We start from the raw sequence: 117,083 nt of genomic DNA, 5'->3' as shown, positions 1-117,083 counted from the left end.
AGAAGTGGTTTCCATTTCTAGTCGAGGGGAGTTAATTAAAATTCCCTCATATTTTAGCAGTCGACTATCTGTAAGCCACTTATCAGCCCGTTGTTGCAATACTCCTCGAATGTTATGGGGGGTGTATACTTTTAGTTCACCTCCCAAGGTGACTTTTCCAACTTCTTCCACTACTAATGCAGTGGCCACTATTGCTTGCAAGCAGGTGGGCCACCCGCGGCTTACAGGATCCAGTATTTTAGAATAATATCCTACAGGCTTTCTCTGCCCTGCCCATCCTTGGGTCAGAACCCCATAAGCTGTCCCGTTATCTACATTGATAAAGAGTTGAAAGGGTTTACGGATATCGGGTAAACTGAGGACAGGTGCTTCTACCAGATCTCTTTTTATATTTTCCCAACGATTCTCATCTTCAGGGGACCATTTTACCAACCCGTTTTTAGTTAATTTTTCGTACAAGAATTTTACTTTACTGCTGTAATTTTCTATCCACTGTCGACAATACCCTAATAATCCCAATAACTGTCTTATCTGTCTTTTATTAGTGGGAGCTGTTAGAGACAAAATTCCTCTTACTCTTTCGGGATCTAATTTCTTGTGTCCCTTTATGAGCCAATGCCCCAAATATTTTACCTCTTCTTCAGTAAACTGTAATTTGGATTTAGAGACCTTTAATCCCTTGAGGCCTAAAAAGTTCAATAATTTGATGCTCTCATTTCTGACTTCTTCTTGAGTTCTTCCAGCGATCAATAAATCATCCACGTATTGTATTAGAATTAGTCCCTGACTTAATTCATAAGATTCCAGTAACTGTTCCAGAGCTTGTCCAAACAAGTTCGGAGACTCTGTAAATCCCTGGGGCAAAACGGTCCACCGTAATTGTTGTCTTCTATGGGTCTTGGGGTTCTCCCACTCGAAAGCAAAATAGTCCCTACATTTTCCTTCTAAGGGACAAGCCCAAAAAGCATCTTTTAAATCTATAACACTATACCATTTATAATCTGGACTTAACTGATTAAGTATAGTGTGCGGGTTAGCCACCACAGGGAACCGGGTAATGGTTCGTTCATTTACGGCTCTCAGATCTTGTACTAAACGATAGGACCCATCCGGCTTCTTTACGGGCAATATGGGAGTATTGTGGGGAGACATACAGGGTTCCAAAAGCCCTTGGGCCAAAAGTCTCTCAATTACTGGCTGCAACCCTTCTCTCCCCTCTCTAGAGATGGGATACTGTTTTATCCTAATTGGCTGGTCTGGTCTTTTATGGAGACCATGATCGGTTTGATATTTAATTTTCCCACCGACCCTGGGCTATACCAAGTTTCTGGATTAATCTTGGCTTCATCTTCTGCAGTTAATAAGCATAATCTTACTTTTAATTTCTCTTGCTCTACTTCCAAATTGATTCCTAATTCCACCATCAGGTCTCGTCCCAAGAGGTTATATTCAGCTTCTGGGACCAATAAAAATGTTCCCACCCCATATTTATTTGGGGCTTCTATTGTTACATTCCTTATCAGGGGCACCTTAAAGGGTTCCCCCTTTGCACCAATTACTTGGAGTTTATCCTTTGATTCAACACATCCAGATGGTAACTTTTGGACTGTTGATCTTTCGGCACCCGAGTCCACAAGGAACTCGAACACTTCGTGCTGAGGACCCAATTTCAATTTTATCAAGGGCTCGGTAACCTTAGGGGTCCCCAGCAAATAGAGCCCCTGACCCCCCTAATCTTCCTTAAAAATCTCCTCATCCTGCCTTCTTTTCCGACAATTTCTCTGTAGATGTCCCTTCTTGCGACAATAAAAACATTCTATGTCCTGCGAACTAAATCTTCTTCTTCTCGGTTCTACTGGGCCCTTCTGGGGACTTTCTCCTCTCCTGTCCTGATTTTGTCCTTCCCTTACAGCTGCCATCAGGATTCTGGCTTGTTTCTTCTGATTTTCTTCCTCCCTTCTCACATACACCTTCTGAGCTTCTCTTAATAATTCATCTAACCCCCTTCCCTGCCAGTCTTCTACTTTCTCTAACTTTCTCCTTATATCTGTCCAAGATTTAGCTACAAATTGAGTTTTCAGCAGGGCTTGACCCACTTGGCTATCGGGGTCTAACCCGGAATATAGCTGAAAACTTTTTCTCAATCTTTCCAGCCATTCAGTGGGGGTTTCATCTTTCTTTTGTTGTTCATTAAAGGCCTTATTAATATTTTGCCCTCTGGGTACAGAATCTCTAATCCCCTGAATTATTATATCCCGGAGATCAATCATGTTATTTCTATGTGCGGGGTCTTGATTGTCCCAATTGGGCCGCTGTAAGGGCCATTTTACATCTCCGGCGGGACCATGCTGATGCCTCTGATCCCAATGCCTCATGCCTGCCGTTCTGATCATTCCTCGTTCTTCATTTGTGAACAAGATCTTTAAAATAGATTCCATCTCGTCCCAAGTATAAGTGTTAGGCCCGAGGAATTGATCAAAACGTTCTGCTACCCCTAATGGGTCCTCTAACAAGTGTCCCATTTCTTTCTTAAACTCCCTCACATCCCCGGAGCTGAGGGGTACAGATACAAATCCAACTCCGGGTTGTGGTCCCCCCATAGCAGTCTCCCTTAAGGGATACAACAAGTTTTCCTCCCTCCTTTCTCTAGTTTGACTTCTAGTTATTCTTCGATTAGAAGGAGGAGCCTCTTCCCCAGGTTCTGTGGGGGCTGTTGGAGGGAGATCTTGCTCAGGACCTTGCGGAGGGGGGACATAGGGTGGGGGAGACGCTGGAGGTTCGTCTACATCCCACCTTTTCTTTTTATCATTTTTCTTTTCTTTTAATGGAAACAAATTAGCGGCCTGAGCTGTGCCCAGGATCCATAAAAAGGCGTATTCACTCTCCTCCTTATTAAATGGTCGTTTGTTGTTAACATATATGTTTAATTGTTGGCATATCCAATCCTCTAAGGATCCATGAATTGGCCAATATAAATCTTTTCTTATCTGTTTTCTTCCCCATACCTCCATACAATAATAGACCAATTTCTCCTTGGATTTCCCTTTTCGAGAAGGGGAACTATCCCAATATCTAATCATTAGGCCTAACGGGCTATCTTGGGGTATATCGGGGAGCCCACCCCCACCCCGTATCTCCTGCATGGAACCAGAAGTCCTACTTTTCTTCTGTCCCATCTTCCGAAAGTGCCTTCTTTCACTCAAAATTCACTCACTTCCCTCCGTTCGTGGCCCACGCCCTCGCGGACAATGGGAACCGCACTATTAGGAGGTCCACACTCACTTCGTCCGGTGGGCTACTAAGCCCAGTGGACGTCTCAGTCACTCGCACCCGGGTACCCAATCCCCGACCGAACGGAACCGCAATATACTTACTCACTCCCGAGTCTTCGTCCGGCTCTTCGTGCACAAAAATTACGGGGAACTGCAGTATCTCCTTTCTCTTTTTCTTTTTGCTTTCCTATCTCAGTTCGGAAAATCCAGGTGAGCTAAGTCAGAATCTCCTCTGGGACCATCCAAAGATGGGGCGCCCTCCCAGAGTTGAATTCCGAGTCGGCTGTCTGGATCCGAGTCACGGCACCAAATTTGTTATAGTTGAATTTAAAATAAATCAAGTCCGAAATAGATTCAATAAATATTTATTGAGGTAGGAAGGCAAAAACAGCGCTGGGCGGCCGGGGAGTCGCAGCTCCACCAAAGGCTCGCAAATTCAAGCAAGCTGAGCAGCTCTTTTTATCCTCACGGAGGTCGGGTTTCGTCATCTTCGGTACGCCCCTCCGTAGCTTCTTGCTTGAGGTAGTTTAGATAAAATGTTGGTCACAGAATCAGCTCAAAACAATACATTCTGATAACATTGTGGTTAAGCTTTTTGTCAAACAAGAGTTCCCATGTTGGTGTAGCAAGATAATATTGTGGACATGTCTCTTCTGGTAAAACAGGGAGTTCTCAAGACTGCCACAATGGGTTCGTTCCTCTTGCTTAACAGGTTCGATCAGCAAATCACCTTTAGTTACTTATTACATAAGTAATGTGTTAAAATTACATTCCTTATTTTCAAAACGTCTTGAAGAATTTAACATACACTGCAACGTTGTTAAATCACCCTATGAAACATTAGTGTTCTGATTGAGCTCTGCAAGAGCTGAGGAGACACCCAGCTTTTACCAGGACCGTTCCTGGAGTATTTAAGCAATTGGCTCACAGTTGTACACAGCTTTGGGACTGTGTGTGTATAGTCACAGGCCGTCGGGCTGAGAAGTGAATAGAATCACATACGCAGGGAAAATCTGAAGCACTGAAAGCTCCTTGTATTTTTAGGCTAGGGGTTCAGTAGAATAAAGCTAAATACAGCTGCAGCTGCAGGATGAGAGTGGGAGTTGACAAAGCCAAGAGGATAATGGCCATCTCTGAAATCTGATTAAAGAGGTCGCCTCCGCCATGGAGAGTTCAGGCTGCCGGTGCTTATGGATTGAGGGAGTCTCAAGTACCAGTCCCCCGCTAAAAACAATACAGGGTTCTCAGCTTCCATTCACCTGCCACCGACAAGCATTTTTACTTCCTTTGGGAGGGAAGGGGAAGAAGAAGATCACCGAATTTCAATGGGGATACAGACAGAGAAGTAAAAGCTTCTACAAAACATATGCAGAAGAACCACTCCCACATCCCAATTAATATTTGAAGCACTCTGAATACCATTAACGCCCTGGCTTTCTGCTAAAAGGCCCGTCTCATCTGCACTTTCACAGGAGTGCCTGCTTTGAGGATTACACCGGACTGCCTGCGAAGCAGCATGAAAATTCAGGTGGTCTTGGGTAAGGCAAACACTGTAAGCATCTCTAAAGGACTCACAGGGTAGATGAAGTGCTACTTGAAGTCTGAAGAACAGCTGACATTAAAATACAAAGTGCAAGATCTTTGTAAGGGTTTAATCCCTTCTTAAATACTTCCACTGTAATTTCCTGTGCAACATACAAATATTTAGAGGAGATTCCACAACATTAGATTACTGCTTCTATTACTAGTACAACTCAAGCAGTAGATTTTGAGATTCGAGTTTGGGAAAGCTGTAGCTTGAGAATGCACTTGTGACAAAAGTTGTCGCTACATGCAGTAGCTATGTATCCGAATCCTTCATAACACAAATCAGCAGAATTTACAAGATGTTCTTTCCTTTCCTTTCTTACTGCTGTCTCTGTAAGTAGTTTAACAGATGGAACTGCCGTAGACCATACTAACAGAAACAATGCTGCTTCATTAGAGATGAACAGAGTAAGATGCAATATCCTACGTGGTTTTTAATCACAGCTTTGTATTAAAAAAACATATGAAAAGTATAATACACGCATCAAACCAATCCACATTTATTTTATCAGTCACAAGTGCAAATATAGCAACAAGTCAGTTCAGCAAATTACAACACACAGAGAAGAATGTAATGTAAATGCTAAGTACACTGACAGAAAAACTTCAAGAGAGCAGCAAAAACCAGTTTCTTCCAACAAAAACTTCTATTCTTTTTGCCTGTAATCTAAAATAACATAATAAATCTAGATCAGGAATGTCTCTGCTAACTCATGTTTTAGCCAGATATTCTGTTATTAACAGTTCTCATTATCCAGTGTGCAAACAGCCTGTCCAAGCTTCTTACTAACAGATGTTTTGGTTTTAAGCAACTTTGACCCAATATTTAAATAATACAGTGCTGATACCAGTTAATATGTTCTGCTATTTGATATTACAAATTTAAGAATATATATTTAAAAAAACTAAGTCCAATTTCATATATAATTCTACCTGGATCCAAAAGTGGGCAACATTAAAGATAAAATCGAAATATTTTTTTTTTTCCAAAAAAAAAATGGATAGACGCAAGTCATCTCAGGTTTTTTTGCATCATCTTTAAATCTGTAGTTAAAATATATGCAGTACTTACGTATAAAATAGAAAGCATTCCCATTAGGAAGATACTGCAGTGTAATTAGCTGGTTTTCCCTACCACTTAGTAGCCAAGGAACAAGATTTATGCTTAACATCCGATCACTATTTTGCTTTACAGAAAAGCAAAAGTTGACTACCAGTATTAGCATTAGAATTTTTACGCTGGAAATTCAGTCAGCCTTCTTCTTTGTTATGAGTTGTTGCTTCTTCTCTTTTTCTTTATAGGCAATGAACTGCGAGTCTGTACCAAAGATTCTGTCCCACCACGTGAAGGTTGAAGCGTAATTGCCGATAAAGTTCATGTGATGGAAATCATGAAAACGGGCCCCAGCATAGAAAGGCACCAAGTGAAGAGGGTTCAGCGGAACATCATAGCCACTACAGTGGAGGGCAAAAAAAGAAAAGCAATTATAGTAAGGATTTTTCTCAGATATAAGCCACTATATAGACACTTACTTGTTGTCTTTATAAAATAAAAATATTTTTTTGGTATTATAAGGCCCTGAGGTAACCACTGTAACATTGCCTTAACAGGAAAACAAGATCCCTCCTATCCTAGACAAATGCTTCTGTGAACTATCCCACAATGGCTTTGGCACTTGCTGACCTTTTCAGCGCAGTGTATTAGGTGACAAAAAAAATTGAAGCAAGTGCCCTAAAAAAAAAAAAATCACAGCTGGCTTCACAGCTTTAACTGACTCAAGAGTGACATTAGGAAGGAGGAACAAGAAATAACACCATCTTTTAGTGACAAGCGATGAACATCAGCTTAGCTGCTTACCAAACAGCATCTCAAATCAACTACAATTGTAGTGTTTCTACTCTTACATTCAGCTTACTGCAAGTTCTTCAAATGTTTAAAATGCAAAATATACAATTAAAGTAGCGTTAAAACCAGGACAGTTTGCTTTAGAGGGATTTCAACTCTTTTGCTTAGTAGTACTGGAAGGCATCTTACACCACCTAGTGGGGAGACTGCAAGGTAATTTGTTATAAACACCTCACGTGGACAACAAACTAAAGTGATAATTATCAAGGGAGATTCATATTTTGCATCAATTACTTTATGATATGTCACAACATACACTTCTCAGTCTACAACCAATATATAACTAAACCATCAGTGATGGGTGGTTTAGCCTAAAGTTTCTCTTGTCCAGGAAAACTGGCTGACAAAGTATTAAATGGAAAGAACTCTTTGCTAGAATATTGTACTTCTAAATTGATTTTTGGTGTTCTATTACGCAAAAGGTCACTTTTACACCAAATATCAAAAGCTAGACATCCTAACGAGGCACCTAGCTTCTGAAACCCTCAAGATGGTCTAGCTGACAGTCTACACTCTTCTAATCGGCAAGATTTGCTATTAACACTACCTCAAAACAGAAAATCGTGTTAACTGTTCAGGTTGTGTCCTTCTTTGTAAGACGCAGTAAAGCATTTCAGTGCAAAATAAACACTAAAGCTCAGTGAAAGAAATGGGTAAGTTTAAGACAGGTTTAAGGAGAAGAAGAAAAGCAATTACTAAAAAGCAATGAGGATTTCACCTGTGTACGTCAATGGTTTCCATCAAGCGACATATTACCCATGCCCACAGAAGAATCACATGGTTACAGAAAACAACAATTCCAATGAAAAAGCCAGTTCCAAGGATAAGTGTTTCCAGAGGATGTGCATATTCTGCTTGCATTCCAAATGGAGACTAGAAAGAGATAACAGGCAGAAAAACAGTCAACATTTCCAATTCTATATACCCCCAAATCAGAATCACCATTTTGTGGTACTCTCCCCTTCCCATTACCCCACAAGACTACAACAGGACAAAGGGAATGATGTTGTGGGTAAAGGAAATGGTCTGACTGAGCAAGGGCCTCAACACAGGTGTTCAGCTCCTCGCTGGGAAAACAGAAAACACTATTCCAAGGTCCTAAGGATTATGACTGCATTAGCGATTCCATACACTTCACTACTTGCTGAAAAGTTGGAAATTTTTATTTAGGCTTACCATTACCCAAGGCCAAAGCATTATTTCAGGAATATTATAAGTGTTTGGGAAGCTCCTATCAGCTTTGCTATACATCCCGTCTTGGAAGCAGAAGAAAGAAGGAAGCCAAAATATTTTGAGAGTCAAGATTCACTTAGAAATTTATTTTAAAAATAACTTAAAAGCACCCCTCATCTTTGACAATTTTTTTAAGATAAATTCTTACTATTCAAATATTACTGTTGATATTGAAATAAAACCTTTTCTTTATATAGATAATTTTTTAAAATATACATATGTACACATACACGCAACCTCGAGTCACACCTACATTTAGTTTACAAAAAAAGAAATTCTACAGAGAGTTTTCAAAAGTAGACCACCGTAGAAAGATAATAATTAAAAAAAAAAATTAACCTAATGCTCAAGGTTATAAGTTTGATTATAAGAAAACCAGCAAGTTCACTTCGGCTTAAGGGCAATTTTAAAATTATCACCTTTTACTATCAGGGAAAGTTTTTACCGAAATAGCCATTAGCCTACAGATCACTTCTGTGTGAACTGCTAACCACTCAAGAATAATGGCCAGAAGCTGCTCCTTGCTAGAGACCTGAGGGGCTGCCCAGAGCAAGAAGGAAACAGCGGCTGCTGCTGCAGATGTACATACATTTGCATGCATCAATCAGTTCTCTATTATCACAGCCCGTATAAACCACCCCAGACACAGTCGCTTGCAGCTTACCTTAGGCACAGTGTGGGTTATACACTGAAACACAGCGGTACACAAACAGAGCAGCACTGACTTCTGTGATCCAGAGACAGTTGCCTTACACCAACTATAAGGTATAAGCACTGCCGGACCCCTGCCTGGCTCAGAACAGTGCCACCTCCCGTCAAGCATGGCTCATTACCTCCTGTTCAATGTCAGCTTCAACACCGCTAATTGCGGAACCATCCAAAATATCTCTGTACTGCACTGTGGTATCAATGCAGTATAACACAACTGGCTATACTGCTTCCAGAGGCCCATACCCAAAGCTATAATCCTTCCCTGACTCGTATATGTTGCACATACGATGCACACACCCAGGCCATGTAGGAGCCACCTGTCTGGATCCTGTTCTGGGTATTAGTATGTTCTGGGTAACACCCTAGGTGGTGGTGGTGAACTGATGAACGATCAAACCCAGAAATCGACCATTTCCCCCCTCCCCTCACAATCAAGCACGCTTTTAAAAGCTTGCTTTCACCTAGCTCAACAGATATGATTAAACTTCAAAAGAGCTGACTGGGTGCGACCTTTCATTCCCATTAAATGAAATACAGGAGGTGTTTTCAGAAACAAAATGGATGACTCTTCTTGACAAAGAGCTCAAGAAAAGACATCTATTCCACTGTCAGAGGGATGCAAAATTCTTAAGTCTTTCAAGTAAGACCTTTAAATAAGTTGTATGAAACCGCACATACTAAAAACTATTAAAAAATAATCGAGGAATACATACAACAAATTCATGGTGAACCTTATGGATATACTTGTATATTCTCTTGTGATGCAGCAATCTATGCAGGAAATAGTGCCAGGCATCTTCAATCACTGCACATCCAAAACACTGGGCAACCAGAACATACCTTTAAAAAGCAGAAGAGCTATTAGTTATAGAACATACTAGGAGACAATCCTAAAAGATAAAATAGTTTGTGTACTAGTAAGGTTGGGAAATGTTTATTTATATTATTCATTGAATAACAGTGCATTGACACTACCTTTTTAAAATACTGAAAATATTAATTGCTGAGCACATTAGTCCCTGTACCTATCAGCTCATCTGTTGATAAGCTGAATGAATCAGCACGCAGCATAATAAACTGTCATTTCAATATTACAAACTATAAAGAACATCTATAGACTGCGTAAGATGTAGAGATAAAAACAGAGTTGCATCAGCTATCCAGATGATAGAAATTTCCAAGAAACATGAGCTTCTGTTGTAAAGAACAGCTATTGAAAAAAAAAAAAAAAAGAGGCATTTATAACTCAGTTTTGTTTAAAAGTCTATCAGTTTAGTGCAAAAAAGGAGAATGGGAAGCAAGTGGTACATTCTCTCCCTTGAGGAACACACTGCTGCTATTATATAAAACAAGGTGGAGAGAAGAAACTCTTAGGAAGAATCAAAAAAATGGGAAAACCCAGAAAGTCCACTATTTAACCCATGCCATCAAGAAACTTGCTTTGCTCCCGTAAGCTCCCTCCTAATGCCCCTTCTTCTGAGTATCAGAACAATTTGGGGCCATTTAAAAAAAGATTTAGGAAAATTGTCCTGGTTTGAGGTAAAACAGAACCAACTTTCTTCATAGGCCAATCTGGCCCAAACCATGAAAAAACTCTAGCTTTTACAGCAGTTAAGGATCATCAGAAGCACAATTAACAAACGCAGTTTACATCACCAAAAAATTACCGTACATTAAGAGTTGACGACACCATTTATTAAATATTCTGCCTCCAACTGTATGTAACTCAGCATCAACATACGAGAAAAATTTACCTACCATCTAGGCATCTCTTCCCACTCATACGGAATGTTAAAATACTCTGTGAAGTAATAGGTGCCACAAATCAGAGGAAGCTGAATGAAAAAGTGATTGAAGAGGAGCGTTTTGAAACACTTCCACTGTTTTTCCCATGTTTCTGGTTTATCCTAAGAAGAAGCAAAAGTAGTCAGTTGCGTTACGTACGTTTATTGCGCGTAAGTGAAGTGCTGCAAAAAGTACTTTGGAGGCAGTTTGATTTCCCTGTGGAAGACAGATAGCAGGTCCTCCAGTAACACAAATTAACTCAGGCAATACAGATTACATGGGATTGGATTCAGTTTCATCAAAACCTCCTGTTTTTCTAAGCTAGCTTTTTGTAAAATTTAAAGTAAGCCTCTCTTAACAGAAGTTGTCTTTGCCAGTCGCCCAAGGCTATTCTTGTTATTTCAGTGTTTGCAATTAGCAGAAACATGTCATATTCAACAGTTTAACACAAATCTAAGTTTGCTTTTCTTCTTCACACCACAGAATGTATTTCCATAGCTAAAATAATACAAAGAGAAGACAAGCTTGTGAAGAAATAAGTTGTCTTGAAACATCCAGTTTTTGCAGAGAAACATTTTACCATTTCAGGAGCTGGTATTATTAATTTCCAACTCATATTACAAGGAACTGGATGAAAACAATCATCTTTAGAAACTGGATGTGCCTTTGCTACCAATTAGGAGTGTGCAGTCCATCCTAGGTTATCTCCATTGTTAAAATACTTCAAAATCCTCTCAAGAGGGTGTGCATGGAAATACTTAGAAAGAGACACCTGCTATTACATAAACATACCATGTAATTCCTTCATAATACCAAGATACACCTCTACCACCAGATGCTGTGATTCTACTATACCTTCCCCTGCTGATATATAAACTTACATGAAGAAAATTCAACTTTGCTAACACAGAGACTGACATACCCTTTTCATACCACCATGGTGGAAAGGATACTCTCCCTTGGAAGTAACTCCTTTCCTTCCCCAAAATCTACTTCTCTTCCACTCCTCACACATTGTAATTTTGCTCTGTCACTTCCAGAGTATCCACAATGATAGAGGAAAAGGGGTCATAGAAATTGGAAAGTAGGAAACTGCAGTTATATGCTCTACTTCACGTATTCAAAGACAAATCGGGAAGCACGTAGTTCACAACTTTGTCTTACCTGCTGAATTTTATACTTCTGCATGTATGGTATAAACTGAAAGACAAATCCAGGTACACACAGCAAGAAGTATGAAACTTCATGGACTATAAGTGACCCCCAAGTTGCAATCTGGAACTTTGTGTAGTTATCCAGCATGTAATTCCAGGCATTTTTAAATGGTTGCTGCAAGGGATTGTCAGGCAAGAAAGAGTCTATATATTCCACCGCCAAATAAGCAGAGTTCAAGATATTAACGCTGTCGTTCATTGCCATTGTTCAAACATAAAGCATCACAATTACAGTTCTTCTGCAGTTGTCTATAAGTAACCTGCAAATTTTGAGAAAAAAAAATGAATAAACAGCAGTTAATCTTCAGGGGAAAAAAAATCACCTATCTTCCTTGTTACCTAGTTTTAAAGTAAAACAAGGAAGGGAAGAGAAGCAAGAGACAGATACTTTTTATATAGAATAGTGTAAAAGTGCAAAGGTTAAGACCAGTTTGAGAGGTAAACCAATTTGAGAGACAATCAGCTTCTCAAGTTTTCAGATTAGCTCAAGGGAGCAAAAGGATAAAGAAATATTAATTATTACCCAATTTTATTTCAAGTCTTCTGTACGATGATTCTGTACTAAAAGGGCACAGAAAGGTTCAAACCAGATATTAGAAATTAAATTAACCATGTGATCTCCTGATTATCCAGCCTCATAGCTGTGAGCCAGAATCCATGCAAACCACATCAACACTGCAGACTGCCTCTAGACTGCATGTGGCCTGAGGCAATCCACCTTTCCATAAGTAAGACGGTTTTCATCACAGCTCTTAAAAGCATAAAGGCAGCGTTCCCGCAGGTGCCCAGAACTTCTGCCATTTCCACAAAGGAGGCCGCTTGTTGGTTTGGGTTGGAAGGGACCTTCAAAGATCATCTAGCCCAACCTCCCTGCCATCAGCAGGGGCATCTTTCAGTAGACCAGGTTGCCCAACACCCCATCCAACCTGACCTCGAACACCTCCAATACTGGGGCATCCACAACTTCCTGTGCAACCTGTTCCAGTGTCTCACCACTCTCATTGTAGAAAACGCCATTCTTATGTCCAGTCTAAACCCACCCTTTTCTTTTTTTTTTAGCTTAAAACCATTGCCCCTTGTCTTGTTGCTACAGGTCTTGGCAAAAAATCTTTCTCTGTCTTTCTTATAAGCCCCCTTTAAGTACTGAAAGGCAGCAGTAAGGTGTCCCTGGAGCCTTCTCTTCTTCAGGGGGGAACAACCCCAACTCGCTCAGCCTTTCTCTGTAGGCCATGTGCCCTCTGATCACTTTCGCAGCCCTCCTCCGCACCCGCTCTAACAGGTCCCTCTTCCACCCTAAAACGTGTGCGCAATCCACAGGCCAGAGGATGCGGTCAGGCCCCAGCTGATACGCTCGGACTAGGTCCAACAGAAATAACACACCAAGCTCGGTATCCAGCCACAACGTCTTCCATTCTTCTTTCTTAGCAACAGCACCGAGATGCTACCGTTCCGTATTAACAGCAAATAGATATACCATAGCAGATATCATTTTGTTAGCAGTCAACACGCCATGGCAGACGCCAAGGCAGCTCACGACCCGATCTCCCGAGCCGACGGGCACACGCAGGGCTACTCACCCTCACGAAGAAGCAGCCGAGGGACCAGAGGCGAGGCAGCGCCGGGATCAGGCTCGTCCGGTCTGCGAGGACCCTGCAAGTAAGCGGACAGACCCTGTCACAGGCCGCCGGCGGGCACCGGCCGGACGATGGCGGCGAGGCAGGGGATGCCCAGGGGAGACGCCCGGCCAGCGGCACCCGCCGGAGCAGTACCGTGGTGCCACCGGGAGGAGCCGCGCAGCCGTCCGGGCCTCCGCACCCCGGCAACGGCGCGGGCACCCCCAGGGCAGGCCGCGACCGACCTCCCGCCCGCCCTCCGCGCCCCCTCACCTGTGTGACGGCGGCCCCTCACGCCGCGGCGGAAGCGGCGGCGGCGGCGGCAGCAGCACCCGCAGCAGCAATAACAACCGCCGGGGCCGCCGGCTCTTCAAGTGCGCCCTCCCATTGGCCGCCCAGCAACTCCCGGCGCGGCGCCCATTGGCTGGCGGGCGGCCGCGGCGGAGAGTCAGGCGTGAGGAAGCGGCCGATCCCGCGCGCCCATTGGCTGAAGGGGTGGAGTGAGGATAGTGAGACCTGGGCGCGCGGCCAATGAGGCGGGAGGGAGGCCGGTTGACGTCAAAGACGTGATGAGGAGGAGACCAGTGCCGCGGGCGGGGCCGGGCCGCGCCCTTCCCTGGCCCCTGGGCCGGTCCCGGGGAGCCGCCGGCGGGTACGCGGCCCCGCAAGACGCCGCCTGCCTACACGCGGCCCGGCCGCTGAAGCTGCCAAGAAGCACAGTCGCATGAGGAGGAGGAAGGGGTGGGGGAGTCACAGCGCGGCCCGCGTGGCGGCGGCCGGGACGAGGGAAAGGAGGCCCCGGTTGCCCGTTACCTGCATCCGCGCTGCTCCTGACGCTTCTCTGACAGGAGCCGCGGGGCACGGCGGGGCTGCCGGCCGGCTCACCGCCGTCGTCTTCTTCAGGGAGGAGCCGGGGCCGCGGCGGCGCTGCCCGCGGCTGCGGGGGACTGGCGCTGTCGGCGTGTGCCCGCACGCCAGGCCGCCTTGCGTGAGTGAAAGGACCGAAATATAAGGGTAGGTCAGGGTAGCGATGGACCGGAACCCCATTCGTGGAGTTCGGTATCGTGCAGGTAAAATTCTACAAATAACTCGAATGTACAATTCAAAGAGAATGTTCCTAGTGAAACCCGCTACCCAAACCCACGATATGTCATACACCATCAACAGTAGAACGAAGGCATCCATTTCATTTTGGCATCAGCCAAAAAAATGATGTTCTCAGCCATCCTGTTAATTCCACAGCTCAACTAGTTTCACCGTGACTTAGAGGTGGCTGCTACCTTAAATAACCAAACCCCAAAGCTTTCAGAAACAAACCTGCAGCAAAGCAGTGATGGTTACACGACCAGTTCCTCAACAATTCTTTTCAACTTGCTTGCGTTCATATAACACCAGCTTCCCCTGCCCCCACCCCACTCCCCAATAAAAACAAAAATCTTTTCACTGACGTCAAGATTATTTAGTTTGAGACTTGTATGGCGAAACACAAGTTTTAAGCGACTTGTTGGCATTAGGAAACAATATACAAACTTTTATTTGAAGAAAATGTCTCAAATATGACAATAACTTTGGTCATGTTAAAAGAAGGCCATCCAAGAACAAATAAAAATGAGCTGTTTTATAAGCGTGGCCACATACAGTATATTCAGATACTAGCTAATAGAAGCTACGATTACACGCATAAATAGGCCTTAGTACCATGCAAGTTCAATGCAACTTCATACATTCATTATAAATTTTCAGTTATTTTCATGCCAAATCACCTTTTGGATAAAAAGGTAAGAAAGAAGTAACATCTAAATGTGACCAAAAATTGAACAGAAAAAAAAAGTCATAAGTACAGACAACATTTTTATTAAAAAGATCTTAAAATTACACCTGTTCAAGAAGTGTTATACCATCTCTGATCTCTCCTTCAGTGGGAATTAGTAGTGTTAAGCATTGTTACATATCAAAAAATACAACTCTGTTTTACAACATAGTACTGGCATATTCAAAGTACTGTGCCAAATTATAAATAGTAAAATCAGGTTTTGAAGTATTTCAATAGAAAGCAACGTATGCTCACACAAACATATGCACATATTATAGTTATGTAACAAAAGTTTTATAAAAGGAAACATTTACCCCATGCCAGCTTGAATTACTGAGGTGGGATTCAATACCTACTATGAAGACTGAAAGTTCATTTCTTTAAATATGTTTATTAGTCTCTGGAAAAAATAAGACAAAAATTTACTTTCACCAGAATACACACCATTCTTCACTGACAATCCGTTTCTCAGTCATGACTGACATAAGTCTGTCCTTATGAAAGTGGCTTTTTTTTTTTCTCTGAAGACCTTGCAATAAGAAAAGAAATGGTCCACTAGACTTCAAAAATTCAATCAGCTTCTGCTCAACTGCAGAATAATCCTACGCCTTGCTTCTACCTAGAGTAATCTTCATCATCTGTCATCTGTAATTGTAGACAGTCACATCTTCCACTGTGACTCAAGGTGCAGCTACAAGTAGAGAAGTGCTTAGATACTCAGTCACTTCAAATACACTTGTTGAAGACTGCTTCTAGTGCATAATCAAGTTGAAAATCCTTCTACTGATCATAATGGTTTGTCAATAACTGTAACACCTAGAGCGAGGAAAGAAAAAGGCATAAATCTTCAGGTAGTATTTAAAAAAAAAATAAGAACATGGAAATCAAGTTCTAATATAATACCTCGCAACTAGTATAACATCAAAAAACTGCACCAGCATCAGTGTTCATATTTTCCCTAATTTCTGTCTGACAAAGTTGTCTGAATCATTGCAAAGTTCTGAAAGTTTCCGTGATTTGAAAAAATTTGCCATTACTCAAGTTTCATTTTGTTATCAGGGAAATATATCCTTAACATTCACTTAAAGAACTCATTTAAGAAATGGCAATTATTGAAGGAAAAGATTCCTGAAACAGCTCTTGTTTGCTAAATATCAAATCCCAAAGAACTTCAGAATTGGACGCACGTAGACTGAGACACAAATCTCTTGTTAAAGAAAGGACTGGTCATACTAGAATCATCTTTCTGACTCACCATTTACATGCTAAATCCCTTTTGACTAGTTTAATACCATCTTTTTCCTTGTAGTGAATAATTGTTTGAAGTCATCATTCAAAACATACCATCAGATTCTTTATACCCATTCCACTATCTTAGGTTTTACCTTAGACGGGACTTTCTTTGGATGCTTTGTCAGATTTCTTATCCTAGCTTTTATACTGGAAAAAGTCTGTTAAAATCATTATCTGTGCACATCACCTGCATAGCTTCTTCCTGTACTCATACAAGATGACACAACTGTCCATTTATCAGTTGTTGGATTATAATATTCCACTGTTGATAAATTACAGGAACCATCATCTCCTCCAACTACATACAAGAGACCATTTACAGCACAAACCCCTAAAAAAAAAAGACAGGACACCAATATGAACATTAGCAATTGGCTTGTTTACCCCATAAAAAGCATGCTTTCTATTCTGTGACATCATGAAAGCAGAAATCCAGGAACATGCCATTTACACTAAATGATATTACCACAATTTAAAAGTAATAGTAGCGTATACCTGCATTCCTTCTGCACATGTTCATGTCTGCAACCTGCTTCCATGTACTGGCGACAGGATCAAACACTTCAACACTTTTTCTTACCAAAGGACCGTCATGACCACCTACTGCATACAATAAATTGTTTAACACACCAACACCTGTGAACATATAAAAATACTCAAAATTAAGCAGAGAATGGTTTGACTGATGCAAAGGAGAAACAGCAAATATTATGTCCACTAACATAAATCCTTCATCCAGTCAATGTTAGGAACTATTTCAGAAACATTTGGGTCAGGATGCATTAAAGCAAAAAGACAGTAACTACAGCAAGACACTGATAAAATGTCTTGCGTGCGCGTCTACCATATTGCAGCGTACAAAGACCAGAGCTGTTCTGCAACAGAAGATTTAGAAATTTTGGACGAAAAATGATGTGTGGGAAAATGAGGATTGTTGAAATTTAGGTCTAATTAGAAGTGACAGTAAATGAGACAGTGTGCTCAGCCAGCATAACGGAAATCTGACAAGATGATAAAGCGTAAGTGAATTTTTAGAAAGTAAAAACCGTGCGGTACAGAGGAAGAAAAGCTGAATGGATAGACATTATACAATAGGGATGTTTCCACTGAAGTGTTGGAATACCTTGTAAACATATATATGAAACAAAAGTTAAAAGAGTGAGCACCTTCCTCCTCCAGGATTTGGAGGAGAACACAAGGTTGCTTGTACCAAGCTTCAGTCATGAAAATATCCAAAAGGATATTAAGGCGTCTCCTTTATTCCTAGGGTCTCCTTTACTTTACAACAAAAGTTTATCAATCTGTAAACTTGGGATGAAGGAATAAATAAAGCTAGCCTGTATCTACTTGCTAATTGGGCTGTACATATTGAAAAGATGGTAATAGGGGAAGCAGAAAGAAAAGTCTTATTTATTTATTCCTCAACTTTATAAAGCACTGTTAGAACCCAAACATAATAGATTTCAGAAATGCAGAGGTTTTTTTGCATTAAATCATGTGAGTGATGGACCATAAAGACAATTGAAAAAACACTGTGAAAGTACATTGTGAAATCTAATGTGTCACATTTAAGACTACGAAACTCAAAGCTGAGATACAGATTCGCAAATACAGTTCTTAAAGGGTTCCATGGAAACGGCACAACTTAAAATCTTGATTAAAGGGAAACAGAAAATATGAATGCAAAAGATCAGTTAAGTCCTTCAGAGAAAAAAAAATGCTGGGTTAAAAAAAGAACCCCGAGACCTTAATAGCCAGCTGAAGTATCTTTGAAAATATATCACTAATATTGTATGTAAGAGCCATTCGTATACGAGGAGAGAAATGACTCCTGCTAAAATAACTCAATTTTCTTATTAAAAAGACGGATTTTAATAATTAAAGGAAGAGGGGAAAGAAACATGGAAGAGTTAATTGGTACTGCAAGTCTGAAAAATAGCATCTTAATAGGACACTGCTTTATAAATCATGCTATCTAATGCTTTATCAGTGATATTCACTACTAATGCTTCCCCATATCCTTCCCAGTTAATTTAATTTCTCTTTTATTGCTATTATTTCTAGCTATCGTGTCACAGTATAGTGTGACAGCTTTTCTTTCTCCCACTCTGATCGCACTTTATTAGACAGGATAATACAACATTCATTTTTTGTAGCATTAAACATTACAGAGCTAGGAGGAGGGCTAAGATTTTTAGTTTAAACATGCGATGTGATATATAAAGCCCCCCACCCGAGGCTTTCTGTATAATTACCAACCTTCCTATTCAGTCTGTAGAGTCTTCCCTCTGCCACATTGCCATTTTTTCTTTGATAGCTCCTTATTTTTAATAATGTCCTCCATTCCTCTTTGGTGCTTCATTTTCCCTTAATCCCACACCCAGTTTCCAAGTCCTACCTTATTGCTTGCTCCTTCCGTCTGTATCCTCTTGTTGCCGTCTTCTGAGTTCTCCTTTCTTTGTTAATTTTTCTTTCCTGCCCATTTTTCAGGACCCTGTCTTATATCTCTCATCCCTCCCAAATGGCCTATATCTGGATCTGAAGTTCCTCATCCCAACATGTTGCTGGAAACAGATCTGTCCCCAAATTGATCAACTGAGAAGGAGTTGGTACTAAAGAAGAGTAACTGAGGGTTAACCTCTCAAGTTGCTTTTGAATGAAGCTGAAGCAGTAGGAACAGAAGAGATGGGCTTAAGTTCCTCGAGATGATAGAGATCCAAAGGTTTAACACAGGAACAAAATTCTCTTTAGTTAGCACCCATAACACCACCAGGACTGATCGCCAGTTGAAACAGTTCTGGTGGTTTTGGCTATTTGGCCACTACAGCCAAGTTCAATCAACAGTCATGCTTTTCACATTACCACCCACTCCTCCCACACACACAAATATAATATTCCATGTATTTAACAGAGTAGCGCAGAAGAATATTGATTATTTTACTTAATTATATGAATCTGAAATAACTGACTACATTTACTTTTCCTCTCCATTTTTTTTTGTGTTGGTTTGTGGTTTGTTTTTTTTTCTTTTCATCAGAGGATGAAAGGCAGCAGAGAGTTGAGTAAACAAACACGGTCCTGAACTCTGGGACAAGGGGAGGGAGGAGAGGGGCAGAAAGATCCCAGCAGTTAGTGTATCTAAGGCACTAAATTTCAGCTGTAGAAGTAATTCAACATTTTTTTAAAAATAATCTGAAAATATCTAGTATATAAGTAGGCTACAAGCACAATGATAGTTTGCAAAACCAGAGTATTAAAAAAAAAAATAGCTGAGATAAAATGGGTGTGCAGGCAGATTGCAAAATTAAGCTTTGTCACAACCCACCAACACTATTTGTCTTTATAATGGTACCTGTAATTTGCCCATTTTATACAAATATTTTCCTCAAAACTTGCCAATATTAAATAGGAGTATTTAATGGTACCCTTACTGCAAGTGTGGTCAGTTTTTAATCCAGAATTTACTTCCAAGATGCACGGACCGAGTAACTAGAAGTTTCACAAGACAACTTTTTTGAGATATAGTGTGCCATGTTTCCTTCATTAACATCATAGTTTTAGTTTAGAAACACAATCAAAACATTACTTTTAGCAATAAGAGACATATCAACTTGCTGATTTTGTAAGAGTATAATGGAAGTATCACAGACTAAATATCTTAATTTTTAGTAATTATTTTAATACTTTATTTCTTTTGAAATAATTTGGACTGAATTTAAATATCATACAGATTAAAAACTGTTCAGAGTTATTAAAGAATAATGGAAGGCAAGATGAAAATTTTTGATAACTATTAATCATCTACTGAGCATACTAGAAGTCCATCCGGTTTTATTTGCATCTTTCCAATTATGAAGCAGATTAATGCAATCACCAGTAGATATTTGAAGGGTGTTGCTAAAAAGCACCATTGAGTACTTGGCAAAAAAGTGACTTAGACAACTAAAAAAATAAACATAGAAAAGTAATATCATGCAATTTGACTTGAAAAAGTCCATGGGAACGCATCTAGAGAAATAAAACAACTTCTGCGAGTTGAAAAAACCTGAAATACCAAAAGACAAATAGAGGACAGTGAACAGTAAATGATATTTGAGTCCATAATATAAATAGATAATGAAAATGCTAAAGTCAATTTGGAACTGTGGAAGCATCATTTCATTAAACAAAAGTGGAATACCAAAGGCAGTTTTGATGTCTTTAAAGAGAAATATACATACTCAGAATCGCAAGAAGAAAAAAAAAAATCCACAAAAAAATAAAGAAGGGATTTTTAAGATTATAAAGAAATAAATGGATATACCTTGGCTAAACGATAAGGAAGAATAACATGTAGTAGCCTAAACATATCCAAAGGATGTAAACACCAGGTGATGAGAAGAAATACTGAAGATGAAACAAAGGGTAGGTAAGTGGAAGTAATAGGATGAAACCAGTAATACAAACTTCAGAATGAACAAGGACAAAATTTCCTGCAGTGAATCAGAATGCAGAACAAGTTCTCCAAAGAGGCGGAAATCTAGTCACGGTTCACACGTAAAGTCAACCTGAAAAGGCTATTAGAAAAATCAGCCCTACGCTGGCAGAGACAGCTTTAAAGGAATAACTTCTTTTTTTAATCCTGGACATCTAGATTTTGATACTTCAGTATTTAGGTGATATTAAATTGATTGTCACAATCCATGCATATTAGTCTGTATGTTAAAAACATCAGAAGTTATGGGAAGGAGAAGAATATGAAAAGTACGAAAAAGCAAGGAAAGATATTTACTATTAACAGACTGAACCTTACTCTGTAGGACAGTTTTGCATTTATAACCTGCAATATATCAGCCATCTAAGACTAGAACATTCCATTAGGCTCAGTCTGTAGCTTACCTTTTATAGTTTTAGGTACATTTTGAAACCACAAATTTGTTTCACTTTCACATGGATAGTTGATTCTTGTCCACTCACCTGCTCCACTCCGTCTAGTGCTCATTTCTGCAACGTAGGTCCACTCGTTTGTATTAGCATCATAGCATTCTACTGAACTAAGGCACTGACGTGACGCCCCATCGTAGCCACCAACAGCATACAGTTTACCTACAAGGGTAACCAACAGAAACCTACAAATTTCTAATGCACACAGACTACGCTGGTACACAGGCTGAGGGGAAGTCATCATTCTCTGAATTAGTCTCATCATACCTCTGAATTAGGTCAGTACCTGTCCTCAATCGGTTATTGAGTTTCTATTTTTTTTAAATAGTTTAAGATAGTACGCTACAGTTCTTGTCATTTTTAGGATGTAAAAGGCAGCCAGTATTTAACAAGAACAATGCGAGTCAAAAGATTTTGAATTGACCACCTGAAACACAAAGGTAGTTTACCCCATTTTTAATTAAGAGTTGTTCAAAAGCAAGCTAATTCAAGTATGTCCAACATTGGAAGGTCACAAACAGGATTCCTAGAAATATCAAAAATTCAGATGAAAATTACTGTCTGCATTTTCAGATCAGAAACAGCAGTGGTTCCTATGCAGTTAAAACACACACCTAAAACTGTTTTACGAGCCAAGAGCCAGTCCAGATCTGCATTGTGCAAATGACGCCCAGGCTATTCACCACTAAGCTGACTCAAAAGTCAGCAGCTTTCCAGGCACTGTCCTTGAGATCATCCCCAGTGTGCGACCAGCAAAGTCAGCCACAGATAACAGAGCTGACAATACTGCAGTGCTACAGACCAATTTATAAGCAATTGGGCTCCCTAGCTTTCCCCTCAGTTGGCCTCAGGCACAGCTGAAACTCTGAAAAAAAAATTTAAAATTATGCTACAAACTGGTCAAACCCAAGTATTATTTACTGTTCATGCCATTTGAATTACAAGGTTGAGCAAAAACATAAATCTGAAGTATGTTTTCAAAATTGAGACAAGGTAGTAGGGTAAATGATTTCATTCCTCCCCCCACAACATTTTAATATCATTTGTCAACTTACCTCCAACGACACCTACACCAACACTACTTCTTCTTGTGTTCATTGGAGCTACGTGAAACCACTCATTAGTCTTTAAGTTGTAAACTTCAACTGATGATAAACCTATGAAGACAATATAACATTATTTTCTCTATAAATGTACATGCAACATACTGTCTACCTTCCAGAAAATTCAAATTATTTCTTTTTAAGGACTGTTAATTACTGTGCAAAAGCCACAACTCATGTCCTTTAGCTAGCCAATTACAGTCAACCCACTCTGGTGTCTGAAAATGGGCAAATTAATGAAAGCTTTTGTGGAACTCTAAAAAAAAATTCTTCCCTGGATGATTTTTTTCTTTCTTTTTAATCAAATCACAACGCTCTCTCCTACATATGCTTCAGTAATAGTTACTAAGGAAAAGGACCATCTCGGCACAAATGGTTTAATGTATCTGTGAAGAGAATGAACAGTGTACATCCAGAGCACTCCCACAAGTCAGGGAAAGCTGTCTGTAACCCTGTTTACACTACATGAAAATGCAGAGGTATGTTTCATATGCAAACAGGGCAACAGAGACCAGGTAATTTTTCTGCTCCCATCTTGCACGAATTAAGGACTCTGGCTATCAAAGGAAGTCTAACTATGGGAACTTGTCAAAGATTCACTAGGCATTAAGCCTAAACTTTTTGGCAGGTGCAAACAGCCCACTGTTCAGGTAGAAGGATGTGACCACTAACGCACATTCCACACCACAAGATGCCAGGCTACCCTTACGCTTGGTTTCATCACAGCTATCAGGAAAGAGACATTCAAATTTGATACAATTATGTCAAGAGTAGCCCAAACTAATCAGCAGTGTGTAAGGGCAAAAATACCTGTACTCCCATCAAATCCTCCCACAGCATAAAGAAGGCCATTTAATACAGCAGCTCCCAGTGTGCTTCTCCGGTCTTGCATATTGGCCACGCTTGTCCACTGGTCCTTCACCGGATCATAGGAATCTACTGTGCGAACTCTCAAGGAACCATTGAAACCACCAACAGCATAAACCATGCCTCCCATGTACACCATTCCTAGAGCAGGGAAAGGGGGAGGAAAGATAAGCATTTTTGTCTCTTTGTCAATTAATTTTTTTCTGTACTGTCCTAAGTATGCAGATAGTTGACACAATTTACAGTGCTCACTACGCTATCAGGCTCCTGACAGCGTCCTAGAGCCATGCTTCATTCAGATGAAGGACCAGAAGTTCTGACACTTTGCTACCAATGGCTCACACTTCTGAATATCATACTTGCTGAATTTCTTCTTGCTTAGATATCTCAGCTGCTTTAAGATCACATTTTCACATTTTTAGTATCGGCCGGTCACTTCTTCACATTCTTCATCTCATTTAATAATAATAATAGGGTATTTTAATAGTAAAATAACTCATTGTTATAATGCAGTAATATTTAAATTTATTTATCCTCTGTATCTATGAGAGGTAATAAAGCAGTTTATTCTAGAGATTACGAATTGAAACACAAATTAAGATCAAGTTATCAAACTTGTATTGTTCCAGATTAGCAAGTAATTTGAATTTTAAGGATGATCACCAAAGTCAAGGCTTAGCCCTTCTCAGATAAATACCTTAAGCACTGTTCCAAAGAACATACGATGCTTTATACAGACGCATAAATTTCGAAGCATTACCAAATGCAACAAAAAATTAGGCATCATTTACCCGCTCTACATCTTCTGGAAGGCAATTCAGCCACCTGATGCCAGCGTTCTTCTTTAAAATCATAGCATTCAACACTGCGAATTGCCTTTGGTGCCTGTCCTCCAACTACCATCATCAACTAAAAGGGAGATAATAATATTTATTAATTACTTGCATATATGAGAGCACCTGAAAGATCAAAAAAGTGTTAAAAAATAAAACAAGATTCTGTACGAGAAATAATTAAAGGATGGCTCTCCTAAGTAAGAAATCTGATTCTTACAAACTAGGCAAAATTCATTTTTTTAAAAACACATGCAATTTGTAATCGTTGTGTCCAGAGGAAATATCTGAGATAGAAAAGCAGGAAGCAGAGTCTAGGTAGAGCTCCCAAGGATGGAGCAGATCCTGCTGCATTTTCACATCCTACTCTGACCTCAGGTATGAGAATTCAGCATCTAGGATGTTCCATGGAACTGTGACCATCCATCACAGAACAGCCTTATCTGGTTCCTTTGAGAGAAATGTGCTAAATCTGCTGAATGGAATCTCCTCCTATTCCATTATTGCAGTTGCCATAATAGCACTATGAGAAAACTTCTTTACTTCATTGGAAAGAAGATAATATCTGATATTTGTTCTGGTTTTTACTTCTAAAATGAAAAATAATACTATATTTAGCTAAAAATTGAATAAATGCTCCGACTCAGAAGCATCGGTCTGTGTTAGGGGGCTTTTTGGTTTTGGGTTTTGTTTTGTTCTTGGTTTGTTTTTTGGGTTTTTTTGTGGGTTTTTTTGTGGTTTTTTTTTTTTTTTTTTTTTTTAAAGAAGCAGGCTTATTTCCTCTCTAACACCAGGCCTATGATTGTATATTTCTCAAATGCTGAAGAATTTACTAAAAAAAACCCTTTTGGGGGAGGGGAAGGCTGGGAGGCCATGGAGGGGGATGGGTGGGAGGCTAAAATATCTATTTTTAGTGGCATGGAGTATAGCTAATCACTTGTGATATTTTTGTGATAAGTAATTCTGGTTAAAATGGAGTTTGAAGAAATAAGTACATTGGAAAAATAAGGGTCTTACTTTTGGAAGGCTAGCGGGGGTTCTCAATTTTGTTCGAGTGCTTTTCATCAAAGCTCGTTGCTCAGTTGGCAGCAAGTGATACTTCATCGCTTCAATGAGGTAATCTTTACAAGCACTGCTGTTCTTAACCAATATTTCTTCTTCAACTCTCTGTTTATTAATAGAAGTTTAACAAGGTCTGAGCATGTTAAGGAAGTAAAACCCAAATAACAATCTGAAATGTAATAAAGCCTGTGTTATATCACACAAATGCAGATTACTCCGATTTTTTAGATTGTAGTTTAACCACAGTTAAACACGAAATCATGTGATAGCAATATGCAGTCACAGAATAAAAACCCCAGTTAATTATCATAATTAGTAAGTAGATGAAACAGTGTTAGGTAAAGTGAATCACCTCCTCACAATCAAGCACATCTCTTGACTTTTTAAATACAGAGAGTACAGAACAATTCAAGGGGGGAGTAGGGGAAAAGAATTTAACAAATTAGTAAACCACCCCACAACAATAAGAAACCGCAACAGCAAAACAAAACATAAAAACCCACAAAAGGAAAACAAAAAAACCCACCAAAACAACCCACACAAAGTGGAGGAAATCCATATCACAAAACCAGAGTTTCTAAAATAAACACCTACCAACCTGCTACTACACCTACTAAGCAACGCAAATAGCAAGCTGCTGTTTTCAATCTTAAATATTTGACCCGACACCTAAATATTCAAAACGATCTTATAAAATTTGAAAAAATGTACTGTATCTGAACCAGGCAAAGAAATGTCTTCTTCATTAGCAAGTCCTAACCAACTTAGACAATAGATTCAATTCTGAAATTTAAAATTTACTTATGAAAAGATGTGTTGTATCCAATATCATATTAAAAATGAAAGCTAACCAGATCTAAGCTAATTAAATCATTCAGATTACTAGCGTAGCATGACAAGTAGTCAGACAACTTACTTACATGTGGTATTTTCTATGTGGCAATCCCTCATTTGACTCTGCGTGTGTGTGCGCATATACATACGCAATGGTGGCTGGCTGTTTATTTTTACTATCAGTAACACACTACATTACACTGTTGTTTAAATTTAAAATTATCCATCTGGCATTAAAAAGCTAAACTGAAATGTTCACATGCAGAAGAATTAGTATTCTTTTTTGCTTACCTGAACTAAATATTCACGGGAAAGCAAAGGCAGCCGAACATGCTCCATCAGGCGTGCCATTAGCTCCTGCCTTACATCTTTGTCATGGTTTACCCACGCTATCACTGCTTCAAATACCTTCCAGAAAACAAAAAAAATGCAAGTCCCTTGACTTACAAATTCAGTAGTATGAAAATATCAGTGTGTCTCCAAAAACAGTTTTTGCTTACACTAAAATTCCTAACGTGAGAAAAGATGACAGCAGTTACAGCTCCCATTATTTCCATATTTTCCCACTACAAAATTCTGAACATGCAGTAGCCAGTCTCTTTTTATATCACTCCTCTACTAGTGTTTCAAGGATAGCTGCACTACATTGGCAAAACACAGACAATTTCATTGATACTGAAAATCCAATAAAGCTAGGTAAACAAAACACAGCAGCAGGAATATTACAATCCTCACACTTTTCTTCCTTTCTCGGAAAATCAACCTGCCATACCATCATTCAAATGACTTATCATCACTGAGCCTTCCTAGGAGGAGCGATCCCAAGACTAATTTCTCCTCTATTGCACAGCAGCTCATCATACGCTACAGCATTAAAACCTTACTTATACTCCACAGAAGCAACATCACATATATCAGAATTACAGATCCGGACCTTCAGGGTATTATGGGAACAGCCATGTGACTCTGCTAGTTGCAGTTTAAGCAGATAGTTCTTGGATTCAAAGTTTCAAAAAGGTTTTGACACGAAACACTACCTAGCCATACAAACCAGTATTCAAACATGCTTCTGAATACAATTTAGCCTCATTTGAACAGAGGTGTTTGTACATCTACATACTCCTTGGAAAAAAGAAAGGCAAAATATTTTAAATTGATCACAACTGGATTCAAAAGCTCAAAATGAATCTATCTACAACCTGAAAACCATTAGAGGCTCACTGAAGATCAGAGAGTTTCAAAAATGGCTTTAAAAGAATGAGATCTAGCTGAAGGTAAGCCAACACATAGTTAAACTCAAGTTTGGTTATACCAAGGTATCTAGCCATCTCCTCTGCAACCCACATTTGTTCAGTTAGGTTAACCAGCCCACATATACATACAGAGTTTTAATACCTTTGTGGGACTGTGGTTGTTAAAGTTAGTAGACACTCTTCAAAGTACTATATTTGAGTTTTTTACCCCTTGGTAAACCAAACTCCTGTGTACGTGACTCACAGCATGTGTTCTGTCCGTTTGTTCTGCTTGAACATGAGAAGGAATTTCCATTTAATTTAGTTTCCACTTTTTCAAGAACAAAGGGTTATGTGATTTAACAGTTTTAGGATTTTTAAGAGTTGAGATTAATTTTCATCATCACACTGACAATACTTTTGGGAAAAATCCTTAACAGTTTTGGGAAAAACTCTTTAAACATGAGCACAATACAACCTTAATTTCATCGAGGAAACAAAGAACACATCCAAAGAAGTGTACAAGAGCAGTAAGAGCAAGCTCTATTTCTCATCCCAAAGGATAAAAAGAGTACTGGGATACAGATGGTCTTACCTTCTCTTCTGAGGCAATTGTGAGTTTGTCACTGGATATAAGACTGCACACCTGCTCTACACCAAGATTGAGGTATTCTTCACTAAGTACGACATCAGAAAAGTGCTGTTCTGTTTGGAGGAAAAGAAGTATTCTAACATACAGAGCAAACTGTATCCCACAACAAGCATTACAGCAGCAGAGGAAAAATAGCAGAAAACAATTCAGTACATGTGCTCTTTCATCGTATCTGGAAGCAATACCTTAGCTTAAAATATGTTATATAGTTAAAGCTTGGTCTCACAAACAGCTGTTATATTTAAAGATTCTTTAAAATAATTGAAATATTAAAACACATTATATTAAAAGTAGCAATCAAAGCAATTTAACATTTTCAGCATTGCTTCATCCCAGTACTTGTCCTTTACAATTACTTAAATCTCATTTTGCTATCTTTGTACGCACGGATACATCAAAAATGTTTCCAGAAAAAGCATACGCTCTGTATGTTGTCAAACATGTTTTAAACCCACAGTTCAACACGAACAAAGACTGATTCATTAGAACTAGCCAGCGGTTTTGCAGTGTAACGTAGGTCAAATCAAACAAGTCTGGATCCTATTGCATCTCTCAGAGCTTCTCCAAGGTGATAAAAATATTACATATCACAATCTCTATTACATGCAGAAGATATGTAATTTTTCCTCAGTTTTTTTCTTCTAATGCCTCAACTTAAAGTAAACAAAACTGACAAAAATGTAATGTTTTAGTTGTGGAACCATTTTCTTTTAACATAGAACATGTATCTTTATGAAGTAGTTGTTCGCTTATTCAGTTGTTCTCTCCCTTCCTTGAAATTGCTTTTTAAGCCATTCAGTTGCTTAAAAAGTAGCTCCATCTAGATAAATGTTGGTTTTCCTCTCTTCAGCTATTCTTAACAGAAGTTAGAAGGCACAACTGTTACCGGGATTTAAGAATTCACTCAAAATCAGAATAAGTAGAAAAGGTCATCAAACATATTCAAACTAAAGAGCTTCTTAAAGCCTTTTCTATCACTCCACTAGTGATAGATTCCAGGCTTGACAAACTGTCTTAAGCTGTTAAAGAATGCTGAATGCTTCCAGATCAAGAAGTCCAAACTTCTCAGGTTAACTGTGCAGGGTACAACAGCTTTTTCACACTGTACTAAAGACTAGCGAGCATAAAAAGATAAATCTAACACAGTATAATTCTTGTCCTTTATCTAGTTCAGCATCCTGTTTCTTGAAACAGGCAGCACAAATTGCTTCAGACAAAAGCCCAAGAATATATATAAAAAGTATGATAATGAAACCTCCTCCCATAAAGGCCTCACTATAACCATGAAAGGTTAGAGATTGGTAACCAGAAGGATGACATTTTACCTTAACTACTTTTTACTAAGCAATGAGTTTAGTGAGATACAGTCTAGTTCCCTTGAATCCTGTTAAATTCTTGACTTTGATACCTTCCTACAGTAATAATACCACAGTCTCATTGAACAAAAAACCCTACATCTAAATTTAACACTCAGTTTACCATTAATCAGTTTTCAATTAATATCCCCATGTTCTAATGCTGAATATGATGATAGGGAAAGCCACAGTCTATCTACTCAAAATCATTCTTTATTCTATATCCCTTTTTAGCTTTCATTTCTATTTAAAGTAGACAGTCCTCGCCTTTTCGGTCCCTTATCCTACCAGACTTTTCATTCGTGCAATCGTCATGACTACAAGTCCCTCCAGTTCTGCAGCATTCTCTTATGATGGACGTGTAGTATTTTCTGCTGTATTTCAGACAATGGGAAAGAAAGGATGATGAAAAATACAATTGGGTTTTATGAAACCACCATTACTTTCCCACTCCTTACAAATCCTGTTTGCTTTTCAGACTACAAATATGCAGTTTCTTGAGCTGAAGTAGAATTTTCTGAGGTACACTTATTGAAATAAGTATCTGATCAATTTTACTACTTGCATATGGCAAATAGAATTTGAGAAAGGTAATCTGCATAAATACGTTTTATGATAAACTCCAGATTTCAAGTGACAGTGCCACAAAACAGCATGTCTGACTACTCAGAAGTTAAGAAGCAAGCAGAAAGGGGAAGCAACACTCTTCTCAATGTCAAACAAATCTGAGGTTCAGAAGCCTTGTCTATCTTCCCTGGAGAAAGATGATCCAACAGTGGATCACATCCAACAGGATACACTTCATAAACTGGAAATACCCAGTAGATTTTACAGACTTGTATATAAAAGCCTTCTATTTTAAGAAGTTGATTTAGATTTATGACATGGTCTAAATGGGAAGAAATCCAGCCCCTAACCAAGAGTGAAAGTTGAGAATTTTCAAAGTAATACAAGGAATGCGAGGCCGTCTTCTCTTTTCACGCAAGGAAGAGAACTGTAGAAGAAAATCTGACAAAAATAGACAGCACTGGAACAAAAACCAAGACTGCTGTACTGGATGTTAGCCTCTGTTTGCTTAAAGCATAAGATAAGGCATGGGGCCAAGCGAAGAAAGAAGAGTGAAAAAAAAAGAAATTAAACCAAACTACTTGGTCAATAGCTACAGGCTCAGGTTCTCAAGCAACACCCGGAAACAAATCCTCAGCTGAATGGATTACAGAAAAAAGATGAACAGGAGAGTAGATTGCTATATAAATTTTAGTCATCAAAACACGAGAAAAGGTGAAATCACTTGTCTCCTAAGAACCAGATCTCTTGTTGTCAAGGAGACCATCTTAACTGATTGATAGATAATCTTGTGGCAGAAGCCAGTTGAAATTACAGCTAAACGCATTATTCAAAATAATTAGAAACTGAAAAAGAACAAGGAAATGCAAAACTACCAATTCAGTCTGTCAATGGCATTTAGCTAAAGCTGTTCAAGTGTTGAAGACAGTAGGCATTATTTTATTATATATAAAAATAATGCTTATGAAATTCAAACTTTTTGCTTCCTTTTAACAAGAAGGATATCAGCATCTTTGAAATAATATGATTCAGTACTAAGAGTTCCAAAAAACCCACTTAGATCCTCTTTTTCCAATAATTATGAGAGAAAAATAGTACTGGGGGGGTGTGCGTGAATTTTTTTGCCTTCTGGGTTAGGATTTGTACTATCCCATAGTATTGCCCACATCCTGAAAGCTTCAATAATCTGGAGATATTAACATCAAACATCATGAAGCTTATGACGTGGTTAAATATTTCATGCACCTGTCCTGTGCAAATTCTCAAATTAGCTTGGTTTTTATGTGTTGCAGTAGGTAACATACTTCTTTCTTCATGAACATCTCCTAGATGAGCAGACAGACAGAACTATCTGGCTGGAAGTTTTCATGAGAGAATAAAATTTTATTATTTTTTTTTCCAAATTTTCCACACAGTGTGCAACTTTGACAAATTTGTATTGGAATCGTGCCCCACTTCTTGCCACTTTACGCAGACATTGAAGCCAGCTGGCTCCAGAGTCAGGCAGCCTGGAAACAAGCTGGCTTAAGAGCTGCAGAGGCTTGGTTCCCAAATTCCCACTTCCTAAGCCAGCAGAATCCTACTTCTTTATTATCGAAACTAAAATCTGCCTTTAAAAAAATCCCTTCCATTTTAGGACATTTCTAAAATATCTGTTCCAATTGCATATGAAAAACAGATTTTCACATTTTTGCAAATGACAGAGACAGTTTGTATCTGAATAGCTAAAGATCTGTCCTCGTCTGCCCCGTACCAGTAGGATGGGACTTCAGCTTCAGGGACAAACTAAACGGACAAAAAGGAAGTTTTTAACAACATGAAAGGGGCCAGTAACAAAATCTTTGGAAGTACAATAAATGATGCCCATGTGGAACGATCAGGAAAATAATAGGAGCTGTAAATGTACCACTTCTTGGTATTTTTCATTACGAGTCTGGAGATGTTTATTATACATACATGCAGCAGCAGTAAGCACTTGATCCACTTCTATCCAAAAGGCACATAGTCTTGCTGGCCATAAAGATATTGACACTAACTTTATATTTTTCAATTACCTAGGAAGGAAAGCTACATCTGAAATCTGCACAGGACATTTTACGCAATAAACATTTGTGGATTAATTCACAAACACAATTTCACTCATTTATATACCTGGAGTCAGACCTTCTCTGGCTTAATTGCCTTTACTAAATACAGAAGCAAAGGTCTGCTGAAGTTACTTCAGATTAAAAACCTACCAGAGAATCAGGGTGGCCAAAAATAAAAGCCCGTAACCAATCTTCTCCTTTTTGTTTTATGACAGTGGCTGTCGTCAGTGTCTGTCTCTGTATATGACGTTGTTGAAGACTGACTAAATTTCTGTTCTGTCATTAATAGGCTTCAGTCATTTCTAACATTTTTCCTAAGGTGTTCCAGCAGCTGATGATACTTAATACCAATTCCCAGAAATCTTTTTAATATTTTGTATACTTTCAGAAATCTTCTCCCCAAGATCTTCCCAAAGCCAAATTAACACGTATGAGAAACATGGCCAGAGCTTATCAGAACCAGAGGCTGCAGCTGGCAAAAAGAGAAAAAACCCTTGATATTCTCTAGATCTTTTCATGACAGTAATCCAATATATATTAGTGTGTGAAACAAAATATCAGAAACATATCGAGTCTCATAAGTGTCTTTTGTCTGGTTTAGACCAACTATCTCTATCCCACAGAATAGATGATGGCATTTTTTATAAACTAAATGGAGTACTTGCATCTTTCTGATGTGATAATGCTATAAACCAGCTGGAACTTTCCAGAAACATAGCTTCTTTCTGAACTGATAACCTCTTGGTTTAGAGCAATGCAGAGCGTGGAAGCTTGGAAAGATCTAAGCCTTACATTCACTTAAAAGAACAATGACAATTTCTCAAGAAGATGAAACAGAAATATTTAGCAAGAATTAGGGTTTTTTTAATTATTGCTTCAATTCACAACGTCACGTTGTGATTTTTTTTTTGCTTGGGACAAAAGGTCTTTGCTGAAGGCCTAACATAAGACGCTGGTCAGGCAGGAACTCTAGCCTTATTACAGAGGGATAGATGCAAGCTCTGCTAGTTGGAGAGCCAGAAGCCGCCAAACATTGCAGAATCATTTTTTTATTTTTTTTAAATCTGATTTACTTGTCAATTTTATGCTTAAATAACTGCTTTTGAGAACACCATGAAATTCATAGGAGCCAAGGTAACAGAAGCATAGCAACAGACACTGCTACTCAGAATAGAAACGTAAGAACGATTCTGCGAACTGTGTCCTTTCAATCTCATGCATACGAATGTACACAGGAATAGTCTCCAGAAGACATGCGTGCTTCCAAGTCTAGTCAGGGCTCAAAGTTTTAGACTCAGAGCACCAGAATCAAGAACGCTGTATCCCACAGTTAAGTAGAACATAGCAATCCCTGCTTCACAAGGTTTGTAAAGCTGGTTCTCAAGAGACACACACTCCTTCCACAGGTAATCCAATGTTTCCAAACCCCGTACCAGCCCATGAGGTGAATGGAAGTACATTATTGTTCTTTGGTTATAACTAAGAAATATGTCAACGCCTAAGCACTGAGCAAATGTCTCTAGTCCAAGATGCCGTACCCCTCTTCTTTAAAAGGCCTTAGCAATATATCTTCAGGTTGTACATAACATTATGACAACTATAAAATGCACTATATTCTCAAGAAAAAAATTTATTTTGTGTACATCCTCTAAGACTACGTAAGATGTATCCCAGACTAAAACTAAGGATGGACTAGCAGCGCTTATGCCACGTACTCTTCATAGGAATCCTGTCACAAGAAGGATGAGAGGCCTCAGCTCTACATAGTCCCTGACTATGCAAGTGCGACAAGACCCAGAGCAGCACAGCTTTCTGGAACATTACAAGAATGGGGAGCATCTCAGAAAGCTTAATTGCAACAGAAGCTCATTCCAAGTAGAATCATAGAATCATTCAGGTTGGAAAAGAGCCTTGGGATCATCAAGTCCAACCATCAACCCCACTCTACAAAGTTCTCCCTTACACCATATCCCCCCAACACCACAACTAAATGAGTCTTAAACACATTCGGGGATGGTGACTCCACCACCTCCCTGGGCAGCCTATTCCAGTGTCTGACCACTCTTTCTGTGAAGAATTTTTTCCTAATGTCTAGTGTAAACCTAACCTGTTGCAGCTTGAAGCCATTCCCTCTTGTTCTATCGCTGATTACCTGTGACCAGCACCAGCCTCTCTACAATGTCTTTTCAAGTAGTTGTAGAGGGTGGTGAGGTCTCCCCTCAACCTCCTCTTAATTTAATTTTTTAATTAATAATTTCAGATCTCTCCACAGATGTCATAGATGCATATAGATGACTCTCCTAACTTACAGAAATCTTAACACTCTGCTACAGGAGGACCAACCCCACCACAGGATTATGAAGCTCCAATTTTAATGAAAGTTGGGTTCTTATTACCCCTGAAAGAATTTCCAGAGTTTCACTTTTCTAATAACTTCCGATCTACATCATCATTCATTTGGTTTTATGCTCTCATTGTCTATTAGCAGAAGTATCTCCCTGCCTCCTTTTCCTAAATATAAAATAGCAAGCGTAACAAAATAAAGACTTTTTATTAGTTAAATAAGGGAGAAAAACATCCAAATGCTTTTCATTTTCTCTAGCAGGGAAATATTTTCACTGCTTTTTCAATCTAATAATCCTCTTTTGTACTCATTCTAGTTTCCAGAGACTTAATCCTGAAACGTCTGCTCCTGGGAGTTCAGCTGCCTGTAATACAAGGCTTATTTCTAAAATGGCAGAGTTGCATATCTTTGGCTCAAACTTTTGAGAAAATTTTTTCAGTAGTGAGGAAGAGCCTTGACAAAGTCCCGTTTGAGATAAGAACGGGGGGGGGGGGGAAAAAAGCTATGATGGCTGAGATATGGGCGGTAAGAAGCTTGAAAATTCAAGAGGAAAATCATTGACCTAGAAAGGTATAAAACTGTACTGAAGAAAAACAGGGAGTCAGCAGACAGAAGTCCAGCAAGACTGATGATCAGCCCATTCCAAGGAGAAATGAAGGCCAACCCTTCCTCCCTGGGCGCTTTTAGCAGGAGTACTGAGCATTCCGGTGCTCAACCTAGTAGCTTGCAAGTCCCAGCCAGGACCAATAAATAGCTTCCTTCTTCTTTTCACTTGTCTGCATCCTGCGTGCAGGGTCCCTCTGAGCACAGCAAAGGATGCCTGAACAAAATGACCCAGAGAGGGAGGGTTACAAGTTGGGCACAGTTCCTGTGCTCTCAAACACATTTAATCAATATTGCAGTCAAGGTCTTTCCAGGGTCTTAGATTTTATGTTTCTGGAAAGTCATCTATATAAATATTAACTTCAACTACTAAATTGAACAAAGATTGTTTAGAAGTAACTGAAGTAGTTTAGAAGTTACTAAGGCATAGTCAGAATAGAAGTTGGAAAAAATAATTTAAAATTCAAAAGTAAGCAACCGCTATATCAAAATGTGTTCCCTAAAACATTAAATATCTAAACATTAACTCTAGCAAATAAATTTACACCTTGCTTCCTATTCAATAAAAGGTCAAAAATGTAATACTTTTTTAGATTTGATATTACTCAAAGACAAAAAGATTTAATTAAAACATTTTGCATAATAGTTTAAACACAGTTATCACAAAGTCATTCAGTCACATACACATTAGAACTTCTTAAGTAAGGTATGCCTTACACAAACTAGTACTTTCAAAACCAACCTGAACAGCTTTTGCATTTTTTAAATTGATATATAATTAATTTGAATACAATTTCACTAGTCTAAAACTAGCAGTCTAAACCGACCTCTGAGTATTACTGATTTGTATACCTCAGTTTCACACTTAAGTCAGCAACCAAGGATTCTGTTGACAGACACCTAATCACATGAGTTTGCTGCATTTCTGTTTTTTTTCCAAAACTCTATGCTTGATAGAGATACTATAATCTCCTGGAAGCGTGTGTGTGTGTGCACGTGTGAAATCTAGACCAGAAAACAGATTTTCTAGGAATTAAGGCAACTGAAAGCATTCATCAAAATCCTTCTTTTTATGAGGTCTAAAATTACTCAAGGCAATAAGAAGCCTATTATTTGGACCTAGACACATGAATTGAAGCATTTAGTGCTCTATTTCAGGAAAATCTTCAGTTTTAACTCTGTACGAATTGTTAATGATGCCAGTTGGTCACTGTACCTTTAGAAAAGTTATGAAAAGCAATACAATCATATGAATTTTTCCTGCGTCCTTCTCAGGATATTTCATTTTTCATTTCCTTTTGTGTATTGCTCTCATACTAAGCCTGACAGAGCGCTAGGGATTAAGGAAGGCAGTGCAGAGAGTGCAATGCGATGAGGCAGCTCACACCCTGGCTATGCACAGCATATTTATCTCAAGAGTAAGAACAGAGTGTGCATTGCTTTAAAATTCACCACACAGATACAGCAAAAACACAGTAGGAGTTGAGCTGGCAGCTTGTGGTACAGGCCAGCAGGACTCCAAGAATATGATAACAAAAAGGGAAGCATAGATGAGGAAAGTGCTTTCTGGAGGAATTTGACAGAAGTGGAAGGTGGTTTGATTACGGAGGAAAGAAGTTCCAAGCACAAAAGCAGAAGAGAGAGGGGAAATAAAAGATTCAAGTGGTCGAGGGTTATTCTGCTGGATTAGAAAAGCCAAGGATGAGAGATTGGAATTCGATCCAGGGGGAAAAGGAATATTGCAGCAGTTGTAAAATGACTGTAGCGAACAGAGGAAGCTGTGTCAGAGATAGATTTACATTGCAGCAAAAGGGAAACACAATGTAGAGCAGATTCGGTAGGGAGGGAAGAAACGAAATAGAGGAATGCGCAACTGAGTAGTTGAGAGAAAATGATGGAGGAGAGCTGAAGCTATCAACTTTACAAACCAGAATGACCAGGAGAATGGTGACAGAGGAAGACTGAGATGGTTAGGTGGAAAGCAATTCAGTTTTGCTGAGCTTGAAGTAGAAGTGAAACATCCAGGAGACACTAAGATGACAGGAGAAGATCTGTGACCAGGCAGATAGTGCAAGCTGCATGTAAGGAGGCATACCTGAGAGTCACTCTCAAACTCTGAAAACCCGTGACTTCTGAATTTCCAAACAAATTTGTCCTACTCTCTGAATATTCACTCCTAAAGCTCTAATCAAAATATACTACTTTGCTGGATAGTAAATCAAATCCTATAAAAGAGAAGGATTTTTTCCCCACTACAAAAAGCTTCCATTAAAAAGTAATTCCTCAGTGTAATGTCTTCAGTCTTGACTCAAACATCAAGACCTCAAGGCACTCTACACACAAAAGAACAGTAAGATCATTGCTACTTGAACAAATTTTAAAAGCCTTAGTTTTCGTTACAGTATTATGCTACAAACTTACAAGCTTACACAATCTTTTGTTTACCTTTTAGTAATCAACATTATGCAACCTTTCTTGGCATCAAGAGCAGTCAAACAAGGTTTTAATCCATTATGTTAAAAATTACCAATTTAGTAATATGTTCTCTGAAAGTACATGTATATCAGTTTCCAACAGCAGAAAATATTGGAATATAAAGGGAAAAAAAAAAAAGGATTTTAGCCTCCACAGAATCATAGAAATGTAAGCTAGAAAGAACTTCAAATCATCTGCTTTTGCACAAAGATGTGATTTAGATCAACCTAAACCAGAAGTTAGTCTAACTTTTTTTTTTTTTTTTTTAAACAGCTGCCTAACAGTGGAGAGTCCATAACTTCCGCAGCCTGATCTGGGTTACTTTTACAGTTAGATTTTTCGTTGATATATGAAACGACTTTAAAAAATACCTCACAAGTTAAGCTTACTCATTCTCAGTCATTTTTACTCACAGGAGATTTGCATTTCTTATCCTCCTAGCCTTTTAGTTTCTTGACTGAAAGGACTCTCTTCTCTCACAGTCTTTGTCATAGGTCAATCTGTTTTCTTAATATGTTCATGTTAGACTTCCTTGGATTTACATCAGCCTGTTTGCATCTGTCTTAAAAGTTCAGTTTAGCATTTTCCACCTGAGGCCTTCATCAGCATCAAGAAAAAGGGAATAATTGTCCCTTGGCCTCCCATACAACACTACCATTACTTCACGACAGAATCAGAATTGCTTTTTCATTCACAACAGCAAGCAAAATAAGAACCTAGTTTTCAGAAGTGTCAAGACTTGACATGAGCCAGTCCTTTTACAGATATGAATAACACAGTCTTTAAGATGACCGTGACAATGCACTTTTAGTAATAAAATTAAGAATTCTATCGACACTTTTTTCAGGCAAAAAATGAGAAACAATCTAATTGCAAGCGCTCTTTACACGGAAAGTAGAATTTTGTTGGTTCAGCGATATGGTTAGTTAGAAAATGCACCTCTATCTACTTTATGTCAAGATAGGCAAATGAGACTACAGGTACCCTTTATAGTAGGAAACTTCAAGTCTTGGGCTAGATGAGTAGGATTTTCAGAAGACAAGTGGATAAAACAATACTCATGGTACGTTTGTTGCTTCTTAGCTAGTCCTGTACAGGGGATATAGATGAACGCACACCCCTGAACATGCCCTCATCTTCTTTCTCCCCATGTACTTCCTACAGACTTTGGCTTGTCGAAGTTACCAGAATTTTAATTCTTTCCTGATTTCCTCCCCTAAGTGACAGTGCAAAATTTTAAACAGCAAACTAGCTTCTTTCTGGATTATAATTTGCTTGGACCCTCTATGGCCCTAATAAACCACGAAGATGCTGCCCCTTTGTGCTTATTATAACTATGTTCTAGCCAGGAAAATTTATTTCTCATAAAAACATTCATATCAAATGCAGTCTTTGTCAGAAGATACAGGTCTGCAATATCCTGGATAAAATTAAGTTTCCTTTGGGGTTGGGTGGGCATGGAACCCACACATGTGTGTACCCACGCACAGAGATACCAAGCTATACGCTATACTAATGATAACTTGCCTGCATATGTGTTGGCCTTGTTCAAGAGATCTGTGCATGCATGCATGTCGGCAAAAGCACGAATCCCCAGGCAGTTGATAGGATGAAGCTGGGATTCCAAAAATTCACAGCAAGTCCTTTTCACATCCTGCAGTTGCAAAAGACCAGCTGCTGGGAGCAGGACCTGTAAGAAGCAACAGGTGGTTAATATCCCAATTTGATTCTGAGCTTATACAAGAGGATTCTCAATATTAATAAAAAAACCAAAATAATCCATTAAAAAATTAAAAGACTAAAACAGAGAGGAAAAATTCATCATTATGCAACCGAAGAACTTAAACCCCAATATTAACATGATTTTACCTCCCTGCAAATACCATTCAAGATTTAAAATAACAAGCAACATCTCTACCAACGTGTTCACTGGGACATTATAATTACAAAAAGAGATTATAATTCTCACACTTCACAAAAACCTCTTCCCAATAGTTGTTCACAAGTTCCCTCCTTACTGTTCCCAACACTCCATAATTACATCTCATTTCCAAATGTTCAGCATTGGATAGTTCTTTAAATCAAAGTTTTCTAGACTATGATAGAATATGTAAGTCTTCTTTGCATGCAAGCACTGGACATTGTACCATTTTTTAGCATCAATAATAAGCATATTTATGCAACTGATTCCAGTAAGGAATCAATTCAGCTTCCAAAGAAGTCTGTGACTTTCTTGGAAGAATGACAATTCAGACATTTAAAAGCCTGAGCATACAAAATATTCTATAACTCATTAAAAATACGTATCAGTAAGGAATTAGCATAAACAGCATATTTGTCTTTCAACTTCCACAAAGCAAGCAAAAAGTAAAGAAGAATTTAAAAAACTGTATAACATACATTTTATTTGCCCAGTAAAACTTAAACATGAGATTTAGGTGAATTATAATTGTGCCTTTGAGTGAAATTCCATACTACTATCTACAATTCTCCTTCACAGTATTTTCATTTTCTGTGCCTTTGACAGTTATTTTAATGAGACTTCTATTTTAGAACATTCAAGTGTGAAATTAATGTTGGCTTGCATCTTCATTGGATGACATCAGGCAAGATTTTAACATGGAAGTCTTGCAACTGTTCACTTACATATAGAGAAAACATATACCACAGGACTGCATCAATAATAAGCAAGCAAAAAATACACCAAAGACAATGGCTGCACTACTCTCGCTAATGCTTTTCATTTAAACAATTCCTTGAGTAGAATTAAAGAGAGTCAGGCAAGAAGAAAACTGGAAGAATAGAAAGAGATGGGAAAGCAGAGTAAAACAGTTTAGAAAGCTCTGTAACACTGACTACGTGAAAGCTGCAGAATATACTTCTACATAATTGCTCTTTGGAAGACGTTTTAATGTTTGTAATTGTCTGTAGAATCAAATATTTGCCATCATCTTTGTAAGCATCTAGTTCCTTGGCTTCTAAAGAGCTATTATTGTTTACTGTTATTGTTTACTCTTTAGACTTCTTTCTTGAAATAAAACTAACAATTATGACCCAAACTAAAACAAAAAGGACTTAAGGTGATACGACCTTGTAAAGCTAATGTCTGCTTTAAGCTTCATTTTTTGGTCCCACGTCTACTGTTTATGGCTGCTCCTGTCCTTTCAGCCTGCCATACATGAATCATAGAATCATAGAACCATAGGGTTGGAAGGGACCTCTGGAGATCATCTAGTCCAACCCCCCTGCCAGAGCAGGGTCACCTAGAGCAGGTTGCACAGGAACACGTCCAAAACGCGGGTTTTGAATGTCTCCAGAGACGGAGACTCCACCACCTCTCTGGGCAGCCTGTTCCAGTGCTCTGCCACCCTCAAAGTAAGGAAGTTCCTCCTCATGTTTAGGTGGAACTTCCTATGCTCAAGTTTGTGCCCGTTACCTCTTGTCCTGTCACTGGGCACCACTGAAAAGAGCCTGGCCCCATCCTCCTGACACCCACCCTTTAAGTATTTATAAGTGTTGATAAGGTCCCCCCTCAGTCATCTTTTTTCCAGACTGAAGAGACCCAGATCCCTCAGCCTTTCTTCATAAGAGAGGTGTTCGGGTCCCCTCATCATCTTGGTAGCTCTCTGCTGCACCCTCTCCAGCAGTTCCCTGTCCCTCTTGAACCGGGGAGCCCAGAACTGGACACAGTACTCCAGGTGCGCCCTCACCAAAGCAGAGTAGAGGGGGAGGATGACCTCCCTCGACCTGCTGGCCACACTCTGCTTGATGCACCCCAGGATGCCACCGGCCTTCTTGGCCTGCTTGAAAAGCATCTTTCTGTTCCTCAAGATATTAATCCCTAATTTGAAGCAATCCACTATAGCCTCTGTTTTACACATTTGGCTGTCAATGTAGACAGCAAAAAAGAAGGATCATATATTTAACAAAAGTTTACTTTGAATATCAGTGGTTAATGAAAGACGAAGGAAAAAACACAAATGTGATTGCACTGAGATACACAGACCTCTGCTAAGCAAAATAAATAAAAATTAATTTAAATCTTAGATAATCCTTGAAAATATCAAATAAGTCTAACAAAATTAATGGAGAGGGTCTTTATGTAATAGGCACAAGTGTCAGATAAAGTCACACAATTCAAAACAAATTTAGAAAGCTTAAAGGTTACTAATGACAAGGTTACAAGTACACTGAAGTCATTTTATTTTATCATATGTTCAAGACAACGTGAAGATAATATTAGTAATACAATTCCTATTACTAGAACTACAGTATGATTAGTTATAACAGCAAGTGGATAATTCATTTGATAGCAAATTCTAGGATAAGATATAAAATTACATACCAAAAATTAGGACTAGAAATCTACTACAAGTATTTATTCACACAACTTGTCCCAATGAAGCAAACATGTCACAACTGCTTACAACTTCAGCAACTAATCCAAACACAGTCCTAGATAATTTTAGGCATGTTATCAGTATAGTTGAGCAAACAACATCTGAGAACAATCCTTGACTGTTTTGAGAACAATCCTTGACTGCTTAAATGGATTCAGAAGAAAAAATATATTCAATCACCACTGGTAAACAAAATACAAAGATGAAATTTGAGAATGGTATGCAGAAAAGCATTTAAGATTTGTATGCACAAACAGTCACACTCAGATGCTTGCTCACCCACATGAATAGTAAAGCAATGTTACAAGAACTAGAAGACCACTCTTCATTGTGGGAAATTTACGTCAGATCTTAAATCCTTATAATCGAGTTTGTAAAGTTACAGATTTCAATACATTTACTTATCAGACAATAAGACATTTAAATCTAAATATATTTATGTGTATTCTGCTACTAAAAAGGAAAAGAGAGGCAAAGTGCATCAAATGTATCCCCTTGAAATTATACATTGGGCTTCGGTTACTAGGCAACAAGAGCTGTGATAACATTTAGCTATTTCCATTTGTACCTATAGAACTGTTAACCTGGAAGCTCTAACAACCTGCATTTAAAAATACAGTTTCATCGCAGGCAGATTCACTCTGCTGGAGCTGGAGAGGGTGGGGGAACCCAAACTCCTCTCAAAACCATAAAACCCCCCTATATTAGAACTGCAGTACAGATGAAGTTTTAACTGCTGCTGACTCCAAACTGGTAGGCTATAGCTCAGATTTATTTCCAAAAATAGCCAGTAGAGGGTACCCTAACTTTCCTTTAAAGAACAAAAATACTTTAATATGCATACCGCTTTTCACTGCAAGAAATGCAGAGGGGGAAAAAAAACCCAAAACATCTCTAATTGCTTATTCTATGAAAATGTACCCTCATCACAGCGGCTGTTGTTTTTATAATCAAAGAAACTGAACAGATTATTATTACAGATGGCAAGTAAGAAATTACGTATTCTCTTTTTTGTGTCAAAGTCGTGGTGATGAATCTTGGAATGACTGCTACATTTCCTAGAGCAAATCATTTAACCCTTACAAGTCTGAAGAGTATTCCCTGGTTATCTGCTCCTGGTTCTCCTTCCTGAAGTGACAGTCCTATTCCCAAAGCTGTGTGCACCCACCACACCAAATGCACCTTTCCAACTCCACTGAGACAAACAGGACCATGACCAGGTAGAAGTATTTGTTTTAAAATCCCACCTGCAGGGTCACCTGCGGAGTCAGGAGGAATCCACTTAAGGCCCTAAAATTGGGTGCTGTTTTCACTGGAGTAGAGTCAAGCCTTTCAAAATATCTCAACTAGATCATCAACCTGTAATTGAGGCTGCTGCCCTCTTATTGTGGTCCTTCAGATACATGCCAGGAGCATGTTGAGGCCTGAGGGTACAGATGTTGCCTGCAGCTTTTCTCCCTCTTTTTTTTCTAGACAGCATCATGACTCTGTTCACCCTTGTGCAGATGGACATATTTACTTCATGTGACCAAAACATACATGTATTGAGCTCTGAGGGGAGGAGCAGCTGGTACAGGCAGGTGCCTCTCCAGCTACGTGTGATCCATCAGTTCACCAGGCACGTTTACATCAGTCTCAGGGAGATACTGCCTGCATGACAGACCAACAAGTCCCTACAACGGAAGGCGGCTCAGAGGAGATGAACTCAGGGAAGAAACGTAAGGAATGAGCACCAAGTAGCAGAAAGCAAGCTGAACTTATCTCAACACAAGGGGGACTGGAGGATAACCTGTGTTTTAGATATATGGCTGTACCAGTGAGTCATCAGGTCGTGTAAACAGCCTTCTCTGAGATTATTAATAGAGTATGATGTCTTCCTCAGCTATCCAGAGCAGCAGGGGATAGAGGTGTATGTGTGGCTCAGCCCAAAACAAAGTACAGAAACCAAACAAGCAACAGAAGGAACTCTGAAAAGAGCAACAGGCTTGAGCTGACTTTATCCCACATATTCCTTCCTAGTGAACAAGGGATGCCCAGTGGGCATATAGAGACCGGTAATGGGATCCCTTCTGTACAGTGATCCAAATGTATATTGCAATTGCTGTATTTTGCTTGTGTTGTGATTTCAGTATATTGCTGTATCTCTCTGCTAAATCAAAACATATCGTATATGTAGCACCAAGTATCTTCAAATAAGTAAATTTTATATCAAACATTAAACCCTCCTCTTGGACTACCTAGAAGCAGCTGGTCAGAGAAGCTGCCCTGGAGTGCCTCCACACCAGACAAAGGAGTTTATGCTACCTGAAGGGTGTTAGATGACTTAACAGTCATCCCTTCACAGTATATGCACTTCACAAAGTTCAGGGCTAAACTCCCCTTCACCCAGCCCCTTGCTCCCACAAGTTGGTACCACTTACAGAATCATAGAATCACCTAGGTTGGAAGGAACCTTTCAGATCATTGAGTCCAACCACCAACCTAATTCTGACAAAAACCATCTCTAAGCACTATATCTGCCTTTCTTTTAAATACCTCCAGGGGAATGGTGCCTCCACCACTTCCTTGGGCAGCTTGTTCCAATGCTTATAACCCTTTCAGTGGGGAATTTTTTCCTAATATCCAATCTAAACCTCCCCTAGCACAACTTGAGGCTTTTTCCTCTTGTCCTGTTACTTGAGAGAAGAGATCGACCCCCACCCCACTACACCCTCCTTTCAGATAGTTGTAGAGAGTAATAAGGTTTCTACAGCCCCCTCAGCCTCCTTTTCTCCAGGCTATACAACCGCAGCTCCCTCCTCCGCTCCTCATCAGACTTGTGCTCCAGACCCCTCACCAGCTTTGTTGCCCTTCTTTGGACACACTCCAGCACCTCAATGTCTTTATTGTAGTGAGGGGCCCAAAACTGAACACAGTACTTGAGGTGGGGCCTCACCAGTGCCAAGTACAGGGGGACAATCACTTCCCTAGTCCTACTCACCACACTGTTCCTGATAGAAGCCAGGATGCTACTGGTGTTCTTGGCCACCTGGCCACACTGCTGGCTCATATTCAGACCGCTGTCAACCAACACACCCAGGTCCTTTTCCACCAGGCAGCTCTCCAGCCACTCTTCCCCAAGGTTGTAACGCTGCGTGGGGTTGTTGTAACCCAAGTGCAGGACCCGGCACTTCCCCTTGTTGAACATCATACCATTGGCCTCAGCCCATCGATCCAGCCTGTCCACATCCCTCTGCAATGCCTTTCTACCCTCAAGCAGGTCAACACTCCCACCCAACTTGGTGTCGTCTGCAAACTTACTGAGGGTGCACTCAATCCCCTCATCCAGATCATTGATAACTTTATGCAACACAAGCTTTTAGTACTTGTCCTGCTAGTTGAGAATGGACGAACAAGCCCAGTGGAAGGGGCCACCAAGATGATCAGAGAACTGGAGCATATATTACAAGGAGAGGCTAAGAAAACCGGATTTGTTCTGCCGTGAAAGAGAAGACAAAGGGGAGTACTTATTACCATCCACAGCTATCTAATGGGAGGGCAGAGAAGACTGAGACAGACTGTTCTTGAAGATGCATTGCAGTCGGACAACAGGCAAGTGGGAACACAGGAAAATCTGACTGGAAAAAAGAGTTAGGTTGTTTTTTGTTATTTTGTGTTGTTTTGTGGGTTTTTTTAAACCACAAGGTTGGCTAAGCCCTGGAACAAGTTGCCTCAAGAAGCTGTAGAATCTCTGCACATGGAGATATTGACAATTCAGTGGATAGGCCCCTCAATCTGCTTTAATTGGACCTGCTTTTTAAAAGTTCAATTCAAAGTAAAATTTAAATTGATTAAAGCTTTCTGCCTGGTGATTTAAATCAATTTGATTCAGTAACTTTATATCAATCTATGCTATCGTCTTTGCACTCCTCTTTGTACAGATAGATTCTCCTACCCAGAAGATATTGTGCTACCTGCAGTATGAAGATGCTTAAGGCAATATTTTCATCTCCACTGTTTTTAAGTTTCCTGGAATTTCTTTCTGTCATGAATTCTTGCCCAAATTCAAATTGATACCCACCAACAATGCATTAAGATTAGTATAATGCCAACGTAAAAATAATTAAAGAACCTATTGCAGGTTTTGTGAACAAGATCCCACAGCATAAACAAAAACCAAAATCTCTCCAAAGTTATTTTGCAAGCAAATAAGCCAATAAAAATCAAAGCAGCATATGCCAAGAGAATTGAATAACATGTTGTCTAAAATAGAAAAATTCATTCTTTATCACACGGAGGGAAAAAAATACAAATCTGTAACATCAGGAAAGAGACTAATCTAGGAAAGCAAATGTGTGAGAATGCAAACACAATATAAAGCAACATAGAAGCACACAGGAGAGCAAGTTACATCCTTGCTAATTGCAGATATTCTGTATTTTCAGTTCCAACATTAAAATGAAATCAATTTCAGAGAGCAGCAATTATGTTAATACCTGACATAAAACAAATTTTGAGGAAATACAGTGAATTTAATTTCTATTTCTGAGGTTTAAATAACGATTTCAGCAAATTAAACTCCTTCACTTGCTGTTTATACTATTGTGGCATAAGGAAGAAGGAAATGAAAATAATAGTCAAAGATCATCCAAATTATCTTATATTTTTTATTCTCATCTACATGCATCCGTACTGTAATTAAAACTGTGGTTTGTAACTGAAATGTAGTCTAAGTTCTAGTGAAATCATTCAGCACTGCATTGAAATTATGCTATTTGCAAGTACGCACACAAAACCAGATACAAATATTTTAACACTTGCATCTGTGGAATAAAATGGAGAAGCTCCAATTTTGGAAAACTCAACCCTGCTAGCATTTCTATATGAACACCATGTGCAAATTAAGTTCACTGTTCTGTTCTTAAAGTAACATACAAATAAGGTGCTACACTGGATTTAAAGATGTGCTTGAGCTGCAAGTTTAGAACATAATACCATGTATTTTATAAAACATGCCTTTTGGGCATCTTAACATCCTTAACTTTATAGGCTATGCGAAGACTTGGATGTATAAATTTATCCTTTAGCTTAACGAGCCCCATGCAATTAAAAATTAAGTGTGGGTGGCAGTTTTATAGTATCAGAGGCAGGAATCAAACTGCTAATCAAGATACAGCCCTATTCCTTCACATTCCCGTGGTACTAGACACAAATTGGTTGAGCACTGTTTCAGTTGAAAACAAGCAAACAATCATGATAACATAATATTTTGAATGACTGACACAATCTGCAAAATACTAAGCAGCTCCCAACTCGGAAAGCAGTGTGACAGATTCAAATGGAGCATAAGGAAAAAGTAACTGTTCTATACACCTGCTTTTTAGCCAGCATCATAATCTGTACTTAAGTCCACTTCAGTTACAGTGACATGCAATTTATAGGAATCAACTGATTTACTCAAAAAATGGTTTTAGAAGAGATAGCACTTCCGAAGATTAATCTGAATGAACTACTAATTATTAGTCAAAACATTTGGGGTAGAGGTGGTTGTTTTGTTGTTTTCTTGGGTTTTCTTTTTTGAAAGGGGTGCGTGTGGAAGTTTTGGGATGCAGTTAAGGCTTGCTGAAGCACAGAAAAAAAGACTCACGAAGCAAATGAAGTAACAGAAGGGTCACTAATCAAATAACCCATTATAATTAATGGTGTCTACCTGGACTACAAGGGAGAACCATGCAGTCTTTTTTCTCTTGAGGTTTCTCCTACATCTTCTCTACTAGAACAGTGCCCTAACCACCATGTAACAGCACATTTTGGCTTAAGCCTCCACACAAGAGACAGATCGATTTTCTATTCTGATGGTTATTTTTGTTAACAGTGATGAGCTTAGCCTTTCATATCCTCTTCCTCTGTAAAAAGATACTGGAAATAGATGTGTCTCTCCAAGTGAGAAACATTGTCTCACTTGGAGTGAAACATTCTTGAACCTAAAATAATTTTTATTAGAATTTTAGGTATTTCTTTCAGTCAAAAAAATCTTAGACATTTTTATTTGATAGAAGCAGAGGTTTTGATTTGAAGCTGGGTGAATGAATTTAAGTATATGTACAGTAAGTCATCTAGAATTAAAGCTCAGAATCCTTCATCATACTGTAAATCAGTACTTATAAGATTATACAGCTGCATAAAAATAGCTTCATATTTTCTTAGGGATGGGATAATTTAAACAAGACTAACTGGAGTCTGAACAAAGCCACTTGCTGCTGATACTTTGTCATTCAGGAACTGGGAAATTTATTCTTTAACTATGGTGCTAGCCAGTCAAATAATATACAAAGCTCCCCTGCAATAGGATTAAAAGAAGCTGAAAAACTTTCGCGGGCATGATAACATAACTCACTCGACGTGGTCTTTGATCTTTCTGCAAAGGCTGACCCACATAAAGAATCGCTGTATCAGCTGATGCTTTAAGCTACTGTGCTTGAGCTATAGGATTTACCCGTAACATCTCACACCTTCAGTACCAGCCCACTCTCCATTTCAGACCCCACTGACAGATACATTGAGTTTGGTTATACCAAAGATTACTATGATAGAAATATTTTTTAAATATTGCTTAAAACTAAAGACATAAAAGGCTGACTAAAGACTCAAGATGTTAATCTGCTATGTTTCCTACCTTAGAAAACTTCGGGGGGAAATAAGGAGGAGGGAAATGAAGGAGGAGTTGTTTGTTGGTGTTTTTTTTGGTTGTTTTCTTTTTCTACATTACAGACTGACTGATTTGTAACAAACAAAGGTTGTTCTCCTAGTATAACTCCATATTTTCTGGCAATCTTCAAGAGAGGGATTGAAACATCATTTGCAAAACCCTAAATCCTATGCTGGAAACAAATGGCAGCATAACTGAGACAGTAGATTGTGAACCTCTGCTTTCTCTATTATCCCATTCTCTGGTACAGAAGATGCACCCATACTACTGAGTTTTATAGTAATACAAAACCAACAACTAAGGACAAGAGAAATAGCATGAAGTAGAAATGCTTTGTGTGCATGGTGCTTATCTTCAACACAAAAACTGTGTCAAGATTAACATCTAATGTGCAATAAATGGCCCTTCAGTGGACTCAAAAAGCATTTGATTACTCCTATCTTTTAGTGTTACAGTTATATTTTTATATTTTATTGAGATAATCTTTTATTTATCATTCAGTTTCCTACAGCAGACCATATTTATATTCTCCTAGAAATGTCACAGGGGAATACCTCCTAAAAAAAAAAACCCTCAAGGCATCAGGCTTAGTGACAAATTTCATAATCACTTTAATCTAGATGTTGTGCTTATAAAATTCATGTATGCAGGGACAGAATTGCCAAAGTAAACGGCACCTCTAGCCCCCCTTTTGAAATTTTTTTCAGATGAAGGTTTAATGCATACATTTCATGATTTAAAGTACGACCAATATCCACAAAACAGAAACATTTTCAAGCAAGCTTCTACTCAGTTTCCAGAAATTTCGTCTTATGTGTAGCAACATGCTGCTAAATTTACTCACAAGTAAGAGAGGTCAAACATGGAGTCTCTTCTTTAAGTGGCCTAATTTACTCATAATAAGCACCTTGAATTTTACAGGGAGGTGGATGGGCATACACGCTTTCATTTGCATACAACACTTCAAAAATGAGCAAATGACCTCCGTGCTTTAGTTGGTGAGGGCTGTCTTTCAGGTTTTGCCACAGATAGCTTTATGGTCATACATAAAGATACATGGATGCCTACGCTAAAGGTCATGGCTGAGGCAAAAGTAGCTGCTTTCATCCGACTTGACATAGAAGAGTCTCTACAACAGCCTAGCAGTGCAATAATTTTAAAGATCACAGACTTAGAAAAGCTGCACAAGGCAGTTTACATACAAAAGTTCTTATTTGTTAACATCTAGTTAAAGGGCTAGTGAGGCAGGATGAAGGGACCAGGTTTTTAGACTCAGAGAACTTGTGATCTCAGTCCTGATTACGTCTGACTTACCCAGCGGTCATCATTTCTCTGTTTCCTTTATTTAAGTTGTCTATTCGAGCCTGTAAACTCTTTTGGTCCACACCATATATATGACTTGTTGCTATAATACCTATCACAAGAGAATCCCAATCCTAGCTGGCCCATAAAACAGTTAAAAATATTTTTCAGGCTAGCCTAGAACTTCATGCTTTTTTAGCTAAAAGTATGCTCAAATAATGGGTAAAATTCCTATCTTCTAAAAAAGAAAATACAATGAATCCCTCCCTAGTCAACTGCATGAAAAAATGATCTCTGTGTTTCCTTCTGGATGCTCTTCCATTTGCATGCTCTTCCCATCCTGTCTTTAGAAGGCAAACAGCCTTCTGGTGTAGAAGCTGAGCACTTCCCATCAGTTACAAAACCAACCTTAAATCATGTTAATAATGAAAAAACAGGGATCGTAGAATAGTTTGGGTTGGAAGGGACCTTTAAAGGTCATCTAGTCGGGCCCCCTTGCAATGAGCAGGGACATCTTCAACTAGATCACGTTGCTCAGAGCCCTGTCCAGCCTGACCTGGAATGTTTCTAGGGATGGGGCATCTACCACCTCTCTGGGCAACCTAGACCACCCTCCTCATTGTAAAAAGTTTCTTCCTTATATCTAGTGTGAATCTACCCTCTTTTAGTTTAAAAATCATTACCCCTTGTCCTATTGCAACAGGCCCTGCTAAAAAGTCTGCCCCCATCTTTCTTATAAGCTCCCTTTAAGTACTGAAAGGCTGCAGTAAGGTGTCTCTGGAGCCTAAACAACCCCAACGTTCTCAGCCTGTCCTCACGGGAGAGGTGCTCCAGCCCTCTGATCTTTTTTGGTGTCCCTCTCTGGACCCACTCCAACAGGTCCATGTCTTTCCTGTGCTGAGGGGTCCAGAGCTGGATGCAGTACTCCAGGTGGGGTACTTCTCAGCAGGGCTGCTCTCAATCCCTTCATCTCCCAGCCTGTACGGATACCGGGGGCTACCCTGACCCAGGTACAGGACCCTGCATTTGGCCTTGTTGAATCTCATGAGGTAACTATATATTAGACCAAAGCAATAGCCTATTCATTCCAGGTAGGCTACGAACACCCATCTTCATCCACTATCAGAGAAAGGTGCGTGAAACCTCATGGTCTGGAGTAAAATAGCCACAACAGAGAACATTTCCTTGAAATGTAAGGAATAGCTTGCTCTTGAAGCACAAAGATACATCTTAACTTTTAGAAAAGCATTTCTAGTTAGTTAAAACCACATTTCACTTGCGAAAAACTGGCAGTGTCCAATGCTTTGCAGGTAAATAAACGTAAGGGCTGCAACAGGACAAGAGCCTGGCCTTCCGCGTTTGAAAAGGCACAGTAAAAGATTGTGGTGGTCCTACGGTTCTGGTTGGTGGATCAGAGATGCAGGCTTCTTTTAAGAGTAGGAGAGGAGTTAGAAGACAGAGAGGAAGAAATGGCAAAAAATTTGCCCTTTTTAGAACTGCTTCTGTCTAGATTTGCTGCAACCAAGCAGGGATCTCCTCCACACTGGAAGCAAGTTTGCGGCTGGTTTGTGACAGAATGTCCTGAACTATCAGAACCATCCCTTTGTCTGTCTTCTCCCCTTCCAAGGAAAAGGGGAAGAAGAAACCTAGGATGGAAGAAAGTAGAACAGGTGAACCCAGCCCAGACCTGGACCTTATATGCTCTCACCTAATTACGGAGGTAAACCTTACAGGGTGATGATACCTGCTTTGAAACAGTGTCTATCTAATGGTAACCCAGGGTTCAGAAGTAATAATTTCCAAACCAACCAGCACAGCTAGAAAAGCACGCTGCTCACCTTCTGCATCCTAAGCAGCTCCTCTCATGCATTTTTCAGCAACAAGCTCTATTCATTAGGCATCCACTGATTAAGTGTAATAACAACAGTAATATGTATGCACATGTATGTTTTTGTGCACTCCTCTCTCTAGGTATCTGAAAGAAAAGCTTAACTTTAAGCATAAGTAAATAACTCGCTCTTTGGCCCTTAAAAAGGTATATGGAGTCTTCAAAACAAATAGGTATGGGAGGAAAAGCAGAGTCCTTGTTTAGTCATCTCACAGTCAACCTAAAAAAAGCCCGAGTTCTCTCCCTCTCTTAAATGGTAGCTTTTCCATGCCTTTAACAGCTTTAAGCCTTTCCTGAAAGCAAGCTATTCCTGTCATATTTTAGACCATCCATCAGAGTGTCACAGGTGAAAACTGTGGGGTTTTGTTTGTTTTTTTGTTTGTTTGTTTTTTCCCCCCACACACTCCGTTTTAAAGTCACTATTCCACAATAAGCAGAAGTTTTTCTAAGGTGACTACAGTATGTTATTCTATTCTAGGAAAAGTTGTTAATGTAAAACATAGCAATACGTAGGAGTAATTCAAGTTTTTCTTTTCATGCATTACTTTACACTTTCCAACATTAAATTTGGGCTGCAGTCATGCTAGCCCGACATCTAGCTTAGCTAGAAAGGAGTGACATTTTCTATTTTTGTCTGGTCTTGAAAAAAATCCTTAAATCAGTTTATCACCTACACCTTTTGCTACCTACTTTTCAAAACTAAAGAAAATCCATCCTTCTTTAGAAGCTTGTGACACATTACAACCATTTTGATACAGTGAAAATCAACTATTTATTCCTATTTGTTCCTGTGCTCCCTAGGGATTTTTGATCTATTTATTGCTCATCATGTGACAATCTAGAAGGGACTATAACTAACTTGACTTTCAAAAGCCTTTAATATGGTTATTTCTGGACCACTCAAAGAATTACAGGAGGCTTTTAGGAGCTACACACAACTCAAGTAGAATTCTAAAACATAGGGAAAGTTTGAACTCCCTTATGTTACCTGACACTAACAAAAAAAAACCCAACAAACCAAACCTTGATAGTCTCTGTAATGCTTAGGATCACTAGTGACATTGTACTGATTTACTAAAACGTGAGCTAAACCTGCAAGAAATAGCCAGCTAGAGAATATAACATTTTTATACAATCTCAGCCACCTCACTTTGAAAGTTTCTTCTCTGTGCGTATGCAAGGATTATTTTTTACATATATGTCTATAAAATCCTTTTTGCCCTAGTGGTCTGATATTCATTTGCTGCAGTGCCTCATCTTTTGACCCTTTCTTTAATCCTGTCCTTGATCTGTAAGAGGATGCACCTTGCACAGTCTGTTGGCGTAACTGGGACTTTCTACCTTAATTAGTTTTTGGCACCTCGCTCATGCGTGGCTATGGCAGCCTACACGCTCTCCTAAATCACTCATTAAAGAAACAATATGCAGGAAATGAACAGCTGTTATATTTAGAGCTGCAGTGCTGAGTAAAAGTGTTTTATTCTTTTTATCATTTAAATTAAACATGCCTGTTTAAATCCCTCAGTGACTTCCCATTCACCTCCCACAGTAATCAGAATCACATGCTTCTGAAGTGCAGGATTACAGATCAGTATCTCTTCTGTAATGTACTCCTGCCTCAACCCCACTTCTGTCTCACCCCATCACCTCCTCCATGAGTTTCTGATTCATTCCTTGGCTCTTGCTTAGACCGTGGTGACACAGCCAAGCTACAAGCCTCTTCACCGCCTTTGCCCAGAAGTGTCTCTTCCAAATAAGCAGAAACAAGTGGTTTTTACCTCCCCGCAAAATATCTTCTGAAGTAACAAAGATGTTGAGATACGGACTGAATCATAGATTTTTCCCTAAAACCACAGTCTCTCTCCAGAAGAAGTTCAAGACTCTCTGCCTCCCACACACTCAGGCATTTGATAGTCCAAGACAGTCTTTTACAGCCTCAGGACAATTTTAATTCACTCCTCATATCTTTTGATCCACCTTTTAGATCCACCTTTATCTCTTGTGCTCATTCTTGGTTTTGTTTCTCCCTTATGCATTTCTCTTTAGCACTACAAACTGGTGTACAACAGCTCAAATTTCTGTTCACGTATCTTTTCATTCTTACAAGACTCATACCCTTCTGCCTACCCAATTTTCTTTATGAACAAAGTTCTGGAATCTCACATTTAGCAAGACCATAGCAGAAAAATATGTTCTAAAAAGACTCACTGGTTGGAAAATGCCAGCATAATGTGAATAAAACATCACTTGGAAGACAGGGAGAAATATCAGCAAGGTATCTTCAGAAAATGGAAAAAGGCAAGAAAGAAAAAAAAAGGCAAGAATGTAAAAAATGTGAATAACCTAGGAAAGAGCAGTTGCCATATCTGTGCAGCATCTGTTTCTCCTGGTCCTGATGGTCCTGCCACCAAAGCTACAGCTGTACAGAAACAGCAGTTGCCTTCTCTACAAATTCCTTTTGCTACCTACCTCCCGAAACTTCAACTTACCATCTATAACCAAGGTGAGAGAACAGTGAAGAATTTTATCCCTAAATGAAGTACGAATTGTATTTATTCAGCTTGGCTTAAAACATAATTTGGGAAGGTCTGCTCCAGGTCTAGCACCACAATGCAAAAAAGGTGTTGAACAGACACGTTGAAGAGACTTTTTAGGAAGACAGCCCAGGCTCGAGACAACACCTGAGTGTTCCTGTCCGCTTTCTTTGAGCTGTGTGGCTGGCCGCGTGTACCTGTGCTGTGCCTGTGTGCACCTACTGGAAATACACGCTCAGCCTCACCACCAGCTGGAGCTCGGGGACACAGAGTTGCAGCTGCCTTGCTGTTATCAGGCCACTGGATTCAGCAACTCCCAGCACTTTCCTCATGTGAAGCACAGAGCATGATTTTCTTCTGCCACGTATCACCAAGCAAGCCCAATCAGAAAAGGGATTTTTTTTTTTTTTTTTTTAGTAAGGCACCAAATGTCTATCAGCCAGGTGTAAGGCTCTGAAATACACCTTCAACCAAACCAAAACCCCCAGTTTCTCAGTCTTAAGAAAAACAAACAGAAAGGGGAGTGACAATGCAGTAGCCATATCTGTTCTACAGTGCATGTAATAATATTGCACCACAAAAAACAGGCAGTTTCCACTTTGCACATACATAATGGCTAAAGTAATAAAAGACACGCTATGGGAAAAAAAATATGTTGAGAAAAATACATCCTACTCAATACACATTTAAAAAACAACAGAGAGCAAAATATTAAGTTTCCCCACAAAGTTGTTTGTTTAGTATTTTGGTCAGCAGCTCTTTTGTGTGAAGCTTACTCATTTAAAGCACAAATTAATGAAGCTTGTATTGGTAATAAAATATGCCTGTAGAAAGATCACACTCCTCTTTTCTCTTCCCTCCTACACTCGCTCTCCTGACAGGCAGGCATGTATAAGCAAATGAAGAATGCTTAGTAGGATTATTTCACTGGAAAAATTAGATCATTTACTGTTGCCTGACATGTCTTACAATGCATATAAATTCAAGAAGTGTGCCACTGTCTCTCCTCCAGCTAAGCCATATATTAGTTGTGCCCTCACATTATTAAAATCCTCAAAGCTGTTGTCAAAAACACCAAAAAAAAAGAAAGGTCAGAAGAGGTAACCAGATGGTTGCTTGAGACCTAATGTATAAAATATGCACGAAAGCAAAACACAGTGGTACTTCACTGGTACTCCTTCAGCACACAATCAAACAGTATACTATAAGGCTGTTTAGTCCAGCACTAAATTCTTGCCCAGTAAGACTTAAACATGTTTCTATGAGCAAGATTTGTAGTGAAACTCACGTCAGCTTGGATTTAAGTACCTCTCTGCAGTGTCAGCAAGCCCCTAATATTATTTAAACCGTGCTGGCATAAAAGAATAGCAGTTAAAGTTTGGATTACCATGTAAAGAGCGGTTTCAACACACATCAGGATTAACTGATGCTGTTGATTCAGTTTTAATCACGAAGTTATTACCGTGAGCCAGTTTTAGAAACCATGTTAAATTGAATGACTCTGGATATGACTTCAGGATTTGCAAGAACTTCCAGAATTTAGTAGCCATGATGAAGATAAGCAGAAAGACCAAAAGCTTGTTTATTTTTACAGCTCTGTGAGATGATCCATTAAAGATCTCAGTCTCTTCCTAAACCTTTAATAATATCTGTGTCAGGGAAATAAGATCACCAACCACCGATAGCTTTTGACACTCAATAGCTCTATTACATAAAACACGTTTTGTAGAGAAAAAATGCTTTCAAGAATTAGTACAGTTGCTTGAAACCTACTAGCAAAGAAAAAAAAAAAAAAGAGTTTATGGACAGAAGGTTCTATGTCCCCATACAGGCAGCATAAAAAGTGATGCTAAGCTGAAGTATGATGGTGGACAGCGTAAGAAAGGTTTCTAGGTTTCAAGATCAAGCCAAGTCCAGCAAACACCCGCTAGTGGAAGATGTGAGAGCTGAAGATGACAACAAATATTTTAATTCCCAGCAGGGAATTAAAAGCCAAGCAGGACTGTAACCTGTCACCTTCAATAATTATCATCTTACTTGCCATATATTGAAGCAGGGTTGGGGGGGAACTGTCTGCAAATGTTTTACAAGAATTATCACCTAAAATATCACTAAAGGAACAATAACGCTGTCACATCAATTAGAAAGCTGAAAACATCAGTCGAAATACTCTCTTGTCCTTAAGACCTCTACATATACAGCTGTCTTTCAGCCTTTCTCCTTCCCCTCTTCCTAAAGCATTCTCACAAGGGCATAAGCTATGAACCGCAGTGAAGAGAATCATCAGTAAAGCTCTGCATACTGGGATGCACCACGTAGTCTTCAGGTGCCTCGGTGCTCTTGAGACAGAGGAGAAACATTTTTTTTATAGGCATTCCTGAATTTAGTCCTGATCCTAAGAGCACGGTCCAATACTTAAAGCAGCAGTTACAGATACCAGTGTTAATTACTCATTTTTGACAACTGTATTTCATCTAAAAATTAATGCAGCCGACAATTTAGTCTGTCACTGTATAACCTGCTTTTACCTGATGAGAAATGATACACCTGTACTTCATTTTTAAAAGTCGTATCTTGACAAATTATCCTCTACCTACGGAAACTCACAGAAGTAATAAAAAAGCCGAGGTATACTGCTTAACAATTGGCTCTTCAGCTGAAAAAAAAAAAATCTGTTTCAGGGGCAGGTATGATGAGCTGGTGTGGCATGCAAAATGGTTATCAAGTCTTAACAGGTAAAAATGTCAAAACAAGATTTCATTTGTGTCCATCGGAGGCATCAGAACACAGTGCAAAGACCAGTTTTGTCTGAATGGTGCTGAAAAATTCTGCAGTATGACAGTTCAACATTTCATGTTATTTAACATTGTAAGGGGAGAAAAATCCATTTTTGAGCAACCGTATCAATTGTCGTCAGCCAAATCTGTCCAAAATGTTAAGCTTAGAGGAGATTATTTGGCTATCAGAATTTAGTATCAGATCAGAAAAAAAGCACTATATGAACAGCTTGAAAGATAGCTGTACACTTTTAATGAAGATTTGGCCTAACAGTCTCTCTAAAAAACTACATGCTGCGCCAGGATACTTTGCTGAGTTTTTGGCAAGTTAAATTTAAATCACAGGAAATACAAATTCACAGATTTCGGCTCAAAAGATGCTGTCGATATTTATAAACTTTACATTAAAGTCAGAGCTATTTTCATTTAAAAAAAAAAATCTACTGCAGCTATTGACAGAGAATTCAGTGCAATATTGCTCCACTTTTTTAAGGAAAGTAAGAGAAACAATTTAAACTCATTCACTCCAAAAAAAAAAAGTTATCTAGAAGGTAAGGGGGAAAAAAAAAAAAGGAAGTATCACTGTTATATTCAATAGCATTGGTATTATCTGACCTAACTTCATTCTTCTTTAGGAGCATGCCGACTTTGGCAAGAAACCAGCTCAGAAGGACACTCACATGGCCCAAGATTCTGTCTCCAGCACCAAACATGCAAGTGGCCATGTATTGCTGGAAATACTTTGGAAGATAAACCAAGACGAAAAAGTTGCAAGAGGTGGCTGTCCAGGTACTGTGGAGACGCAAGAGGATAGCTGTACAAAGAACTGTGGGGGGAAAAACCCACTGGCTTAAAATGCAGATCTAGGAACTCAAAACTTGTATTCAATTAATAAATAATATACTGAAAACTTCAGTGGGAAGGAGAGATATTCTCTAAAGAATAATTTTTAAATGCTGTCACCAGGCAATTTTGGTCAGTAAAGAGAAGAAAATAAAAGTAAACAAAAGGCCTTTATCAACAACGAGCCTGAAAACATAATGAGCCTGAATTTAACCTGTGGTACGGCAGTAATGGTTTTATTAAGGTACCCGCATCTCCTAGAAGATTGTGACTGCTTCTAGCCAGGAAAATTGCTATCATTACCCATACTGTCATCACCAAACTGCACTGCTGGGCATATAAAATAGTCTATTTGAAAACCATTCAGCGATTGCTATTAATTCAGGATAAACTCAACTTAAGGAGCCCTTCTTTTCAGTAGAGTGCACTACTGGGGAGGTACTGGACCTATATTAATTACCTGTTGGTCTCTTGGTGACATGCAAGGTATTAATCATGACCAACAGGGTTATAATTGCCTAGATCCAGCCTACCTAGCGCTCCCTCTTTTCAAGATATATTTTCACTTAAGCTGTTTCACTTTCCCACATTATCAGAAAGTCCTTGAAGAAGAGGTGGCTAGAGAGGCACATCTGCAAATGCATCAATATCAAACTTATTCCCTTCCTACCCTTTTTAGATTCCTAAATCAAGTGCAGCATTTTTTTCCAGGCACCTCTTTCATAGGTTCTCTGAAAGAGAACAGCCAAGTTCCCGTGGAAGCAATTTCAGCATTACTTTGTCTCAAAAGCAGTTTTTTATATATATATGCATATATATAACACATTATATTTAAAACAGAACCTACTGTATGATAAGATTCAGTGAAAGCTTCACAGCATTCAGTTCAGTTGAATAAATATTTCTTTTATCTCTCCCACCCACCGACACAGCAGCAGGCACGCTTCCAGCGCACAGAATGCACATCTCTGTTCAAGTACTGAAATGAACTCCCTCCTCTTACGATGCCCAATCACACATTTGTAAAGGACAGTCAGCCTTCGGTGCTGAAGTGGAAAACCTACCCCATTTAAACCAGAAAATTTCCTACGTTCGTAAAGAAAACTGAATATACCCCTCTAAAACGTAAGGGACATCTTTTGATGCAATAAGGGAAGAGAGATGCGCTTTAGTGTTCAAAGGTATAATCTATTGGTAGGCTTTAGAAACTCTTGAAAAATATTCCAAGTTAAGTGTCTAAAAATGAAACTGTTTCAAAAAACATGCTTTATGTTCTTTACACTTCACAGTGTTGCTAACTCATATAAAGACTGTTAGTTTAGTGACCAGTCCATATACACAAAATATTTCTTTTGAGGATAAAGCTTGACAAGCATCAAAATATTCCAAGGAGTATTTTGATTCTCAGCTCAGATACAAAGACAGTATGCCTCTGAAGATTACTGGAATTTAAGTTACAGTAATTCGACCATGTAAGTGCTCAAAGACTGTGGCAAATACTAAGTAAAGTGACGAGTCTTACAAACTGGCTTATACTAAGTCATTTTGTATTTTCTTCAAGCTAAAAATCACACACAAATAGCTGCTGCTGTTCAGCTGATATGTAGTCATAAGTTGTTACACTGGTAATTCCATCATGATCCTGAACATCCTTTTTAATTAAACTCCTGCAAGCTAGTGTGCCCATCCCTTGGTGGAAAGGGTACTGAAGGAGTGAATCTGAAACCATCATGAGACACAGGCATGAGGAAAAAACCAACTTCGTTACCAAATCTGATAGTGTGGTAATACAACAGTTTCAGAAAAAAAAATCGTTAGCCCCTAAACAGAGATCATTTCACATGTCCCACCCACATAAAGCTGCACATGATACATCATAAGCAGAAAGCATTGCCTCCAAAGAAAAGTCTATGACCTTCAGTCTAAAGAAAAAAAAAAAGAGTTATATGAATGAGAACAGTCTTTCCATACAAAAGACTGTTAGAGCAAAACTAGCAACAAGTTGCTTTACAAGACAGCAGAAGGAAGTAGCAGAAATTGGTCTAGTACAGGCCAAAGAAGACTTAAGCCAGATAGTATCTTCTTAGCTACCAAAGTTATTAAAGCAACTGGAACAAACTACATAAGGATTATTATAAAGTTTCCAATGTTAAATTAGATATGCTCTGCCAAGACTAGATACATTCAGTCACTGTTTCACTTTAGAGAGTCAGTAACAATTATCTTTTATGGTATTCCTTGTAACCTCCCATTCTTTCTTCCTTTGAGCTCCTTTAACATACCCTCAGTCCTGCCTATCCAACCATGTGTGGGTCATGCCACAAACAGAATTCAGAAGCTGACTGTCTTGAAAAGCACATGTCTGTCTGCATCAGCTGTGGGACTTCTCCGGGTTTTGGTGCAGGGTATCTCTTAATTTTCAAGCTAGAGGACTTTTCAGGATTCAACAACCCTGCAAAATTGTTCAACCAGTAGAACCTACAGATGATGATGTGCAGCACAAATAGTCGAAGCACGTGTTACCAAATATTGCACTGTAGAATGGCTCCCTTACTAAAAAGCCTTTTTTTTTTTCCTTTTTTTCTTTAGACAACATGAGGATCTTGTTTCTTGAGAATTTCTTAGGGAATCAGCTGGTTTTTTTCGGACTTTGTTTTGACAGCACTTCAAATCAAATGGGCTGTCAACTCTTATGCACATGCCCCGTGACACCATACAAATAGAATCGTGCCTGTTATACTTTAGATGGCAACCTGTGAGAACAGTAAGTGTTACAAAGGAAAGATGCATATATATTGTGCGTTCAGGTGTTTATAATATGCTTATTACTATGCAAACACTGTTCTTGAATAGTTTCAGAAAATGAACACAAAAAAGGATACATAGTAAAAAGGATCCTGTTCAGGATTTTGGACTTTGCATTGGTTGTACCCAACTAAATTCTTCAAAGGCAAAAATATGCCAGGATAGAGCTTTGTAAAAATACTGTTATTTGCGATTTCCTCTTCTGCTCTCTCTCACGCATACGTCTTGTCCAAAAGCAAGACCGTATGTCTATCGGTAGGTCCAAAGTGAAGCTACATGTAATATTTTCCCCAGGCAGTAGGGAAATGTCCACTCCCAACACAGGTGTATGTTCCTACACTTCAATACACTAACTGACAATATTGTGTGAACACAACAGCTGGCGGGGCCACGTTATAAACCAGATCTTTGAAGTGATCCAAGTCAAGAATAACTCAAAAAAAAAAAATGCCGAGGGAAGGAAAAGGAGTGCTGTGGTGTTTTTTTTACATAAGTCCAGTGATGTGGTTTATAACACAGATCGGCAAGCAGTTGTACCAGCCCAACTACAGGAACAAAGAACTGTCGTGCAGAATCGCAGAGGAACACAACCTATTCTATCCCATGTTTACCCCAGTCACATCCCACTCACCATCTATCAAGCTGACCTCTAAAGCCCATAACAAATCCACAGCCCACAAATAACTGCAGGAACTTCTTCTCTGATATATTTGTGCCCAGTAGAGGCCCTAGGTATAAGGCTGACTAAATATGTGCTGAAATGCATCGGCATAGTGTGGGAGAGTTACTCACGCATGAGCTTCTTATAGTAACTAACTCTCCCACATTGTGCACTGTGTGTAGTTAATACCTATATGGAAATTGAAAGAAAATTGATGTGCAAGAAAGTTGATTTGCCTTCTGAAAACATTTACTTTGATGTTCCCTTCTTAAAACATGAAAAATGTGATATTGCATTAAGCCTGACATTTAATTTCATTTCTGAAAAAAAAAAAGGAAAAAAATAGGAAGAGCAAAGAGTTCAGAATGTAGGAAAACCCAACATAATATGTAAATATGACAGAAACACTGGTGTAGCTTTATACTAAGCGAGTGCCATTAGAGATGAATGATAAAATAACTCCTTCTAAGTGAAGGACAAATACTAGAAGAAAATCAAGAAAGTACATTCATCATGTTGATATACCAGCTGTCTTACTGTTGGGGGCTGGGGGGAACCTATTGAACCAAGAACAGAAGAAAAGAACAAATGTTCTTTTGTATTTAACTAATGTAGTGATAACAACCAGTGCTGAAGGCCTCCCATGTTGATATTTTATGCACTAAATCAATGTGGTTTTCTCTTCAATCATTGATTACACCTGACTTTTCTACACCTCCCCCCTCCTTGCCCAAAAACATACACATGAGAATGTGACAGTGGGGAGCAGAAACGAGCGGCTCTTACTCAGAAGTTGTGAACGCACAGTTAAGGGAGCAATCTCCTGTCCATGTCTAGATCAAGTAAGATACTAATAAAAGAAGCTCATAGTTACCTGCCTCTTGAGAAAGATGAGTGAGCTTGGCTATAACATTAAGTATTCATTTATAATTAGTTTTCATAAATATACAACGTAGCTATTTTAATACCAAAGAGTACTTAGCAATTCCGTATTACTTAAACATGAAGCGCTCATGCCCTTTTCAAACCAATATTGTATCACGAATTAGAAATTAATTCAATAGCAATTCTTACTATATATAACCTGAAGAGACAGCATAATGCACTTGAAATCCCATGAAGGGTATCAGATTAAGAATCATAACCAGCTACCTACAAGATGAAGCTCCAGTTTAGCACATTAGCTGAAATATAAAAAAGATAGACACACAATATTACATGGCATTTTAGGTTTTCATGGTTCTGTATTCCTACAAGGTAAGTCCTTAACCATTACCGAAGTTTCACAATACCTTCTAGCAATACTTATTCCTGTTATATAGACAAGAAGCTGAGAGCTAGAATTAATCTCAAGAACATACAACACCTTTATAGAGAGAATACAGGTTTAACTACGGCCTTACAGTCTGTGCTGCTAGGTTTCTAAGTTTCCAGAAATGCACAGTAAGAATTTTCGCACCTTGGCTTTCAAACTTAAGGAAATGCACTAGCATCGGTGCATTCATTTTTATCCATAATGTTTGGTTCTGCCGTAATGCAAATAAACAGTACATATCTAGTACTAATAATGACAAAAGGATGAAAATGACAAGAGTAAGAATAGCTTTACATTCATTACCAGTCATATTACAAGTGTATTCAGTATCTACGTTAAACTGCAATTATATTGCAATAAAACCAAATCCACTTAAAAGCTTGACTATCTTCTCAGTACTTAGGTAAGCACAAATTTGTAATACCACTCACCAGCCCACATTATTTTCATTACCATCCCCAACATCATCAGATATATCTTCAGACAGATAATCTGGAGCTGTGAAAGTGAAAGCCCTATCAGAGTCAGGAGCTTTAAACCTGGAGATCTCTGGCCTTTAATGAGTCCTGTATGAGGAAGAAACGTAACGCTGACTTTTCAAGAGTCAGTATTGCCAGCGATGGGCTAAAACGCATCCTCCTAGGCAGTACCTACAGCCAAAACACAGCAGGCTGCCTGTTAAGTCCAGTCCGGTATTATGCATGAAAAATACAAGATTAAGGTCATTAAGGTGTGTCAGAAAGACAGAATATTCTGCTTTAAGGGTGAAAAGCCAGCATGGTCAAGCAAGAAGTCTATTAGGGAATCTCTGACACCTCTGGATTTTGCCCAAGGTCTTCCACAGCGATACAGAGATTTCTGAAACCAAACTGGCAAGATACAACAATTTCAGGCAGCTTTTTCACTACGTACACCTATCATCAGACCAGAACTGAACAATTCCTTAAGTACATGACAAGAAATTAATCTTGCAGAATCAGAAGACTTATGGTATGACCTAAGATACGGAAAGTTTAGTAATAGGATATTTTGTTTCAAGTTGGTAATATTTCTCATTTCTAGGCCTTCAATCAAGCATAGCTAAAACTAGCAGTGACTCGAGTGGATTCAGCAGCCAATAAAAAGCTACTAATTTCAGCCTAATGCCCAATAAAAGCAATTAATTTCAGAATACACAATTGCAACAGAAGTTTTCAATGCCAAATACAGCAACATGGGTTTGTCCCCTGTAAAAGCAGCAAAATAACTGCTAGTAAACTGGCATTGGGCGAGAGCAGAAACAAGGTCATAGGAGCAAGAAGAAAAACAAGAGAATTAAATATATCACCTGTTACATAACTAGTTTTAAACTTATGAAAAATCTATGCTGAATCTCAAAAGATAGTGGAAGGAAAATCTACTCTGTCCATCTCCAGGATTTGTGGTTAGAAAAAATTAAGGGCAGGAAGCTATGTTCCCTAAGCTTGTGTTTGTTTTATTCTAATTGAAATTCCAGTTTAAGGTACAGCTGTTTAGAAAAACTGATTAGCTCTGTTTGTGTGGGATGGGCAAAACCTTCATGCTAGATATTGGTTGATTAAAAAAAAAAAAAAAAACGCCATCAGTACCTAAATATTTCTGCACAAGTGGCCACTGGCAAGGTACAGAGACTGAGCAGGAGAAAGTAATTTATTCTGCAGGCTAGCAGAAAAAAAATATATAAGAAAACAAACAGAACAGCTTAATTGGAGAACATGGTTTTACATTTAGGAGCAAATCTACTTTGTTTATGTAAATTGCACTAAAGCATCAGAGAGGGGGTGGTACAGAGATGGCTGACAGCATTAATTTTAGGCAGAGTAGACCATCTATTTTATTGTATTATGTAAGGTTTAGTTGCAAAACTGACTCTTGATTTACTTCAATAGTCTTTGAATTTGACCCAGAATTTAAACGGCATGGCCACTTGCTTTGTAAGCACAAGGTCTGAAAAAACTGCAGTTTGCAGATGAGGTTTCCCATGTCAGAGTTGAACCACACTGACAAAACACATGACTCTGCACATTACATCTCTTCTGTTGCAGAAAATATTCTCACTCTTACCTGCACATTTTCTTCTGTAACTTGAATTTCAGCAGTGTAAATATAATCAATAAGCATCCTTAGAGTCCAGCCATCAACTTCCTTTATTCGAACTCTCTTTGCTCGGCTCTCACTCATCTCACCTACAAATACAGTTTATTAGTCAAGTAAATTAGATAGAAATACAGCACATACGTAAAAGTTTAATAGTAATTGCTCCTGCGAGCAGCAGAACTATTTGTGTATGACCAATTATGACAGTAAAACAACTTTAATAATAATAATTCAATTTCTTTCTTTCCTCCCTCCAATAAGAAAGGAAGATTTGTTGTTACCACCATGCGAATGCTACCTGGGTTAACACTGTTACTGCAGGCGACCTATTTTCTCCAGCATACAATATCAGGAAAATACTGTTATCAGACCTAAATAAGACTCTTCAAATGCATACAAAAACATTTTGCTGGCAAAGCAAGCTATTAGAATACTCTAGTTTTATTAACTTCTTAATCGAAGGAGAGTACCAAATGCAGTCTGTAGTCATTTTATTTAAAAAAGAAAAATTATATCCCCACAGAAGAATTAACAGACATATTTTTTTTGCTTGACTACTTATTACTCCCTTAACAATTTCACTTCTGTTACAGATCTGATTTAACAGTTAAAACTCAAACTAGATAAAATGGATCTCATTTTGTGGAGGCTGACATATTGGCCATATGCCACAACTTGTCTTCATAGAGAGGCCTGCAAAATAGCTTCCGCCTTCTAAAATATGATGTTTCTCAAAACGCAACTTTTTCTTTATATCTGAAATAACTCTGCCCAAAGACACATTTTGAAGTAACGATTATAAACTTCTCCATGACTACCAACCGCACACCTGTGCATCTCAGACCTTTAACCCTTTTTGCATTGACTCGCACTGGGAAGAGAAACATGAATTACACCAGTTATGTTGGCAGGTATATCAACTTTGATTTTGAAAGAGTATATCCCAGTCTCTGGATACATCTATTTCTTATACTTCTATATTGGACGTATTCTTATTTCTTTCCCCTAGGCATCCAGATATAAGGGTATTGGTGAGGTAACAAGTTTAGTGTATACAACAACAGAAGCAGACAGGATGGGGAAGCAAATCAGAAGACGCTTATCTTTGTTGATATTTCCTTATGAAGTACACACATTTTCATTGTTTGTTACCCTGTGGTCTCCAGGATTGGTGCCAAACAAGGCATTTTATCCAGTGCATTTGGCAAAGGGATCATCATTGAGAAATCTATTATTATTCATGCCCCCTTTTTTTTTTTTTTTGAAGGGTAAGGAATGGCATTTTAAATCAACCCTTTAAGTAGTAGGAAGCGCAGAGGACCATCTACAGCAACGTACTACTACTTAACGGCAGCACAGGTTGCTAGCATTCCAGAAAGCAATGATGATGAACTACATCAGACACGGCAAAATCCAGCCACCGCAGAACCTCCTGTTTTCACCAGCTCTTCTGAAACATATCCCTACACCTTTGAAGGATGATTGCAGCATATTCTCTGCAGGGCCCTGTATTCAAAGTTTCCACTTCTAGTTTGACACAGATTAAACCTATTGATCTTCAGAGCATGCATGCTGCAAGTTATTTATTATGCAAGCTGCTGTGGAGGTGGTCCTTTGGGAAAATTGTGTGTGTGGGAGAATAGTTTGATATTCTGCAAGCACATTAGGTATGTTTTCAGATTTCGTGTCAAGACTTCTAGAGCCATAGATAGGCAACTTCTCTGTTTCACAACAGAGCGCAGAACATAGCAAAACAAAAAATCCAAAACAAAGACTTGCTTCTACCTTTCATGCTAAACGGACATGCAGCCTTACTACAATTCTAGATCAGTCCTCTTGTGATCTAGACTTGTTTGACAGATCACGTGCAGGAAACCATAGATTCACTCGCTAGGTAGTCTGTCTAGAATTCAACCTCCTGAAGAACTCTTCCTGACTGGGAAGTTGCACCACCATCTCTCCACAGAGTTGTTAGTGACGGGAAAGCATGTCATGAAGAGAAAGCAAAGCACTGAGCTGATACAACCTCCCAAGCAGGAGCAGCAGAGCACCAGCTGAGCTGAAGTTACAAAAAGGCTATCTAAAAAGCTTACGTGGTTCCTCACAAAGTAGTGTAAGGAAGGCTTTTCTTTTTCCTTTTTTTTTTTTTTTTTTTTTAAAACAGAATTTTACAAATGGATAATGGAAGCAAAAAGAGCAGGTAATTCCCTAAGGATAACTGCCTTGGCAGAAGAGAAAATTAAACCTTGTTCCAAGTCAGTCCCTACAGCCGCTGAAGTGTCCCTTTACTGATGTTTTATAATCCTTTCCTCTAATCATTTATGCCTATTTAATTAAAGTCAAAATACATATTTCTGAAGAATTTCACTGTATGCAGAAGGAATAATTATTCCTGGTAACAGAGTCCCAAATGTTTAATGTTTCTTTTCCCCTCTACTTGTAATTGTTACTAACTTTAAAAGGAAGTACCTTTTTCTGGTATTTAATACGGCTACTTCTACCATTGCAACAAGTGGAAACACAAAAAAAAAAAAAAAAACCACCCAGGCAGAGAGTTTGATCTCAGTTAACGCCATACCCCATCCTGCACAGCAGTCAGTATCTAACGACTCAAGAGAAAGATGGAAGTAACCTGCAAACATGTGTCCAAATATAAGCTTCTAATTTCTAGTCAAGAAGTAACCCCGAAGCATAAAAGTGCAAATTTTTTTACTGTCTTTTCAGTCACTACTTTTATTTTGAATGGAGGAAGATCCTTTTCCGTTTGGTTGTAACTGTTAAGGGATCAAACTTCCTTATTTGATCTTGCAGATTACTGGACAAGAATACAAATCCACCTGAGATGTGTGAATTGCAGGGTTCATGGAGATAGAAATTATGATAAACTTCAGGATTTTTTCTGTGTTGAACAACTGAAGTGCACCAACACCACAGCTGGGCCCTGCTGAAAGCAGCCTATGATAGTAGTATAAAATCGGTTGATAAATCTTGAAGCCACAGCTGAATTCTATTTAAACTCCTATCATTTGGTTCACCAACTACACCAATATTGGCACAGATGTATGGGTTAAACACTTCTCACCTCCCACAGCACCGAGGGTCAAAGATGACATGTAAAAACATAAAACAAACAAAAATTTTTAAAAGGGACTGAAGCAAGGAAAGGCCCAAGGTGTCAGTGATTCCATCTAGTGAGTGGCCACAGACACTGCTGCGCTCGCACTTCTAACAGGTAATCAATGTCAGGGCAAGCAGAAGTGTCTTGTCTGCCACAGAAAGCATAATATAAAACTTATACTCCAAGTAAAGAGTATTTTCAATGTGACAGTCAATGACAGTTAATCTTTAATACAGAACTAATGTAAGAGGCTTGTGTTTCTCTGTTACTAAGGTGATGAAAAGGAACTGTAGAAGCAGCTGTTTTCATTCTAACTTTAAAGAAAGCAGTAAAAATTAAGGAAGAATGTATCAGTCACCTGGAATGTTTGTCTCAACCACAAACTTGAAGAACCACTAGAGGAATAGATATTAAATTTTACACACAATTTTAAAGCATTGTTGCTGCTAGTAGTGACTCCACTTCTAGCTAGCTTTGGTTGTGTCAAAATATTTATATATAAAAATCAAGAACAATCAGCTGCTTCCCCGGGACACAATAGTATTTCAAATTTCATTAATCTTCAGTTGCATACCATTAAAGTTATTAAAGCTCAAATTTGCTTGTATACTGGCAGGCCAAGAGTCACATTTCTGCTTCCACCTGAGCTGGTGGTCAGAAGCAATGTGTTGCAGAGAATTCTTTAAATTTCAGACAGTCAACATTAACTATCAAACTGTCACGAGATTTGAGAAGGAACAGACAAAACTTCAGAAATTAATTTTAACATGCATTTAGCAGCATTCTCACTTTGACACCGAATTTGACATGATTTCAATACGATTTATAACCATCATGGAATTAAACCCACAGTACAGGAGTTCAGCTGGAGCCTCCTGTGAACCTGAACTTATCTTAGCCTTGCAAGCCCTCAGCATTCCTGTTGTAGCGGCAAAGCAGTTACTGGGCCAGCATGGAGCGAGCAGAGGCAGAATCAAGCCTGCACAGAAGAGTTGTGGCAATGATGCAGAGTACATCTGCCACAGAGGATTACCCTAAAAATACCGAAACATGCACTGCAGCTACAGGCTGCCAATGCCACAGAAAGCTTTTATATCTACTAACAGCCTAGAGTACTTGCGGTCTGAAGAACGCAGCAGCAGTAGTTGTTAAAGGACATAATTTACTCCAAAATTCACATGAATGTTATTTTAACCTTCTTTTCGACAAGTGAGATTACTAGAGCCTTAAAGGGTATGACAATTCTAATATTCCTAGCTTACTTAACATATAAATTTGTTTAAACGAAAGAGACTCTTTAAAGCACTCATCACGCTAACAAAGAATAAGTTGCCAATATGCCCAACTTAGACTGCAAAAAAAAAAAAATCATTAGGAAACCCAAATGTTCCTATTGGCTTATCTAAAAATTAGAAAAGAACCTATAAAAGCAAAAGTCACTTAATTTTATGCTTCGTACAGTTGGATTGGATTAGAACATGGTAAGTATTGAAACATTCGGTACCTGTAAACATGGCATGGAAGTAGGGGCTGCAGGCGGCTAGCACAACTCTATGCGCTGCAATTTCCATGTCTTCAGCTACTATCGTCACATCACACAGCAAGTTTTGACTATTTAGAAATAGCAGAGAAGGCAATTTCACATAAGTGAACTACAACAGAAAAGCATACAATATCACACACAATTTCTTTTCCCGTGCCCTCAAAAGAGGCAGGCAGACAATGTTGATGAAGCATTGTTTTCAAATGCGTTACACAACCAAATGGCTATTACTCAGTCAGATTACAGATGGTGCTTGGGTACACAGAACTTTCTAAAAATCAAACAACTGAATTGTGATTTCTTGCACCAAAGTTTTCTGCATTGAATAAACAAAAGTTCTATCAGCTAAATTTATAAGCCTTCTCACTCAAAGTCTGGGCCTCTTTGAATAACTGTGATAGAAAGAAGAATTTGATACACACAAACACTAAAAAATTGAGCTAAAAAAAATGAAACTTTACAGGTAACAAAGAACCCAAACTTCAATTGTGATGCCTGTGTCACATTATGCTGGAAGCCCATGCCTACTTAATTGCTCAAAATCACTACTTGGTCATCTCTATATTTACTGTTTTCCAAGCATTTTTCACACACAGCCCATGCACACAACAGCAATTATTTTTTCCACTCTGACCAGTTTAGAATTTATTATGGTTAACTTCATATCTTGTCTGACTTTTTTTATCTTCATTACATCTATTTGCATTCTTGTCCTTTGCAACTGTAATCCATATTTCCTCCCTCTTCTGTTGCAATAAAGTAACATCTCATTTATAACCATTCCCAAAACAGGTGTTTCCAATACAGTTTATGGCTATTGGATATACTTCTTCCAGTGAAAACCACCACACCTTGTACTTTTCATAATCCAATTTTCTAGAGGGAAAGGGCAGGGTGGGGGACCAAATAAAAAAACCCACCACAACACCAAAAGGCTGCAATTTCCTAGCATCTTCAGAGTCACATTTGTCTTTTATTTCCTTCTTATGCTAGCACTGTCCCTGTAGTTTTGTGTATTGTATGCTACTGCTAATGGCCAGGGCAACAAGGGGAAAATACAATCTAACAGAACATATTCCATAGGGACAGAGCTAGAGCTGTACATCAATCCAGTGATCTCTATCCTCAGTACTTTGAAAAGATTATTTTTTTACCTTTCCTGAATATATATTGCAGCTAGAGTGCAGACTTTCTCATATTTTGCAACTACCATGCAGAACTGTAGCAGAGACCAGGATGAGCATTTTACTCCAAAAGAGTTAGAGCTCTCAGCCAAACCGCTCAGATCACCACCTCAGTCCAAAGAAAAGTCCATGATCTCTCAGCTTCTGCAATCATCCAATTTCTTTGAGCACAGCCTCAAGTAAGAGGGCCTTGTGGAGGCTACAGTGGCCGCAACTCGCCTTTGGGGACACATTGCAACCCCGACCTTAGAATATTTTTCCCCCTTTCAGCTCTCAATAACTACAGCAACTATCTGTATGTCAGAAGTTTAGCCTGCAGTATGCTTATTACCAAAAAAAAAAAAAGAGGTATAATATAGGGTAATGACCATACCCAGCTGAAACACACAATTCAGAGGAGCTTGAAAACAACCACAACCATTACATTTATTATACAAAAATTGAAACACAAAGCTGCACATAAGAGGTCATCAGATACCCAGCTTTTTCAGACACCTGCACCTATCCTGAAAACAGGAACAAAAAGTTTTATACTTAGCTACACAGAAATACCAAGGATAACAATAAAGCCAGAAGCAACAGAATTACACCAATGCAAAACTCCCGGTAATTAATTACATTGCACATATTTAAACATAGTAACTTACAGATAGTCCAGCCTGGAACCACATTAGGTGAATGAATATGCTCTGCATTACTACAAAGCTAACAAGCTAAATAAACTACTAAATAAAGAAACAAGCTCATGAACTTAATCATGTACTCTGTTGCAAGCATCTTGTGGCTTACACAGCAACTCAGCACCTTCATTTCATGAGAGCACACTAATTTATTTTAGAAAAGCTCACATTCTCAAGTGATATTGTATCAATTTGCTTGTATAGAGTGACTGAATGAACAGAGCACGAGGAGTATACCATCTTGGTAAAGGAAATGATGAAAAGAAAAGCGGGGGGGGCAAAAAAGTATAGATTTAAGAACAAGAACTGTTTACCAGCTTGTAGGTTATTCTTCATTGACTTATATAGAGAAAGGTCATTACCCACATTGCCAAAAGATTTTGGTAAAGTCTTGTTTGTAAGAATGAGGATTTCAACAAATTTAGGTAAGGTCAAATTCCATTGTGATAAAACCAAATCATAATGAAGAGGAAAGACAGGCATCAGAGGGTATTTTCTTCATATGTCAAGAACTAATTAGCTATCCTAATGATCTCTCTGACTCAGTGTTGAGGTGATGGTGAGTAATGAAATGACAAAAACTACCAAGGACAAAATTACTCAAATTTGTCAAAATTTGAAGGCACAGAAGAACCCTTTTATGAGCTAACAAGAACCAGGCAACTTGACAGCAGCCAAAAATGTAATATAAACTCACAGACCTAAGCACTCAGAAGCCAATGTATTTCAGATGCTTAAGCAGATGATTTCTTCACTAGTTATCCACTTTCTGGAAAGTATACCTCTGGCAAATACCTGTTTAAGCTACACTAATGAAAAGAACTGAGATAGAAACCACTTTAAAAATGTAGTCAATAAAATCGAAAATATCACTTACTTGATTAATATTAGGTCTTCATTTAGAGTAATGAAGTCTGAAACATTACTAAAATATTTCAGTTTATTATTTCAAACAAATAAATGCAAATATTAATGTTTATAGTCTCATCTAATTAGCACTTGCTGTTTTAAAAGCTGTACTCAGCTTAAACAGTAAACACCGCTGCCTCAACTACCTTATTAAATAAGAACTATAGTTAAGGTTTGCCTGGTACTTCTCCTGTTCCAACTTTAACTATTTATACATGCAAGACAAAATTGCTCAAATTGCTTCTACAGCAATTCAAATTTAAGTAACCATGGAAACTAAAGTATATTCTGAAAATAATCCACAGCCTTCAACAATGCACTCTGCTGGAAGACCACGTATCTTTTACTCGCAACACAACAAAACACAGGTAAAGCTTCTGACTTCTGAAACTGTTGTCAGATTCATTCTGGGAAAACGTTTCTTCATCTAAACTCTTGCTCAGCCTTAGGAATTCACAGCTACTGGCTCCAGCCAGGCTCTATGACACTCCTTGAGACACTGAAGCTGGTTACTGGGATCCTTGAAAAAGCCACGGGCATAAGTAAGGTCAAGCAACAAGTATCAGTCCTTCCAGCATAAGGTAACTAGGCTGTTAACATACTAGAAAAACAGTCTCTGCTTTTATCCCATTATCCTCAGACTATGGGAGTCTTTGAGCTGGATTTAAGTCTTTTATAGTCAGCGTATGATTTTTCTCCAATCTTCCAGTACAGTACAAACTGTCACAGCCAGATACATACGTTGATCTGATCACAGTATCTACCATAGTATTAAAGATTTACCCATATGAAACAGCGAAGATCAAAGGCAGAGGCATACTTTAATAGGGTATCAGTTGCTGTCTTTTTTTCAGGTGAAGCCTCTCTAGTTTTTAATCTTATATGGGAAATAACAAAGGACTACAGGATTTTCACGCACTCTGGTATTGTCTATGCTAAAAAAAGTGTTTTATTTATTTAATTTCTCCATTGTTGCTGTTAGTTATAAAGCTGAATTACTGTCAGTGATAGTTGTGAGTCCTAATTACCAGAGCTCAGTTGTGAGCTCTAATTACCTGCTGTCACAGTTTTCAACACCATCTCACCTACTCATATGTAGGAAATAAATCAATACAGGTGCTAAGAACAGCATCAGCACCAGTCTCACAGTTTTGCTCAAACTGATGGTAGTATCACTCAAGGTCTTAAAAAACTTTACTGAGAAAAGTTACTTTCAACGTTTGATTTGGGAGTTCATTGATTTTTCCCAGGGGGAAAGCAAAAGGTAACTAAGAAAAGAAAGTGTACTGTGAGTTGGTTTACATTTATTAGATTGTGACCTGTGTCTCCAGACTAGAAAATTTTAACATATTTCCAGTTCACAGCCTACCACAAAAATCAACAACAGGCAAATGAAGAGCCTTAGGCTCAACTAAAGAGTAACTTTTCATCTATCCAGGGTCAACTACAAACAAGACAGGATCAGTAGCTCCTTAAATACAACCTCCAAGTATTTTTCAAGTCTCATAAACCTAGTTTTGATTGAGGGGCAAAAACATATTGCACACATTAGAGCTGTCATCACATGACTATCACAGTATATTTAATCCTTCTCATCAGCAACATTTCTGGAATTGCATGTTCTTACTAACTAAACTATTAGTACTAACTTAATAAATGCAAATGAAAGTAAAAATGTATTACGGACTCCAGGAAGATGTATTCAGTGAAGTAATACCTTCTTAATTCATTCATAACTTTAAAAGCTTTCTTCATGTGCCATGGATTTACTGTAACAGGACAGTGAATTTCAGTGTTATCATCTTTCAGATCCAAGGGCTTCTGATGGCAAAGTTTGGTACATCTGGAAAGAAAGAGGAAAAAAAAGAAAAAGAGTCAATACTTATGTCTAATGTCCATTTCTGTCACTCCTGTTTTCTTCACCTTCATCTTGGGGAGAAGGAGAAGATTTGCACTTCGACTTATTCTTTACTCCAAGTAATTTTAGTTTCCCTATTACCAACAGTGTGGAGGAGTAGGTAGAATTCCTGAGGAAGCGATAAGTTGGTGAGCAACACTAGTGAGGTTAACAGAGGCACTTTAGGACTAACCATAATCTCCACTAAGGAAAACATGGAGATGATGCCGTAGAATATTTCCAGTAAACCCTGAAGTGAGGGGAGAAGCTGTGGTTCGGGAATGTTTAGCCTGTTGTACGCACAAATCAATGGCGGAACGCAACATCCACCACCCCGGTCTCTCAACGCCTTCACTGCCTGCAAGACGAGAGCCACTCTCTGCCCTTCCACCAGGACCTCCCTTACTGGATCATGCAGCTCCTAGTTCATCTCTGACAGGAAGACCACACAGTGACTACTGTAATTGTCCAGGCTTTCCCTACCAGCTGCATGAAACCTAAATGAGACTAAGAAAAACTGGGTAGTTTTACAGATCCACTCAATGTTTTGAAAAGCAAAAGTGACCAACCTCTTAATTTTTCTTACTCTCAAAAACACACCCAAAATAGCAAGAGAAAAACGAAGTAGTGTGAAAAGTCATTAGCTCTATCTACAACTATCTGTTTCTATAAGAAATGTCCAAGTTTTATGGACACTAACCTCTCTAGAAAAATTATTATGTACACACCTCAGTCACTAGGACTGTCCAAACAGCAAGTGGGGCCAGTGAGTTTTGTGTTTACAGTCACAATGTTATTCTTAAAAGGCAAATTACACTGTTGCAGTACTTGGAAAATGCTTAGCATCAGTGATGTTTTCACCTACACTATTGTAATGGTATTCCTGGACCTCTGAGCTGGAAATAAACAAAATCACTGAAGTGACTTGGTGGGGTAACTGACCCTGGTATATCAGAGGTCTGATTTCAAATAAAAACCCAATCCTACTCGCTTTGGGTAAGAATAGTCAAACTGAAGACGTGCGTTGACTCCCAGAATTCCAGCTTCTTTTCTACCATACCTAAAACTTTTTACTTGGGCACGTCTAGAAGCTTAAATGAAAAACTCAAGGCAAATTAATTTAAGGTTTTAACACAGAACTCTATATTCTGTGCACTACAACAACATGTAAAGCAAAGTATTCGGCTCTACTTTTCATGACTCCAAAAGCAGCAACAAAGTTTTGGAGCAAAAGAACACAAAACAGCATCAAGCAACAAAGGAATTTTAAAACTCTGTAAAATACTGGCTAAGGAAGTAAGGTCCATCTACAGAACTCAAACTAGTACCAACTTACTGCACTGTACCATGAAACTGCTATGAATCAAAAGTTTCATGCCCAATTTTGAAAATTACAAAACTCATTGCTGAAAGGGGCCAAGTAACAAACAGCAATTTTGCATCAGTCAGAAAAAGAAAAAAAATCAAGTTATGCATTACACAGCACATACACATGCTGCTGTACGGAGGCCAAAAAAAGCCATCCTATCTAGCACACTCCTTTAGACTGAATATTAGTCTTCTAAATCATGTGACGTATGTAGTGATCAGCATTCAGAAAAATGATACACGGAAATCAGTGACTTCAGGGAACATTCAAAACACCAAAGACTAACTGTGAAGAAGAGACCCAGCTTTTAATTATACCACTGACTTATCAAGTCCAAGATAAGAACACTTCTTTTTACATCCCAAACCAATACATCAGATACTGATGTGTACATATCTGCATACCTATACAGACTATATGCACATCACATACAGATATGCAAGAAAAAAAGCTGCCAGAGTTGCCTATAAAGAGCTGCCAAGCCAACTGAATAGATGGCGGAGTTCCTACGAAGCGTAAATTCATTTGCTGAAGTTTCATTAGCTTGTCACAAAGGACGATTTTGTTTTAAGGTAATGAAGCCTACAAAGCCGTCAGTCATATGCCTTCTATTTTGAGAACCGCTAGTCTGCCTGGAGTTAACTTCAGTCTCTCTCGCCGCTTCACCAGTTGGGTCAAAGCTGTCTGCCACTGGTTCCCTTTGGTTTGTTCTGGAGAGCCTCACCCACAGCGTACCTGAAAACAGCCTCCCGAAGGCGCAGGATAAAGCTATGCTGAACTGGAGCACGTAAGACTGGATGAGCCCATCTGAAGTGCAGCTGGAACTATGTGGCTCGCCTAGCGCCCTGCCACTAAAAAAGATGCTTAACTAAAAAACCAGAAAACCGAGAGAGTGTGATGAGCATGACTGCTGAGTCAAACAGGGAGTAATTTGGGACCACATATGGAGGAAGCAGAAGGAGTGAGGGGGAGGAGGGAAAAAAAAAAATAAAAAATAAAATAAGAAAGCCCTTCCCCGCAAGCTGGAAGGCGGCGGGGTGAAGGGGGGGTGCCAGCAGCCCTGCCCGCCCGCGGGCGCCCAGCGCCCGGCTCCCCCCGGCCCCGCCGACGCGGGCACGGCAGCGGCGCGACGGGGCATCTCCAACCACCGGGCGGCCGCGCTGCCCCCGCGGAGCCCCAGCCCCATCCCGCCAGGCACCGGCCGCCGCCCCCCGCCGCTTCGCCGACACGACCCTCCCGCCGGCGCTGCCCCGCACCGCCGCGGCCGGGCCCGCGTCCCCCCCGCCGGGGCAGTGGCTGCTGGCGGGCAGAACTGCCCGCCCGGTGCCGAGGGGCCCGGGGCGGGCCGGCCGCGCCGCGGGCCAGGCAGGCTGAGGAGCGCAGCGGCAGCTCCGTGGCTGGGCCCGGCTCCGCATCCCCAGCCCCCGGCACCGCACAGCGCTCCGCTCCGCACCGCTCCGCGCCGCCACCCAGGCGGGCTCCAGCAGCCCGTCAGCCTCCCCGCCCTCCCCGCCGCCGCCGCACTCACACGGGCGGCAGCAGCATCTCCATCGCGGCTCCGCTCGGACTTCCTCCGTGCAACGCGGGCGCGGCGCGCTGCCGCCAGCACCATGCCAGCCGCCGCTGCCCCCGCCGCGGGGTGCCGGCTGCGCCCGCCCGGCCGAGCCCCCGCTACCCGCCGGCCCGCCGGGAGCCGCCGGCGCTGCCCACTTCCGGGTTCCCGCCCGCCGGAGGGCGGTGGCGGGGACGGGCCCGCAGCGCGCAGGCGCGGCGACAGGGGGCGCCCGGCCCGGCCCATGTCAGGCGCGGAGGGCGGGCGGCCCTCAGGCGGCGGCCGGGGTCCCCGGAGGCTCACAGCCCGGGCGGCTGCTCGTCCCTGGCCTTTAGGAGTCGGAGGCGTGCCCCTGCGCTGGAGGAGGCCTGTCCTTGGAAGGGGGATGAGCCTGGGTGCAGCGCCCTTCTGGGTCCTCGGACACCCGGGTGCGCATCTCCCGCCTTCCCGGCGGGCCGGGCCCCAGAGCGGCACCTGTGAGCCGAGGGCGCGTCCCGCAGGCGGAGCGGCCGAGCCCGGGTGTCCTCGGCACTGGGGGGGTTGGCATGGGGCGCTGGTGCGTGTGGGGACGTGGACGTGCGCTAGGCCCTGCAGCCAGGGCTGTCTCTTTTTTCCTTTTTGGGAGAATAAGTAAAAATTGGTCACAGTTCTCCCGTGTGAGCAGACCCACCCCTGTGGAGGGGCGTCCGTGGCTTCGTGCCAGCCGGCCGAGGAGGTGGCCGGACGCCAGCTTGCGCCGGTGGTCGCAGCTCGGAGAAGGGGCTAAAGCAGAGCCCGAAAGCACATCGGGATGAAGCCGGGGGACGCTGCCTCTGGTTCACTGCCGCCTGCGGGATCTTGCCCACTTTTATCTGAGCCAGTCCAGCAAAACAGGCGCTGTGCTGCTCCAAACAGCTCCTGTCATACAATCATCAATGTTGAGCCCTAAGTACTTGAGTTATGTTCTAATGGTGGCTTAATGTCAAAAAGAAACACAGACAGGGCAGGGATCTATTTCAAACACTAATTCAAACAAACAAAATGAGGAATGTGACATTTAGCAACTTCCGGCTTGGGGCATCCACAAAGAATTTACTGTCCTTTAACCCATGTAAGTTACTTCTGAATCTCTAAAGATTGTGTAGTGGAAGATGTGCTTAGCAAGCTGCACACAATTCGCGTATTTAGGAGTGATAGCATCTGTAAAGATAAAATGCTGCTTCACAAGAGATTTGACATTGACCAAGTTAATCTAAAACTAAAAAATTACTCACTGACCAAAACTATTTTTGTAATAGTGAGAAGAGTTTGAGGACAGCACATTTTAAGTGGAAGTCAAAATAGAAAATGGCGGGTGCGTTTTGTGTGAAGAATATTATAGATGGATACATAAAAGCTTCATCAATGCTTCTAATAAAATCACAGGTTATTAAAACTAAATGTATTTTAATTTATTATTTCATTTGCCAATCTCTAATAGTACTCCTCATTTGGAAAATGCTGCTTTAGTTTTCTCAGTTTACCAATCCTCTTTCATTGCCCTGTGATGTTTGATGTGGGAACACTTCAAAATTTTTTCAATGGCTTTCCACTGAAGGTTTTTCTAAATTAAATAATCACGATTGTCCATGCCTGCCTGTGCTTCCTAACTGCTGAATTTGGCTCTGCTCGAGAGACCAGATTTGCCTCTGGGTTGTGTTGGAGAAGACAAGCTACTTTTTAAAGGTTTGAAAGATGCAACAAAACCTGCTTGCGGGGCAGTCTGCTCCAAAGGGGCCAGCTAGCAATACCGCTCTCTGAAACGGAGGTGTAAAATTCAGCAGGCTCCGTGTCTCACAGCGTCAGCTGAGTTCATAAGCAGGTCTGGTCTGGGTAGATCAGAGACTTGCTGGTGATGACTGTCAGAGCGTACTTTCAGGTTTCTGTACCCCAGAGGAAAGTCCTGGACGTGTTACTTGGTAAGACAAGGATCCTAGCTTTTACTGATCCATAAGACCTAAGTGAATCTTACCAGTAATACGTTGTGCTGTCCACATGAAGTCACAGAAACTTGTCCAGGAGCTGATAAGGGGTTTTGTACACTACTCTCATATAGATCCTGCCAGCACGTAGGCAGCGGCAGATTCTGCCCCTTGTTAACAGGGCAGAACTGTTTAATAACATTCATTAAATGAACATTAAGCATTTCCAACCTGTGACTTCTGCCATTTTCTTGCAGTGTTGTCTTGGCGTTTGAGCCAACTGTTTAACATTAGCTGAAGTAACGTCTAGGATACAGAACATCAAATATAGGGCAGGATTCTATTTTTTTTTTTTTCTAAAAATATGTCTTTGTACCTTAGCAATCCTGAAAGGAATCATAAACAGCTGAAACAAAAATGATTACATCCAAAACACGTTATGTGTTTATAGCAAAATAACTTGTATATCTAACCATAAGAAAGCACATTCTTTAAATACAATGTTTGGATTTTTTACGGCATTCTGCTTGATCCGCTACCTCTTCTTAGAAAAGACCTTTTAGAGAAAAAATGGATTTATATATGTGTGTGTGTACATATATACAGTTTTGAAAGGAAATAGGCTAAGTTTCTTAACTATGATGAAACAGCTGCCATTTTTGTTGCAGCAATTCAAATCACTGCATTTGCTGAGAAAAATCCCTATTGTGTTTAGGACTGACCCTGTAACAACTCTCAGTCCTTTCCCACTTGTTTTAGAAAGTTCCAAAGGAATGCTGCCGAGGCTTACTAACGATTGTACGGTTCTTCGGGTACATTGACACTAGAAGTACTTTACCGATGTAGAAATACTGATATTATACATTGGCGATGTACATCCGCTGAAAATGCTCTGCCTTCCAGCAAGACAGTTCCACAAGTTACCCAGTCCTACAAATAGAGTAAGCAATCCTGGTAAAAGTGAAAGTAACTGCACGCATTTGCAGTGTCTTATAAGCATCTTTAAGGGATCGTGCACCATGCTGATGTGGTCGCCTTAGAAGAAATCTGTATTAGGCTTAGCTACAGAGAACACTGAAATAGGTTCTTACTAGTATTTTTAATTGATAAATGCAGGTCAGGAAGACTTCTCCATGGTCAAAAAATACATTTCACTTGTAAGAACATTTACTCTTGTTAGGTATTAGAAGTCATAACTTCTTAATGATTTGGGCAGAATGCTTATGAGAGGATGCTGCTAAGGCTGGGACTCTTTTAATGAAAAAGGAAGAAGAAAGGAAGGGGCTAGAATTAAAGACTTAAGTACCTCTCTGTACTGATATTGCTTCAAACAGAAAAACAAGGTCCTTCCTCATTTTGTTAGCAGATATCCATCATATTTGTATTTTACTGAATTTAGTTGTGGGTAATCTATGTATAAAATGTATGTAAAAATAAGTATGTTTTTATCCAAAATCATTCAGGGTACACATCCATTTTTTCCCCGTGCATTTCACTCCCAGTAACATTAACATCCAGCAACAGACTTTTATACAACCAAGGCCCCTGCATCTAAATAGATCCACAAGGACCTATGTGGAATTCATGGCAGGACTTGAGGTCAACAAAGACATTAGCTATTGCTGCATTCTTTTGTCTAAGCTCTAATATCAGCCTTGATAATCCAGCATTAACAAATCTTAAAAGGCCTTACTATGGTGTAAGAGACTTTTTTTTTCCCCCAGAAGAATGGAATATTTAAAGATTCATAGAACCATTGAGCTAAGAACATGAATGCAGTTGAGAAGAATTAGATTGAAAAGTACTGTGAAAAGAAAAGGCAAGAAAGTGCATGTAGCAGACTGAAAAAGGGACCAGATTGCCAAGGAATATGTACTGGAGAGTAGGCAGAGAGAGAAAAAATTAGACGTGTAAATTGGGAATGTGAAATAAGGAATAGCAAAGCAGCTGCTATCAAAAATAAATTGTACTGTGACCAAAATCAGTTAAATGCAACTAAGCATAGATAAAAATATTTAATCTCTTCTAGGACTATTCTTCTGTGTAAGCAATTGCTGGAGCACTAAGAATGATACGTACTTAATACAAATAGGTGAACAGTAAGATTTACACTAGAGTTCACAGACCTTATATGATGATGAAAATTAGTAACTAAGAAGTGGCTTTTCCGTGTTCAAAACCAGACATGGTGTAATTTCCAAAGAGACTTGCTACGGCACACGGTCCAGTAAAGAGGCTTTAAATACTCCAATCCTAATCTTGCAAAAGATGGGCCAATTCAAAAGCAAACAGCATGAAGTTTCTGAGTTCTGCTCAATGGAGAAGTCAGATCCTTGTGGTCAGTGCTGAACAGTGCAGTGTTCCCACAGATTACAAATTGATTTTAGTGCCATGGAAAAAGGAAGTCCTAGTTCAAGCAAGCATTATGGGTGGAAGCAAGCGTAGGTCACGGCTTTGATTCATATTAGTACTGCAAATTACTAAGGCACAAAGTAGAGATCTTGATGAACAGATCTGAGGCTCAGTGCTGCGAAGCTTTGAATTTCACATATGGTGTATTGTTGAGATGACCATGAAGAGGTAGGCCAACTCCTACTCTCATACCTGTAGACTTGTGTTGCTTCCTGCACACTGGATAAGGCAATCAGGTCTCTATACTGAGTGGTTTACATTCACTGAACCATCAGAAAACCCATCAAAAATTACTAGATTTCACCTTGTATCCGTGCAACGACTTAGACACGATGCAAAGGTAGCAGCAGAAACCTGCAGCAGGGATTTCTCGGGGAAAGCTGGACCATCCCAATCAGCTGCAGGCAAAGCTGATGATGGAGCTCCACCCTTCAACAGCGTGATACCTTACCGAAGTAAGTTCTGCACAGTTTTTGTGTAAGTTATAGTATCTCTCAGTGCAAGTCCATCAAAGCCAATGTATTTCTGCTCCATCGTAATTATTCTCTACTCTAACAGCAGTATTATAAGATAGTCCTAACCAATTCAATCCACTATTACATTTTTCTGAGAAGAAAACAGGTACAGCTAATTAACTAACATTACATTTTAAAAATTGATATACTGCCATCTAGTGCTTACTGAATGCACAACTGTACAGAGAAATTCTATTAATTTCAACAGTTCTTGGTTATCTATGATTGGCCTATAGCAAAAGAATAGGTAAACTCACCACTATGCATGTAGTCACGCATAGAGAGAACTTGCCTAAGAACAGTAATTGGGAGCAATTTAGACTGTGAAAAGTGACAGAGTATGCTGAAAGAATCAATCGGAATATATATTGTTTCATATGTATATGAATAAGACTGGAGGATCAGTATTTGCAGAGTCTACAGCACTTGAGGGGACACTCAGTGAAGATGAAAAATGGTGTAGATTGGGAAAGATCAAGTGGGATATAGTTCATACATTGTACAAATTCTTTTGTTGTACAAAAAGACAATGAAATCAAAGACATTAACATATTAGAAGTTTATATTCAGGGAATCATAGCAATAACAATCACATAGGTGTAGTTACTGCATATAGTTTTACACAGACAATTGTTCATCGAAAATGAAAAACATATCATGCTGCTTTTCAAGAAATTTAGTAAATCCTCGTTTGGAATAATGTCCTGGGTTGAGTGACACAGGACTAATTTCTCTTCTAATGCTGGGGAAAACTCCACTTTCGGAAGACTCTAGTGTCTGAATTTGTGAAAATATTTACTTTATAGCCAGCTCAGCTATGTGGGATTCAAGGTCTGAGTGTTTTCAAGCCTTGCCAGGTGCAGGGATGAGGAGGAGCAAGGCCCAGGCATTTGACCCAGGCTGGCCAACAGGATTATTTCATACCATGAACGTCGCATTCGATATAAATTAGAAAGTTTGCTGCGTAGTTTCTCTCTCCCTTGACGACGGCGGTCCAGAGAAACTCCTTGCCCCAGTGCTGGACCCCTGAGCCCTTCCCTTCCTCCCGACGCCGTTGTGCTTGCAGTGTCTGACATTTACTGTCCACTGCTGGGAGTGCACAGCTTCCTACTGATAGAATTGGCTGAGTATAATTCTTGTGTATCTTATATTAATATTGGGATTAATACTGGTTCTTTAGTATTATTGTTAATTATTTAGTCTTATCCTATTAAATCTATTTATATTTCAACCCTTGTGTTTCCTTGCTTTCCCCGATTCCCCTTTCTGGGTGGGGAGGGGTCATCAGGTGATAGAATAATTGTCTAAACGACGATACATTGTTATGGGTTTTCTCCAACCATAACAAACAATTATTTTTTTTTTTGTAAGAAAGACTAGAAGGTATTGCAAACTCATTGTAAAGATTGAGAAAAGAGCTCAGAATCAGTACATTTAACTATGCAGAATGTCTAGTAAAAGTTGACTCCTATTACATAAAGAAAAATGAAGGGGAAATTTAATTCAACGATAAAAGTTTGTCAAGGGTTAGTCCAATAATTCTGGTACAAGCAGATGCTCATAAAATAGTTTATTATGGTTTTACTGGAGTACAATTTTTCTATGCAAAAGAAGAACATTGTGATCTGGACTAATATACCAGGGAAAAAGCAGGTATCCTCAGAATGTGGAATATTTAAAAGAATCTATATACCCTGTCAGAATGCTAATACTTAACCACACAACCTAAAAAGTTATGCAGGCAAATTGTTGACAGGTTCATTTTAGAATTTTCAGACAAAATACTTAGAAAATAGAAAAAGAGCTGTAGGGGGGGAAATCCTAATTTTTCCTTGAAATATTATCCTCTGTCTTTATTTTAATTGCATGGGTAGTTTTCTTGAGGCAAATTATCTCAAACATTCCTCTTTTTCAATGAAAATCACACTAGATGGTATATAATCTAAACACAAATATTTTCAGAAACAGCTCTGCATTTCCTTTTATATAGTAAATGTTTGTCATATTGTGATGGCTTTATAATAAAATATAAACAGAAATGTGATTTTGAAAAATCAGAAGAAAGTGATAAAACCCATAGTTAGAAATCACTCTGCAAATTAGGCATCTGCTTAAGCCGTAAACCATTTAAAACTCTAAAACTCATCTTTAGTGCAAAGTAAGATACATTATGATACTCTGTTTCGAAGTCTGATTTATACTTCTAGTGTATGTTTCTAAAAATAAATATGAAATCAAGAGCTGTATCACTTCTTTAACCTCAATTTATTTGCTGTTGAATATAGCTGGAAATGCAGTAGAATTAAAAAAGTAATCTGGAGTGCCCATTCTGTTATTCACAATTCTTCCATTCATTGTTCCATTACATCCTTTCTCTTGCCTGCATTAAGCAGTCCAAATTCTCTCCCTGCAGCTGTATTAACTTTTACCTACCTATTTTCATCATCCCTATCTCTGGACTTCATTCTGGACACACGGGACATTTTACTAAATGATTTGTACTAAGAGATTAGCTGAATTAAGCAATGGCCACACTAAGCATCCAGCATTCAAATTTGTCTATTAATTGGTGAAAGACTTTCTGAAAGAGTTTTTATTAATACCAGTGTTATGGTCTTCTCTTCTCAATAGCTTGCATTTAAAGGCCACAGAATTTTGAATGGGCATTTTATTTATGACGCCAAAGCTTCATAGCAAGTGGCAGTTTCTGATGACACAATTACCGTGTCTAAACAGTCCCACACTGTTCACCACAAAAAGCTGACACTTGCATGATGTGAAAATCTGAAACTATAGATGGAGAGAAAGGTCCCTTTATTTTAAACGTATTCAGCAGTGAACTGTTTTTGTATCTCCACAGGATCTTAAAAACGTACAGAAGCTTAAAATAAAACAAGTACCCGTGAAGTGTCAGTAATTTAAGGCTAGAATATAGATTGCGCTTACTGCAGTATGACTGTCAGGACTATTACAACCAATTCATGCAAATAAAATTGTCTTTACTGATATTTTTACCTTTTCAGTTCCCATTTGTATTTTTAGTCATGCTGGGATCTGTCACAACCCCATACGCATGGAGCAAAGACTGTATTCTTTACATAGAGCTGAATACAGTTTAAGTACTAATTGTACCTGCAATATGAATAAGAAACAGTAATAATAATTACACCTTATAGCTGACGTTTAAAAAGGTTGTGAGCCCAATTCCGTTTCCATTCATGCCAAATTTTAAATAAAACTGAGAGGAAGAAAAGTAGATATTAGGCCTCTTTGTGAGGATACAATTGTGAAAGTTAGTCCCCAAATATTGTAATTATTACTGATATGGAAAAGGTTATGTGTGAGTATAGGATTTAATCCGGGGTATCTAATCTACACTAGCTTTCCTTAAGGGCAGACAGCAAATAAGGACATCATAGCATGCCATTGTTGGACCGTACCACATCTTTTTACCTTACCCTTATCAGATACCTTCATCATTACTGATGGAGCTGCAGAGGAAGTAATTTCAGAACAGGCCATATCTTAAGCTGTTTTAGACTCCCCAGCACTGGTTCATCCCTCAGGAAGAGGCTTTCAAGTCACATGCACTAAAACGACAATGTCTGCAGAATTTGCCAGAAGATGGAAGAGGAACTGGGCAGAAGAGAATCTTACTGCATTAAAACCTTGCTTACATCGTTAAAACATCTCGCTATAAAAATTACCTATGAATCTAGTAATTAAATCAATATATCAAAACCAAAGCACAGATTGGGTGTTCTACTAAGAACAAGAGTAGACAACTTCTGTTAAGATTATATACACGTTTTAGGTAAACCGGTTGAAATTGTCAGTCGCATATTTCTAAAAAATGCTAACTGGTGTTGTGTACAGTAAATATTTATGCTTTTTGAACATTTAAACTTGCAATTTTTCCCCAACTGTATTCCTCAGTAACCTGTTGAGAACACTTAATTTTCCATTCGGTAGAAACAATACTTATGATCTATATAAAGTTATACATATTCAAATGAGTGCTGGTAAATGTAAACTTCCTGGGACTTTAGAATTCTAAAACTATAGTTAGAAGAATTCATTTGTTTGATTTTATCTCAAACACTTGCCTAATGGCATGTATCACGCACACTGGATATATACATGCAAGCCACTGAACAGATGTGTTTTATAAATATACATTAGACCAAATTTCTAAATCTCTGAACAGAGATTGTTAGAAAACTGTTTCTGAACAAGCACAGAGAAATGACAACTACTTAGCAGTTGTGTTCACTTTTCAAATAGCGTGCTGCTGATATAATGTAGAAGTATATGTTTCTCACCTGACTGTACTGGATATCTGAAGAAACAGGCTAAAACCAAGATTATAGCTAGCATATAGTATTTTATGGAGACCGGCAACAGGGGGAAAAGTACTTCTGCAATTGAAATTATTATGCTAATAAAAAATATAGTTCCTTGAGCTTGGGTGTCCAAGTGATGAGTCAGATCCCTGATTTTAGGCTTCTTGGTTCCAAACTCTTTGAACAACTGTTTTAAATCACTTCTTTTCACTTCTTTGTTGTTTTTTTTTTTTTTTAATTGTATCTCTTTCCCTCCTACTGTTTCCCCTCAAACATCATCCTTGCCAAATTCAGAATCCAAACCCCCCAGATTAACAGACAAATACATGTGTGCATTCGTAAGTGTGCATGTACGCAAGCAAACAAAATGAGGGGAAACAAGAGAAATAAATATGCATTTCAGCATTTTATTTGGTCATAAATCAAAGCAATAGCAGTTAAGCAATACAAAATTACGTGACTTTTTTTATAAAAGACTTAAGTGGTTCTTATTTTTTTCTTCAAAAAGTTTAATGCTATTTTAAGGTGTTTTTTTAAAAGAAACTGCTACAAAGTATTATTAAATCAATATATATTTATTTATACTAAAAAATTATTCTACCCATTGTCATTAACTGGCACTGCTATTAGCTTCTTGGCTGTGTGACTAGGTACAACACACTGCACACTAACATTTCTGGTTATTCCAGAACAGATGTGTTAACCAGAACGCAGACATTGTTGCTCCTTGCAGAACAAACAAAAGGTAAAGTCTTCACGCTTTTCAAGCTGAGCAAGAGCTCAGACAAAGGCACCATGCAGGTAAGTTGTACAGTTACACAAATGGGAAGTTCTGGCAGTCACACAGCATCCTCATAAAAAATGGCACAATCGAGTTTCAGACTGATCTATTGAGCCAGCAATATCTTTGATGTTTACTGGATCTGTGTAGATGCAGACCACACTTGCCAAGCTAACTACTTGGCAAGGCAGAACACCTTACAAAAGTAATGCCACTTACTTGAACAGCAACTAGTGAATTGTGGCGTCACTTCACTGTCACAGGAAAACTTTGTCCTCTAGTTGCTGATCAGTAGGATTTGTGTTCTTGTGAGGAAGGAAAAAAGAGGAAGCACAGTAAGGAAGAGGAAAAGAGAACATGTGGGCTGAGAAAGTGGAACTGAGCTGGCTCTTATCACAGGAGCTGGACTTAATCTTACTGAAAACAGCAAGTTTAAGGCTTGTTTTTCATTTAAGGCAGCCGCCCAGGTCGTTAAATATGTGTATCTATGTAAAACAAGAACAAATGAGTGCAAGTTACGAATGTAAATACTCTGTGTGGGAAGTTTCAGTTGGGTATTTTTCTACAAAAAGATACTCAAGAGAAATCACAGAAACAGAGATGAAAAACTTGGGACAGCCTGAAGAAGCCCATAACTCAAAAGCAGCTTTTCACCTCTGGCACTTCTGCACTCTTTCAAGACAGGCAGTGCCACACCAGCTCTTCAGAGTCACAGCCCTGGCTTCTCTTAAATAGCACACAAAGAACAATTCCAACCTAGAGATGATACTACCTTGTTGTCTTTCAAGCCCCTGGTACAGCTTTGATCTTCTTCAGTGTCCTCACCAACATCAGCCCAGGGCTCAGGGATGGTCTCATAAAGCAAACAGAAGGTTAAGAAACATTCGCAGATGAACAGAGCACACAACAGATAATAAATATGCTGCTTTGTAAACTCATACTATGCCCACGCTTAACACTGTGTCATCCCGATCGCTCCCATTTCAGAAGAAGTCGGATAAACTAATGAAGATTACCACAGAATAACTGGAGCGATCCAGGAGTATTTGGCATACAAAAGGGTCTCAAGGAGTAATAAGACAGACATCCATAAAGTGAGTATCATGGACACCAAAAGTGGCCATAGTCTCTCTCAAGAACAAAGAGTTACACAATGAAATTAGCAGTGGGCAGGTTTTAAAGAAAATGTGTTTCTTCACAGAATATACAAACAGGCCAGAAACATCTTTCATGACTTACTATGTGCCTTGGGCATGCTAAAACTTTCCACGGCCTGAAGGGGCAACTTGGGCATGCTCATGGAGAAGATCCACTGACTGGAAATAATTAAGTGCAGAGACTCTGTCCTTGCCTCGAGAAGTTCCTGCAAGACAAATTGTTGGCGATGGCAAGATACTCCGCAGAGCAAGCTGAAAGCGACACTTTTGGTAGCCACCTGCGGCTCTGCACTCCCACTTACGTGCCCCCCTCCCCCCGCGATGTCACCTGAGCCACCTGCCTCCCAGGGACACCAGCCCTGGGCCTGCATTAACTAGCCCCGCTTTGAAATTCCGCCCCGGGCTGCTGAGCCCACGGGACCGAGCCTCCCCGAGGGAGGGAGCGACACCCCGAGGCGGGCTCGGGGGACACAAGTTCGGACCCCGGCTGCTGGCTTGCAGGGCCCGCTCCGTGAGGTGGCAAGTCCTCATCCCTTGGGCAACAAACACGGCCCGGGCCAGTCCGGACCCACAAAGGGACACACCACGCACCCTGTTCGCGGCTGCGGCCCCTCTGCGGCTGCACCCGCCCGCCCGCCGGCTGCGGCCCCGCCCCGGGGCCGGCGCTGCGGCGAGGCTCGGGCCCAATAGTGGCCGGGGCCGCTAAAGGCGGGGCGGGGCCTGCGCCAGGCCAGGCGGCGGTCGGGCCGCTGGTTAAGTACAGGCGGGGCGGCGGTGTGGGGGGGCAAGCGGAGATGGCGCTGACGGCGGGGGGGAGGCGGCGGCAGGACCTGGACAACGTGAGTGCGGGACTAGGGCGGCAGCGGCGGTTCCTCCCGGGGCGGGCGGCCAGGCTGCTGGCCGAGCACGGTGGGCGCTGCTGCGAGGGAGGCCCTCGCTTTCCGTTCCGTCTCTTCCTTCCCTCTGTTTTCTGTATGGGGCGCCGGAGGCTTCCTCCTCTTCTTCCGGGGGGGGGGGGGGGGGCGGCGGCCGAGGCCTCTCGTAAATGGCGGTTTTGGAAGTGCAGGGGCCGCTCCCCGGCCGGGCCGTCCCCCGCGCTGCTGGCGGGCACCGGACGCTGCCCTTCCGCAGCCGCGCTTGAAATACCCTTCCCCCAGCAACCGAGACGGGTGGGGGGGTGTTTTTTAATTGAGGTCGTTAATTGAATTGAGGTTGCTCGCGTAGCTTGTTTAGTTCTGGGTTATTTTTTCCTGCAGGCGGGTCCCGTGAGCGTAGTCTCTGGTTTACCCGCTGCGAGCTGGCGGGGCCGCGGCGTTTCTCTATGGATTTGGGTGTTTCCCCAGCTGGCAGCCCGGGCGGGCAGGGCTGGCTGTGGGTCTGCCTGGTCCGGCCTGCCTTCCTCCTCCGTCTCCTCCTCCTCCTCCTGGTGCTGGGCCGCCGCGGGGGCGGTCACAGGCTGGAAGCGGGTCAGGGAGCCCGGAGGCTGGAGCCGTACGCTGTGCTCGTGGGAACATCAGGGCCTAACAGAGGGCCCATTTTTTTAAGGCGTTTTGGCTTCTAATAGCTGTGGCTTTAGCACATGGTAATTAAATGAAGCCTGTGTTTTATCTAATTAGGACACTTACTAGGTTTTCTTAATGTCAGAGTGACTGCATGGCATCATCGTCTCTCTTGCTTTAATTCCCCTCCTCCCTACGTTGCCTGTAATAATACCTGCTCAGGGAGGTTTTGTCGCCCCATGCTTCCTAATGCTAGCTATGTTTCAGGATGCAAAGATGAATTGTAGTTGGTCTTGCAATAAGTAACATGGACAAATATGTGCCCAGGTGGCCAAGAAGGCCAACAGCATCCTGGCCTGTATCGGCAATAGTGTGGCCAGCAGGACTAGGGAAGTGACTGTCCTCCCGTACTTGGCACAGGCGAGGCTGCACCTTGAATACTGTGTTCAGTTTTGGGCCCCTCACTACAAGAATGACACTGAGGTGCTGGAGCATGTCTGGAGAAGGGTAACAAAGCTGGTGAGGGGTCTGGAGAATAAGTCTGATGAGGAGCGGCTGAGGGAGCTGGGGTTGTTTAGCCTGGAGAAGAGGAGGCTGAGGGGGAGACCTTATTGCTCTGTACAACTACCTGAAAGGAGGTTGTAGTGAGATGGGGGTCTGTCTCTTCTCCCAAGTAACAAGAGATAGGAAAAGAGGAGATGGCCTCAAGTTGTGCCAGGGGAGGTTTAGACTGGATATTAGGAAAAATTTCTCCACAACTTCTCCACTGAAAGGGCTATCAAGCATTGGAACAGGCTGCCTGGGGAAATGGTAGAATCACCATCCCTGGAAGTACTTAAAAGATGTGTAGATGTGGTGCTTAGTGACATGGTTTAGTGGGGTTTTTTGGCAGTGCTATGTTAGTGGTTGCACTTGGATGATCTTAAAGGTCCCTTCCAACCTAGACAATTCTATGATTCTGTGTTCTGATAAAGCTCTATCTGTGAAGGAGTGGGCTGATTTCTCCTGGTACTGCAGAAGCGATGAGTTCACCTATTCCCATGAGACAAAGGATATTGGTCTAAGGAGGATCACTGTCTTTGTGGGAGGTGTGAGCTGTTAGCTCTGCTGTTAATTCTGTGTTGTGGAGGAATGAGGCAAGATGTCTTGGCTACTGGAGTGCTGGTCCTGCACGCTTGCTTTCAGAGCTTAAAATTATACCTGGCCCTTGAAAAATGGGAGATGAGGGACAAGAGGGCATCTTTGTATTCTTGCTTCTGAATTTTATATCAGTGACATAAGAGAAGTGCCATTTGTAAACCTTTAGGTCTGCAGTAAAAGGTCATCTTAGCAGGCAGATATTTCGGCAAGGTTTTTTGCAGTCAAAGACTAGGCTAATTGAAAGGTATTAAATAGGTGAGAGGCCTGTTAACACTCTTCTACGGTTCGGCAAGTGTAGCATTCACAGTACTAAAATAAAACTGCTGACTGAAATAACTCTTGATGACTGGTTCCTTAGCTGTAGGCAGCTGCCAGTAGGTGACATAACACTGGGGAGCCAATCTATATTGTCACAGTCAATAGCAAGTGTAAACCTAGGTCTAATCCCAAAACTTCTTTATCTCTATCTTGTGCTAATGGCTAAGAAGAATGACATGCCTCACTGTCTTGAGGCTTATGGTGCTTTCTGTCATGGCAAGGAGAAGTCCTCAGTTCAAAAACATTCAATATCCCCGCCAACGCTGGCATGTCTCTCTTCATAGTCAGAAGTGTCTGCTCTTGTCTTCTTCTGGGCTGTGGCTGATATCACTCAGGAGAAAAGCAGTCAAAACTTGAGTTTCTTTATCTTTTGAAGCAAGCCAGTCATAGCATGGGACCCAGCAGGATGCTAAGAGGGAAACTTGAGCAGTTTGAACACTCATGGTGGCTGTGTATGTTTAGCTTAAGGTGTATTGAATGACTGTGTCCTGGCCTGGAAGGAAGAGAAATGTAGACCACTGAGGCAAGTTCCATGTCTACAAAGAAAGGTTTTTCCCCTCCACCCATTCCCCAGTCTTAGTTTTACTTTTTACTTTAAAAAAAAAAAAAAGGGGGGGGGGGAGCAATCCGAAGATGTACTTCTAGAAACTTAGATAGCTGGAACATCTGAGTTGAATGTAAAGTCATAGCCCCAATATTTGGTGCTAACACAACAAGTAAGGGCTGCATGCTCTCTAGTAAAACCAGAGCGTGCCTTGCCCAGCACTTGGTAGCATCTTCTTCCCCCGTGAACTGCTTCTTTCTTGCCTGGCTTCAGTTTGAACTACTGCTGCAGGTGTTTTGACGTGTCAGGATCTGAATCACTTGAAACTGTTGCTGGTACACTGCAGCTGACTTTATTGCTTCTAACTGTAGTTGGATGGAAGTAAGAATAGCAGGGATTTTTGCAGTATCTGTATAAAATATGGGAGAGAGACTTTAATTGTCACTTTTTCCATATTTTCATGTAAACATACTAATACATGTGGCCTCTCAGCAGTGATGCTCAAATACTTTTAATACATTTTAAAGAGTAAATTTCCTGAAGACTCAGTGTGATGCTGGGAGGTAGATTAGTGTCGGATTCCTCAGGGACTGAGTTCTTAGTAAAGATGTGATGAGAGTTTACCTAGAACTTAAGAGCTTGTCTCAAGATACTGACCTAGTTTGTTTTTTTTACCCCAAAGCTTGATTTGCTAATAGGAAATTGCTCAAACTTTGTACTTTACTTTTGGAGCTTACCTGTTATTGCTCTTTGCCCCCCCCCCCCTTCTGTTCCAGGGTTCCTTGGAAATAACACAGAGTTTGGAAGATGATCCCCTACTGGATGCACCGCTTATTTCGTCTCATACACTGCATTCCCAACTGAGGCCAAAATTTCGTGCTATCCCAGCAGTTCTCCTGGCCAATTTTCTGTTGCTAATACATGTAAGTTTAAGAAGCGTGACTTCCTTATGGAAATTTGCTGTCTCTATTCTGAATTCTTAGTGTTCATGTTGGCAGACTTCTCCTGAGATGTGCATACACTGTTCTTCCAAACTGGTGAAGTCTTATTTGCCAATGAATCTTGATAATGTATATGCAACATGATATTTGCTGCATTCTCATTCTGATAGTTTGTCGATGCAAACATGCTACGACACATGTTGTTAGGAAGAAAAGCCTTTTAAATAGTAGTTCTTCTATGCTGTTGGAAATGTACTTCTAAAATAATATTATTGCTGTAGAATTGCTGATACTAGTTGTAGAGTTAAGATAATTTTAATGCTATGCCTTCCGGAGGCTGAACTTAATTCCACAGGGAAGACTTAAGGTATTTTCTATGGGAGCTAAACAAGTAAAGCTGGACTTGCTCCAGCTCTTTTTTTATCTTTCCATCCGCTACTTTTTGCATGGTAGTGGATGGAGAGATAAAGGAATACAAATATTACCTCGTGCTCTGACTTCTAGGGATTAAGGGTGAAAAACACAGATAAAGGACAGAACTTGTACCCAACAGTTTGAAGGCCTTTTCAAGGTTGGTAAACGGAAGTAGGGAGACTCCTGTCTAGTAGTGAGCTTATCCTTGATAAGCTGAAGAGGTTTACTGTTGCTTGTGAGCATGTGGAAACCAAATGTGAAGAAGGAATGGTGAAGAGCTCTGGTCCTAAGATCTAACTGAGACGGTACTTGCATGGCACTTAGGTACGTGGTTTAGTAGTGGACTTGTTAGTGTTAGGTTAACGGTTGGACTGGATGATCTGAAGGATTTTTTCCAACCTGAATGATTCCATGATTCTGTAATGCCACTAATGGTGGCCTGAAGATAGTATGTGTATAAAGCCAGAGAGCGCGCAAGACATGTATGTATGTGTTGCCAGCTATTTTAGAGCTTCATTTGATCTCAAACAAAAAATGCTGCGCCCAGTGCTCTGCAAAACATACTCTCTGCCAGGACTTTAAAAGCACATACCAACCTCTAAGGTCTCTCTTTAGGCAGCTGCATAAAGCTGTTCAAACAATATGCCCTAGCCTTCCAATTTTAAAGTAAATGTTTTGTGAGCCTCTTGGTAGTATCAAGAAATGTCCCTCTGTCTGTCAAGTAGACTTAGGAAATGCTTCTGCTGAATAAACCAAAGTTCCCAATGGCACCTGTGTATCCAGCCTTATTCCCGTCCACTACCAGAACACTGGTGCCATCCCGTTAGGTTAGCACTTGAAGTCTGCGTTACGATGGCTGATGCTGTCATTGGTAGTAGAGCGGTAAATGTTTTTCAGCCTGGCCTTGGGGCCTTACTATCTGGTACCATAACTGATGTAGCCAAATGTCAGTCACCCCAGTCTTGGGAAACTGCTGTCTCTTCTGTCCCCATCGCTTCCCCTCTCCGGCAAATGGAGAGAAGTGTGGGGAGGTGAAGAGAGAGAAAACTGCTGAGACATCTGTGAACGCACACTCTTCCAGGTAAAGTCTTGCTGCTGTTGCTGAATCTGCTGCAGTGGCCAGTTGGTCCTTGGAGCAAAATAGAGAAGTAACCTTTTCTGTTAGTGAAATACAATGTTATAATTGCCACATGAAATAGTGCTGTCTCTTGCTGAAAAGATGGATGGGGAAAACAAGCTTATTGAATTTCCTTCCTGTCTGCTTCTGCAAACGTGCACAAACCTTGTGGAATGTGGTGACACCAGGTTAGCTTCTGAGGCACAGCCTGCTAAAGGGACAAGTATCCTGGAGAAGTTAAGCCATCATAGTGTTATGCAGTAGAGTTGTAATGCATCTGTACAGTAATCTGTGTGTAACTTGAAGTATTTCTTCTCCACCCTCCTGTGCTAAGAAACAGGGTTAGGTGGCAAATAGCTGCTTTGGTGCAGCTGCCTAGTTATGTACAATTCTGGAGTGTGTGGGTAGGGTATGCTGGAGTGTGGTGGGGCTGGGTTTTTGAATGTCTTTCATTTTGCTAAGCCTTGCTTTTCTGCAGGCTTCTGGCTCTTATCAGGAGACTCTGGAGAGCAGTGGAAAGTGTACAGGCTAGAAATAATTTCTTTATTAACCCTGTCCATTCTTAATCCCCTCTGTGTATGCACATGTACAAAAATGAACTTAAATACTACTCCAGGAATAAATTTTTGTATATAAAAATCCACTGTATTGGGGTGAAGCACCTGTTCTTGGGCTGCCTTAAAATGTAAGCAAAACATCTTTAATAAATGACACCCTTAATGCCAACTATCTGTTTCCTCTTGTATACACTGCTGTAGTAAATTACTAGAGCTGCAATGCTAGGCTGTTCCTGCTCGCATCAGTTTAATATAGCCTTTTTCTGTACTGTACATTCCTAACACCTGGAGGGAGTAGAACAAAATGTGTTAATGGTTTAAAATGGCAAACTGAACAGTAAATGGACTAAATAAAATATGGGTTAGCTGGATAATTCTTAGCTTTGTAAGAAAAGGCAGTGATAATAGAATAAACGAATGTTTTGTTGATAAACCTTTCCTCTTATTTAACTACTTAATCTAGCTACTTAATCCATCTCAAGATAATTTGGGCTTAATTTGCATTTGAAGTAATGGTTTTACAGATAATAGAGGACACACTACTTTTTTTTTTTTTCTTACCACCTTCTACCTGTCTGTTCTCTGTCCTGTCTCTTTTAGGTATTCACAGTTGTGTGAAAGTTATTCCCCTTTCTTCCTCCCTCCAATTACCTAGCTCTATTCACAACCAGAGCAAGCTAAGGGCAGTTCATATAAAGAATAACTAAGTGGTTCTGAAAGGTTAATTTCTGTGAAGAAAGCTGCTTGAAAAATGATGAAAGTATGAAAAATAAGTTCAAGGGAGCAGTGGGCTCTTCTATATTCATAGAATTAAGTATGGAAACAAAGCTAGCAAAGGAAAATCTGGCACTTCCCTCCCTCTTTAGTTCTGATGTGTTTCTATCAGTTATGAGATGCAGAACATTGGATGCTTTTTAAACCAAATATATTTGAGGAGGTAGACTCTTGCAGACTTCAGCAAAATTGATTTTTTTTTTTTTGTTTTGTATAGAAGCACTCGATTTACTTCTGTATTAATGGGAGCTGTTTTTGTTTTCAGTTGTTTTAAAATATGCTGATTCTGTAGAATGAATCAGGATGAGAAAGTACCGTATTTTCTTGTTTACTGAATGCAAACAGTAGAGAGAGTATTTTCTATGACAAAAACATTTTATAAAGATTTTCAAAAAGCCCTGTGTGTATACATATACCCCAGATAACGTGCACCCAAGACTCTGCCTTCTAGTTGGCCAAAAGATTGCTGATATTCACTGCTGCTGGTGAAAACTTGAAGAAAAGTCTAGAAGACAGGAAAAGTTATGGCATAATGGCACTAGTCTGAAAGGACAAGTGTATATACAGTCTGACTGATTATAGTCTGGTCATTCTGACATAAGTTCTGAGCAAAATGGAAAAATCTGATAGTAAATATACTAAAGAATGATTACCAATTGGCAAAGATGACTACCCAGTGTTAATAATTGACTCTCAGTTACTGTGATGATGTTTCACTTTTTTCTAGTGTCACAACCTGGAGATTATCTTTAATGGATTTAGTAAAGGGTTGACTTTCACTTATGAAATGTCAAGTCAAAGAAATAGAGACGGTACCAGTAAGATATGAGGCTGTCCGGCAGAGCAGTAATAAGTGTAATTGAATTAGTCTTAAAAGATGTGATTACTTTTTTTTTGGGGGGGTGGGGGGGTGGTTGCATTAAAGTAAAAAGACATGGTAAAGAGGATCCAGAAATAAGAGAAATTCACTACTAAGGGAAGACTTGGGTAACCGTGGAATTGATTTAGAGGAAATCCTGGGAAGAGTGGTGGTTCCCAGCTTTGTTCAGCTGGAGACTGGTTGCCCTCCTGGGAGACCATCACTACTTAGCAATTTCAGCTGTGTGTTCCCAGAATGACATGTAGTGGTTGCAGTAAGTGTCTGATGTTTTATGTTATCTGAACTCTAATAAAATCAATTTGGAAAGTCATGCATAATGAATAAAATACATAAGCCTGTCTTTTTTTTTTTTAATAGTAAAATGTTGACTTTAAGAATTTTCCTCTCTCTTCCTTTCTCTTCCAGGTTGCTTTTGTTGTTCTAGCATTTTTAGCAGCTATGTTTTGTTCTTACCCCAATCCAAATCAGGATAAGTGCCCTGGAAACTATACTCACCCACTTAAAGTACAGACTGTCATAATCATTGCAAAAGTAATTCTGTGGATTCTGCATGTTTGTTTTGAACGATATGTCCAGCACCACCACAGTAAAGTCAGAAGCAGAGGTTACTTCTCAATATACCGATCAACAAGACATCTAAAAAGGCTTCCGCTGCTGATACACTCCACAGGTGAAGTGACCTTGTTTTCCTGTTTGTTTTTTCTCCTAAAGCTTTAAGCTGACACAACAAAAGACTGAACAGTTTATATATAAATGTATATTATGTATTATGAACTCTTAAAAATGTGCCTTTGAGCATTTATAAACTATATTTATTTTAGTCAGGTGGACGTCCTGACTGACCTTTTTGGCCTGCCAGATGCATGTTGTAAAGAACTCTTTGTAGTGGAAAAATGCCCACAAGTAAGTGCGAGGTTGAGTAAAACATCTAGTCATTTGCATCTAGTCTTCAGCCATAAAATGCTCCGCCAGCAAGGTCTGTTTGGCTGCTAGTGATCTTGATTTGCATACTCATTGGCCTAATTGGATATGTGGCAAGACTGCTAGTCCTTCCAAGAAGTGTGCTACTCTTCTTTTCAAGCTCAGCAGTTCAAGTAGAAATGGGTGAATTGTCTATTGCTCAACAGCTGTCTGAAATCAGTAGAATAAGCAGTTTTTTAATCTCCAGCGAGGCTATGTGTAATATTCGGCTCTACTTCTTACTCCCTTTTTCTATTTCTATGGATAAAGGGTGGAGCATGAGAGTGGTTTAATTATGTATTCTGCAACATCACTGGCCAGTGAAGCTGGAAGTGTTGGTAAAGTTAGCTGGTGTAGCTGTTCTAACAAACTACTTCAAACAAATATAAAATCCATAGCCCATCTAACTTGAGGGGATTTTTTGCGCAGAAATAACAGGGGGAAAGGGAACAGTGGTTGCTTTTACAGTATTTTTGCCTCTTATAATCCCACCTCCCTTCTGCAAATCTTCTGAATAACTAGAGTAGAAAATTTTTCACCAGAATTGGTAAGTTAGATGGTCCTGCTTTCTACAAAACCCTAGCTTTCATCCTGTCCCCTCGCTACAAGAGCTAGTTACCTTGATGAATGTGCAAAACTTCAGGCTATGGCCACTAGGTAGAGCTCTGAAGATAAAGATGTGTTTAGAGTGCAGTGTGACAAAATCGGGTTACAGCAGGCTTAAGGATGTTTCAAAAGACAGTAAAAGGACTGTTTCTGCCTATTGCAATGTAATGTGGAATATTTAACCCTGTCTTCAGTCTTAGATGGAGCCCCATTCTCCCCTACCAGACAAACTCTGGGCATGTGTAAATGTTCGGCTGCAATCCGTTGTGTGCTGTGGACTTTTGATGTAAAATCTCCTGTAGCTCAGAAGGTGGTTATCTCCGTTACTGCAAACTCCGTGCTATGCTAATTGCTGCCGGTACCACTTCCATCCTGATAGTTCCATTGCCTAATGCAGTACGAAAGAGAACTGGACAGTCCCCTAGCTACATTAGTGGTCTTAATACACTTAGTGCTTTATTCAGGCGCTGGTTATAGCATTTCTACAGGAAAGGAAAGAACATTTAACACTGTATTGGAGAAGAGGGTATGTAAAGAATTAAGAATGTGTGTAGGTCTGTATTTCAACACTTGCTGCTCTTGACCAATTGTGCTTATTTCAGTTAAACTTTCAATGAATTGCAAGTATTAAAATAATAACTGGAAGCCTGTGCAAGTATCTCCCTGTGAAAGAAAGGTGTTTGCTTTTATGCTCTTACTGGAGTACACTCAAATCCACCATTTGAAGGAAAACACCCTCTCATTTTAATTTGGCTGATGTGACCTTTTAGGAATTGAAATAAATTAATAGTCTTCAAGCAGTTTGTGGATGGATGGCAGGAATAAGGCTAGAAACTGATTAAGCCCACACAGGTACATTGGGTATTTCTAGTCCGCTTCTTCCGCTCTTGTTTTTAAGTGAGAAAAATTGATAAAGAAATTCATAATTCTCTACCATTATAGTCAAATACTGAAATTAAACCTCGCTTTGCTGCCAGCAGTTTTGAGTTTGTATCACCTGTGTTAAGGAAATTAGCAAAAGAGGCAAGTATGAAATGGAAAAGCATTATTGAAATGTTGCAACCTCATGCAGATACCAGTGATGAGAGAGTACTAAGTTATTTTCGACAGCTAATGAAACTGTTACACCTGTAAAACATAATACTTGTTTTCTAGGTAATACAGCCCTGCTTTTGATTCTGTCAACGCAGCATTCCTTTCCTGATCACAGTAAAGTGTACCTGTATCTTATCCTGGGAGTCCTGGGCCTGGAGCTGATTAGCTCTCTGACATGCTTAGTGATTTACACAGGTGAGAGGCAGTTTTTGCTTTCTTGAGTGAGACTTGTCATAGCTGCTACTCAACTGTTTGGTTGCCCTCACAGTAGCTCGCTTCAGGTACTGCAAGGTATTTAATTACAGCTATAAATACAGAATGATTCTGTGCTTGTAGGAGAAGTAAGGCAAATCCAAAAGAAAGGGGAAGGTTGTCAGGCTTGATTTGGTCTCCAGGTGCTGCTAAATTAAAAGCTCTGTGTTACCTCAAACCTGTTGATCCAATGAAGTGGCAATAAATGCGTAATTGTTGCAAAAGTGTCCTGTGAACAAGCTTGTCTATTTAGCAGTGCGTTCTCAAATGGGTGCACCACAAGCTGCGAAGCAATAAAAGCTAGCTGGCTTTAATGGGACTGTATCTGGGATTTACATGTGGGACTTGCATAATTGATGGCGTGATGTGCCTTACTTGCCAGACTCTTTCCCTGGTCCCACCCCAAAAGCGTCAGTTCCTCTTTGTCACTAAAGTGGAAGATTCCCTCTAAGGAATGTTAAAATAAAAATATGACTCTTGCAATCTGTGCTAATACTAAAATGAGATATTGCTTCATAAAACTGAGGCATTGCTTTGTACTGTCACTGTTAGCTTGTAAGATTATCTGCTTTTAGATTTGGTTTAAATTACCAAAACTTGATAAGCCTCTTTCCATTATATTATTGCAGAACTATCTAAACTGTTGATTAATAAATGCTTGAACCAAATAGTTTTCTCTGATAATCTCATCTTAAAAACTATTTGGGTTTATGGCTTGCATTAACTCAAATTAAAACAGTTGTGTTAAAAAAAAAAAAAAAACACAACACTGAAAAGGTACAAGACACTAAAAAATGCAATTATTTTTGTTGTCCAAAGAAAACATGATCTTTACTGTGAAGTCTATATCTGTTTAGATGATACAGACTTCCTGCTCTTGAGTTAGTTTATACTCCTCCTTCTGAGATGCAGCTTTCTGATTATTCACAGCTACAAACAAGGACATGGCACCTTAGCTAAGTAGCCTCAATAGCACTGGTTTCCTGGAGGGGTAACACCAACAAAAATAATGTGGAAAAACTTAGTTTGCTCCTGACTTCTAATCAAACAGGAGGAAGGAGGGTGGAAATACCTTCTTCAGGACTGCATGAAGCTTAAAGTAAAAGACATTTCTATGGTGGTCAGTATTTGCATTAATTGATGTCTTTTGTGGTTTCATAATTAATCTAGGATGTCTTTTGGAGAAGAAAACTTTGGTATGTTCTTAGTAATGTAATAACACACAGAGAAATAGCACCAAGTAACTTGGTCATAAAAATACAATCTTTTATTGACTCTCCTGCAATAACGTTGAAATTAAAATGCAACAAGAAATAAGGTCCCATTCTAAACTGCATCCTCCTCTTACAACTGTGCCAGGGCCTGAATGCTGTCGGCTTGTCAGGCGTTCCCCTGAACAGACCAGCATGGCTCAAGTAGACTAACTGTCCTTTGGAGGAGTAAAGGCAATGAGGAGGGAACACAAGCATAGTAGTCCTAGAGAACTATTCCAAGAATGCTGGAAATCATCCTTTTTTGCATAGGCATACTTAACTTTCCTGGGAAACTCAGGAAATAAGAAATAAATTGCAAAACTTTAATAGAACACCAGGAATTCCAGTGAAATGTTATTTCTTATCCTGAGGCCTCCTTGACCTCCAAGAACTACACTGTGTGTCTCTTACCCTGGCAGAAAAGTAAGAGTAACTGCAAGAAAGTTGATCTTCGTAGCAGTAAGGTCTGAGCCTGGACTTCCGTAAGAGCTCTCAAACTATCTTTCTGCTTATTTGTCACCAAAAGGGTCTCGTTTCCTAGCTTGTACTGTGTCAGTTCCTGTGTCTATCAAATCCATTAGCCAACTTATACTAGGAAGCTGCGGGATGCAATATTTTGCTTTCCCACTCTGAAGGCAGCTTGAAGAGAAGGATCCAGTGATCCTGGAACCAAAGTGAAGGAGGGACAGAGCTGCATTGTGAGGAAGGAGTAGAGCAGTCTCTTTTTATTTTCTCAGACGCCCCAAAACAATAGTCTACGTTTCATGCTCTAAAGCTTGGTGTAGAAAACTAGGGTTAATTTTTATGTAACTTAATACTTGCTTCAAGATGGGGAAGACCTCCAGTCACCCTAGGTTTCCTTTTCCAGTGAGCAGTGTAACTTGCTTTCCAGTTTTCCATCCCAGTGCATGTTGAGGTAAGCTAAGAGACTGCTTGCATGTCCGTCTCCCATGTAGTGGTGGGTTTTTAACATTTTAAGAATCAAATTAAAGCTCTACTGAAACAAAACAAATTTATTTGGCCAATTTTGAAAATAGCCTGAGTATCTGTAGTAATAGTGACGCTCAGGTAATTTTTTTTTTTTTCCTCTCAAACAGCAGAGTATGTAACTGGAAGCACAAAGCTTCTTTAATAGGATAATTTTAAGGGCAATTCTCTGCTCAGGGATGGAGTCCCCCTCTCTAAGGCACGCACTTAGCAGATACCACTTACTGTTAAGAGAGTATCAGCTAATGTAGCTGGGCAACAATGGGGAACTAAGGTCACTTTATACTAGCAACTCATGATCAACCTCTTCCTTGTCTTAGTAGATTACTCCTAAATTTTGGAGGGAAGGTAGCACCGGTTAATACATTGTTTCTTCACTGTGGAATAATTATTTCTTTACTACAATGGGGTATAAATGCTTATCTGTAGAAGGTTCATGTACCTGACTTATTTTCATATAAATATTACTCCCTCACAAAGGGAAGTGGTGTCATAGAATACCTGATTGTAATTCTGGATATTTCTTCTTGCTTGTTATGCATCACACAATTCATTAAAAAAAAAAAAAGCTCCAATGTCCCATGAAGTACAACTGCCTTTCTTAAAGTCTCCATTTAGCAGTGTGTCAGCATGTATATATAGCAGTAGGATGCAGAGGCAGAGATTCAGAAATCTACAAGGAATTGCTGTGATTGACCTATAAGACTTGACATACATAAATTGTTCAAGTGAGGTAAATGTGCATAGAATGAAGTATGATACAGACAGCTCTAAATGTCAGCTTACTATTGTAAGTTTGTTATTGATAGGATAGGGAGTCAAGCTTTAAAAGGCTTGCTAAATATATGTATTTAATGACTTTCTTACATACTTCTAATATCACTTGAATAAAAGACTAACATTCCCACAAACAACATATGTTGGGAATTCCACTTCCATTCCTTCATGGCTTTATTTGTAGAGAAATACAGTCACAGAAATAACTAACCTTTGAGCCGAACTTGTAGTTGACCTCTGGAGGGTCTTAGCATTGTTTTAGCAGGGTGGCCTGTAATAAACCCCACAATGTTATTGACTTGTATGGACAGTCTTTCTCTGCTGCAGTAGTGTGGATTTCTCACAGAGCCAGACTGTAGTGGTTTTTGTGGCATTAGATGTATTGCTTCACGAGCAGCCCTAACTGCGGAGTCCAGAATGCATACTCCGGATCTCAGTATATTCCCTTAATCAGAATCTGACGTTGAACGGCTTCAAATACTTTCAGCTTCCTTCCAGAAATAATGCAGAGGGTGCCTACAGCTTCTCCCACACCCACCCATCCACATTCCATACCTGTTTAATCTTAAACTTTATTCACAGGTGCCCAGGAATGACTTCTGGTTTTGATAGCCAACATTACAAGGTTCACAATGTGAAGCTGATTGCAGAACTGCTCTGGTTTGAATACTTAATGGCTTTCTGTAGCAAGTCTAGTTTTAGAGCAGGCAGACAAGCTGCTGCTTCATCACAGGTAGTCTAGTTAAAATAGTATTTATCAAAGAGCTTAAATTAGGAGTTCTGACCTAGATACCAGTATCAAAACTTTTTACAAGTTCTTTATGGCATGTGGCTTAATTTGTAGCCTGGATTTGGAGACTGAATCTCAGTACCCTCTCAATTCAGTTAAGGTTTCACCCTCTTTGAGGTGACAGATTAAATTTTGCAGATGTTAAGCAGTATGTTCAAGCTTCCTCTTTAAACAGCAGGACCAGGGAAAAACGAACAAACAAAGAACAAACAAGAACCCACCACCACCATTAACTTACAATCAAAGCCATTCCAGAAATGAGCGGAGATAGATTCTTTTTCTTTCCTTCCTCCCCACTCCCTAGTTTCCCTTATCTTTCCACCTCCTATCCTAAGGCAATCTTATAATGATCTGTTACAGATTATTTTTTTATTATTTTTACCTTAGAGCCTGGTGATAACACCTTTCTGTTTTGGTTGCTTTCCAACTAACTTATAAAACTTTGTTGCAGTGAAAATAAGCAACTTCAATCGTGCGAAGCCAAGACCTGACATAATTGAAGAAGAAAAGATGTATGCCTACCCTAGCCACATTACCTCAGAAGTTGGATTCAGGTAAGATTTTCTGTATTAATCTTGTGCTGTGTTCAGCCATAGTATATAGGTAACACTGACTAATGTAATTGCATTACTTCCTGTGGACTTGCATATAATCTTAAATCTGTCAACCAAAGCAGAGGTAAGAGTCATAGTTTTGAAGGAAACGATATGCTTAAGGCTTTTATTTTACGTGCACAGGTGAGAAGTAGTACAAACTTGGACTTTCTATGAAGTAATGGCAATTTGTTATGATACAGAAACCCTCAAACATGAGGACAGAAATGATTTGACCATTTATGGCTGGTTCCATGAATCTTTAACATGCTATAAATAACTGTGTTTAATCTGTGTTAGTTGACTTTATATGGGAGTTTGAGGAGAGATACTGGTGTCTTACACTTTTACTTAAAGTATCTCTGCAGAAGCCTAGCTTCTTCAGCCAGTTTCAGGCAAGGAAATATATTGTGGGCAGCTGATAGATGAAGAAAAATTTGGAGCTTTGTTCTATGCCAGCAGTTGAATATGAGATTCCAACAAGGGATTTGGAATATATTTCCAGTGTGGGAGGGAACTTTAAAGGTGGCTGTGGCACTTGGGAGGTAAGGAAGTTATCAGTGAGACAGAGAAGCTATCTAACACTTGCCTCATAAGAACTGAGACTTATTGTTTGTCTTTTGTGTACCTTCTGACTTATTCAACATCTTCCAGTTGCTGAAATGAGTTTAGTGTGACTTAACAAAAACCAGTCGTCAAAACTAACATGGATTTCCATATAAGAATTTACCTAGAAATTTTCCATTACAGTATGACTTGCTTCTGTATGTATGCCTTAGTAAAAAGTTGAAGTGCAGAGATGACTAATACTTCAGCACTTCCCCTGGTGTCACAAATGCAGCACACACATGCTTTTATGGAACTTGGAAGTAGATGTCCAGGATACAGGAAGGATTTAGAGTTGTCTTGAATTTTGATACAATGTCTGACTTCCATCTTGATTTAAACACCATGGTGAATGCATGGTAGACCTCATTCCTTTCTTGTTCAGCTTCTCCCCTGAGAAATTCTCAAATACCCAGAGAATGAGTCTGCAACAATGACCAGCTGAGGAAAAGACTCTGATTTTTTGATTAAAGAGTGCAAACTTCCTGTGAGAACTGATTGCAAAACAGTTATTTTAATTCAGCTCTATACAACTCTGACTCTCTTTCCCTTGAGAGTTAAGGTCTATTGAAAAGTGAATCCTGTCAGCCCTTCAGTTGACCCTGGTTATAAGAATGTTTTTTGAATATTATGACCTCTACAACCTAAGCTACTGATCAGGACTTCTTCTGATGCTTTAAGTTGGTAGTGCAGATTACTAGTTAAGGTTGCAAGCTTGCTGTCTGCAAAACCTGTTTTCTTTATTTTTTCCAGTTTAACTAAAGTAGATTTTTAATTGGACCTAAGCTTTTTTCTAGTCTAACAATCCGCCTCAGCACTTTCTAAGAACTATGAAAAGGGCAATGTTCCTCTACAACATGCTGCAAGGCTGAGGAACAACTTTCTAAACACCAAGATGCTCACATGCATACTAAAAGGGCAGATTCCCAAGTCATCTATGAAGACATAATGTGGCAGGGAAGACTGGAATCTGCTCAGGCATCAGTATTTATTTATTCTTGCTGTATTCTTAAAAGTTCCTAATTATAGATTTGACAAAATTCTGTACTTTTACATATTTTTCTCAATTAACTTGGCTTTACTTAATGTTGCAGTTTTACCATCCTAGTTAAAATGAAAGACGCCTGAAAGCTGGAGATATTTGAAGCAGGAGGTTAGTTTTACATGAGGTCGTAGACCTGAAATAGCACAACTGTTTGGTGCTGATGCTGTTATGATATTGTGACAGCCAGTATCAGTGTATATAATAGTACATCATGTATGTTGCTGCAGGTTAATCAAGAAACTTCCGTCTTAAACAGCTTATGATCCCCACAGCTGAATAAAAATACTATGCCTGCTAAAATAAGCATCCTAATGTATTTCAAAAAGGTGCCATGGATTTCTTAGTACAATTCTAGGATGTTGTCTGGCTCACTAACTTTGAGTTTGTTAAACAGTAAAAACCCTTATACTATAAATTTTCGGTAACTGCCTAGCAGGAAATAGATAACTCAATTATGTATACATGGCAAGAAGTTTAGCCAAACTTTCTTCTCTTCCTGCCCTCTCATGCAAAATGGAGGTTAAATATAAAGGTGTCGTAGATTGCCTCTTCCCTCAATAGGTAGTTGAGATCAACAAAAGTAAAACTGAAGGAAGCAACTTGTTTAAATATTTGTTAACCATCTCTGACACTTTGTATGTTAGAAAGCTGCTGTCGCTTATTGAAACCCATATTGACTTTTTTTATTTCAAGGGAAAATTCAAGTTTAGAAGAGATAGTTGAGAAGCAAGGAGATGTAATAGAGTATCTTCAGCGACACAATGCACTGCTCAGCAAGAGACTATTGGCACTAACTTCTCAGCAAATCAAAACTTAACAGCATTTGGAAAACTGCTGCTGGAGCTCTGGAGGGAACATGAGGTAACGTAATATCAAGACTGATTTGTACAGATGACACTTCTTCTATCATCTTTCACATTTTGAAACAGAAGATCAGCTGGAAGGAAGAGCTCTGCCTATACTATAAACCTGTTACAACTGGACCCTGGCTCTCTTCAAATCATCAGTTCAGAAAAAAAGTTCTGGAGTTTCAAGGATTTTTAATTCCTAATAGGTTAAAGTTGGATCTGAGGTAATGGTTTAACTCTGTTCAGTTGTTACTATTATTTTGTACTGTTGTAACCGTTAAGCTTCCAACTACCAAAGTATTTTATATTTCTATATACAAACATTTTCTCTAGAAAAATCTGACTTTGCAAAGGATTTGTCTTCAGTTTCTAGTGCTGAAGCTGGGAGTAGGTGTGTTCTGTTACTGAATCCCATTACTTCCAGTGTTAGCGATGGCGTACTTCAATAATCCTATACAAAGTAGATACTTGCTTTCTAGATTGGTCTTCTTTTCTCCTCTGTCAAGAAAAGGAATTAAACTGTTGCCTGTGCCAATGGGGAAATCTGGCATCCAATTTAGGATTTAAAAAGTGGTGGGTGCCCCAAAATGGCGAATCTTGCATATAAGTGTGTTGTACAAAACAATGTCATGATAAGCAATTGAGCAGTTGTTTGGAATTCTGCCTTTAAAACCTATAAGAGGGATCTTCAGGGATGATGACTTTCGTGCTACTAGGAGTCTGTGTCAGTGAATAATCAACAAGATTCCTACTCTGCCAACTGGACTACCCTAATGCAAAAATACTTGAGTAAGCTTTTTCATTGACCTGGTAACTAACTTGTGTTGAATGGGTTTAAAGATCCTGTTAAAGATGCATCAGTTACAGGCATCCTTGCTCTTTACTTTGATTCTTCAAAAAACGTCAGCGTCTTGATTCAAAAGCTAAAACGGTGGATGTGGGGAAGTGAAAAGCAGCAGAAGACGGAAAGGTCTTCTAGAAGTTGTAGAAACATGAATTTTTGGTCTCTTTCATGGCTTTACTGGGAAGGCTGGTAAGAGAACCATTCTGTTCTGGGTACTACTTTGTCTACCAATGTAGACTAAGAATTATTTTAGAAGCCAGTACCTCTTTGTGGGGCGACAGGGTAACCACTAGTCAAAACTGGGAAGAAGGGTGTCTTGAGGAGTAGTCTTGTAGATGAATATAAGAAAAACAAAAGAAAATTAATCCATCCTACTCTGGTTCTAGGGCACAACTTTAGAAAAAAAACTAAACTGTTTAGTATGCAACAAACATGGGGGTTGTCTCATTTAAAGGAAAACAATAAATATTGGAGGTTTTGCTGCTATCCAACACTAAACTGTTCTCCTTAACTGTTTTTTCTTGAAAATGCAACTGGGATTTTATAGTATACATGTGAAGAATACAAATGTTTTTGGTTTTAGAACTTGGGTTTTGTTGTGATTGTGTATATCAATTTATATTTCTATGAAGAGCAGTAAAATGTGACTGTGAAGTTCATGCACAATAAATGCAACTAAGGAAAGGTGTGAGTTCTGTCCTTTCTAAGCTCATGTACAGCTGCTTAAGACTGTTCCAACAGGCAATCTGTGCAGATTTTCTGTTATGCTGAGGTTTTCACAGCATGGTTTTGGCACTTAAAACTAGCTAAAACCTATGGCAAGGATAGCTGTGCACTTGTTTTGAAGCTTCAAGTTTAGTTTTATCCTCTTTCCTGGGTAATGTTTTTCCATTGCACTTCAGCCTTTCCCTGCTACTCCTGTTTCTCTCCAACATAGAGGAATCGGCTGCATAATGTGGCAGAACAACTTTACGGTATTTTGAGGGCGTTGGTCATGCCCTCCTCCTCTCCTTTGTGGCTGCTTAAGGTGAAACTTGGGATTAACCAGCAGTATTGCCTTCTGTGGAACAGGGCAAGTGCGGGTTGCCATGTGTGAGCACGTGTTATCTCATGCCTTTCGTAAGTCATAGCTCTGTAAGTACACAAATGATTAACAACTTGCAACATATCTTTATCATACCCACACTGTATCTTGATTTCTTCCTTATCATACCCACACCCTGTCTTGAATTTCTTAGTATATTTAAGCTTCTGGGAAAAAATGGCTTTTCACACTTGTACAGGCTCCAAATAGGCGCCAGCCCTCCTCACTACTCTTCCGTGAACCCTTTCTATGCTCCTTCTGTGCCGGGGCTATGCAGAAGTGATGAGGAGACGCCACCGGAACGGGGCAGGGACTGCAGGCCCCACTCGGTGTCAGCCCCAGCCCCTTTGCCGGCACCAGACAAGCCCCTGCCCCGCTTGGAGCCAAATGTGCTCCCTGGCCCCACGCGTTCCGTCAGTGATGCTGCTCCCCACGCTGCTGTGTGCTCGTTGTGATGTCACTGCGCAATGGCATGGCATGGCGTGATGGGTGTTGGGGTTCCCCTAGGTGGGCTCGGGTCCTGCCAGTGCTGCCTGGTGCCAGGCACCCCTTCCCTGACCAAACTCAACAGTCCTCGGCGGTGGAGCCAGGCAAGGAGATGCCATGGGCAAAGCCGGTGCTGGAAATGCAACACAAAAGGGGAAATGACCACTGTTGTTTAAGCGAGAGGAAGCTCTGCTGTCACCACACTGCATCTGGCATGCCACAGCCCTGAAATCAGATGCTAAGTCCTAGTTTTTCTGGTTGTGCCGCACCTTGCTTATCTTAACCTTACCCTCGGCCAGCATAAGGCGTAGTGCTGGGCATTGTGGTGGCTAATGCCACCTAACCAGCTTTGGAGCAGCTCTTGGTCCACCACCAACAATGTAGCTGCAGTAACTACCCCCACAGCATCAGCACCTGTGTGCAGGCTGGACCTTCATTGTTCAAAGTAAAATCCATAATGTGCTGCACACCCAGTAATTAGGGACAAATTTCAGGAAAAAGAATAAGTATTGCCTAGGGAACATAATGGTTTCCACATGATCTGGTACGATTCATAGTGCTTTGCTGCAAACCATTGCAGCCCTTTTCGGGCATGGTGTGGCAAACCTGCACGTCAGCGAATACATGTGAATCTGAAGAAATTAGTGATGTTCTTTATGTAATTACAGCTGCATAAATATTTGCAGGTCCATGGTCTTAATTTGGTAAGCTCCAGTGGATTCCAACCAGGACAGCAAGAAGATAATGAAAAAGGAATGTTTCCTAACATACGTTGCAACTGTACATTAAAAAAAAAAATTCTTTTTTTTATTATTATTCAGTTTGTACCCCAATAGCATTTTGTTTCTGTAGAAAAACAACGTATATGTTTTTCAGATTTGGGAAAACAAGTATTTTAGACTACCTAAGAAACATAAAAGATTCAGAGTTGCCCAAAAATTGTTCACGCTGTGGGTTTTTTAATAATTTCTAGATGAAATGTGCTAAATATTTTGTACACACTAGAGAAAAGACATTGTGATGATCTTTTGTAAATGCACTTCATATATAAGGGAAAAACTGAGTCGATAGTCGTGTTTTCTGTTTCTGAATAGCAGTTCTATATAAACACTTCAGTATTTCACCTTTGAAAGGAAATCACCGATTGCAAAAGATTTTAGTGGGATTTTCATGCTTGAAGGTTCTGCGTGACTATGCAGTTAAGCAGGCTTGCCCCGCTGAAGGTTGTTCTTAAACTAAAAAAGAAAGTGTCAAGGACCAGAGGCACTTGGGCGGACAACGATCTAACCTCGAGGTAACTCAAGAGGCATGAAAAAGCATCCTCGCTGTTGGAAAGAGTTAGGCTTTTAGGCATTATTGCTAACTAAAGACAGTGCTGTTGGAGGGTTACCCACTTTGCACAAATATTTTGCAGCTTGATCACTGTCAAGAAAGATAAAAGCCATCGACAGTAGTGAGAGATCAGTATGCTAATTGTGCTTGTCTGACGACAGTCAAACATTTGAAACTTATGTACCATACTACTGCTTCTGCTGATTGATGTTGATATAAATCTTATGTGACCCTTAGCAAAATTTGGCTTTGCGTGTACAGATAGTGAGATATTTATAGCATATGTATGTGGCGTAAGGGAAATATTTCCAGTCTTTATTCTTCTATAATTTCCTTTCTTCCATACTGGAAAGGGAAGAGGTGAATTGTTTATTATCCTTCGGGAACACACTAATCTGCTGTTTCTCACCGCAGCCTTACATTTACCTCTGTTTCCTGTTGACCTGCCACTACGTCATTTTGTATTTCACTCTAAAATAGCCAATATAATTTAAAAGCCTTAATGAAGCTGACTTTCACATAAAATCTAAAATTTTCCTACGTAACTCTACAAGACAAGGAGTTAGTTCTGTTTCAGAAACTTGCGTTTTGTCTTTTTGAGGGCTGAGTTTGCCTTTGGATCAAGTCTTCTGTTAGATTGCCTCCGTGCAAACATCGATTCTGACGTTCAATACACAACAATTTGTATTTGTACAAACTTCCTTTACATGTACGCTCACACATGCACACGGAGAGTTCAGTCATCTCAGCTGTTGCAGCCTGTGTCCAAATGCTTCATGTTTATGTATGTAATCACACCATCGTCATGCAGAACTGTTTTTACCAGATGAAGTTTATGTTGCGCCAATCAAATGAAAACGGGTAGTTTCAACAAAGTCAACGGCAAGTCCAGCTCAGCTGAAAACAAGGTCCTTTGAAGCCCTGCTGCCACTGAAGTTAAATGTCAACATAGCGTTGTGCTGTAGTAGCATCACTCGGCCCCTTGATTCTACTGTGCAAGATCTCTAGCACTTAGAAATTTATTTACAGTATCCAACTTTTAGTGGGAGAAGTTACTGCACATTTTATCTTCTGCTATGCTTCAGACTACTTCTGAGCTCATTTTTTTGTCCTGAAATAAGGCCATTTTCTTTAATTTGTGAGAATATTCAGATTTCAAGATTTAACGCTCTGAGGCAATTAAAAATCTCGCTTGTTCTAGGCATGAAGACAGTGCATAATCTGGGTTCTGCTGTAATCCTATCAAGGTATCACGATGTCATGTTAGAGCGTGCTGTGATTACATCAACCAGGAGTTTTAAACTAAGTTCTTTCTGTGTGGCTTTTATCAGAATTTTGTATTTTTAGAAAGATAGATAGAAAATGTGAGGGAAATGTTGACAGGAATAACTACTATTTATTTGTGTCAGAAACTGAGTGAGAAAAATTCTTAAGACACCGATTCCATATGAACCCTCAGGGAAACAAGGCAAATTACGCATTTTCTTTAGATACACTGCCTTTGATAGCTGAAGAATGTAAATTTTGAAATGCGTACAAAGTTTATTTAAAATGAGACATTGTTATTTGCAGGGCATACTGTCTTTTTACAAAATATACATTCAACCAGCTCATTTATAAAAATATCTATCAAAGATCACAATCAATGCCTTTTTCAGAGAAGATTTTATGGTATCAGCATGTCTAAAAAGAATGGACATTTATAATAATTTTGTAGACTGACAATGGGCTTCCTAGGACCCCTTTGGTACTTGTTTTATTTATTTTTACATCTGTAAAGGAACATGCATATATAGCGCTCTGGTAGATACATTATGTTTTTCTTACAATTTTATCAAAGTTAATTGAATAATTATGGTTATATAAAATATCCAGTGCCACACTAAATCTGTATACTCATTTATAAGACATAACTGTTAAATAGTTACTCTTCACCTTTGTTGCTTTCCCATACTCTTTACCTGTACAGAGATAGCCATGGAACATATGAAAGCTAAGTTAAATAAATAATTAACAAATAAAATTAGTGGTAGTATGCCTCTAATTTTCGAAAACTTTTTTTTCAAAACTCCAAAGGTTTACCTGCAGGGCTGTTTGTTGGTATACACGAGTTTGACCATCTTTTCATGATGGTTTTCTCAAACTCCAGAACAGGATGTGATGTTAATTTTTTTCTATACAGGGAAAACTGAAACTCCCCTTAAGCTCTGACTGTATGAATCTGATTAAGGTTTCAAGTTCTTAGAGATGGGAGGGTTACATATAGACACTAATTAGAAAGTTTTGGCTATCCAGTTTTCTTGATTGCTGCTCTTTCACTTACTAGAAACTATGTGTTGCAAGACAAAATTCTAATACTGGATTTAAACCATGACACTGCTGATTTTCACTCATCTTTATACAATTTACAAAAAAAGTTGACATTTCAAGCCTAGTGCAATGACTTAGAAATCTGGGTATGACTTATTTTCAGATTTCTTTTAGTTCTGCTAATGAAAGGGCCAAGATGTTTCCCTTTATGTGTAGTTTGTAATTTCTGCTGATATAAAAAGAGGGGAAACGTATATTTTTAAAAACAAAACGTAAAATAAAAGCTCAATGTATTCCTGACCTCCAGTGCTGAAAAGAACAGCCTGTTTTCTGTTTGAAGTTCTCATTCATTGTAGTGCTCTGTTCCAAATATCCCATTCATTTAATTACAGGAATAGAGTACTACCTAACACTGAGGTTGACCAAACAAAGGTTTCTTTTCAATGGTCTATTTTTATGCTCTATTTATAATACTGTAGTGGGTATTTTAGGAAAACTACTATTAAGCAAATAGGTCTATAGTACTGAATTTTCAAGTATGCTTTAGCTGTCTGGTTTGGCAGCCTGGTTTAAGAAAACAAATGACAAGCTTTGCAGTAACAGCTCATTAGGCAGGAGGATGGGCTTGACCTTAAGGCCCGACTTGAGAGCTCCGAGTTATCAGTTTTGCATGACCCTTGGCTAATCTCTTATCTCTGTGTGCTTCAATTCTCTATCTATAGAACGAGGGATAATTCTCTCTCTGCTTTCTTATATTGTAAACTCTTACTATACATGAAGCCAGTAGGACCACTAGCGTGGTGCTGACTTTGGTACTATTACAGTTATACGTTCTACATTATTATTAAGGTAATTCCATAAAGATGTAATGTTAGGTGTTAAAACATATATGTATATATTACGAATATATAAAAGTATAAAGCAAAAATGGACTTCACGGTTCTGTGCTGGAGTCTGACAGTATTTTACCCTAAATACTGCCCTGCACACAGCCTGAATTGAGTAGTCAACAGCAGGTCCAACTTCTCCCAGTCTGAATAGAACAGACCATTAAGAGTCCCCTTGGACAAATCCTTCTTAAATGCCACTGCAAATCCATCTCAGGCACCCGATGTTTGATTTGGTCTTTAACTTTCACTGGTCGTTACGAGACCCAAAGAATTTATACAGAATGTTTCAAGCAGATGAGCTTCATGCACATCCTCCCATCACCACCCTCCGTTTCTTCCCCCCCCTCCTCCCTCCCTCCCTCTCTAGGGTGTGAGCCAGGGGCCTTTGTTCCAGGTCTTGCAGAAGGTCTTGCAGAATGTGGCAGACAGGACTGCTGAAGATGGGGCTGCGGTGGCTCTGTCAGATCAGCTGTTGTCGATCTGGACTTCTGACTAACTTCTCCATCAGTTTAATTGTTTCTCCTTTAAAACGCTGAAAAGCCCATTATGAAATTGCTGGGGGGAAAAAAGGAGAAATAGCCATTAATGAAAAATTTAGGAGACTGTCTCACACGAAAGAGAATATATTAATTATGAAATAGATGGTTGAAATTTGAGGTAAAGTTTCTTGATTTGGAAATTTCAGCTAAAAAGATTAAGAAAAAACAATCAGAACACCAAAAGCAAGAAGGCCTCTAATATAGGGGGGGTTTCCACTTTTTTTTATCCCCTGCTTTGCCTACGTAACTGATGAAAAATCAAGTCGAATCCCCTGATCATTTCAAATGTTGTTACAAAAAAGAGAGGCTGCTACATTCATCCCAGTTTCCAACCACCTGTTGAAATTCAGGCTTAAGGGTCCATCCTGTTTGCATCTGCAAATAGCTTTATCCATATGTACAACTCCATTGAGATCAACAAGATTACTCTAGTGAGTCGAGTTACCCAGGCATGTAAATATTTGCTGAATTAGGACTAAAATTGGAAGGGAATGTAAACGTAGATGGTAAATCCTACTTAAGATAAAGGAGCTGAGTACCCACAATGACGACTGGAGTTAGCAGAGTTGGCTCAGGTGCCTGTCACCCCTTACTCCCCGGTGAAGCTTTATGGATTTCCAAGCAGCTTTAAAAAGCAGAATTATATTTAGCTAAATGTCTACAAGTTATATTATTAATTAATAAGTACAGTGTTTTGCTTCGTTATTGATTTTTGCTGCAAGAAACCAGCTCTCCATACAGGAGATAACACTGAAAATAGCTTTTATCTTGATGTTTGGTCGTGTAAGCACACATATATTGTGCGGCTACTGCAGTCTCAAGCAAAATGCATTATATACTGTTTCAGAGCATGTTAGAGAAAATGTAATTGTTTTCTGCACAGACAATCTCCAGATTACGGATGCTGGAGGATGGAAAAAGGGGGGTTAAATTTACTTTTCTTAGGAACTAAAGCAAACCATTGAGAAGGATTCAAGAAATTGCTGGACCTAAATTCCACTGTCCCTGTCATTCAGTCTCTGCATGTGGAGTGAATTGATCTGATTGCTTATCTTTTTAGGTTTATGCTTAAACTGATGAGGGAATCTCATTTAATCTGTCTCTTATTGAAGTGAATGCAGTAAGGAGACACAGCATTCAATAGTAAAGCATCCTTCTGGCATGTCCCTCTTTCTACTTGAAGCTCAATTCTGCCACTCAGTATGCAGCCCATCTGAGATTAAATTTAAGATAGGGTAATCTTTTTTCAACCTTCACAAAGTTGCCAGTTTACCATCCCATATGCACATTCCGTGTGTTTATAGGCCAGCACTATAGAGTGGAATGGCACCTTTTCGCATGGCTGTTTTGGGAGTGGCGTAGGCCCTTTTCACCCAGGCAGTTTATGCACCGACAAGATTCTTGGTACAAGGCTGCTAAAAGGTTGACTTTGGTCTCCTTTTCACTGTTAACCGCTTAGTAAATCGAAAAATCTTGGATCCAAAGAGTGCAGGTTCTGCCCTCGTTTATTTATGATGCTGTCACGCCTGGGGCTACAACATTATTTTAATATATAATGAGTTTAGAAGATGCAAAACTACTGGCTGCATGTTTTATTCATCCTTAAATTGCAAGAGCGCCTTGGTTTCCTTTTGATGCCTACCCTATTTGCATATGCTACCTGTGTGCTTCTGCAGTCACTTAGTATTTGAATGTATATGCCCTCATCAGCTATAAAGCATTAATGCTTTTGCACTTGTATAGCCTTTCATCCGAGGAGCTCAAAGTCTTTTGCTGACAATGATTAAGAATTACAGTCCCCTTTGAAGTGGGTAAATGCTGCTACCTTCATGCTACTGACGGGCAGAGCGAGGTGGCTTTGCCCTGCATCCAGCACCAAGGAAGTGTCAGCCCTTGGAGTCCCGGAGCATCCTCTCCGGCTACCGCTTCGCGCAGCCTTTACTCCTTACACCGTTTGCCCCGCAGCTTTGCCAATAGCCTTAAAGGTTTGTAGGGCAGTAATTAGTCCTGTTTAGCAGACTCGGTTGTTTTCCACTCTGCCTCGGTGAAGGTGTTTGCGCGGGGAGCGGTGGCCGGGGGGGGGGATAACGCGGAGGCGGCGACAAGCGAGACCCGCACCCCGGCCGGCCACAGCCACCTTTTCACCACCAACCACCGGAGCCCAGGTGAAATCACACCTGCGGCTTGGCTTGCTTCCTCAAGCGCCTCTTAAAAACTCTTCCCAAAGGCAGGCGTGGATTAGGAAACGTGCTGATTGCGGGGAGCGCGCCCGGCCGCAGCCCGCACGGCGCCTCCGGGGGAACCTTGCGGGGAGGCGGCGGGAACTGTCCCCGTCCCCCCCCTTTCCGACGTTATTACCCGACACGCGTGGATTCTTACCTGGCCCACGCTCCCCCTGGGGGCTCAGGGGAAGGGAACCCGGGAGTGGAGCGGCACACAGCGCCGGTGGGAGCAGCCGTGCCGGTGGAGCTTCCTGCGCAGGGCCAGGTTGGCTGGGGAGGGAGGGAGAGACAGGCAGGGCGTGAGGGAGGTGGCCGGCAATGCGCTCCGGTAGTCGCGGCGCGGGGGCGAGCGGTTCTGCCCGGCCCCGCCGCTGCCGGGGAGCTACGGCCGCCGCTACTGCCGTGCCGGCGGCGCTTCCCGGCAGCAGGTTTGGACCAGCTGCTTACCTTAGGCCACAATTTATTTCAGCCCCCCCACCCCCCCCCAAAAAAAAAAAACAAACAAAAAAACCACCAGTTGCCAGACTCCCGAGATTAGATACCGGATGCATCATCTCATGCTGCCGCGATGAGCAGGGATGAAGCGCACGGATCCAGACAGCAGAACTCGGGCAACCACAAACTCGTCCCGGAGGGCAGGAACGGCGTGTTGGATGGGCTTAGAGAAACACGCCGGAGGTGCCCACGGGAGGCACGAGCCGCGTCCGTGTCCCGTTCCCCCACCCCGGGCACACGCGGTCAGGGGGGGCATCGCTTACCCGGCCTCTGCCCGCCGGCGGGGAGGAGGCTCGCCAGGAGCACAAACACGATCCAGAGGAGCAGCCGGAGCCTCATGTCTGCGGTCAGCGCGGAGGCGCGCTCCCAGGCTGTGTGGGTATGTATATAGGCGAAGAGATGTACAGAAATCCGGCCCGCGTGGCTGCAGGCGGCCGGCAGCCCCTGCCCGGCTCACCCACCAGTGACAAACTGGGGAGCCAGCCGCCTTTTCCAGCGAGGTTAATGATCAGGCAGGGGGCAAGGTTCCTGGTTTGCACTGCGGTCAGTGCCTCCTTCTCTTCCCTTCTCCCTTTTCCCTTTCCTCTCTCTCTTTTTTTTTTTTGTCTTGTCACTCCCCCTTATTTTCCATAAGCAAACAACGCAGGAATTAAAAGTCCGTGTAAACAGCAGGTTCTGTCAATGCAGCAGGGGCAAGGAGCCTCTTGAACAATGCAGCGACTTCACTTTAAATTCAAGCCAGGCAGGGGGAAAAAAAAAAAAAATTATGTAAAACAAGCACCGATGTTCCCTC

General features: G+C 40.0%; 4 protein-coding genes across 5 annotated transcripts; 1 reads left to right on the top strand and 3 right to left on the bottom strand.

The window, feature by feature from the left end:
• Window positions 1-5,334: 5,334 nt before the first annotated feature.
• MSMO1 (methylsterol monooxygenase 1) lies at window positions 5,335-13,747 on the bottom strand. The gene is made up of 7 exons (XM_063336827.1): window positions 13,595-13,747; window positions 13,286-13,358; window positions 11,659-11,968; window positions 10,468-10,616; window positions 9,423-9,549; window positions 7,484-7,638; window positions 5,335-6,314 (listed from the first exon to the last, which is right to left on the bottom strand). The coding sequence occupies exons 3-7, from the start codon at window positions 11,911-11,913 to the stop codon at window positions 6,107-6,109; spliced, it is 894 nt and encodes a 297-aa protein (XP_063192897.1). The 5' UTR covers window positions 11,914-11,968; window positions 13,286-13,358; window positions 13,595-13,747; the 3' UTR covers window positions 5,335-6,106.
• Window positions 13,748-14,811: 1,064 nt separating this feature from the next.
• On the bottom strand, window positions 14,812-77,114 carry KLHL2 (kelch like family member 2). 2 transcript variants are annotated; one of them, XM_063336124.1, is made up of 15 exons: window positions 76,921-77,114; window positions 73,844-73,969; window positions 69,315-69,421; window positions 64,660-64,781; window positions 38,892-39,054; window positions 27,877-27,986; window positions 26,341-26,457; window positions 25,171-25,320; window positions 24,112-24,229; window positions 23,264-23,461; window positions 22,406-22,507; window positions 21,384-21,512; window positions 16,923-17,063; window positions 16,615-16,758; window positions 14,812-15,950 (listed from the first exon to the last, which is right to left on the bottom strand). In XM_063336124.1, exons 1-15 carry the CDS (start codon window positions 76,941-76,943, stop codon window positions 15,922-15,924), a joined length of 1,779 nt encoding a protein of 592 aa, XP_063192194.1. In that variant the 5' UTR covers window positions 76,944-77,114; the 3' UTR covers window positions 14,812-15,921. The 2 variants fall into 2 exon arrangements, with proteins under 2 accessions (XP_063192194.1, XP_063192195.1); XM_063336125.1 differs by lacking the exons at window positions 69,315-69,421; window positions 76,921-77,114.
• Window positions 77,115-88,811: 11,697 nt separating this feature from the next.
• TMEM192 (transmembrane protein 192) lies at window positions 88,812-113,351 on the top strand. The gene is made up of 6 exons (XM_063335881.1): window positions 88,812-88,931; window positions 92,370-92,516; window positions 96,682-96,946; window positions 98,998-99,132; window positions 103,448-103,550; window positions 105,934-113,351. The coding sequence occupies exons 1-6, from the start codon at window positions 88,887-88,889 to the stop codon at window positions 106,055-106,057; spliced, it is 819 nt and encodes a 272-aa protein (XP_063191951.1). The 5' UTR covers window positions 88,812-88,886; the 3' UTR covers window positions 106,058-113,351.
• A 46-nt stretch (window positions 113,352-113,397) lies between these two features.
• Window positions 113,398-116,881, bottom strand: APELA (apelin receptor early endogenous ligand). Its single transcript, XM_063336610.1, has 3 exons — window positions 116,554-116,881; window positions 115,953-116,065; window positions 113,398-113,589 (listed from the first exon to the last, which is right to left on the bottom strand). The coding sequence occupies exons 1-2, from the start codon at window positions 116,627-116,629 to the stop codon at window positions 115,977-115,979; spliced, it is 165 nt and encodes a 54-aa protein (XP_063192680.1). The 5' UTR covers window positions 116,630-116,881; the 3' UTR covers window positions 113,398-113,589; window positions 115,953-115,976.
• Window positions 116,882-117,083: the final 202 nt, after the last annotated feature.

This window comes from Chroicocephalus ridibundus, chromosome 5 (assembly GCF_963924245.1).
Source record: "Chroicocephalus ridibundus chromosome 5, bChrRid1.1, whole genome shotgun sequence".
Taxonomy (NCBI): Eukaryota; Metazoa; Chordata; class Aves; order Charadriiformes; family Laridae; genus Chroicocephalus; species Chroicocephalus ridibundus.
Note: the sequence above shows the minus strand (reverse complement) of the source record. Positions and strands in the feature narration are given on the sequence as shown.

What these genes read in the sequence shown, in the direction of transcription:
- MSMO1 (XM_063336827.1), bottom strand. Translation starts at nt 11,913, where the DNA reads ATGGCAATGAACGACAGCGTTAATATCTTGAACTCTGCTTATTTGGCG. An exon ending in AGGTTCACCATGAATTTGTT is followed by an intron (nt 7,639 to 9,422) that starts GTATGTATTCCT and finishes ATCTCTTTCTAG; the next exon opens with TCTCCATTTGGAATGCAAGC. An exon ending in GAAACCATTGACGTACACAG is followed by an intron (nt 6,315 to 7,483) that starts GTGAAATCCTCA and finishes CCTCCACTGTAG; the next exon opens with TGGCTATGATGTTCCGCTGA.
- KLHL2 (XM_063336124.1), bottom strand. Translation starts at nt 76,943, where the DNA reads ATGGAGATGCTGCTGCCGCCCGT. An exon ending in GAGATGCTGCTGCCGCCCGT is followed by an intron (nt 73,970 to 76,920) that starts GTGAGTGCGGCG and finishes CTTTCTTTCCAG; the next exon opens with ATGTACCAAACTTTGCCATC. An exon ending in TTCCAGAAGATGTAGAGCGG is followed by an intron (nt 23,462 to 24,111) that starts GTAAATGATGCC and finishes TCCCTGCTCTAG; the next exon opens with GAATGGTGTACATGGGAGGC.
- TMEM192 (XM_063335881.1), top strand. Translation starts at nt 88,887, where the DNA reads ATGGCGCTGACGGCGGGGGGGAGGCGGCGGCAGGACCTGGACAAC. An exon ending in ATGCTTAGTGATTTACACAG is followed by an intron (nt 99,133 to 103,447) that starts GTGAGAGGCAGT and finishes ACTTTGTTGCAG; the next exon opens with TGAAAATAAGCAACTTCAAT. An exon ending in ACCTCAGAAGTTGGATTCAG is followed by an intron (nt 103,551 to 105,933) that starts GTAAGATTTTCT and finishes TTTTATTTCAAG; the next exon opens with GGAAAATTCAAGTTTAGAAG.
- APELA (XM_063336610.1), bottom strand. Translation starts at nt 116,629, where the DNA reads ATGAGGCTCCGGCTGCTCCTCTGGATCGTGTTTGTGCTCCTGGCGAGC. An exon ending in CGCCGGCGGGCAGAGGCCGG is followed by an intron (nt 116,066 to 116,553) that starts GTAAGCGATGCC and finishes CTCCCTCCCCAG; the next exon opens with CCAACCTGGCCCTGCGCAGG.